Here is a 121,896-nt window from a genome sequence, read left to right as displayed (position 1 = left end):
AACCTGATCTGTACTGATAATTACAAACCAATGAAAATTATACTCACACTCATTCACGTGGCATCACCAGACCAATTTGCATTTGCAAATCTGCAAAAGCTTGTACACGTGCCTGGTTGGTCTGTTTACATACAGACCTGCCCACTCTCACAGCAATACACACAAAACACAATGACCTCGGTTTTCTAGTTACCATCTTTCAATTTGTCACTTTAATTCTTGAAGTTTTTGTCCTGAGCACTCACCTGTTTGTTTGTGTGTGTGTGCGTGCGTGCGTGCGTGCGTGCGTGCGTGCGTGCGTGCGTGCGTTTATATTGTATATTATCAAATGGCAGCTCAGTTGGGTAGGCATTATCCATTCTGAGCATGCCCAGGAGAGTTGACCCATTTCATGGCGCAATTCGTCTCAGTGACATCCTGCGTCACTCCTGTCGTTTCCTGCCACTGTCACCATAAATAAGTTCAGATGACCTCAAAAGAAAGTAAAGTTTTTTCTGTCCATGCTAATACTGTTTTATATCGAGTAAAAATCCCTAGGGTCACCGATGCTCTTAAAGGTTATATACGAGCTATTAAACATTAATATAGCAGCCAAAATATACAGACAAGATATTGGCATCCTGAGAAGAGAATCAAGTAGAGAATGAAGTTACAGTCCCTCTACATGTGCTGTGATCTGAGCTTCTTAATCCTTTGTTTTGGATCCAGAGACAGAAAAAGGTTAAATAGAAGAAAAACATATCAGACAGTTGCCTTCCCTAATACTTTCCAGCCTTATTCAAAAATCAAGTTAAATTTTACGCAGGGAATTTCCTCTGACTGAGTGGAAGCTCATCATTCCTGCCTCCAGCATAAACAGAGCAGGACATCATTATTTGTTTTTTGTGAGCTGTGAAGTCCATGCATGTTACTTGAGATCTGCCAGAATCCAAACCGTCACATTCGGCCTTGAGCTCAATTATGGGATTACCGTACAATCATATCTGTATGTATAAGAAAAAGCAATTTCACCAACCCAAAATTGATTGAACAGAACAATGTCTCTACCACAAGTTAAACTTTATGAATTGAAGAACAAGTTTCAAAATATTCTTGTCAAATTTTTAATATTTAAAATCATGTTTGAAAAAGGAAAGTACTTGGATTGTGACAATGTTGTATATGTTGTTTATATTTTTACACTTTGACCAATCTTTTGGACAGTGAAACTGAATTGACAGGAACCAATATGACATGCAATCCTCACTGTTTCTTGAAAAAAAAAATATATTTTTCTTATTGTATATTTCTTATTTGGACGAAAGGCCAACTAATGCCATAGCTGTAGCCTCATTACCAGCAGGAGGTGAGCTCTACTTAGGGGCAGACTTGTTATGTATGCACATCACAAACAGTCAGGAAGAAATCCCCCCCCCCCCCGAAAAGAAATTCTCATTAAACAAAGGCAACTGTGCAGCAGGAACACACTGTAGCATCCAAGCCTTAGAAGCTTTTATCTGCATATGAATATTTGGCAAGCTAAACTCATTAGCATTTTAATGGGTTGATATGGAAAATAAATAAATATGCTCATTCAAACTGGGCAAATCCACTATGCATTGAATATATAGACTGCATCGTTAAACCTCTGAAAAGTCCAAGAATGGGAGGTGGAAAACCATTGCAAATCAGTTTATGTTCTCATGCTCTGCTATGTAAATGAAAACCTTTGAACCTTTGTTTGTCACGTTTTCTTATCATGACTACACAAGCTCTCTATATGGGTTACTGCCACCACACACCGACCAGATGTATCAGTTCTGCCTGGAGACTGCAGCTAAATGCATCTCAAATAAACCACGCAAGAGAGTCAAGTAATAATGAGAACTGCAGATGTGGTGAAGTGTCCCTTCAAAGTGAAAACATGCCTCATGCAAGTCAGCTGCCACAACAAGATGCACATCTGATGTTTTATGTAGATTCCACTTTTGAAGAAAAAACAACAACTTTAAATGGTTTACAAGATATACAATTCAACAGGCATTGTACATGTACATCAAGAACATATAACAGCTGCAGTGCAAAATGCGTGTTTGATTTACTGAATGATTTTTTTAATACTTAAAAAAATACTTAAACACATTAATTAAACTAATTTCCTATGCTCTTGCTGGATTTTTTGCCCTCAAATTATTCAGGTTTTAAAAATAATAGGTGCTTTTATTGTCTGTTTGAATATTTAAATAAATTGTAATCATATCATTGATACGTTTTCCACCTCACTCATAAATAACATAGTCCCACAAAAAGAATATACAAGTATACAACCATCTTGGTTTTTTTGCAACTGAATTTAGTTTTGGGCAGGCGGGGCATGGCTGGGAGCACGTTCACTATGTACATGAGTCAATACTTTACATTTGTGACTTACCTCTTAAAAACTGCTGTGAGAGTGGGTTGATCAGCTGGGAATATCTCATGTAGCTGTGCAGGTATTACCTACAGCGTTTCTCAGGGATCTATTGTTGGCCCACTACTGTTCTGTATCTACATGTTTCCTCTGGGCCAACTTCTCCACAACTACAATAACTCTTTTCATGATACGACACAATACACAAATCTATAAATACATAAATACACCAGGCTTACCCTTATAAACCAAATAACTTTCTAATGTTGAATGATGAAAAAACTGAACCACTGGTGTTTGGAACTAATGCAGACAGGGGTTGTGTAAATCAACTCTAGTTTCACAAAGCAAAAGAGGCCAGAAATATGGGAGTGGTCAACTATCTGCCAGTTCACAAATTGCATTATTTCTTTCATTTAGAGAAACACAAACTCTCATAAATGCTTTTGTCTCCATCTAGATTACTGCAACTGTAATTTTTTTGTTTACTACCCGGCGTGCTGGTGTAGCTGGAAGCAGTAGATTTTTTCACCTGTCTGTGTGCTGAGCTGATTGGTCAAAGGTCAAAGTCCAGGTCAACAAAAATTAATTTTCCTTAGATATCTCTACAAATCATAGGGCTAGGGAGACGATCTAAAGCTTATATTTATCTGAAAATAATTCCCAATCATATCATAAGTGACGTCATGAAGACGTCAGAAAAAATGATGTCATGCATAATTAAATAATGCATTTTTCGAGGTTTCTCTGCATCTATATTTTTGACCGCCGCGAGCTTGGATAAAGTATATAGTAGTATTTTTCAGATGAAGAACCAGAGGCTGCAGTCGTGTCATCAAGATGAAGTGGAGTGGTTAATGATGAGGTGAAACTCCTCTCCGTTCCTGTGCTACTTCATATCACTCCAAGCACCACGCACATAACCAGTAGCAGAATTTAATCAACCTTGATCTCTTCTTTCTTCACTTAATCATCCTCGCACACGACCACACGACCACACACACACACACGACCACACACACACACGACCACACACACACACACACACACGACCACACACACACACACACACACGACCACACACACACACACACACACACACACACACACACACACACACACACACACACACACACACACACACACACACACACACACACACACACACACACACACACACACACACACACACACACACACACACACACACACACACACACACACACACACACACACACACACACACACACAAATTAAAACAGATGGGATCCTCTTCCCGTCGCACGGTACGGGAGAGAATGAAGATAGTGGAACGACAGAGAAGAGGAGTGGAAGAAACCTTGAGTGGTCACAAGGGAGTGAAATTTCAAGTTTCTTCCCAGGCAGTGTGCCAGTTTTCCCTCCTCGCTCGGGCACAGTTATTACAGAATGTGAAGCAGTGATGGTCCGATGCACCAGTAGATTTCCTGCCCCACTGCACAATTCACTTCGGACCAAGGAATGTCAGACAAGATCAGAAACAGCTCCAACACGAGGATCAGCTGCTGGTTTAACACTCGCCTGGCACAGATAAATGTCTTCACACCCCACAACAAGAGCGAGACTGTGACCCATCTACCCCTTCATTGGCCACTCAGGCTCACCAACACTTCCCCTCTGCCATGTGCTGTAAACCCAGTAATTTACTGCCCCTCGAGCTGCACTGTGTATGACTATTGATCAGACGGGGCTCCCAGCGCTAATTTAGTGCCGATGATACATTCTGTCACGAGGGATGCAGGAAGGGCGTATTGATTAACGTACAGATCTGCTACGGGCGCTGCTGCAGCACTTTACTACAGGGGTCTAATTAACTTCCAAACCTCTGTAAGCACTGCTGCGTTCAGCTGTGCTCTGCCCCAGAACCAGTGACACCAGAAGATGTGCTTCAGTTCCCAGTGGGGTCATCCATTCTGAAAATAAATGTACTGATGGTGCTGGTGGGCATTTTTAATAGCGTCTTGCAGCATGATTGCCGTTGACATCTAATACATATTTTAGCAAGTCTGCCGTCGTATCCCCAGTATGCTGTCAAATGCATGTGTTGCTTAAATATTTTGTGACCAATCCATTCGAAATATTAAATTCAGATCTATGTGACACAACAGATGAAACTGTTTTTGCTTTGAAGAGTGTGAAGACTGAAGCAGTTCATATATGCGAAGGTCTCCACCTATGCAGCCCCTGCTGTTATGCTGCCACCCAGTGACTCTTTGAAGCTGTGATCCAAATGACAATGTTTGCCACCATAGAGCAAAAATTAAGGCATTTTATTGAACAAAATGTATGTATACATCCAACATAGCACCAGAGTATAAATATGATGATAAAAGTAAGAAGATGAAAAATCAACATTACATTTGGTAAAGAAATTGTGGGGTTTTTTAACAATCAAACACAAAACACAAGCAAATACGAAATAAACAGTGACTTTGTTGCGTTGTAAAAGTGCTTCTATATCATCCCTACTTTTTCATGTACTTTATGACAAAGTAAAATAATCCAACATATACAGAATGCAACATCTTAATTAAAAGTTTTGGTTATCTGATTAAATATTGATTATCTGAATATAATAAACTTAAGTAACTTTCTATGAAAGATGCTTCTTTTGAGTAATTCTAAAAAAGTAATGGCACTTGTTAAGCCCCAGATTGATTATTTTCTCCGCCTACAGGTTAATTTCAAGAGCAAATATGAAACAAACACAGAACTAACATTTTCAATTTTAAAAAGTGATTACATTTTTCCTTACATTATCTTAAAATATTGTTGACATGTAAAATCAGACCTAATTTTCAGTACTTTAGAATAAAAGACACACTTGATTCAGGCTTATTTGATAAAATACATATTAAACAGAATATGGAGAACAACTAAATGGACAGACGCCAGATACAGCAAGTGTTGCCCTCCTGAAGATTATCTACTCTTATTAGCTCAATTCAGCTTCATGGCAGTACATGAAACGCACCTCTTACAAATTAAAAAAAGAAAACTCTTGAGTTACCTGCGCCAAGATAGTTAAGCACACACAGGCAGTGTCCTAGTTTATAGGTTCGACACTTGGAGGTCCCCGTTTAGATCCCGAAACTGCTCTCCCTGCCGAAAGGAGATCGTCTAGGCTCTCAGGTAGGCTTACACTACACAAACTCACTGACATTTATCAGACATTGCAAGAGAACATGTCACTGCATACACCAGGCTTTTTTACCAGCCAATAACCAAAGGGAAAGGCATAATGCTAATCTTTGGTTGGAACGAAAAACCTGCATAGTCGAGAACGTGATGTTAACTTATACCAAAATCAAATTACAAGGTGCAAAAGATGATTTTTTTTTCTATTGCAAAGAATAAGCATCTATGGTGTTAAAGCACTACAGGTGGCTTAAGGTACAGTAAAGAGTAAGACCCCTACCTTTGGTAGAACAAATAGGATAAAATGACCCTCAAAATAAATACAGCTCTTAAAATCAAGAAACACACCATTCATTAACAATCCACCGGCACCACTGGGTTTGATATGTGCCGATGCACAGACGTGGTGTCAGTCTTCTCTCTGGTCATACCCCTGAGGTAAACAAGGTTTCAGAGGCCTGTGTGTCTACATTCTGCTTTTCTGGCAAAGGATCCTCAGCATCCAGGTCTATTGTAGGAGTCATGGCAGTTTGCAGTCTCTGAGAGTTGGACAAGGCATAGTTTTAGAAGAGCAGACTTGTCAGACATGCCCGGTCTGTTCAAGCAGTAATTCAGAAAGGTCGATATATTAACAAGATTTCACTGGCAACAAAATGTGTTTTTTGACAACTATTAGGTGCATTTCCATGAAATTTGGTACAGATATTAATGTTACCAACATCAGATCAAGATCTAAAATGTCCCTTCTTTTTAGTTTATACGTAAGTAAAAACATATTGACATATTTGTTAAAGATAAGCAGTTTCATAGTTACATTGCAGTTTCATTCATTCTTAATTAGGACCAATAATGACCACTGATTGGTTAGATGGTAAAATAAGCTGCCTGTGGTTGTTGAAGTTATGTAGCTTTGAGAGTTTTGATCGTGTTTATATCCACAGTTCCTTTTGCACCTACTGTATAAATCATGCTTGTGTAGTTTGTTTGGAGTACTTTGTCATCATTTTTTATTTTGTATTTGAAGGAAGAAATGTTCCAGTAAACGGAAACAAAGAACACAGACTGCAGAGTTTTGTTGAAGCACGCGTCAGCTATATGCTTGGACTCTATAGCTCAAATGTGCATTTCAGGAAATAGACAGAGCCTCACTTACAGATACACTAAACATAAGATGTTGAACAAGCTACACCTTATACTGGCATTATAATTGTATGCAGTTTTGCATTGCTGATTTTATCAGTCGGAATAATGAGCCTTGTACTCACCTGGAGAAATGAGCCTTTGTTGCTGCAGATCTCATGAACAGCACCAAGTGGGATCCAGACGATGGAGACCAGTGAGACACACCAGCCCAACAATTCAGCCCACACTGGGTAAGTGTACTTCCCATAGTGGACAGGAGTGTACTGGACAAGGCTGGAGATCAGTATGCACTATGTAAAAGAACAAAGAAAAAAAAACATAGTCTTAACCACAAACTTCATAATCAATGTGATTATACCAATCCTTCCAAGGCAATAATTACATTTGAATGGATTATGTATTTAGAAGAAAACTCACCAGGACCAACAGAGGACTGAGCAGCATCCAACAGACGCGGAAGTAGATGTTTGGAGTTTTTCCTTGCATCTTTTTGATCATTAAGGAGAGACGTCGGACGCCTGGCAGAAAATAACACTAATTTAACATTTTCCTTGTGCTTTAAAAATATTTTTTTTAAGAATTAGGTTTATCAGCTGAGGGAAGCCCAGGGGGCTTAAAAGTCTTAAGCATTGGACACTTAGGGTCAGGGTTAGGGGGGGGTCTAACCAAAGATCCAGCAGACCGCTATGACTTCAAAGAAAGCCAGTAACACGAGGGAAACCACAGCGGTGTAGTGGTCCATCAGCTGAAACACATAGATACCTCCCTGAGCAGGGAGGAGAAGGACAAAACAACCATCACAAGTGATGTACCTGTTGCCACATATCCTCTAATATGTTTCTCAGAGAAGTGAAGGGAGTTTCTTGCTGTACCTTAGTAATGTGAGGAATTCCCAAGGCAAAGCAGAAGACACACACAGCCAAGGTCAGAAGCTCCTCTCTTTTTAGAAAAGGCAGAATTTTGGCACCAAACTCATCCTTCAGGAACGCCACAGCCACATCCACTGTTGCAAACTCCAGTGCACACACAAAACATACCCATGTGAAAAATATGTTCCTTTTTATTTTTTTTGCTTGTTCTGACTCTTAGACATTGTTGCATCTTTGTTTGGGGTGATAATTATGGGCCTATGCAAATAGCTGGTAAAACACCTCGTTTAAAGATGGACAGCAGATTTTAACCATCATCTGGTCAGAATTTCAGCACATCATCAGCACAATGACCTTGGATTTTGATAATAAAAGACGTGGAATGTTCAAATGTCTAATCTCCAAGAAAAATCTGAGAAAGATTTAAAAGCCATAAATTATTTGGATGCTCATTATGCAAGTTTTGTTTCTGCTTTAAGGCTGTGAAGCACTTTATTTATTTTTTATAAATGAGAGATAGATAAGGTAAGTAAAGTACTTAGGTAAGTACAGTAATACCATTTTTTCCAGGTTCCCCATGGTTTTACATTCCTCCTGACAGACTAAAAGCTGTGAGAATATAAATCTCTTTGACCTTTTCCTTGATACAGGCAGGACCAACCTGAGGGATAAGCAAACTAAGCGGCTCCTAAGGGGCCCCGTGGCCACCAGGGGGCCTCCAAGAGCACTTGAAATGTCCCACAAGAAAGCTTGCTTTTTTATATACATGTTATATTTTGTCAATGTCAATCATACCAAATTAAATTCTGTTTAGGGCGTCATATAGGCTAGGGCCGACTCTGGGTACACCGGTGTGAATGTTTGCTACAGATGCAAAATTAAATGCTTTTGTTTCGTCCTCACAAACAGCCTTCATTACACACCTCTGTGAGAGGTAGAGATGATTACCTGGCTGTCAAGGCCCAGACACAGCAGCATGAGGAAGAACAGAGGGGCCCACAACTGGGAGATGGGCATGGTTGAGAGGACTTCAGGGTACACAACAAACACCAAACCAGGACCTGAAAACATGACATAGCAAAGGGGTTGTTAGTTCTACAGACTGGGATGCAAATATATGCAAATGTGGACAAAATTCGGACTCCTTTGCTCCCATCAACTGAGCTGCAAATAAAACCTGTGATGTCTGGAAGATTTTTTATGTTCCTTTAAAAAACAGTTTGAAATGTTAAATTAGATGATTTCAAGCCAAGAGTTAAAGACAGAGAAAGATGCCAATTTCATGTCTCTACACTAAATATGAACTAGGTCCCAGGAGCCAGTTAACTCAGAGTAACTTAGCATATAAACAGGAAAAATAGAAAAAAGCTGGCCCGGCTCGCTATAAAGTTAAAAAGAAAATCTGGTTAAAGAATTAGACAACTAGGAAATTTAGCCCTAGACGGAGGGTGGTGGTGCTGAGGCAAGGATGTATTATAAGACCAGCACTTTAATGCCACTTGGAAAGGCTTAGAGGGAAAACTGTCTACTGCGACTTTAACATTATATATCTATGGATGTATGGTTATATCGTTTGTTTAATCAAAAAAAAAAAAACAGTGTAAAAATTTAAATGGATCATTTGATGGGGGTAATGTGCCAGTCTACAATGCAATACAGTGCAAGGTATTTACCAATAACCATTTGCTGAGAGAAGTAAGAAAACTGAACCCCTCAGCACCAAATATACCAATGATTTACGCCGTTCCTTTAAATCACAGATGTGATCCAGATCCAGGTCCTGTTCCAACCAGTTTACTGTAGCCACACATGTAGGCAAACCAGTGTACCTGCACCAGCCACTTGTTTAACAGGCTACTGATAAATAAAGGTTTTTTTGTTTATTTTTTGAGTGTTAAAGAACATGGCAGGATATTATTTCCAGGAGGGAAAATGTGACCAGACCAAACAATACTTTATGTTCTTTGGTCAATGAACAATGAAAGTTGCTGTGAGTAACCGCTACACAAAGAAGATGGAGCACATGATACCTTTACCTTGTAAATTATTCAGGGAATTTCCTTTTCAGCACGGTATCAAACTAGAAATGCACTCAGAGCGATACCACACACGCATCCAGTCTTAAATATTCAATAGTTGCTACAATGTTAAAATGTTTAAATATCAAAAAGCCAACCATATCTAAATGAGCCTATTAAAGATTATTATGTAAGAAAATAAAAAACAAGTTATCAGCAAGGGAGAATCAGATCAGACCACAGGGAAGTCATCATTTGACACTGTGATAAAACTGACTGAGACTTCACAGGATTCGAATCTGACCCAGGGGCTAATCACATGATGTCTGTTTTCTATAAAGCATTACTGAATCAACGACGCTACTGTTCAGATGGTATTTATGCGCATGCGCATTTGCTATTCAAACGTGGGCGCCGGACAGGAAAACGACAACTGTCAGTCTAAAACTAGCAAATACACTTGTGTCATGCTTGGTGATGCTTTGCGGTTTGCAATGTTTGCAGTTTTTCTTTTACACAGTTAAATAGTCCTAATCCTCTGGGTTGTTTTTTGTGTTAGAAAGCTTCTCCAGAGCATAGATTATACAACTGTCTTTACAAGCTGAATAATACTCTTCATGATGACTTAAGAGGAAGTTAGGGATATTAGAGAAAGCTTGCCGCCGCCGCCGCCCCCCCCTTGTAGTTGCCGTGATTTAACTGCACTTACCAGGCTGCAAACCCGTGACCTCGGGTATGGGAGGCCGACACGCTAACCACAAGGCCAAAAGCCGTGGGTCGTAGCATTGTTCGCCAGCACGTCTCTGGGAGTGATGTTTACAAACTGCAGACTGTTGTGAAGGGGATTTGCACCATTTCTTTTTTCTTTTTTTTTAATTTTCAGTGTTTCGGCAAACACACAGAACCGACAGCTAGCGGACCGTGAGAAAATATTTGCTGATTAGTACAAAAAGTGTATTTCTTTAGAATCGCTCAGTGCCCCTTTAACTGTAGAATGTGGTGGACTGTTTCATCTAGGCATCTGTGTTTCGGCTTACAATGAAAGCATGAAAAAAAAACCTCCCTAGAGGATAAAGAGGACAACAGAGTTTGTCATATCGTATTCATACAACATGTCCATCTCCATTTCTGTTACATCTTGGCATGCACAGTGTCTATTTCACATCAAGTCCTTCCTGTTTAAATACTGGAACCAAACAATGTTATGTTATTGTGGTGCAATGGTCACTCCACAGCTTGATGCTTACCATCTGTAGCTATGTTGTCCACTGGGAGGTTATGTATATGAGCCATGTAGCCAATAGCAGAGAAAATCACAAAGCCAGCCAGGATACTAGTGAATGAGTTGGTAACTGACACAATCAAAGCATCCCTGGGAAAGGAGGACAGAATAAACAATTTCAATACAGTCCCCAAAAAACCAAGGAAAACAACTTTTCTAGATTCAAAAGCGGCTATCTGATCATCAACATGGCAGTTCATGTTTTCTACTACATTGCCAAAAGTCTCATATTTTCTGAAGAGATTGTATAAAACAGAAATGGAAGTAAAAACTACCTCTGGCAGGTAATATTACACAGAAGATGGTATGTACAGGTAATTCTTAACTTCCATCAACCTTGGTCTATTTATCCCTCCTGTGTGTAAGACGAGGGAGTCAAGCAGACAGGGTTGATTTCAGTTTTCTACAGGACGGAAGCAACAATCTTCGATGACGGAAAAAAATAGCCAGTCTTTACCTGAGGATGTTGTTGTTGAACTTGTTGTAACTAGCCATCGAAATCATGGAGCCAAATGCTATTCCAATTGAGTTGAACACTTGGGCTGAAGCTTTAACCCAAACCTATGAAGGAGAGCATGAAAATTAACTTTTGTATTGATTCAGTTTGTACAGTTTTAAAGACTGTACAAGTTCATTCATTTAACAGATTTCAGTATTTGAGTTTCTATTGGAGGTTTTCTTACTTGTTTGCACATTTATAATGACATGTTCAGTGTTACAGAGAAATACCTAAGGTCTGAAATAATGCATTTAATATATGTGTTCTGGTGTATTTACATTTACAGTACTAAACCTAAATTGAACCATTCTCGCTGCAGTAAGTATTCAGCTTGCCTATTATGTGCTATTAAGGTCAGGAGAGACCCAGCTGTAGTCAGATCAGACTGTTCCTGCTCTGGATTTCACTTAGTGGCAAAGGGAAACTTTCAGTCACTTAAAACCTTCAAACCCTCAAATTTTACACTGACTTACTTATACTGTAGTAACCCAAGCAGTATTTTTGGTGCATTCCTGAAATTACCTCTTCCCCCTTTTTCTCTCTTTTTTTTGTGGGTCTGTACCTTGACCGAAGAAAAAGCCAAGTGCTTATTAACTCAAAAGAAGAAAAAAGGTATGTGCTTTAAATTCCCTGCTGTTCCAAATACATAGTCGATTTAAATAAGGAATTGATACCATCTGTTGATCACTGTGTGAGATGATAATCAATTTGACTTGAATAAATAAAGTTGGTTTGTTCTATCTGACGTCAGTGTGTAGCCAACGTCCTTAGGATTAACAAGGGCTCGACAGTGCTACCATTTTACTAGCTGTAAAATCTATTCAGCAGCACGTCATGTGATATTTCAAATTCAGCCCAAGCAGAAAATACTTGCTTACTGTCTAAATCAGTGACTGCAGTCTAAATGGACTGAGCAGACTTTCTTTTTTTTGACATAAAGAACTAAGAATTACTAAAAGATTTAAAGCAGAGATAGTTAAAACCTTTTGTAGATTCAGATGAAGTAAACCATTTTGCTTGGTAAATGTCTTTTCATATCGATTTATTAATAATAAAAATCATGATTTGATACGTTTTCATTGCGCTAGTGAAATTCTTTGTGCACAACAAAATTTTTGAACTAAGTAGCACAGGTGCTTCTTGGGTAAAAAGAAAGTGTCAACCCCTGTTAACCTCCATTTTTATTGACAAAAAAAAATTCTGGTTAAAAAAAGTATATCTTATCGTATCCATGCATTCAATAACAAAGTCTCACCTTCACTTCAAACAGTTTGCTCCATACAGGTGTCACAAAGAAGAGGATACCATTTTTGGCTCCAGGAAGCTGCAGGTTATTGATAAGCAGGGCGAACAGGATGAAGTAGGGAAATACAGCTGTAAAATACACAACCTGTGAGGCACAAAGACAAACAGTGAAAAGGAGAACCTGATGAATGTGTGGGTTTGTTTTGTAGGTGAGATTGCAACAGTTGCAATGGCGATGGTGGACCTAGTTTCAGTGACACCAGTAAAGAGGATGTGTGTTTTCTTTTCAAATAAATATCTCTGTGTGGCCTAGACAGTGTTTTTTTATAGTAAATTACAGGAAATTGTATGAAGAAACGTGCATGTTCAAAACTCTTTTTGTCTGAGCTTACATGTTTGTTTTGCATTTTAATTTTTTTACACTTACTACTGTATGTATGTCAACTACTACTGTATGTATGTAAACTTTGTAAGCAGGCAACATAAAAGTATCCCACTGGTAAAAGACCTAACACACACTGTAGAATATAGCAGATAAAATTAACTAACTGTGAATACATGTCAGAGCACAAGTTTAAAAATGAAAAGCCTCAGAGGGCCAATGCATACCCTGGACACATTGTATACACTACCATTTTGTGATACTATATGCTATAATTTCCCCACCACAGTTTCATAATGATACAATTTTTACAGAACATCAAATATCTCTAACTTATTTTTTTGTGTTGTTGTTTCACTGTAGAGCAAATCAAGGAATGGGGCAAAAACTAAATCATCATATCCATCACCACCCATATAAACATTTGCAGAAAAGAAGTGTTATTCTGACCTTGCCAGTGGATTTGACTCCTTTGAATATGCATAAGTACACAATGACCCAAGCAATAATGAGATAGCCAAAGAGTTCCCAGCGAATTCCCCCAGCTTCTTCAATGCCATTGGTTTTCTCCAGAAGCCTGTGACTGGAAAAGTGGGAAAAAGAGTGAAAATACAAATGGCAAGTGATTCACATCCTCCTTAAGCCACTGAAAACTTGGTTTTCAAATCCAAAGTATTTTCCTATAACATCAAACACCCATGCGTACATGTTTCCAGGCTAGGAAAAAAAATAAAACTAATTACATATGATGACCTCCTCCTCCGAGGTTATGTTATTGCCCCTGTGTATAGGTTTGTTTGTTTGTCAGTAGGATTATATAAAAACTACTCAACGGATCTCCACGGAATTTGGTGGGATGATGGGCAAAAAAACCTTTAGGGAAAATGCTTTAAAATGTTTGTGAGGGCTGCTTCTGCAGTGTGTAGTGAAAAGACATGCGCTGTTAATACTGTGAATACATCATATTCTCACTCAAAGAACTGTTGACTGGCAGACTTCAGGTGGGTGGCGTTGCCAGGGAAACCACTGGAACAGTTCCCGACGACATTCCAAGTGTTGTTGCAGGACTTCCAGGGAAGCGTCCCTCCAAATGAGTTGAACAAATAGTAAAGTGCCCAGCTCATGAGCACATTGTAGTACGTGGAGAACACAAAGGAGATAACAACTGTGGCCAGACCAACACCTGCAGAGTGACACGCAGCAGGGAAAAAGACACAAAGTGAGCGACAACTCTGGAACAGTCATGTCATCTGTAGGGGAAGAAATTGGACACGTGTTAGAAAATAGCTCTCAAACTCCATATGTTGTAGTTGATTGTCAGTTAATTAGGCCCAGGATTAGAATTATGGGTATAATTTAGGCTCCAAATAATCTCTGGGGGAGTGGTGGCCAAAATAAGGTCAAGCTAACTGAGCCACAGATTTAAGATTCCTGGTGCCATGGACTAGAAATTCCACTATGTCATTTAGCTGGTGAATAAAACAGGCTCTTGGCCAGAGTGAGTAAAGATGAGATCAAAGACTTGCAACAGATTAAATTATTCAGTCTTTTAGCACCGGTGGTTCTTAGCGATGTGTCAGATTTCAGGTGGGGCTGGGTAGGTCTTTGTGTCAGCTACCATATGCCCATTTCTATTTTTTTCACCCTTTACCTCTTCCGGGAATTCAGAGCAATGACTCGGCTAAAGAGGCTGGCCTGTAGAGCAGTTCCAAAGTTCGGACACGCCAGGATACTACCTAAATGCTACTCGTCTAGTATAATATTTTTCACACTATTTACTTATTCTCTACAAACTGTCATTGCTGGGAAACCAACACCATGTTTGTACTATCTGACACAACAATTTCAAGAAAGAAAGTATTTTCAAGAAAGAATTGAACTCAATTCAATTTGGAAAATGTGCCTATTCACTTTCTTGCAGGGACTTTATTAAGCAAGTTGTAACCCCTCTCACATGTATGGTAATTATGTATCTGGAGCTTACAATTACTAAGTCAGCCTACTATCACCTAAAGAATATTTCAAGGATTGGAATGAGGAAAAACATCTTCAGCAGGCTCAACTACTGTAGCAGTATCCTTACAGGTCTCCCTAAAAAGTCAGTCAGACAGCTGCAGTTAATTCAGAACGCTGCTGCTTGAGTCCTTTAAGACAAAAAAAAGTAGATAATATTACTCCAGTCCTCACATCTTTACACTGGCTTCCTGTCTGTCAAAGAACTGATTTCAAAAATACTACTGTTGGTTTACAAAGCACTGAATGGTTTAGGGCCAAAATACATTTCTGATCTTCTGCTTTGCTATGAACCATCCAGACCTCTGAGGTCGTCTGGGACAGGTCTTTTCTCTGTCCCCAGAGTCAGAACTAAACATGGAGAGGCAGCGCTCAGTTTCTATGCTCCACAGATCTGGAACAAACTCGCCGAAGGTCTGCTGCAACAGGTCTTTCAAATCGAGCCTGAAGACTTTTCTGTTTGCCGCTGCCTTTCAGTAAATAAACTATTAATACATTTATTGTACTGCACCTTTATTCCCTTTTTGTTTGTATTCTCTTTTTTATTGATTGTATTTTAATGTAATTGTATCTGTTTCTTCCCAATACTTTGAAAGTTTTATTTAAATTTGAATTTGAATTGAATTGTTGTTGAAATGTGCTATACAAATAAACGTGCCTTGCACTACAGTCAGTTAGCTTATCTTGAGCCCCTTAAGGCTCACTAATTAACACATTCTGTTTTGTGATTAAAAAAAATTTGATCTACAGAGGTTTAGAGAGTACAGGAACAAACAGACAGCCCAGTCTCTTCTTCCAGATAGGTTTAATGGATTCTTTTAAATCAGATGTTTTCATGATTTGAGGTCAAATTAACAACTCAGAGTAGAAGGCAGAGCCTGCACTCCCTCCTTTTAAGAGCATGCGGTTAAAGCAGAAAAAGGGCAGCAGGGCCAGATCATGTGTCTGCGTTCACTTTGAGGTATTGCACTGACCAACTTGCCTCTGTTTTCACAGATATTTTGAACTGGTCTCTTATGCAAAGTCCCTGTATGTTTTAAATATGTGATTGTTATTTCTGTAACCAGTATCTCGGACAAAGACAAATGCTTTGTCGGCCACACTTCTGCCACAACTCACTTCGTGTTCACAACAATAGAATAGATAACCTCTGATCGCAAAATACGCTCACTCTACTAGGCCCATTTTCAAACTTCTTCCCCATGCAAAGAGTTTTATGTGCGAGACATCTTGAATCAGGAACAACACATATCCTCAGGCTGTTACTTGAACGCTGAAGCCCTTCAAAAGCAGCTGCATAGCTGCATGCAAAAACAAGCACCCTAATAGGTTATAAGCAGCAATTTTTATTATATATTTATACATATTTTATCATATTATGCATGTTAGTATTCTGAAAACTGGTTTTGCTATGCTTTTATAATGTATATTTTACCAACTTAAATGACCTTTTGTCTTGTCTTTTCTAAGAGCTGCACTGAGGCAAATTCCAATCAACTGTGTTGACATGGCAATAAAGTAATTTGTAAATGAAAAAAGGAAACTGCAAAGACTATTTCTTGGCCAAACAGAAACTTTCTTGGAGTCTCCACTGGTCCTGGCTAGGAATTAATCTCTGCCATAACACCCGTAAATAACTTTCTCCTGCTGTTTACAATTATTGTACTACAGTATAAGCTAACTTTACTGGCTGCTGGGTTCAGCTACATATTTACTGTATATATGTCAGAGGGGCATCAAACTTCTGATCTCACTTTCAGCAAGTAAGCAAGTAAGCATTTTTCCAAAATCATTCCTCCTGTTCCTGATCTTTTACGTCATGTCATCGTTAATGTTTGAGAATTAATGACATCTGTTCCACCAAAAGCACTGTCCTTGAAGGAAATGTCTCTCTGTTGTATTTTAGAGATAAATAAGAACTTTGCCTACTGTAAACACATTTGTACTTGTTGTAGAAAGGCTGGAATGCCATGCTCGGCAAGAACCAATGTCATTGTTTGGTTAAATGGAAGGAGAGGCAACTGAAAAACAGCTCTCTGTCTACATGAGGACAGAAGCAAAGGAAGCCCCCCCCCCCTCCCTGAGCTCCAGGATCAGTTAAAACCACTGGGTATGGTCCATGATGTGCTCTCCTTCCTTTTTGCCTCTTTCACTCTACTCATCTAGCTAACATGGTCGACTGCTCCGCTGTTGCACCAGTTGTGAAGTGAGAGGTCATTTCAAACTGCCAAAACATATCAGTCTGCTTGGCTCAAAAACTGGGCAGATCATACAAAGAATGTTTAGTTAATTTAGAGCTGTCTGACCTTTCTCAAACTGGGTCCTCCCCACTCCCACTCCATCAGAGTGTAACTATATTTGTAGTCACACAGCTGAAGGAAACACCCTTTTTATAGTAAGTAAGTATAAGTTAGGGGTATAAATACAGCGTTGAGGATACACCTCTTTCCAGCAAAAACAGGAAGTGTCATAACATTTTGTAACCCAAGCTTCTTTGGTGGCATTTCGTTTTCGTAAAACATCTTCTTGTCTTTTACTCTAATGGTTTTTCAAACAGTCCCCGCAAGTATACAATAATTTATAAACAAATGGAACATATCTATTATTTTCCAGACCAGAGTAGGGTTTATTTGATCCTAAATACAACATAACATTTAAGACAATTGTGAATGTCTATCTTAGTTTGACCAGTCTAAAAATAGATGTTTGTTTGCTTGAACAGAAAAGTGCAAATGAAGTGGAAGTGGGTAGGGAGAGGGTATAGGGGCTGTTTAAGAAAGGGCTTTTGTCTTTAATTCATTGTATATTGTCCTGTCATGCCTCTGCTGTCCACTAGATACATTTTAGTCCTGAGTGGTAGAAAATGTAACCAGCTAAAAGCATACTTACATATGTTATGATTTAGCCTACAGCAGTAAATTAAAAACATGAGCATATTTGTTGATTGGTGATAGATATTTGTGGGCTAAATCTATATCAGTTATCACAGTTACATCACAGTAAAGTGTACTTGACTTGCACAGGGAAATCATTCAAAAGAACATACAGAAAAAAACTACCTTCTTTTGGCCCTTGTTTAGCACAGAGCAATAACCAGGAAGAAATGAGCGATAAATCAAGTGAAGGACCCATACGTTTTGGTTTTGACCGGGTAGATAATCTCTGTCTGATAAGAAAACTATGGAGAAAAATTTTGAGTTAGAACAAGATCAACAGGATTTTCAATTTACACCCATAAGTACTGATTGTTGATGGCTGGGCTCTTGTTTGAATTTGACAGTTGTCGGTTTGATCATCTGTCAGTGACTGTTGGTGCTCTCACATATAAATTCCACCAGATAGGTGGGGTTTTTAAATTTCATTAGCACTTTAAGGCTTTAAACAAATTACCCATTATGTTGAGCCCCAAATAAAATGATGTTTATAATTTGTATTTACGATTTGTTTAAACAACTAATGTAGACTGTAAGAGCATACCCTCAGTCACCCACATTTGTAAGAAAATTGAAAATGAAAGAAATTATGTTTTTTGGTGATTCAATGTTTGAATATTTTGTTAGCTCTTTCTTACTAAATTAAAATTCATTCAATGTGCTACTGTAAATAATTAAAGTTAAAAAGACACTGTTATTTTGCTTAACAAGTTCTCATCCATCAACATATGAAAACAAGTCATTTATCAAAAAAAGCAGATGTATCACAGACTAAGAAGAACTCAGAAAGAGCATGCATTCCCCTAGGTTAAATATTCAACACTTTAAACATTCCTCTTCATCTGGGATATCAAACACATTATGACAGAGGATAATGGGATAAATGGGCAATTTATTTATTCTTTCATTTTTCCTTTAATTAAATTAGTAGGCTCTGAGGAAATAGTGAAAATGTTCAAAAATCTCCTGTATCGCAAAGTGAAGATAATCTTTCAAAAGATTCCTGAAAAGTCTCACAGCTTGTTCCTTGGCTGGTCAAAGAGGTCTGGGCAGGACTCCACTACAACACAACCAAGAACAAAGAGAGGAGCTGGTCCAAAAGGAAGTGGAAAGCTGTGGTCAAGAAACTCTGTGTGCAAGTTAGATGGTAGCAGGTGAAATAGAATAATTGATGGAGTGGATCCTGATTCAGGAAGACGGAAACCGTCTTAAGCAGAAGTATTTATTATGAGAGCTCAATATTGAAGAGACTTTCGGTTCGCTACACAGATCAACAGGTTCACAGTGTTTGGCATCCCATGATAGTCTCCCTATCTCCGGTCTCTGTTGCGTATTTAGCTTTGAGTAATGTCGTCATCTTCCCGCGACTATGACACCTCGAGAGAGACTTCAGCTGCTCTCTGATTGTTTTGGCTTGCCATAGATAAGATGGTCTTCCTTGGTGCCTGAGAAACCCCATCTTGAGAGTTTCTCAGGGAGGATAGACGGAAATTCCACGACAGCAGGGTGCATGGATGGCCCATATGATATGGGCTGTTGCACTGTATACCTCCTTCACATTATCATACAATAGGTCCAGAGTCTAGTCCCCTCTGGTGCTGCAGGTCACATACTGGGTGAGGTTTGTCAGTGTCTTGAAGATATTAACATGGTTAAAATCTCCATTTATTATGAGGAGTGTGTTGGGATGCCGTGTCTGCAGGTCTGCGATGGTGGAGTGAATGACTCCTTGAACCGATTATCAAAACAGTTGGCGATTAATTTAGCAGTCAATTACTAATAGATTCATTAATTAACTGTTGCAGCTTTATATTCTGGGGTATAAGACGGGCTAGCCCACTTTAACCCCATGTATAGTATGGGGAGGGTGTCTTGGTAGGTGAGAACAAAAAGGGTAAGAATGCAGAACTGCTGGAGGAGTGCCGCAGAAGTAGGTGGCATGCACGGTGCATGCCCATGGAAGTGGGAGGCAGGGGCTTTGTCGGAGATTCCCTATGAAATTCACTATGCAAACCTCATGGGAATCAACAGTGCATAAAAAAGAAAAGCTATCCGCAGAGCTCAAGAGATAGTAGAGAGCCTCCAGATGGCTGTTTCAGGAAGGACGACCCATTGACAATGTCTCTTGGACACAAGCTGGGAACTGATCACTCTCTGTTGGGCGAGGGTGCCTTAAATTGAAAGACACCAAAGATCCGAAAGACCCAGGTTACTATGACTGATGATGGGCTTTATCAGGAGGGGGGGCTCAAAAAGACAGGAGCTAAAACCAAAGATTTCAAACAGAGGCTGAAAAGAGAAACTGCAGGAATGGACAGTATGAGGACACTGATGTGTTTTCTGAACATTAGAGCATGTAAACCTTTTCAAGTAATAACCCAAATCAAAATCAGGAACCTGAATACGAGAAAAATATGTCTACTTTAATGAAGGATGTTCTTCCGCATCACATGAGCCTTTAGTCACTCACCTTTTAACAATGGGCATATTTTGGCTAGAGCGTGTACTGGCCCTAAACGAGTGTACTGCCCGATAGCAAACTCCATGAAGAGCAGGGGGATGCCACACAGGAGCACCATGGTGAGATAAGGGATCAAGAAGGCACCTGAATCAGAAAAACAGTACATACCAGCTGTCAAGTATCGCCAAGTATGTTGCTGTGTCATTGTCTAGAGCATGGGTTTCAAACTCAGATACACAGTGGGCCAAAATTAAAAACTGGAACAAAGTCGCGGGCCAGATTTCATATTAATTGAAATCAATTAATTTTTCCCTTCTTTTCCCCTTCTTTCTAGATATAATAATGCACCTTTTCATATGGGAACAAACTTAAATTTTACTTAAACACTGAATCTGGAACAAGCAAAGCGTAATACTATAAACACCTGAGAAATCAATTTCAAATAAAGGACACATCCGTGGCATTCATTTCTTAAATAAAAATAATATTATGCCTCTTTCTCCATCTGTGGGGATGCTCGCGGGTCTTGACGCGCCAAGGCACTAGCACCTGATATTATCTCGCGGGCCACATATAATTACACTACGAGCCCGCGGGCCAGAGTTTGACACCCCTGGTTTAGAGCATACTTCCAGCATAACAAGTGACTTATTATCTACGGAGGGAGTACAGTATGTGCCCTACTCAATCACATTCTCATTGGTTGATGAATTGTTTTATAATGCTTCACCAATCAGGAATAATCTGTGCGAATGTATTGTTAAAAACTAATTTGGGGGGCGCCATGTTCTGAGCCCTAATGGTTATTAGCCTCTCTTTTGTATACAGAGGAAGCTTTGTCTTTTTAAAAAGATCCCCTTAAATACAACACATCCCATAACCCTCTATGCTCAGGGAGAATACTCAGATCTGACCTAACTTTCATTTAAAAATAACTTTATTTTATTTATAACTGCATGCTTGATGGATTACTAGTGTACATCCTACCTAAGTAAATAATGAAACATACCGGGTATATTAGTTCAATGAAAATCATGCTTGATATTTGATCTCATGCTATCATCATGCATAGCATTCATATCTTGCGGAGTCACCCTTACAAAACAGTAAAATACTGCTTAACAGGATGTGCTTTAGTAAAACTAAGTTCATGAGTCTTGTGCAATTACCAACCAGCTGGTTCACATGAATTTGGTAGAAGTTATGTCTATCAGCTGCAGGAATCCATCTGGTTTTCCGCATAGGTTGAAGAAAACATTCTTTTACCTCCAGTTACAATATTAAATCTAGTTGAATTGTATTTGTTTGGCACTGAATCAAAACTGGACACTTCACAAAGAAAGGTTAGAAAGGACCTTAGACTATAAAAGAGAGAAATCGAACTCTTCAAACTGAGAATAAATTAAAAAATAATGATTATTATTATGATAGTTGAATAGTCTCAAGTTTAAAAAAGGTGCAGTCCACACATGTTCTTCTCAGTTTATGCAATTCCTTTGTGTAACGGCTGCAGGGACTCTGCTGGTGTCACTGACACTTCGATGCATCCGTGCGACCCGGCAGTCTCACCTCCACCGCTGCTGTAGCACAAGTAGGGAAACCTCCAGACGTTGCCCAGTCCCACCGCGTAGCCCACCGACGCCAGGACGAAGTCCAGGCGGCCGCTCCACGTGGGTCTCGGAGCCGCTGCACCCGCCTTGACATCCAACGCTCGCAGGGCACAATCCCTCTCGTCCGTCGCTGTCCGCGGATCGTCGGCGCCGACCTCCATCGTAGATGGTGATTCGAGCAGAGTCACAGTTAATTATGTCACCGCGACACTGTCACGCACGGGACTACTACGCCGGCGAACCGGCGGCAACGACGGCGGTGGACCACAGGATTGCCGCAGGTATTAACGATAATCATCCAATCCGCTTTCTTAATAATGATTACTGACTTTCAATAAAAAGCGCTGATAAGGAGAGTGCCCTTCAGTATCCCACGGAGCCTCTCAGTGACCCTGGACTTCCACTGGATGCGAAACGGCGACGCAGCGTGTCTGTTGAGTGTTTCGCCGCAGGGGTGCGCTGCGCTGCGGCCATGACGTCACGAGGACCCACGAGATCTCGCGAATTCGCGTATGATCGCGCGATATAGCAGGGTGTAGTTTCTATAAAGAGAATCACAAACCAACAAGTTATTTCCATCATAAATGATTTGGTGATTTTGGCACCGCCCCGGTGCTCAACTCCGGGTCTAGTCTGTGGCACATCCCCGAGGTCCTCGCTGGTCGCTCCACCCATGCTTACGTTCTGTTGGCCTTTTAGCCAACAGAACGTAAGCATCAGCACTATCTCTGTGGATCTTACTTTTCTCATGCTCCTCTCTCCACTGATGAACATGTTTTCATACCTCCCTCTATGAAAGGACTATCACTTGCTGCAGGTGCAAATGCCAAACACACACAACAATACAGTGACAGTTTTATCACTGTATGTCAGCCACCTGCGGTTGGTGCCATGCTTGCTGTGAAAAACTTTAGCTAGCAGAGGATGTTTTGTGGGTTGCTGAGGATGGTAATGGAAAACGTATTTGAATCCTGTGGTTGAGGATGAGCAAAATAATCAAAATGACGGTTCTCCTCGTCTACACTAGCATCGGTCTGTACCTCTGGGATCTTCTGCTGGGATCTTCTGCTGGGATCTTCTGCTGGGCTTCTGTTGTCTCACTGGATACTGTCTCTTTATCTCCTCTCTCAGCATCGGAATCCCCTGTATTGCATGGCATTAAAAAAGCAGAAGGGCAAAGACACTGATGTCATGACCGCAGATAGGAACTCTTGATTAAACAACTTGAACCTATTATTTATTCAGTCATTTTACTGTAATGCATTAATGCGGCACAATTTATTCTGTCTAGCGTAACTCTAAATCTATAGCCTAATGTTAAAACCATTCTGAATATCTGGACATCATATAGAATCTCTCACCTCTCCTGCTCTGTGTTATCTAATCTTACATGAAATAACTTAAATTTATATTGTTTGCTCTGTTATCCTCTCTACCTGCCCCCTTTGCAGTCATGGCCTCTGGCTCCTCTTCCTCATCTTCAGCAGGGAACTGGCTTATCTGTTGCTCAGAGGCTACAAGAACAATCATGAAAAGGTCATTTTACTGTGTACACAGATCAAGCTTGAGGTTTTTTTTTTATCAATATTCGCATAATATTAGCAAATTCTGTGATTCACTATGGGCGATACAAATAGGCTAATATTTAAGCCTAATAATTACACTGCTAATCATTAGGCCTATATCTCTCTATACCAGCTGCCACTTGGGTCTGTCCTCTCCAAAACATGTGTGACTTTGGCACATTTGGCAGCGCCAAAAGTAAGGTATTATCTATGTATCTAAAATATTTTTTAAACGTTTTTTTCAGAGAGTGGGCGTATCCACCCGGTCCAAGATTTGTCCAATAAGTGGCCGCAGGTGACTTATGAAACAACAGCTCCTTTGTAATATAACATGATCAGATCTACTGCTTAACTGCAACACAGGATCAAACTGCTTTCATACAGTCTATGGTTGTAAGTCCTGATGCGACTTACTGTAAATCAGTACACAACCATCCATCAACCGCGCGAACAGAGTCCGTGGAAACCACACTTCAGCGTCAGAGTAGGTCTTCAAAATAAAAGCACCAAATTCCTTTATGCTCAGTGTTCGTTTCCTCTGCCCACACTTAGAGTAGGTTATACCTACAGTGGTTAATTGAGGCTAAAGTCCAAAAAGAACTGCAAACGTTAACCTCCATCTGTTTATTTATTTGTCATAAATGAACTAGGCTTATTGTAAGATCCCAGCCAGTCGTTTTAGTGTCCACGTCGCTAGAGTCTGGTCGAATCATAGGGCTAAAGGAAATGCGGTGTCTTATAGTGTTATATTTATACTTGCACTTCATAAGAATCACACTGTCGCCTACAGCACAGACCGAGTTTAGGTATGCCTATGCAGTCCTTCCTTTCTTTTATCTTGAAACTGGCAGTTGAATTTAACTGAATTTAAGTGTTAACCCTATTTTATCACTAAACAAGATCAGACAATTCAATGATCTGCCTCAATTGACATTTGCAGCTCATCAAACTCAACCGGTTGGACATGGGGCATCTGGCAGTTGTATATTAGACCTGCTTTATGATCCATGCTTGCTATTAGCCCATTTTGGTGGTACATCTTTACCACGAGTCTGAAGGAGCCATCTTACTGTTGAAAGTGTCTCCTGCCACAAAGGGTGCCGAGTGTTGATAGTGCAGAGCAAAAAACGTCCCCCACCCCGTCAAATGTGATACTGCGAGAACCAGATAAAATGCACCGACCAAAATGTGTCGCCTTAACGTTACACCCCCTTTTTGCATCGTGAACGCAGCATTCGGCTTTTATTTTGATAAAAAGCGTCATCCCCCATTGCAGAAGAGGGGGGACTTTAGCCAGGACTTACAACCATAGACTGTATGAAAGCAGTTGGATCCTGTGTTGCAGTTAAGCAGTAAATCTGATCATGTTATATTACAAAGGAGCTGTTGTTTCATAAGTCACCTGCGGCCACTTATTGGACAAATCTTGGACCGGGTGGATACGCCCACTCTCTGAAAAAAACGTTTAAAAAATATTTTAGATAGATAGATAATACCAAAGTCACACATGTTTTGGAGAGGACAGACCCAAGTGGCAGCTGGTAAAGAGAGATATAGGCCTAATGATTAGCAGTGTAATTATTAGGCTTAAATATTAGCCTATTTGTATCGCCCACAGTGAATCACAGAATTTGCTAATATTATGCGAATATTGATAAAAAAAAAACCTCAAGCTTGATCTGTGTACACAGTAAAATGACCTTTTCATGATTGTTCTTGTAGCCTCTGAGCAACAGATAAGCCAGTTCCCTGCTGAAGATGAGGAAGAGGAGCCAGAGGCCATGACTGCAAAGGGGGCAGGTAGAGAGGATAACAGAGCAAACAATATAAATTTAAGTTATTTCATGTAAGATTAGATAACACAGAGCAGGAGAGGTGAGAGATTCTATATGATGTCCAGATATTCAGAATGGTTTTAACATTAGGCTATAGATTTAGAGTTACGCTAGACAGAATAAATTGTGCCGCATTAATGCATTACAGTAAAATGACTGAATAAATAATAGGTTCAAGTTGTTTAATCAAGAGTTCCTATCTGCGGTCATGACATCAGTGTCTTTGCCCTTCTGCTTTTTTAATGCCATGCAATACAGGGGATTCCGATGCTGAGAGAGGAGATAAAGAGACAGTATCCAGTGAGACAACAGAAGCCCAGCAGAAGATCCCAGCAGAAGATCCCAGCAGAAGATCCCAGAGGTACAGACCGATGCTAGTGTAGACGAGGAGAACCGTCATTTTGATTATTTTGCTCATCCTCAACCACAGGATTCAAATACGTTTTCCATTACCATCCTCAGCAACCCACAAAACATCCTCTGCTAGCTAAAGTTTTTCACAGCAAGCATGGCACCAACCGCAGGTGGCTGACATACAGTGATAAAACTGTCACTGTATTGTTGTGTGTGTTTGGCATTTGCACCTGCAGCAAGTGATAGTCCTTTCATAGAGGGAGGTATGAAAACATGTTCATCAGTGGAGAGAGGAGCATGAGAAAAGTAAGATCCACAGAGATAGTGCTGATGCTTGTTAGAATTGTTAGAACATATTATAAATAAAAACTACACGGTAGTAAGAGCTGAACTGTTGCTTCATGTATTCAATTTCCACCACACCATAGAAAAAGTGGGCCGGTCTCGGGCCTGAAACTCCCGGGCTGAAAAGTGGCCCCACTCCGGCCCTGGCCAGAGGTGAGGTGTTGTATAGTTTTATAGCTTGTGGCAGGAATGATTTCCTGTAACGGTCCTTGTGACAGTGAAGCTGAATCATCCTATTGGAGAAGGAGCTCCGCTGTCTGTCCACTGTGAGGTGGAGAGGATGGTCCGGGTTATCCATGATGGATTGCAGTTTGTTCATAGTCCTCCTCTCCACCACAGCTTCAAACGCGTCCATCTTGCAGCCTATTACGGAGCCAGCTTTCTTGATCAGTTTGTTCAATTTGTTGGTGTCGCTGGCTCCGATGCTGCTACCCCAGCAGACCACAGTGAAGAACAGTACACTGGCAACAACAGACTGATAGATCATCTCCAACATCCTGCTACAAAAAATGTAAGGATCTCAGCTTCCTCAGGAAGAAGAAATAACAAAATCAATCACTAGAGAACGAAATATAAAACAAACCAGAGAACCAAGGCACAGCAGACAGTATCAGGAACAACACCACAGGTACTGACTGGGGGGGGGGGAAATAACAGAGGAATCAAAGACTTGGGGGGGGATAACAGACAAACAGGGAAGCACAGAGACTGAATAGACACAAGGTGGGCGGGGCAAATTGAACACAGGGGGGACACATCAGGAACAGGTGCAGACAAACACAGGGGCAGGAGACACGGGCAAAGCTAAGAGACCAGGAACAAGACATGGCAAGAAAGTGAAGCAACACAAGGAAAGGGACAAAATAAAACAGGAAACATTAACAACCAATACACAAGGAAAAGTACAACAAGGGGAATAATAAAATAAACAACTATAGAGTCCACTATAACTTAATAGTTCCTTGCGGATCATGACATACATTCGAATCAGCAACTCTTTATAATGGAATGAGGGGGGGGAAAGAGATAATCCTTATTATAATCATTAACAACTTATTATTTAACGGCACAATATTACAAAACAGAGATGCAAATCTTTTTGATATGTATTGGAGAAGTTCAATAAGCACGTGTGTGTTATTAAATTGCATGTCGTTGGCTCTATGTGTGTGTGCAGTGCGGCCATTTCGACAGTAGGTGGCACTGTTGTTATTCCCCGTCAGTTTGCGGCGCAAGCGTCGCCCCTCTCCTGTTTCCAGGTGCCGCTCTGAGCCCTTCCGCTCTCCGTACAGGAATGTGGAGAGCGCATTACGTCACTTCGCCTGCCAGAGGCGAGAGTCGCATAGCGCCTCCGCTCCTGAGAGACGACTTCGGGTTGTTCAGCTTCTGTGGAGGTTTGTAGTGATTAGTGTGAACTGTTCCACCCCCCCGCCCCGGTCGCAGTCCGAGTCGGGAGCGTGAGAGTGTTCGCGGGACAACGGAGAGGAGCGAAGCTTCGTCGCGGCTCTCCTGCTTCAACTATGAGCAGTTTGTGAAAGTGTCTGAAAAATCGACGCCACACACAGAAAGTAGATGGAGGGACCAGAAGGTGAGGCACCACCTGACACACACACACACACACACACACTGTTCCGTCGTGTCGGTGCTGAAGCTAAACGTCGCGGTCGGTGCAGTGTTTACAGTTGGAAGTCGGCTCCTCTGGTCCAGGTCGCTCGACCGACGTGTCGTCGTCTACTCGCCGTCCCTCGACTCACCCCGCTCGGCCGGCTGCACCGTGCGAGCCGGGCGTCAGGCCGCGCTGCTCCTGCGGGGTTTAAGTGAGCTCTTTTGTCTCTCTCTGCTGTTCTTGCAGGTACAGATACGTGTTACTGTGTGGGCTGCGGAGGAACAATCCAAGACTCGTTTCACATGAAAGTGCTCCAGGACCTGTGGCACAACGCCTGCTTCCAGTAAGTGTCCGCTCGGCTCGATCGCTGGGAGTCGGATGGGGGGACGGAGAGGGCGACCACTTTGCGTTCACATGGGTACAATTGTTTTTCTGCCGTTGGCTGTATTTACAAACGGCCCAGAAGCTTCTGCCTTGTAGCCTAAACATGGCCCTCATTGTGTGGGAGGCTCCCTGCTCCGTCTGCACCGTGTAGGATGTTGTTCCTGTCCCGTCCCAGCTGACAGGTCTATGGGTTCCTGAGGATAGATTGGTCATTGGAATGCTCCTGCCACCCCGCAGGACTTTGTCCCCCTGCCTTGAGGCCCATCGATTGGCCCAGTGGAGCTGATGTGAGCCCCGGGGTCTCTGAGGTTCAATGGCCCGCGGTGAGAGGTCTCTGTGCGGGCCAGTGAACCTGTGGCCGCATTGCCAACATGATGTAACACCTGGGAGGCTTCCCCTGTGGTCAGCACTGACATGCACTGATTTTTGAAAAATGTCTTGGTCAAACTGTTGCTGGTCATAACTCACGTGTGAGCTGCAACAATAGTAGTAATCGACTGCTAAATTAATCAGCAACTATTTTGAAAATCGATTAATCGGTTAGGGTTCAGGTAGTTTCTATGATTATTTTTTTTAATTCTCTGATTTCATATTCTTAAATGTGAATATTTTCTTGTTTTCTTTGCTCCTCTATGACAGTGAACTAAATATCTTTGGTGTGTGGACAAAACCAATCATCATCTGGGTGGTTTTGGGAAACACGATCAACATTTTTGAACCGAGAGCCAGTAGCAATGTCCTTACATAGCCTAGGTTTGCGCTCTTTCCTAACACCGCCTCTCTAATGACACATGCAGCTGCTCGAATAATCTCAGAGGCAAGGTGTCTACCTTCCTTTGTACTTGTTTACGCCTTCACATTTTGGTTTCATAGCTGCACCTTTGTCTGAAACATGTTCAACTACTCTAATCTTGCACATATTAGATGTTTTGCATGTGTGTGTGGCATCTTAGCTAAATGGACTGCAGGGTTTGACCTCTGGATTCAAACTTGTCAAACTTTTTATTTCTATATTTGTAGCAATGTGGCACTCTAACCACTGCCTACATATCTTTGCAAGTCAATTATTTTACTTAAAGATCTTAATTTCTGAGTGTTTAAAAGAAAGACACAGTAAAAATAAAATGTCCTTGTTATTCCAATACCCCCAGAGGAGTTCCTCTTGTCTATTGTCCACACGCTGCCACTCTGCCCTCCATGTACCTCCACCTTGTGCAGCATTCTTCCGAGCTGAGGTCACTCTTGTTCCAGTAAACCTGGCAGTGTTATTGAGTCCTATAGGTAACAGCACGTTCGACTCTGCTGCGTTCTGCATTCCTAGACAGCGATTCAGAGGTGTGAGCCCGCTGTGTGAGACGCTCACTGCAAGTTCTTGTTTTTTTTCTCTCCCCCAACAAAGTTAGATATTTCAAATCTCACACTTCACTTTATGTGTATAGCTGCAGATATCATTGTCGTACTAAGCCACAAAAAGAGTATCATATTTCATATTTGTTTCCACAATACAGGATCGGGTGGTATTTGATACTATTATATTTTTTTATTATATTCACATAAACCTGTGACCACTGTCTTTTTTATTTTCCAGTCTAGTTCAGTGAGGGGGTTGCAGCTGAAAATATTATAAAACTGCTAAATACCCATTCAGAGACTTGATGTTCTTTTATTGCTTACTCCACCTATTACGGCCTGTGTGCTTCAGACCATATTTAAACATTTTGATAACAGATGAATATCTTTTGTTCCTTCTTCTCGAATGTATATATTACTCTGGGAACACAACAGTCAAACACCCTGAGATAAGGTCTCACTGAAAGTGAAACGCGGCACTACGAACTATCTCTCCTTCATACTCCGACAGAAGAAAAAACACTTCAGAAGGAATGTGGATTAAGGGGAATGAGTAATGTTTACTTTGTAGTGTTTGTGCAGGCAGGACCATTGTATTGTTCATTGAAGAACCACCTGAGTTGAGCATGCCCGCCCCCCATTCAACAGTGCGCATAGAAGGAAGTCAGGTGTTTTTATAAGCAGCGCTGCATCACTTTATCTTGATATATTACAGGGACATAATGGACATTAATTATAGTTTATCAGACGGTTTTGTCTCGGAATGCTTTTTGTTCAGAACAAGACGCACAAGGTGGAAGTTTTTTGTTTTTCATGCCACACCTATTCTGAAATGTCATATATAAATCAGATGAAATACTGCATTTTTCACAATTCTTTCTCTTCCTTGGGCGTTTTTATCCTTTCTCTGATTGGACCAAATGGGTGCACTGATTTTACCAGGCAAAACCAATACTGACACTGAGCAAGTGCTGTTGTATGCCGTCGATTGACTAATGCTGGATTTTTTTAAGCTGATGCCGATACAACAATAATTAAAAGTTGACAAATCTTATAATTTTTTTTTTTACATAAATGCACTACTTAATTCAATGTTTGTTTTCAGGATCCCTTATTTTTAATCTGTATATTAAAGATTTTTTTTTACCAAAGGATACTGTATTAATGGAGTGAGATCTTTGACAATTTAAAAAATAATTTCTAAATTGAACACACTGACCCTGATCCTACACCCAGCGTGGATCAGCTCCAAATGCAAGACAAGTGTCTTTGCTACTTTCAGACTGACACTGTTGTCATTTCCTGTCCAGCAACCTCGTTGTTTAAATAGCAGGTATACTTTTGCACGTCTCTGAGCGGCCACGGCGCCATGGTCTTAAGATGAGGTGTATGTCAGGTGCATTGTTGGTGCATTGCTATCGTCAGGCAGTGGAAAGTGATTGTGCCATTGAGCAACAAAACCCTGGTATTATCAGGTCAGTTGCGCAATATTTCACTCTTACTTTAAGGACGTATTATCAAGATAGTTATTATGTGTGCCCACATAGGACCCAAATCCATCATTATTATTATTATTATTATTATTATTATTAATAATAATAACAACAACAACATAATGGCATCTATAAGTGTCAGTATTGTTTTTTTAATTATAAGTATCAGTCTGGTAGAGATTAAATCAGCGGTTTTACAGCTCTTCTCTCTCAATTCTCTCGTCCTTTCTCTCCTCTCGTCCTCTTTCTGCCCACCTCTCCTCTCTCCCCCATTTTTCTCCTCACCCCAACCGGTTGAGACAGATGTTCCGCCCACAAATGAGTCCGGTTCTACCAGAGATTTCTTCCTGTTAAAAGGGAGTTTTTCTCTCCACAGTTGTCAGTGCTTGCTTATAAGCACTTGGCGACTTGCATATAAGCCAAAATCTGTGCTAAAATAATACCCAAGAACAATTTATTGGTTGAGCTTTACTAGAAATTAGAATTTCACCAAGCTTTACAAATGTTTTAAATGTCTAGGGCCCTATTCAAATCTTTCACAAGCCTAAATTTGTGTAATTCTGCATCCAGACTGTGTTACATTGTTCACACAAACATTTGATCAAATGTGGCCTTCAGTGTAGCTGTGGCCACAGCCGCAGCAGTCGACTTCCATTATTCATGCAAACCCTTTACCCCAGCGTGACTTTTAATCACAGTTGCCACTTGATGTTAAAGACTGAAACAATCCCTCAGGCTCAGAGCTAGTGGACCCCCCCCCCCCTCCACACACACTTTTCTCTCCTCTCTTCAAAAGACACAGACATGTGGTCTTCTCTCTATAAGACGACTCCTTCTTAAGTAACGCCAGAAAACTTTGAAATATCTGGAAACTTTGCCAAAGTCAATAAGCCTAGATCAACTATACCTGCAGGTCTGAGAGCAATGTGATGCACGAGGCTCAGCACCAAAAGATTAAAAAAAACATTAAAATGAGATTTCCTCTCAAAGTAATATGTCTGACTTGTCATTCTATCATGCATACTGGTTCTGTAAGAGGTCAATATGCTATTCTCAATATTTTCCAAAGGGCAAAAGCGTCAGGAGAACTCTCACAGTCTGTCGTGTTTGTTGCATTTTGTAGCCTGAATCTCAAGTCTACTTTGAAACCCAGGTGAAAAGACAGAGAGAGGGACAGTTGCAACATTTGCAGCAATAGCTTAAAAAAAATCTGGGCTGCAGACATTTGAGTAACCTAATCTTTGACAGAGTGGCTCATCCTTGTTTTTATTCTGGCCGTCCAACCTGATGCCAGTATTTTGCATAACCAGTGCAGCTTGTTTGAGGAAAACTCACAGCCTGCAGGTGCTTCCCAGTCTGCTGGCAACTTCAGCATTCCTCACTCTGAACATTTTGTCCTGAAGTTGCAGCCACACCAGTTGCTTTAATTTGCCAAGTATCTTCTCAGGTGACAGCTTGGATCAGTCAGCTGTCGGAGTGGTATTATTGGAAATGAATTTATTTATGTTGACGTGTTATTTTTGCAGAATCTTAATGAAGAATGTTGAGAATCATCCTAATTAGACAGTTGACAGAAGAGAAATTTATGAGCGAAAAAACAAAGGATACAACTGGGTTCAGGCTCCTAGGATGTTAAGTTATTTGGTTTGCACATTTGACCACAAGGCTAATGGGAAGCCTTATTATTTGCAGCGGGCCAGAGAGGAAAATGCACAGTGAGAAGTTAGAGTAACAAGTACAAACCGCCCCAATAAACAACCAGATGAGGACCAAGGACTTCGCCTGTAGAGATTATAGGGAAGTATTCGTTGTGCAGAGGCTAATGACTAAATGATCCTTTGAGTCCACCCTCTGCAAAGGCACCGAAGATTCTCCTTTCTCAAAAGTGGAAGGACACGATGTGCCCCCTGCTTTCTGACTCTGTAACTCTGCACACATAGACGACCCAGCAATTCCCAAGCACAAGGTATTTACACCTTGTTGAGCACAAAGAAAAGTACATGCCGTTGTCATCGGGGAACATGCCCCCAGCTAATATTACCATCTCATCCAATCTTGGAGTTCTAATTGTGATTCATGGTATCTATAGGATCTTTCCTTTATCATGTAACACCAGTCACTGGAAAAGGATGCCTGTCGTGAGGAATGAGTTTCACCTGGAACAGATGTTTTACTCTTATCAAACTCTGTTTCCTTTCTGTCTCTTTGCTTTTGTGGCTCTCAGCTTCCCTTTACTTTTGTCTTGTACTGTGGAAACAAGTTAAATAATAATTCAGAACAGTAGGGAATTTATTTATCATTAAAGTAAAGAACAATACTAAACATTACTTTGTTATGGCTTCTCAAATGTTATAATTTGCTTCTTTTCTTTGATTTATTTCATTGTAAAGACAAAATGTCCCATCTGAAGGTGTTGTTGTTGAACTATGGCAACTTTTGCTGATTTTTAAAAACAAAAAACTGTTTATTTTATACAAAATACTCATAGATCAATCAGAAATTACAAATATTAGTTTGATTTTTGTGGAAAATAATTGTCTTGCTTTTCGTGCAAGTGTATCATATTAAACCGTAGAAGACAGAGTGGAGGTAAAGTGCCTGACACAGTTAGTTAGTAGAATCGGTGCTTCATAAGAATATTTCAGGCATCACCCACATATACCTTTGAAAGTAATACACCATGTTTTTAAGTGTCTACCATATCTCCACGAAGATGCCTTAAAAAGCCCCCTGCTGAAAAACCCTTACGTCTTCATTCTCCTCTGTTCATGTACTGTGTTCTGTGAGATCAGGACCTGGACTGTTTTTTGTCCTTGCAGGTGTTCAGTGTGCTGCGACCACCTGACTAACTGGTACTACGAGAAGGATGGCAAGCTGTACTGTCGCAAACACTACTGGGAGAAGTTTGGAGAGCTCTGTCACGGTTGCTCCCTGCTCATGACTGGACCTGCAATGGTACGTCTGTTGCAACACGCACACTAGGCCCAGTGCCTGTCTTTCAGTCCAAACATCAGACCGTTAGATGGATTAACAAAAAATGTTTTAATCCTCACTGCATCTGAGGTCTGTGAAGACTCTCGGTCATCCAGGTCAGGGTTATCTAAGAAGTGCAACTGGATTTGATTGTAAATACTTGAATATATATATATATATATATATATTTTTAAAGTTGTTTAGTAACTTTTCTGACTTGAAAGACTTCATATTTATTACAGTTACACACTGGCTGTGTGCCATGCACAACAAAGAAGTGGACATTTTCCACGTAGAGAGTGGGCAGCAAAAGGTGTTCATGTCACAGCCAGGTTTTTTTTTTTATCCTTTAAAATCTAAAAGCCAGGGTGTCTTGGCCTCTGCCGCTTCGATTATGACCATTCATATTCATATCCTCCACCTTTATGGAAGTGCTATATTAACTTGCTGAAGTACTCTTTTAATAAAAACATGGCACGCTAACTATGGCTCTTGCTCTGTCACCACCCTCGAGCCAAACTAAAAAAAAACAGCAGTCTGGGCTTTTTTGTTCTGTCGAAGATGTTTTCATGGTTTATAATGAGCATCTCAACCCAACAGGCTATGAGCGTGACTATATTCGTCAAGACCTGTTGGTGCTTTTCTTTTCTCCTTGCTGTTTAGTGTTTTCCAAAGCACAAGTCTAATAAATCCCAACACCGGATTATGACTATTAGATCACTATTACTACATGTGATTCCTAAGCTTCCAGTGTCTGCCTTGTCATGATTCATATAACAACAACTTCCCCCCTACTTAAATGATACCAGAATACCCACAGAGCATGTCAGTGTTTTCTTTGTGGACCCGATTCTCTCCCACGCCAGATGAATACTACCACGCTTTGTAGGGCAGGGGGGCTGGGGCGCTGTTTTTCTGGCAATTACACGAGTGATACTTTGCATAGGCTGCCGCCGAACATAGCACATTTAACCCTAGACCACACTCGTGAATTAGTTTCCCTGTTTGAGGCCCCTGGCTGTTCCCAGTCTGCACTGAAGCTCTCCACGGCTCACTTCCTCAAGTACACAGAGGATCTAGGGAGAAGACGCTCCAATGTGAGGTGGTTTTTGGAGCGGGTCATTGTGGTGGGGTTAGCTCTGTAGATGTTATACGCAGTCTACCGCTTTTATTATGATCCGTACTTATGGGTTTTCAGAGATCAAGTATCTGTTGTTAAGGCGATACTATGAGGAAACACAATATACCCTCTTTAAATTAAAAGCTTAATTAAGAGGCATTAAAACACACTTGAATGTTTGTTATACATTTTGCTGACCAATAGTGTAGTGGCTAATGTTGCAAACCTTAGCTAAATATAACTATGTAACTGACATTACTGAGTCAGTGCACTGACTTCTTGGCTTCTGCTCCTGTTTACACACTTCACCTGCCAGTTGTGGTGCCCGCAGAAAGAAATACCAGTTAATGCCTTAAAGATCCACTATTTTACCCCTTTTAACACATTTATATTTGATCTCTGAGGTCCCCAGAACATGTCTTTGAAGTTTCCTTCTTAAAATACCCCTCAGGTCCCTCATACTGTGATCCTCACAGTATTTGCTAAATGAAAACACGAGTGCAGGGCCAGATTACCGCTATAACTCTAAATAATAAAGTGGCAGACTGACACAGACTATGAATCAGATCAGATTTAGTCTTGTTAAGACTTGATTCAGTCAGTTATAGAGGGTAATGCACATTTGAACAATATCTTAAATGGAGAAAAAAAGGCACCAGAGAAGGGTACCAATATCAGCAAGCTTTGATTAAGTATCTACAAATTGAAACATGAAACTCAGGTGGCAGCATCCCGTCTTAACTTGTCACTCGAGCCAGACTGAAGTTTTTCTTTTTGCCACCGAGCAACTGGCATAATGGACTCCTCTATTTAGTATTGGCATCCAGCTTCATCAGCCCGTGAAGCCAAGTGTTTCTGGCAGGGCTGAATTGGCAGAGCAGCCTCTCGGCCAGAAAGAGAATCATTGTGGTCCATCAGCAGCGGAGGGTCGTGCAGAACTGTTGCTGCTTGTCAGTCATTCAGGTCCAGGACACTATTGTTTTTGTCCAGCTTTTGTTGGTTTATTGATTCACCGAAGATGGTCGTCGTGTTTTAAGACGCTTGCTGTGCCTCAGATTGGACACTTCAGTCACACACATAGTACACTGTGTACACAGTATATTACCGGTGTAGTGCATTAGGACAGGCTGTCATCCCAAATCAAACATGGCAGCCGTGCAGTCACCGGAAATGAGGATCGTTACATGTGTGACTGCGATTGTCGCCTGCCAAAATACCTTCTGACTTTTTTTTTGCTTACTTGGACTTAAAAATTTAATATACTTATAATATAACTTAAAATGTTAATATATCTAAAATAACGTTTAGCTTTTTTCCCTTGGACGCCATTTCAACAGGTTCACAATAAGTTAGTGGTCGCTCCTCTACGCAGGGTGAGGAGTGTCCATCGTTTTACAATATACTTTTTCATAATTTTGAGTTCACTATCTGGGCACTTTTTGAAAGTATGTGAATTGAGACACGGCAACTTTGTACGATGACCATTTCTCATAATTGATCTAAATTTGCTATCCAGCTTCACATTTTCTGCCTCTCCAAAATGAGTCCTACGTATTGTTTTGGCAGCTCTGTGTTGCTGTTGAAGCCTCCGGCAGGTTGTGACTGGTTGTTGTGTTGTTTGCGTGAAAGCGGAGAGTTACAGAGTCCCGAGGTGTCACAGTGATTTGACTGACATCACTTCAATCTCTCTGAAACAGCAGGTTATCTCTCCTCAGCGCTGACTCACTGTCTCACACAGCTGTGATAGACGTGGGGAAAAAAAGGTAAAACTAAAAATGCAGATAACTAAACGGTAATTTCTTGTTTTTTCAACTTGTGCCGTTCATGGACATTACTTTCCTTCAATGATGCACAAAGGAAAAGAAGGAGCAGCTCACAGCTGGAAAACATTACAAACCAGTTATTAATGGGAGTGTAAGAGCTTCTGGAACAGCACAGGAAACAAGAACAACCACTTAATTTATGACGAAAAAAACTACATTTTGCTTTCTCCTTGTGAAGTTGAATTGGCAGTTCCATTATGAAGTAACAGTTGATGTTATACAATGTGTTGTAGAAAATACAGTGATTTCTTGTCAACGCACTGCAAAAATGGTATTCTGTTAGATAAATCTATAAACCAACAACTATTAAGCAAAGGTTGCGTAATATTACTGTTTGACATAACTTCAGACTACACCAAATACATAACAAGGTCCTTTCTTAGACATTTATTAGTTTCTGACTCTATGAAAAGTTGTGAAACATCTCAAACATCTTAACTATCTCTTTAAGCAAGTTTTCTCCACATCACTCGGGTGCACGTTTTCTGCAGATTTTCCTTCTTAAAAGGCTTAATTTATTTAACTTTAGTTTCATTATTGAAAATGAAAGCAGCATCTTTTGTGCTCAGGTGTTTGTACAGTTAGATCAACTGTTTGCTGAAGGCCGGACATGTGATCTCATCTCACATGAGAGATAGAAGTAAAAAGCCTGCGGCCATGTGAGTGTGACAAATTGCGGAAAGGGAAATCGGTTAGTAATGTGCAGGCAGTGTTAATGAGACTTGAAGCACACGATAGAATGTTGAGAGTGAGTACGTCAGCGAGACGAGCAGAGGGGAGGTGACATCATGGCAGATTCCAGACAGACTGAGAGTAAAGCAGGTGTTGCGGCTGTGTCACCGCTCACTACGCAGGGAGGGCAGAGTACAACACGCAGCACAACACACTTGGCTCTGAAGAGCAAGGCGCAGCACAACGGGAGAGCGGCCGCACCGACAACACATTGCTTCTTTGAAGATTAGCATAGTTTGTTTGTTTCTCCAGGTGGCCGGAGAACACAAGTATCACCCAGAGTGCTTTGTGTGCCTGAGGTGCGTGGTGGTGATTGAAGACAGGGACACCTACGCCTTAGTGGAGCGATCAAAACTCTACTGGTAAGTCACCCGCACATCCCCACACCACGATCACCGAATTCACCCTCGTGCGTGAAATGTGTATTTTTTCAAAGGTGGATTTGAAGAATAGAAGCAACATATTCTTCAAGTCAATGTTCAGCCTTAATGTTCTTAGCAATGATTAGTTGGTCATCATTTACCCAACTCCTTGTATTCTGTGTTCTTTGAACTGTAACCCCCGCATGTAATGATTCACCCCCTCTTCTGTTGTTTGCAGCGGAAAGTGCTACAAGCAGGTGGTCCTTACACCCATGTTGGAAAAGCGTTCACATGACTCGGTGCTAGACTCCCTGCCCCACACAGTGACTCTGATCTCAATGCCTTCTGCAGCCAACGGCAAGAGGGGCTTCTCTGTCTCGGTGCTGAGGGACGTCAACGGAGCGGCGAGTGTTCAAGTCAAAGAGTGAGTGGCACATGATGGAGGGCAAATCTCTGTAGCGGGCTCGTGTGAAGACAGCATGAGTTATGCTCTTACGTAAGATTATAGGTCCGCTAAAAAGCGGAGCACTGGTGTGTGTGTGTGTGTGTGTGTGTGTGTGTGTGTGTGTGTGTGTGTGTGTGTGTGTGTGTGTGTGTGTGTGTGTGTGTGTGTGTGTGTGTGTGTGTGTGTGTGTGTGTGTGTGTGTGTGTGTGTGTGTGTGTGTGTGCGTGCCAGTGCCAGTGCCAGTGCTGAAAAGGGGAGGTTATTGATCATTTAAATTGATGTAAGAGTGTTTAGTCACTATTTTTTTTTCTTCTGCCTTTGTCCAATGGCTGCGCAGTAGACAGAAAAAGTTGTCCTCCATCTGCTGACATTAAATCAGTACATTTCTTTGACAATGTTAATATTCACATATCGGTGTTGGTACTGTGTTGTTCCAGGGTCAGAGGGATGCTTATTAGTCCAGAGGTCCGAAATGCCATCCACGTTGGAGACAGGATCCTGGAGATTAATGGCCTTCCTGTGGCGACATTAACGGAGGTGGAGGTGGGTTCATACCTCGGCACATGTCTGATGCTCAACAACGGAGTGATATGTGATCTGAACTTCTTTTAAATGAAGCTAATTACCGTCTCTATTAACTACAAATCAATTCCTTGAGTGCAATTTGCATAGCGACATTCTTACATGTGCTTTTTTAACATTCCTCACATTCCACCATCATTTATATATACTTCAGCTGGGAGAGGATGGTATTTGGAATGACTGCATGCAAAGGCTCATTCCCACAGCCTTACCCTCGCAAAATTTAAATGCATTTCAACACATTTACACAACGTTCACCGCCTAGATTCTTGTTTTGTTTTGAGATTGTTTAATTTCCCCAGTTCCCACCTCTGCGGGTTTCCCGATACCGTATTTCAATACAACATCCCACCTCAAAGGATGAGTTCAGTCGCATTACGTTTACTGCAGTCAGGTCACGCTTTTTAATTTGCTTTACCTGATAAGTTTATCCAGTTTTCACCTCACACAACATGGTTTTGGCCAGAACTTACTAAATAATACCTAACAGAATGTATACTAACATAACATAACATAACTATGACAAAATTTCACCAGAAAAAAATCCAATAGGTTTCGTGGCTACAACTTTGTGTTTTACCAGAATCGGCTTTATTGGCAAAGCATGTGAAAACATACATTTTGAGTTTTTTGCACACTGATACTGTACATTAGATTTACAGCAGAAGAGAAAGCATAGCAACAAAGTCGAATGAACAATAAATTCAAAATACTTTCAACACATTTTTTTTTAAATTAAATTCTTCACTACAGACTGGTTTAACGCTGTGGTGGCTGATTGGCGTATATTATGAGTCTGGAGAGACATGAATGTAAACTGACAAACAATCACGAGTTGGTATAATTATTTTCAGTTGATCAATTGGCACCATGTTTTTCCTTCCTCCTACTTTTACCAAGATAAACTAACAAATATGGAATTTAGGAAGTGAACTTAGAATAATTATAAAAACAATAAAATACTGAGAATTCCAGGTAGAATGTGATATATACCTTGGAATTAATCATTTAAAAATCATGGAAAATCTTTCTACCCCAAAATCTCATTGTCTATGCAGGTGGACGATCTTATCCACTGCACCAGTCACACGCTGCAGCTGCTGATCGAGTATGACCCGGTCAGGCAGCGTCTGGATCGGCTCAGACTGGGCTCACCCAGGGACCGGTTGGGAGTCCCGGCCACCTCTCGTATGCGTCTGTCCTCGCCGTCTGATGCAGTCCTGGAAAGAACGGATGTGGTCGATGACGGCACACTGAAAAGGAGGTCTTTGAGGTTTGTTAGGCCTAACTAAGCCGCCCCCCAAAAAAAAATTATGGGTCAGTAATAAAAAAATAAAAAAATTTCAATCGCAATATTCTCTCTACTCCAGGCGCAGCAACAGCATTTGCAAGTCACCCGGGCCAAATTCTCCCAGAGAGTCACCGTTCATTACACGAGACATTGTGCGCTCTGAATCCTTGAGATCCCCCCGCAGCTGCTCTCATCGCATCTTCCGCCCATGTGACCTGATCCATGGAGAGATCTTAGGAAAAGGTTTCTTTGGACAGGCCATCAAGGTCAGCCTCCTGCTCCCGTCACTTCTTCACCGTGTATTTTCCCCCGGCTTCTCTGCTTAAGTACATGTATGCTTTTGTTCTGCCGACAGGTGACTCATAAAGCCACGGGAGAGGTGATGGTGATGAAGGAGCTGATCCGTTGCGATGAGGAGACCCAGAAAACGTTTTTAAAGGAGGTTGGTAATCTGTAGCAGAAGGCCAGCGCCTCTTCACAGACAAAACAGAGATAACTGAAAGCACACCACAGGCTCCACTTACCTCGTTGTATCCTTCTGTTTTGAGGAATATGTCTCAGTCTTGTGAGAAAACATGAGGCTGACTTTTTCACATGGATCCAATTTCACCTTTTAGTAGAAACTGATTACAGAGGTAATCTGCTTGCAATCATAAACTTGAACGTCTTTCTGTCACTCAACCAATCTCCAGGTCAAAGTGATGCGAAGCCTCGAACATCCCCACGTTTTGAAGTTCATCGGTGTGCTGTACAAGGATAAGAGACTCAATTTGATAACGGAGTTTATCGAGGGAGGCACCCTGAAGGATTTCATCAGAGACACGGTGAGTTGAACTAGTTCATTCACCCTTCTTTCTTCCTCTCCTCTTCCACTTGGAGCACAAAAACCCTTCAGTGGCCACAGAGAGAGGAGCCGGCTGCAGCACAGAGTCGTGTGGGAGGTGGCTGACCTGAAGTAAACTCTGCACTGATAGAGAGCTCTCTGCGTTCGAGTGAGCTGGCAGGCATGTCAACTGGCTCAGTTGTAGACAGAGAAAAGTTGTAGAAAGTGCTCCCAGGTGAAATTCAAAGAGCTGTGCTCCCTTCCTCTTTCTGCTGACTATTTCTAGGAGCAGTTCAGCTCAGCACATTGCCCGCGGAGTAGAGGGAGTGTTCTCTTTTGTGTTATTTTTTAATCTGTAATTATATTTAAAGTATGTGGGAGAGTACAAATTTAATTTTATGCATAATGGAACCTTCTATTCATTTCTTTCGTGTTTTTTCCCCCGTTACTCTGAACTAACAGGACCCGTTTCCATGGGATCAGAGGGTGAGCTTTGCAAAGAGTATCGCTTCTGGCATGGTGAGTTGGCTTCTTCCACAGATGTGACTGAAACTACTTTCAGCCGTCAAAATGAGTTTAGTTGTGTTTTTGAGCTCAGGGATCACCACAAGGGGTTCTGATGTTAATCTGAGGAGCAGCAGTTGATTACTGGGATAGGGAATGAACATTTTGTAATGTTGTTTTTTCTCTCATTTAGTTTTTAGTTTGTAGTTTGCTTCTCAGAATTAATCTGAGAAGCAAAAATCATTCTTTGACTGAACTGCTCACAACTCATAGATGTGCAACCTTTTGTGTGTTCCTAAGTGGACATGGATTTGTATTAAGGGTTCACAAACAAACAGCTTTAGGAACCACTGCTCAGTATCAACACGTATGCAAAAATATGGTGAAACATTTTTAGAATGTGCTACAGTGCACGTGTGATTTTTACCCTCCGTGACTTTTCCTTTGTTTCAGACCTACCTTCACTCAATGAGCATTATACACCGAGACCTCAACTCTCACAACTGCCTGGTCAAACTGGTAGGTGACTGCATCTTTCCCAACATGACGTTGTACAGTGAGAATTAGAGGTGGCAAGGATGAGTCAAAGTTGTTTACTGTCCTGTGATTTACCGAGACAATTGTACCCATAGAAACAAATAGTAGTTGTTAAAATGAGACCTATTTAGCTTTTTCAGTTTTTCCCTTTCCTCTAGTGTGTTATGTTTTTTTTGTGTATGTAAAAGGTCTGCAAAGTTAAAAAGGCCAAAGTCTGTGATATAGGGAGCTCCTCTCCACTCCGCGACAGAAAACACTGCTCCTGAAGCTCCATGTGAACCTTTTCAAGTCATAACCTTATTAAAAGTATGAACCTGAATATTAACATGCTATGTCTCCTTTAAACTTAAGATGATATTGCTTTAGATAAACAGACCCATCTGTGCATTTACTATATTTATGATTCTTTACCTTGTAGAGCATTTGTTCTACTTCCATGAGTAACTAAACATCTCACTTATTTTAACCTGATATTTTATCATTCAGTCAGTTGATGGTCAGACTTATTTTTTTTATCAGATATATATATAAACGTATATATTTTATATGGCTTTTGACTTCAGATGGAGCTCAGAGTAACCATTAACACTGTCTTCTTTCAACAGGACAACACTGTGGTCGTCGCTGACTTTGGACTCTCCCGACTCATAGTAGAGGAAAAAGTGAAGCCTACACCTGAAAAAACATCAACTAAAAAGAGGGTTTTCAGGCGAATTGACCGAAAGAAGCGGTACACTGTTGTGGGAAACCCTTACTGGATGGCTCCAGAGATGCTAAATGGTGAGTCGCTTGCCAAAAAAGCTATTTACCAACTTGATTTAGAGAGGATAATCTATTCTGTGGCTCAATAAGCGCATTTGCTTTATCTTTTACTTGATGTTATTTCAGGTAAACGTTACGATGAGAAGGTGGACATTTTCTCCTTTGGCATTGTTCTGTGTGAGGTGAGTTTTACCCAGATTATCTGCCTTGATTGTTTGGTTACATAGCTGTGCTTGTGTGGTGCATTCTGGCAGACAACTCTAAAACCTGGGACAAGCGAGCTTCTAGAAAATCACCAAAAATAGTTTTCAAAACGGCTTCTGCTCGTAGCTGTATTATCAGACAATGACAACAAAAACTTGTCAAAACCTTTGACTGTGAGGAAACTAAAGATGTGAAGTGCAGTCATGTGCTTTAGAAAAGAACAGGATATTACATAAGGTAAACTCCACTGTGGCTGATATAAAAGTTTGGGTCGATTCACCCTGATATTTCTCAAGTGTGTGTCCATCTGTCAATTGATTGAGCCTTACCTTTTCCCTCTGTCTTTTGATCCAGATCATTGGGAAAGTCTATGCAGACCCCGAGTGCCTCCCCAGGACAATGGACTTCGGCCTGCATGTTGGCAAGTTTTTAGAGAAGTTCCTCCCTGAAGACAGTCCACCAGTTTTCTTTCCACTGGCCGTGGCCTGCTGTGACCTCACACCAGACAACCGGTGAGCACCTGCTGTTATTGTAACAGTTCATGGCTTACACTTTATTTATTATTAAAAGTCATTTATAACCGGAACGAAGCTAAATCACAGCTGTGAAGCAAACATTCAAAGGAATCTATGGGAATAATTGTGTTTGTCGCTCGCTCACGTTCACCTTGGGACACATTATCCTGCCAGTTATTTGAGCTCCGTTGGAGCAGAGGGGGAAGAACAACTTCTTTCAGATGTCACCTCGACCTGCCTGCACAAGTTCATACCTCTGATGCCACATTCCTTCCTCGTGTTTACTCTCACCCACGTCAGTCTGGTTCTAACCTCTAACCCTTCTTACTCTGTCCTCCTCCCTCAGGCCGTCTTTCCAGAAGCTTGAGGACTGGTTTGGCGCTCTGTCCCTCCACCAGGAGCTGGGGATCCCCCTGCCAGCCGAACTGGAGGAAGTGCATCAAAGTCTGAGTCTACTCCACTGGCCTAAAGACGGCTCTCCGGCGGCGAGCACGGATCCTCCATCCACCCCGACAGCAGCCTCTCCGGACTCTTCCAGCGTGACGGATAACAGCATCTAGGACGTGTGCATCCTTCATGTGACCCCTCTGAACTGCTGCACTAATACTGTGGATGTGAAAAAGAGGAAAACTGTAGCCGAGCCATATTAGAACTGGATAACCTGAGGTAGCTGGACCAATTTTCTCCCTATGTGGGCCACTAAGTTCCACTCAAACTTAATGTGAGTGGAAAGATGCATTTCAAAGGGACATGTGTTAGTTACTAAATCTCTTAATGTACCCGACTCAGCCCCCACTCAACACACGCAGGGTTGTACTAATGTTTACTGTGTATAAAGACAAAACACAACTTTCTTTTAAGAGCATCTTTACCAGGTGGAAAACCTTGATGAGTCCCTGTGTTACAGCAGTTTTGTTTTTCTGGCGCTGAACTTGTTGTTTGCCGTGTGTGGTATGCACAGGTCAGTCCTTGCCAAGATGAGAAATTCCCTTCACCTCAGCAGCAGCAAAGACAACAAAGAGGTTCGACAGTTTATCTGATCAAAATGTCGAAGTAAACAGAGGGCAGGGCTTGATGAGGACAGGAGTGAATTTAAAAGGCAAAAACAAACACTTATCTTGAATAGTTTCATCACTCTGAGATTTGGCACAAGATGGCAAAGGAGGTGTTTCCTCATTTTTTTCCTTTCTCCAATCTAATTTTTGACGTAATGGTTAGAAGTATGGTTCTGTACTTTGTAGACTAATGATTTTAATTCACTTGATTTAATGATTTATGAACACCATTTAGATCAAACTCCTGATGGCTCTTAAAATAAAATGGGGCAGAAGCTCCTCTAGAACAGAAGAGCTGTTATTAATAATTGTTAGACGTAAAAACATTACAATGAAAAGTTGCCTTGTACAGAAAACTCTTCTTTTTTTTTTCTTTGCAATGTTTATAAATATGTACATATGCCTCTTTTTGGACGTCATTTTCTTATGAGAACACTAGATTTTTCGACATTTCGTCAACGATGAAAAGTCTTTGTCTTTTTTGGACTCATCATGCAAAGGTACTTGCGACCAGTTGTAACCACTATTATTTATCACTTTAGTCATTCATAAATAAACCTTCATAAAGTTGCTGATTGTCGTTCTTCACTTATCCACGTCAGGAAACTTAGAATCACATCTTCTGTCACAAGTCAGGATCAAAGTTATATCATTAGGTCTGTCTGTATAAAATACAGGCTGTCGGACATTTCACAGCAAAAAACTAAAATGAACATATTTTCAAGGACTTCATTCATTCATTCATGACCCACTATGACAAATGATTAATGGAGCATAATAAGGCATATAGTTTAGCCTAAATGATAAATAGGTGTAATGCCAAAATATTTCATTCTATAATAATCATTACTTGAAGCCTTCAGAGTGATTCTCATTGACTTATCGTATTTTTACTTTTGGCACTGAATAGAGCCGCAGATTACTAAACATTTGGTGAAGTCAATTGAAATCTTAACCTTCAAGTTACATATAAAATTCAAAATAATTATATTTAAACAGGATTTGTTTCTTTAGCTGCTGAGTTATGTCTTCAGAGGCCTCTTTCATCTTTGTCCCACTTGTGCTTCTTGTGTTGTTCTCTTTATCTGCTCTCTCGGCGACTCCGATGACTAAAGTCATGTGTTTGAGAATTGCCAACAGAGGGAGCTGGTGCAAAGAAAGTCCCCTGCTGTGACCAAACCTTGGATAACAGGAGTCTTGTAACAATCCTAGAATTCCTGCGGTGTTATGTTGTTCTACTGGTGGTCTTGTCTTTCTAGATACACAGATGACATTACTCCACGTTGTCTGTGTTTGATGTTTTTATTTCAGTCTCATCAGTGAAAATCTGCATCCATACAAATACAAGCACTTAATTCCAACACTGCATTGGGAAATTGAGAAGAAAACAAGGAGAAAATAAATCATGGCCAGCGAAGACACAGATATAATGGAGCAGCAAAGACAACCAGTGATGTGATACCAGCAATATTCACAAAACAAGATCATCGGGAGTGATGGGAGTGATCGATCTGGCAACAAAACAAGGGAGTAACAGTGCATCATGTGCATCAACGAACCGACATCTCCAGTATAAGATGATTTCTGTTTTCAGGCAGGTTTTTCAGGTTCTCTAAATGTCTCCTTCAAGGAGTTGTACTACTTTTTAAGATGCAAAAAGTTTCCCTCATATACAAACATGCAACAGGGAACCATGTTCATGCATTCATTTTTTTGAAAGGAACGCCACCAAACTTTGGACTTCTTCTGTTCTACTCCATCCCCGTCTCTACCATGAAGCATCAAGTGCATAACTCAAATGTCCGTAGCAAATTCTACGCAACAGGCTTATTCAGGACACACATACTGTACATACACACTCAAACACACACACAGTCCTGCTCTGCAAAGACCATATTTGAGGCTTTCTTTTCCTCGTCGGATCTTTTCTTGTCTATCTGTGTTGTGGCAGTGCTATTTCGTCCTGAGGACTAACTACTGTCTCTCATGCTTCCTGAGAGCTCTCAGAATTTCCTGTCACTCCTTAACCTGTGGACGAAAAGGGAACGTCCTCTATCATGTCTGCCAATGACCGCTGTCAGGCTTTGTAACAGCGTGGACCTGTCACTCAAGTACAAACAGAAAAAACAATAATCTGGTAAAAGATAAGAAATACATTCAGAAGTATCATGCTAAGGCAATTTCCAAGGTGAAGGCCGTCCCTCATCTTTACTGGGTCTGTTTTACCTCGTGATTCCTCATCCTGTCTCAGGATAGGATGACTATCATCAGTGTGTCTAAGACGACCAGTCTTTACACCTTTTTTTTTGTACGCGTGTCCCTCAACACAGCCAATGGGTCAATACAAATGAAAATACACCATATATTCACCATGTAACCACACCTCCTGTGGAGAGCACCATCTCCACTTGGAAACATACTTCCCCCTCCACACCAAGCATCATTATCAAAACTCCTCAACGTCATTTGACTAGATATTATACTCTGTATTCATACTGTTATTTACGGGGGCAGCCCATAACCTTATCTTCTTGGCCATCAAGCACTTCAAATATGAATATTTAAGACTTTTCATGAACAACAGATTCACCTTGATGGCTCCTAGATGTTAAGACAGTGTCCAGTCTTGTCTTTCTTGTGCCTCAGATGAATAGAACCCAAGGGAGGGGAACACAAAGGACACAGCATTCAGTTTAAGTCTTTGGAGCGAACACTCCTCCCTTTCCCCCCCTTTTTTTTTACAAAACAGAAGTAACTCAGGGAGGCAGAAAGGGGAAATTGGGAGATGGGAGTGCTTTGGTCCAGAAAAATATATCACAGTCCCGTCTGGACTAGACGCCTGCTCATGCTCCGGGGGTACCGGCTTGCGGGCCCATGAGGGGGTCACCGCCCTCCACACCCTCCTGGACCGGGGTCGACTCCTGCTCCGCTGTGATGACGATGGTGTTCTCATCAACCAGCTCACAGGTGGGGTTGGAGAAGGCCGACAGGGGCAGGGTGATCCTCTGCATCTCGCGCTCATACACTCGCTGGTCATGCTGCTTCTTTAAGTCCCGACCCCTAAACCCCAACACAAAACCAGAGGAAAACAAGCTGTGAACAAAAGACTTGATACAATGTAATCACATTTTTACTGTTTTAAGTTAACTCAGTCCTGGTCTCTACCAACTCCTGAAGGAAATATTCTGCTCTTTAGCTGCTTAATGCTTCAATGCAATGCAGTGCATAGACGGTTTATCAGAGATTTTCCACTGAAATCTGCCAAAAATGATATTATGGGAGAGGGGAGTTGTGGACCAGAAAACCAAAACGATGAGCGGAAAACAGCTAAAATGCTCTGTAGCACTGAGGGTGAAAATAATGTGTTCGACATGAGCAACTCCACACACTCACACAAGTAGTCATGTGATCCTATGCGTTAAGTCATCTTTATCATAGATGCTTATATTATTCCGGAGCTAAAGGTCAAATGTCTCATGAAGAAATCCGAGTCCCAATTTATTTTGGAGGTAGTAAAATATAAATAGCGACTTAAGTAGTCTTGTAGCTGATACTGTGTTCAGCACTGTTGTTTGAGGGCCACCCAAGCTAAATATTCATGATAAGGAGCTTCTGATAACATACTGTATATGTAGATAACAGAGCCTGTTATAACAAGAGCCTGGTCTGGGACATGGTCGAGGGACAGATGGTGGAAGGGGAGAAGGGAACTGAGGAGCTGGCGAGGAGTTTATCTGCTCCAAGGCAACGCTGATGGGAAGCAGCACGAGGCCGCTTTCTACTGATCTGTGGCCAAGACACGCAAATATATGCTGTTGGACTCGAAAACACTTTTCTGCCAACCTGTTTCAGTGCAGCACGTTGTTCAACTCAAACTCTCACACCGTATATCACCACCAACTCTTTGGACAAAGGCGTGGTTCGTTTTTAGTTTGATTTGTTTTTCCGAGCTTGAAGAAGAATAAAAAAGGGCTTTCATGGCAGTACGGTGTGTAGTAAAGAACCAGATGGTAGTCAGCTTAGCTTAGCATAAAGATGTAAAAACAGTTTCTGTTTTCAGACATGGACTGTTATTGAAGTGTTCGTATAAAATCGGGTCCAGACATTTTCTGGACTTTGCCGTTCACATTTGAAGAGTTTGTCCGAGTCAGACACGTTCACAGGAGCAAAGAACATTTCCAGAACATTCAGGCGAGGTGAGGTGGAGCGACCAGAGATTTTCCTGCTTCCGGGAAATTTCACGAGGGGGCTGGCAGGAAAAGTTATGAAAAATGTCCGGAGCAACATTTGCAGTCATTTGCGTTCTCACATACAGCCCCTCACGCACGTCTGAGAGCAGCTATAAACCTCACACATCAACAAGTGTAAGAATTACAACTGGCAGGACCAGAAACTTCCTGGAGCTAGTTAACTGTCAAACTATACAGGATCGTTCCTGTGTTCTCCGTCCCATTCAACCCTTCCTCCACACGCTTCTCTTTCAAGAACATAAACGTAGAACGCTCAAAATAGACTGAAGGCGCTTCACTTCCTGCCATGTTCCTCCCCGTGTTTTGTTGTGGTTGTTGTGCTTAAGGGCATTAAAACGACTGCATTACATGCAACTGGAAAAAACAGAGAGCATTGTTGTGGAACAGCTGATGCCCTAAACTCAACAGACTATAAATATGCAGGTTGTTATGTGATTAAATAAACATACTGGCCATTGTCCTGCACAGCTCAAAGTTATCAACATTTCTACATGTGCCGTTGGAATGAGAAACACAAGAATGGCGCAGCATCATATTTGATCTTTGTGTCACAGTTACTGTGATATTGATGATGTCCTGGAAACATGCCTGAATAAATAGCTGCTCTATACTGGGTCCTCCTTCACAACAATCCTGGGTCTCAAATGATTACTGATGTAGATACTGACCTCTTATAGAAGTAGCCAAATGTGATGCCTACTCCGAGGAGGATTATAACCGCCATCATGAGAATGCCGATGACGTAGCCTGAAAAACAAAAAGGACACAAAAGGTTAAAAAAATAAAACTGAACCTTCAAAAGCATCACAAATATATTGCGTTCATGCAGCAATTATAATAAGTCAAACTGCAGGTTAGTGTGGACCTCCAAGCATACAGTATCATATACACATACCGAGCGTGCCATGGTCCTTTTTCTTTTTGGACGCTGTGTGCACTCGCTGGCTGATTCCCATCACTGGCTGCACAGCAGCAACTTCCCCCTGAGAAGATCCTGACTTGGCTGGCTGAAAGGTCTCTGGGGAGGGACTGGGGGGACTGGAGGGACTGGAGGGGCTGGTTCCTGTCGGGTCGAGGGGTTCGGACGCCGCTGGCACAGTAGAGGCTAGTTCTAAAAGACACAAATAAAAAATGACGGCATTGAACAACGTTGTTCAACGAGGACTCTCTAGTCCACCTCATTCATCCCCTGCAGGATACTCCTCCAGAACTGTAACCATGAATAGCAAATTTGATAACACAGATTATGCCAAATAAGGAATATTAAGTAGGCCAGTATATATATATATATATATATATATATATATATATATATATATACCTTTGTACCCCTAAGCTGTATAGTGGCATGGTGTAGCAGACAAATGTGGGTTACACAATTAGCTTTATGGCTGCTTTATTTTTGGATTTTTATGACTATTTAAAAAAATCTTTATTGGTCTGTTATAGACATTTTTTGAATCAGCCCGAAAGATTGCGTATTTCAATTATTTTATTATTAACAGTTAATCAACTGATTATTGAGCAAATTTCCTTTTTTTCACAGCATAAATCGATATCACATTGTATTAAACACCTCTCAAACATTTTAACACCAGATAACATTGGGAGTATTCATTCTTTGGTGCTTAATCTGACTTATCTTTATCTGTGCTGTCCTACTGTTGTTTTATTGTTAGTGTGAAACTTAATGCAATAATAATATTACAAATCAGTCAACGTAATTTCTTATTTTATTTGACTAGAAGTGCATCATCTAGAGACCTTATGGTTTCCAATTACTGTTGGTCCAATGACATTACCACTGACGCAAACATGTTCTCAGCAGCAGGACGAACGCCCTCACACTGCTCTCAATAGGTTGTTGGGCCACACAACTTAGTAGTGTTGACGTGCACAGGCGTTTATCATACGAGTCGACATGAACAGGCTCTGTATGCTCGACTCTTTCAGGAGTTCAGCTGCAGATCTCAACATCTGCTCTTAAACTCGTCGTCCATTTCCCTCATACTGTACAAGTTGATGTTTACCAACTGTGCCGCAGTTAAATGGCATGAAGTCATAAATTCAGGCAGCCAGTGAGCTGCTGTCTCCAAGGGAAGACGGTTCCTCTCTGCCAATGAGCTGTTTCAGGGCGTGGACTTTTTTTTTTTAAAGAGACTGAACTTTCTGACATGTGACTGCAGGGCTTTTGTTGTTGTGTGACTTGGGCTGGCTTCGGAAACAAAGAGGAAACAAAGGGGGGCAGAGTATACACGACTTCTCAGGGTATTCAGGGAGAGAAGCTGCCATTTCAGTGTTGTTGTTTTTTTTCCATTAATCTGGAATATGTAAATTTACTTTTGAAGCCAGGGTTCTGGCCGTGTTCCTACTGAGACACACATTGTTGTGAAGTGCAATTGTTTACCAACCTTTGCACATGTCAATTGCGCAGAACTGTCTCTGCACCGTCCCGTCCGGTCCAGCAATGTAGCACCACGGCCTCTGAGCGGAGTCTGGGTTTCTGCAGTAATTGTGATCTCCAACACCTACAGGGGGAAACGGCTCGACTGTTACCGATGCCTCATGGAAACACAGGCCGGTCTCTGCCTGCCTGCCTGTCCGTCCCTGCAGTGTGGGTAAAGCCCTGGACTCATTAATCATTAACACTACTTCATCACACTGCAATGAACAGGCGGCTGCTGTGAGCACAAAGAGAGGAAACAGAAGCTGCTGTATTCAAAAAAAAAAAAAACCTGTAAACACACAAATCAGTGGTAGGGCATCTGAAGTGTGTGCTGTGAATATCACTCCTGTGTGTACTGCTTGACATGTTGGTAAGATCACTTGCAGTCCTGTGCCAAGCCGCATTATTGCAAACAACCACATCTCAAAAGGAGCCTCCTTTTGAGATGTGGTTGTTTGCAATACTGCGGCTGAGTTCATTTCTCCTGTCAAGTCTCTGGACTGAATGCAGAGCATGATTCCACCCTGCACACAGCGGCCAACACCAAGCGACGTGGTTCACCTGTCTGAGAGTCGGGGTGCGTGGTCACGTCGTAGTCTCTGGAGGAGCTGGTCCACTTCAGACAGGTCCGACCCGAGGAGCTGCGCCCCTGCGCCCCCCGGTACTCGGCCCCGTCGGCCGGAGTACAGTCTGGGAACAACAACACCGCATGGACATGAGCGACCGCGAAATCAGATATAAAGTAATAATTATGATTATTATTATTATATAGGTCTTCTTCTTTTTTTCTTTACCTTTTCTATTTCCACTCGACGCGCTGCTCGCCGCCGCCGCCAGACTCAGAACAACGTGCAGGGACACAAACACTTTGCACAGTTGACGGGCGGAACTCACCGACAACATGGCGCGCATTGAAAAGGACCGATCAATTCAATTTAAAAATATATATATAGATATAGATATATAAAGAGAGACGAGCCCTGTTCAAACTGTCTGAGGAGCCTTGCTGGACGCGCTCCAGTCGCACTGCTCTTCTCGCGGACCTTGTTTTTGTCGGAGCAGATTTCTGCGTAAACAGCCCTCTGAGGGAGGAGGGGCTGCCGCCTGCACAGCGGAGCCCCGGGTCCTAAAGCTCACCGGCTCTCACACAAGCTCTTGCCCAACCCTCCTCACCCGATTCGGACCCTAACCCCACAGTCTCAACCCCCAAACAACGACCCGTTGAAGGTGTGAGAGAAAAGCGAGGAGCCAAAATGTCCTCACTCCATTAGACCTGGACACACACACACACACACACACACACACACACACAGAGAGAGAGAGAGAGAGCTAGCATCAGATGAAAAACACTCCAGCCTTGTGAAGATAAACAGTCAGCCTAGAAAGTCACCAGAGTTCATTCACATTTTTGTTTAAGATTAGAAAAAACAAGGTTATGGTGACTCCATTCTCGCACCCCCCCCCCCTTCCGTATATTTCCAAACTTATTAAATTTTTTTGTGGTTGTCTATTAATAGCATGCTCTGCTTTTCCATTTTCATTTTTAAAAAAATACCCCTGGTAACTACTTTCCACTTCTAATCCTCGTCCAAGACAGCAGAGTCTTATCTGGCTCCAAGTGCTTGCTGCGTCTATCCTGAACCAGACTCCCCGTCTCCTCGGCCGTGAGGCCTCCCTGTGTTTTCTGGTGCTGCTCTTGGTCGGTTGTGGGCTCTACAGAGGGCTGATAAAGATCGGCTGAGTAGACTCAAAGTAGGGACGCCCTGTGTCATTGTTTGCTGATGGGTGAACAGGGCAGCCAACACATGACTCAGTCAATGTTCACTGGGCCACTTTTCAAATAGATGCCTGCCCCAGGTTTTCAGGCAATTACTAGAGCAAACACACAGCATCTGTCTGGCACTCTCCAGCACACTGCTCGCACTCATTCAGGGTTACAGCCTCTCCCAGCATGCACTAGGGGAAATCATATGACAGCAGACTAGCATGTCAGTGCATGGGGACTGAAAAAAACAATACCTTTTAAGGGCCCATTTCATCAAAAATAAAGATAAATAAGATGGTGTGTTGTGCACTGTAAAAAGTGAATTGTTTGCCAACCAAGTGGCGACCCGCCCTGACGTCACTCATTGGTTTGTGAACTACTGCTTTGAAGCCATGATTTTAGCATTTAGGCCGGGGCCATCTTGGTTCTTTGGAACCAGAAGTAACCATATTTGGTCGTTGAGGATCGTGGGTCGTTTCTGACAGAGCTTGTCCACTCAAACCTGCAACCATGCACTGATTGAACAGTACTGGCTGTCAATCACTATGTATCCACGCCCCAATACATACAGTGCTTTATTGTGTGTGTGTGTGTGTGTGTCTGTGTGTGTGTGCAGTATGCTTATCTGGGTGAAAACAGATCTGACCATATGAAAGAAAAACACTTTTGCAGAATAATTATCAATATTAGCATATTTTATTGTTTAAGGTTTTTGAAAAATCAAAAAGAAAATTTACAAATGCATTTAATCAACAATTTTTTTATAGGGATTCCATTTGTAGAATAAAAAAAGTCTTGCCATTGTACTGTTGTTTGGATCCATCAGTGGAAAAACACGTCTGTGCGAACTCTCACTCTCTCTCACACACACACACACACACACACACACACACACACACACACACACACACACACACACACACACACACACACACACACACACACACACACACACACACACACACACACACACACACACACACACACACACACACACACACGTCATAAAAGTGGTTGTACCTCCTGGGCCTTTTTCCCTGTGGCCATAGTTAATTAGCAGAACGTACTGTGGATCCAGAGATTCTCTCACTCAGCTCTTATTAAGCCAGAGGGGTCATTTTACAGTTTTTTACCCAGCTTTCCACAAGCTCTCAAGAGCAGAAGCAACAGGTTTTTCATCTTTAAGTAGAGCAAAGTTCAAGACCCATTTGTTTGAAAGAGTCTGTGCTGTGGAGCTTCGTCTCAAACTGATTATGAATCTATGAAACCAAAACTTACTTTTGATTTTGTCTGTCAACATTTTTTAAATCAAATAATGCATTCTGTAGGTGTGATTCAGAGGGAAATAATTCAAACTTTGGAACAAAAATGTTGACACATTTCGGTTTTGCTTCCCAATTTTCATTATTCAATATGACCTTGTTCTATCCTTATTCCTCTGTGTTGTGTTCATGACATGAACCACCCGTGGCTTCCTTTTGAAGCTCATGTTCACCTTATAGAGCCTCTACACACCAGTTAGTCATTTTGGCAAATACACCTCATAAGCTAAATGTATATGAATCATCAATGAGCTTGATGTCACAGCTGTTGCATAGCCTACATGCGCGCAGGCACAATGCTTCAGGCATATACAGTGGACATCTTAGCTGAAATAGAGGTATCTTGTGTGCATATTAAAGTAAAACAGTAAAAAACTGTTGGTTTACAGTCAGATATTGATAACCGGGTTGTTAATACATTATTCAGATGCTTTAATTATCACTAACAATAGTCATATCCCAAGGAAATCAAAGTTACAGTGAGGATACAACTATAAAGACTTCCATGTACATTTAATTAAATGTCCAACGTGACAAATCATTGCATGTGCAATCTCTTCCATGTCAGTGTTTATCCAGTACCGAGAGCCACCCACCTCAAACAGAAGCAGGAGGTTTATCTGGTGATGTCAGACTGGCCGAGTGTGCCGTCTGTTGCGGAGCAACCCGCCAGCTCTCTATCAGATCCAGTCAATCATCTTCAGGCCTCGTGTGGTTGGAAAATGGACACTTATCCAGGCAGAAGGCCTCTAATGGAGCATTAGACCATGAACCATATTCCCCTGCTGGGCACCAAGCAGCCCATTTCTCCAGATGCTGTTACATGACATCACTGCGTCAGTGTGAGCCCTGCTGCTGCTGCCGCCGCCGCTGAGACATGGCAAACAACTTACAGCAACAGAGGAGAGGAGCACTGCTCTTGGGGTAAGAATGAGCATAAAGCTTGGGGTGGTGGGGATCATAAAGACAGACCTGGGGATATTCTAGTGGCTGTACTTCTGCATAAAAAAAAATAAAAATAAAAATGAATAAAGCTCCATTAAATGTAGTATTTTAAACTCTGAGCATTGAAGCAAAACCCCAGAGGTTATGCGGAACAGCTGTTTGGCTTCACTGTCCTAATGCACGACACATGAAGCTCATTGGGTCTCTTCTCAGCGTAGGTGATATGAAGATGGAAACAACTGGCCTCATCTCTTGCATAACTCAGTCAGCCAAACCAAGTACTAGAGTGCTGCAGCATCAGCACTTGCAGGACTCATTCAAGACTGAAGCCGCACATGTAGATGTCATGAGCTGCAGTCATTTTATCCAGGGCCACACCGGCCAAAGGGCTTCACTCATTCTGTCACAGTGGCAGCCCTCCAGCCAGAGCAGCTGTTAGAGCGGAGGGAAAGTGGACACCGTTTCGACTGAGCCGACTCAAAACTTCCTGTAAACTCGTGTGCAGGACAGAAGGATCGCAGAGGCTTTGTGCATCGTTGGATGTTTTCAACAGTTGCAGGAGGAAGGCCGCCTTGGTGAACAGGCTACACAGGGTGCTGTGGAAACGGGGTTCCATGAGGAGAGCCAGCCAGGCCGGGGTCAACGCCTCCGCTTGGGAGAGAGCAAATAATCGCATTGTAACACAGGAAACACATTATTTATACATTTATATAACATGTTCTTACATCCACACTGACACCGTGAATGCAGTACCTGGTTGTAGGTCTCTGCACACTGCAAGGCTGTCTGACACCTGAGCAGCACTCTGCTCTGCCCATGCTCGCAGGCTCTGTGCCAAGGCAGAAGATTGAGAGCTTTTGTCAGCCAACCGCAGCAGGTGAGGCAGCACGTGGGCTGACATCACAGACGGCTCTGCAAACACATTGGCCTCATCCTGCTCATACAAACTGGAACCCCTGAATAAGAGAGGAATAATGAGAGTGACACCCATTTCATTGTAGTTTACCGATGCAGCAAGGTGGCCAACATACCCCGTCTCGGAGGCCTCTCTCAGCACACATCTGAGGTCAGACTGAGGCAGGTGACACAGCAGCGCCTCCAGTGTGCCAGGAGTGTCGAAGCATTCCTCCAGCAGCAGGTCCAGCAGCAGCGGCACAGCCTGGTTGACCTGCATTACATACACGCTCCCCTGGCTTTCTCCTCGCCTTGCGTGGCTCAGCATGGATGTGAAACATCCTGCTTTTGTTCTCACCTGCTGGCTTTGGTCCTGCAGCAAGTAAAGGGCTGTGTTGATCAACCTAAAGCAGAAAGATTCAGCATTTAGAATTTCTGTTCCATCAAGTATCACTTAATAGACAACGCAATTCTATACGCTATACTTTTGCCATACCTCAACATGATGGCAGGCAGAGTGCCGCGTTCTCTCGGGATGTGGCTCATCAGGGGAACTCCAGCCACGCACAGAGCGTCGGCACACGCCATCCTGAGCACCTCGGGGGCGTCTGGGCACCGATGGCATTCCAAGATGCTACACCAGCGCAGGAGCATGGCAATCTTTCGACTAAATTCCATAAGAATGAGAAGAAAGTCAGAGCTGCAGGAAGGAGTGTTTCAGTATGTGACTACAATCAAGTAAGAAAAGAGTTTAAAAAAATAAACAGTGTAAAAACCTGGAGTCTGACCACTGGGAAAGCAGCAGACTAGCGGCACACAGAGACTGGGACAGACCCTCTGGCCCACCTCGCTGGTCCTCCAGGTCCCCAAGCAATAAATCCAGACACTCAGGCATAACTGGCTCCTGCAGTGGGGCCGTCTGAGGACGACGCTGGAGCAAAGTAGAACAATCTGCAGCCAACACTGCTCCCAGGGCTGTGAGGTAAGTCCTGCGGTACTCCACACTGTGGCTCAGCAATGCCTCCCTCAGGTTGGACTGGAGAGAACAGAGCATCAAAAAAAGATCAATTGTGCTTCCCAATCACATTTATATTTTAAATATTATATAACTTGCAGCAGGGTATTGTTTTCACCCCTGTGTGAGTGAGTGAGTGAGTGAGTGATTATAGCAAATCTAAATTAGATTCATGAAGATAGGAAGCTGTAGTCTAAATAAATGATGTAATAAGTTTAAACATGTGAAACAAATGTCTTGGCAACATGAACAGTGGTCCCTATCTTAACCTACTGTCTGTAGATATGCAGCATCAGATCTTATCTAACTAATTTTAGAGAGAGAGAAAGTAAGTTCAACACTAAACAGGATTTACATCGGAAGGCAAAACTGGGTGGTCTAGAATAGATAATGTCCCACACTGTCGAGTTTATAAAAAAATGACCTACATTCTTCTACACAGCCAATATATCCTGAGGTTCACTGTACTAAAGTCTCTTGGATATAAAAGTTTACAATCGTTTTTAAGTAAAAGGGTAAATGAGATCTCCAGCCAGATTTCAGCCTCATATTTGTTTCCTCAATTTCCACATATTGTCATTATACAGAAAACTGTTTCACTGTTTTTTGCAAAGTGTGTCTTCTTTCTTTCAACTCACCTGCAACTCCCTCTGGATCACTTCTTTCAAACTGGTCTGCAGCAAACCCTGCCTGTCCGCCGCCCACGTAAGCAGAGAGAGCTTCAGATCAGGGCTCGCTGCAGAGAAGCCGTTCCAGATTTGGCATGCCCACTCAACATCTGCACATAGAAAGTGGATGGCTTGTTGATGGAAGGATGACAAACCAACCTGTGGAGATGACACAGATAAAGCTTCAGAAAACATATATGCTGGGGCATTTGTGCGTGTGTGTGTGCGTGTGTGTGTGTGTGTGTGTGTGTGTGTGTGTGTGTGTGTGTGTGTGTGTGTGTGTGTGTGTGCGTGTGCAGTGAATAGAGAGACGTTATGCTGGCTGAGCATTGTATTGAAGCTAATGTTTTCCCCTGATGTATCGGTAACACGTCTGTCATATCTGATAGAACAGTGAATAGTAAATGTGCTGTCACATCATTTTTCCTTTCTCTAGAAGCAGCAGTGATCCTCTGAACTGACAGTGTTTTATAATAAGACTGGAGCGACACACTTACTGTTCCTATGGATCCGGGGGAAAACAAACATATGGTGATAGAATTCTAAATTTATTTCAAAGACCAATTATTGGCTAGCGACGTTTGCATCATTGTTCAAATTGTTTAAGTCTTTGGGATCTGTATTAGGAGAGTGTATAATTCTGTATAAATTACAAAGAGAATGACTCTTGATGTCAAATGATTTTGAATCCTTTAATAATCAGCTAATCTACCTCTGCTATTGTGTTTGCTGCTAAAACTTAACCGGTGCACATGAATAAGTAACAGCATGATTTTTCCAACTGAGCTCCGCTCACTTACCAACACTGCAACATATGATTCCATGAGAAAATAACCTAAACTGCTTGAATTGTGGCAGCAAATGTTGTGTTCATGCATGAACCCAGCACTTATGTTTAAGAGCTGTTCAGGTTCTTTAAGACTCGTGACATGTAAATGTCTCCAGATCACTTCTGAGCCGGGCTCGGACTCAGATATATATATATATATATATATATATATTTATGTGTGTGTGTGTGTGTAAAAGGAATTAAAATAGAGAGACAGAATAGACAGAAATAAAGTGAAAAATCCTGGAATTAAGTGACAGTATTAACAGATGTGCTTGCATACGTGTATAAATAGCACACCTGAAGCCCTGTCTGAGGTGTTTGGAGGTCACGCGTGAGTACGTCATGGAGCTTAGACAGGTAAGTCTCACAGAAGAATCTTCTCAGCAAGTCTGCCACTCCAAGGTAGACCGCTCTCACTAGGGGGCAGCGTTGAGCTTGGGTCACCAGCCACAGCGACGCACCCACCTTGCTCAGCACCTCCGACAGGGCAGATGAAGGGGCACTGCGAAAACAGCAACACAGCAGGACTTCAAAAGCCTGACTGTCTGATGAATGAATGAATGAATGAATGAATGACCTGGATTTTAAAAAGCCTGAAAGTGTTTGAAGTCTTTTAAGTCTCACCTGTCGTTGCACAGAGCTCTCCCTAGAATAGCTTTTATCTGCAGCAGCTGTCCGTGGAGCCGGTTGTGACAGCAGCGCTCCCGTGGACCGGGCAGCTGAGTCGTCAGTTCGACGAGGATGTTCATGTACTCTGAGGGGGGAGTCATGGCAACCAAAGCTTTACAGGCCATCACTCGCACACTGTAAATGGGACTGGCAGAGAGTTCGAGTAAAGGAAGCTGGAAGTCTGACAGAGATCTGAAAAGAAAGAAAAGCAGAGTGTCCTTTAACCAGTGGTCCTCAGTCACAACATTAAGGCAAAGAAAAGGCTGTTTCCTTTCGCTGGTAAAGATGAGGAAATTGTTGAAAACACTGGTCTCATATTTGATTGGAATAAAAAAAAACATAATTCTGGCCTGAAATAAAATCCTTACTATAAAGAATTCATAGTAGTTGACATGAATAAAGTGTGAAGTAATAAGTAAACAGTAATCACTCTGTTGAGTCTTGGACACCAGGCTGGAGTTGGGCTAACAGAGTGAGGACAGGGTAGAGCGAAGGCTGGAGGTGTAGCCTGGCCTCATCCGGTCGAGCCTGCAGGTCGAGCGCTGCCCCTCTCAGCTCTCCGAGGAGGAAGGGCTGGAGCGCAGGGTAGTGGAAGAAGAAGGCAGCGGGGGACAAGCCATGCTGGGTAGGGCCACTTTCGTCACAGCTGGGCCGCTGGCCGAGCATTCGTGAGCACAGAGAACCTGGAAACGGGATTTTACATGACTCAGGTGTTGATTAGGGCTGAACGTGAAAGTCGATAAATAGATCAATCGAAAGACAGAAAAAACTATACTGAAAACCCATGAATTGATTAAAGTCCTTCAGACATCAGCAAAAATTGCAGACACTTGGTTTCAGCTGCTAAAAGGGGGTTTGTTGGATTTCTTTGTCCTCTATGACAACTGAATATATGAAGGAATAATACGTGAGTGTTTGGGTTTAGATCAGTCAAACAAAACATACTGTTTGAAAAAGTTAGTTTAGCTTTGGGAAATTTCGATGGGTAGTCATTTTTGGGAGAGAAAACAATTAAACAAATAATCAAGAAAAAACTGAACAGATTGATCAATAACTCCTTATGCTAATGTGTAAAGGTCTTAAATGTGCTCTTTTCCTACTGTAAAGCTGAAGTGCAGCGTTCCTCATGGCCCAGCAGGGAGAACTGAGCAGAGTGAGGGACAACATGGCTACAGCAGGAGCAAACTGAAGGACGGCTACTCCGAGACCCGCGCCACGCACGAGGGCCTGCAGAGTGTGAACAGCACACACCTGCAAGTGAAAGGGACAATAAGGGCGGTGACCACATCTGGTTATGAAGACCAATATCCACAATCTTGCTTTTTGTGTCTACAAACCTGTGGCAAGTCCAATGTTTGGTCCCAGTTTTCAGGCAGAGGCATTTTGGCTGTCGCCAGTAAGGTTTGCATACTGTGGGCTAACAGTGGCCTTGCTTTACTGGCCTCCTCTGCTGACACGACACACAGGATGAGCATAGGCAACCCTGCAGCCCGCCGGGTCACCGATGTAGAACGAGGGCACTGCACAACCAGCAACCCCTATCGAGAGAAAGCAGAGAAAGTCGAGCGTCTCCATTTATGAATGAAAAAAGAATAATAATCATGCAAGCGTAGTTCTCTACTCACTTGTTTCAGCATATAGGCTGGAATATCCCTAAACTCTGGATCATTGCTGCTCAACAGAGCTGCACAGAACTTGGTGAAGCCTATACAGCATCCCTCTACTGCCCCCTGGTGAGGAGAAATATGTTTTCTCAAAAAGGAACATGGACAGATGTTTTGGGGAGTTTCTGCCTCTACATTAATTCATAAAACTTACCCAGTGACGGCATTTGAGGAGAATATTCTTGAAGACTTTTGATGCTCTGATGAGATCCTCTTTTTCTAGAAGGCGCTTGCTGGGTTTGAATTCATTGAGAATTTTCTCCACCAGAGAACCTAAAAAGATTCCAATTTCCTAATAAGAAAACATGAAATTCAGTAATAGTGAGACAAAATGCACAAGCGGCAATAATATGCTGACCTAAAATGTCAGGTTTTAGCTATCTTCCTGAATGTTTAGAGACCAGATTATGATTGGGGTTTGTGTTTTACCTTGAGTGAGACCCAGCAGCAGGTGAGAACGAGGCTGTGCTCCTCAGACAGCAGGACACACTCCTCTCCATCCTCTCCAGATGTTTGGCCTATCAGGGAGCTGATGGCATTTCCCATATCACAAAAAGACGGGGGTGCATCTAAGACAGAAGAGAGTGATTTCCTGTGTGGAGTCATAAAATCAATTTGAAAATGAGATGTGCTTCATCCCTGTGTCACTATTGTTTCTGCAGGTAACTCATATTGGAGTTTGTCCATTGGCTGGTTGATTCTTGAGCTGGTCCGCAACTTCTGACTGTTCACTGTAAAAACTAAGATTGCAATAACTCAAAATAAGAGTAACCAAGTACAAGTACAATTCAATAGATTTACTAAAATAGGCAGCAAACATTCAGCAAGCCGAGGCTGGTTCATGAGCAGACACTGGACTCGGGAGGCGGACACTTCCGGACAAAGAAAGTGGAGGGACTTTAATCCCCAGGTAGGCCTTGCATCTGCACCGTCAGCAGTTTCGGAGCCTTCTGCTAGAAGTACACGGGTACCTACGTTTCCATTCCAAATATGGCTAGTTCAGAGTGTGACTGTAGTTAAACATCACTCCTCCTCAAACAGAATACAGATTTTTCACCCCCATTACCATTTTCAGTGGCACAAGCCTCCTGGTCTCCGTACAGAACACCCAGCAGCAGTAGAGAGATGTTCTCCAGCAGAACCAGCACCTCGACAGTCAGTCTTTGGTCAAGTATGTCATGGACGCTGCTGGCTGCCTCAACCAAACACCTCTGAAAGGCACTTACGACACCTGGAACATAATTCACGACATGAAGATTTAAAGAATTTGAAGAGAAGAAATGTCCGCACAACAGTTGATGCTCGCACAGACTTATTAATTACCTACCAAGTCATGTCTCGGGCTGCTTTGTAATTTGTCTGAAGAAGGGCCTGTGCCCGAAACGTAACCTGGGAGGTAATGAAGTGCAAATATTTCTTGTCTTCTAGTTTTCTGTCCATTACTTGGTGCATCTCAAGTTTTGATGTGCTTGACTTTGTATACTTTGAATACTTTTAAAGTAGTGAAAAAGTATGACTTATGTGTCACCATGTATGGGCTTGGTCCTGGCAGCCAGCATCATTTCAGCTTTCGCTGTCAGATAGTGCTCCTCCAGCTCCTTCACCAGGAATGTGACCATGCGGGGGGCCATGAGGTTACTTCCACTGCTGACAGCGACATCGCTCTCTTCGGGCGAGTGTTGTGACCTACAGACAGAACAGCTGATAACTGCAGATCCTTTGCAACTAAAGCAGACTTAATAATTATGAACATGGGTATGCAGGAGACAGGTCTTACTTCAGAAGGAGGACCTTCATCATCAGCGCTCCCATCTGAGCCTCTTGCACACGAGGGCTGCACAGGAGCTGTTTGGTTCGCATGCGCAGCACTGCAGCGATATCATCTGGAAAACTGGGTGGGAAAAATCTCAACAGTAACCCAGCCGAGAGCTCCCGGATCTGCAAAAGAAAAGAAACCCACGACCTAAATATATTCTATCTTTGAACAATATATAGACGAAATATGAGCTGAGGTGGAGCAGCTCTACCTCATTTGTTGAATCTTCTAAACAGCTGATAAGGACCAGCTGTTTTGTCCTGCAGAAGAAATCCCACTGTCCTCTTTGTCTGGCGCAGTCAATGAGAGGCCCCATATCCGCTGCAACGATTTCATGGGGCTCATTAAAAATCCCAAGACAAATTAATATAAAACAATGTAAAAGGTGAGATGGGTAGGCACAGAACCAAATACTAGCACCACATTGGAATGTTTGGAAAACATGTGTTTTGGGCATTTTTACCAAACTGTTTCCAATCACTGGTGTGATAAACCGACCTGGAGGTTGTCCCTTCCTTCTGTCAGGGCTCCATGTGTCTGTGCAGGTTTCCAGCACTGCAGAGAGCAGCAGCAGCGCAGTCTTCTTCCTCTGATAACTGTGTCCTGGTGCCAGATAGCTGTATGGAAGTTGGTCCAACCATTCCACAAACCCTAAACGATGAGAAAAAAAGGGTTTCAATCAACAGACAATAGGCAAAGGATTGACATATTACATAATTCATCATTTTAGTCCCTGCGGAATACCCTTATGTTTGATCCAATTATTAGTATTTGATTCAGTATTCAACAGTGTGTCACCAGCAGATGTACCACAAAGCTATAACATCTGAAACTCATTAATAACAGCAGTAACATTAAATTTAAAAGAAAGTACAAAAATTCAGTATGATACACATATTAGTGTGGACGGTAGCTCAGTCTTTTGTCATGGCTGTAAAAAAAAACAGCTGTCAATTATCTCACCTATTCCCTGCTGCAGTACATCCAGTGCCTCCTCTGAGTGGCCTTCTTTCTTTTTGCTCTTCTGCCCTCTGACACATGCCAAGCAGGCGTCTCTGACACGAACCAGAAACCTCTTCACTCCAGCCTGAAAATGCTGGCGAAAAGACGAGGACTCACAGTTTAGGTTCTGAGGGATAAAGAACCTCATTAATGTCATCTCCTTTGCAGTCGGGGTGTCGTTGGTCTTTCGGCTGCAGCAGAGAAGGCTGAGAGCGGCGAGGCGGACTTTGTCATCCGCAGATCCTAGAGCTAGCTGGAGGGTTTCAAGGGTTGAGTTTCCCTGCAGAGCCCAGGGAGAGCCTCCGGTCGTGGCTCGATAGGAGCTCATGATGCAGGCCCAGGCGTGGAGGTGACCGGGGGCGAACAGGTCCAGCGAGGCCAGCAGATGATCCACGGCAGCGGGGAAGACTTGAAAGGTGCAGGGTAACAAGTGTGTTGAGCTGTTGGTCTGTAGAAGAGTCACGTCAGACGTCAGCGCCTTGAGAAGGACGGGCCGCCAACGCTTTGACCACTGCTCGGCCAGATCCAGCTCAGTGTGTGAATCAGACTTTAGGGAACCATCACATAGCTCTTTCCTCTGCTGCTGGACCAGACACTTGTAAAGCTCTGATCCACATGGTGAGAGGTGATTGGTCGACAAGCACTTCAGGAGATGACTGGGTATTTCAGCATATTGATCCAGCACCTGGTGATTAAAGAAACATGCAACAAAGTCTTCATGGCCACTACTGACAACATCATGGCATCATTTCCTCTGTAATAACACTTTTCATCCTCACCATGTCAGTACCCAGATATGGCAGTAGGGCACAAAGGCGAGGATATTTGGCTTTGGCTTCCCAAGGTAGTTCGATAGTTCGTTGAAGTAAAGTAAAATACAGAGTCTTCTTCGTGTCACAGAACTGCTCACAGTCCATGTCATAGATGTCCAGCAGCAGACAGGTGGCACTGCGCACAAATTCTGACACACCTTCCACCTGCCAATGCAGAGTAAGTCAGATTTCAATGAGCAATCCCGAAAGTACGATTTTTATAAATTATGAAAGAAGCTAACATGAGATCCATTATGTTGTTTATGGATACTTGGATGAGACTTTCAGAATATTCCTGTTACTGTGTAGGTGGTATTGAATATATGTCTACAGCCGTTTTCAGGCATGAACTTTGGAAAATGTCCAGAAAATAGGGGCCCGACATTTTCTGGAGTTTGCCTGTCACATGTCCTCGTATTTTTATGTTTTGGAATTGCAATAATATGATGTTAGTTCGACTCACTGGGCTTTCTGCATTGGTCCAGATAATGTGAATGAGCTGTTGCTGAAGGCTGCTGTTGTCAGACAGAAGGCAGTCGCCTGTCATCTTCCAGATATCAGCCAGACATTCTTTAACCTTCTTCAGCCATAGTGTTAACACTGCAATGACATGACTTATATAAACAAATGATATCAGCATTTAGGGCACGTTAATATACAACCTACTCACCCTCGAAGGCAAAGTAGTGGCAATCCAGCTTCTCCTCACACAGAGCGAAAACCAGGGGAAACAAACCTTTCAACAGTAAACACTCCTGAAAAGTAGGAAATTCTGGATTTGGTCACGAGAGAGAGAGATAGCAGAACAAAAGTGAAACGTGTTTTTGATGTATGAGAGCTTTAGATAGATTTACTTCCGTGCCATCCATGTGTGAACTGAGCAAGATGTGAGGTCGACAGCAGGTCAGGAGGCCCCTGCTCACAGCCAGCCGCGCCACTCCGTCCCTTCCTGTACTGGTGCACTGTATCTGAAGAGCACCAACAGAAAGCAGCCAGGGCTCTGAGAAATAAAAAGGAATAACAGCTACTCTGTAAACGCAGACAACCACACTCTAGTGTGAAATGGGATGCAAAGGCTAAATGTATGTGGATTTTGACGCATTTTGACCTGGGTCAAATAATTCAATTTGATGAGCTCATGTTTGTCAGGTTGGTCAAGTATTGGTGATTACCTTACCTGGGTCTGAGACCTGTAGCAGAGCCCAGGCAGCAGCTCCTCCAGCTCTGCTCTCTGATGCTGTGTTGATCAGCATGGCCACGGCAGTGCCTGCCAAAAGACGAGTGTCCCTGTTGCAGCACTGCGAGACAAGACACTGACTGATTAAAAAATAAACCGGTTAAATAAAGGTAACAACTAAACAGACACGTGTCTTTGGTGAAATGACTAACCTGTCCAAGTATTATGTCCATAAGAGCCTGCAGGATCTTCTGCACCGCCGAGCTGCTGTGCGCCTCGTCCCACACGAGTGGAGCCACTTCGCTGGACAGCAGCTGAAATATCTGCAAGCACAACTGCAAAGATCCCAGTTCTCGGGTCAGTGACAAAGATTGCACATCACATCTGCGATGACTGTGACAGACGAAGCGCGCTGCTCTCTCTGTGTACCTTGACAGCAATGTAACACTGTGGTCCATCTCTGAGTGATTCTTGTTGCAATGCGACGGGAAATAACTCTGACAGTTTATTCAGCAAGGGCAGGCATGACTCTCGCCACGCCTCACGGCCAACAGCGCTGTCTTCCAGGAACATACAGGCTAAAAACAAGAAACAAGTTGATCGTAACTTACATGTGAAAACAGAGACATACTGTAGAAACACATCATTTGTAGCCAGCACTTACCTCTCTGTAGATCCTCAAATGACAATATCTAAACACAAAGACATGTAAAAGTCAATCTGCAGCTCCTTTAAGCAAATCATTCATGGGAAACACAAGAGAAGGGAGAGCTCTGTACCTGGTCATGGTGGACCATGGACTGCAAACAGCAATGGGTTTCTCTAAAAACCAGTTGGCGCTCCACCTTTGCCAAATGTTGCAGCATCTGCAGAGAAAACATGAAGGGATCGGTGATCAGTGCCATTTTGTCATGAGAGTTGCACAGTGAAGGCGCAAAGAGTAAGGCGGACCTGGTCCACTTTGCGACAGGCCGTGGAGATGTTGACCATCTGCAGCTGCATGGAGAGGAGCAGTCGGACGAGGAGGTGGTGGCTCTCCCCCAAATCACCGAGCTCAGCCTCGGAGATCTGCCTCAGCAGCTGCGCAGCCTCCTCCAGACAGCGCTCCTTGCATCTCTTAACACCGCTCCTGTTCGCGCACAGGGAGGCATCATTGATCAGGCATTACCACCACACCTTGTTTAAAAAAACCACGTGAAGAATAACAGAGTGTTTGCAGGACAGAAAGAGTTTCACTACGTGCTCGCACCGCATGCTGATATTTCGGCACCAACCTGGAGGATTCAGACAGTTTGTCCAAAACGAGCCCGAGTGTCCGTCGGACACGTTCAGGTGCCCGATCGTCGCTGATCACACAGTCCTGCAGACTGCTCATCAGCTCTTCGTACGACAACATGGTAACAAAACAAAACACTGGCCACACGTCTGAATATTGACAACCACACGTCTAGTAAATATAAAGTGTATATATATAAATAAACATATATATAAATAAAGCATAAAGTCTGTCAGTGTTGTACATCTACTCCGCCAACATGAGGGAAGTTGGCCAGTCTTCTTCTTCTTCTTCTTCTTTCAATGGCGAGTCGCAACCATGTGGCGCATTATCGCCACCAACTGACTCAACTAGGTATTACCTATATCATTGAGATTAGTCCTGTATTTTGGAGATACATGTTTTAAAACACAAAAATTGCTTTCAGGTCCATGTGTTGGATTCCTACTAGTTCCAGTCCAATCCTTAATAACTGTTTATTATCTGTACCTTCAGGATCCACTGTTCCCATTTGATGGCAGAGATCACAGTTGCCGCTACAAGGTGTAGAGATGAATATAATCTTCTCTGTGTAGTCAAGCACTCTTCTGTCCTACTTCTCCCCAGTGACCTTCCCTCTCCAAATTATTGCTGAATCTGATATAAATGGCTAAAGTCATTTTTCTCTATATAATATGTTCAACATTCTGTTACCATCACAATCTTACATATATGCGATTTTAGGGCTATAGGCCTATTAACTATCTGTATAGGATCTTTTCCAGGTTCTCTGATGGGAACTATAATTGCGTTGCCTTCCTCTCAGACATTATTATATAGTTCCAGTAATTTGAATTGTGATAACACACTCAACTTAACTAACAGTGTATAGCAATCACTAGCTTTACAATAGGGTATCTAACTAATGTTTGCTGCCTTTGGATCTTGCTCATGCTTTTGGCAGGTAGCATTAAGGGCCTTGACTATGGGCTCACACTGGATTCGAAGCCTGACCTCCTGTACCAAAGTCCAAAGAACCAAAGTCAGCAGTGTTCCACCTGAGCTATACCAGCTGAACTGTGAACTAACATTTCTGCCTTCTCAAATTGTCACATACAACACATACATTCCTCTCATCTTTTTTGCCTTGCAAGATTCTTATCCCGCCTAATTCTCCTCATGATTTAATCATTCCCCAAACTTTAGCTAAATGTGTTGTTCTTCCAAAAGTTGAACAGAATCCTGTCCAATATGATTTTTTGGGGCTCTTTTAACTGTTTTCTGAACCACTGCTTGAGCCCTTTTATACTTTAGTAAATTCTGTAGTGATTTGGTAAAGGGCTGCAGGTAGGGGTGTGTTGTGTGTGTTGTGTGTTAACTTCATTAGTGCTGTGAGCCAATGGCTGTGATCTGGTTGATTGCATGCAGGTGTGTCTCTGGAGTTGATATATGCCACTGCTGCCAACACTGTGGTCTCGTATTCACTGTCGTTCTCTTTGTGCAGGTATGTGATTTGTGCATGATATTTGACTTGGTCAGTGAATATTGAAAGGGCTGTTTTTATGCTTGTGCTATATATACATTTAAGATTCAATTGAAGATCTGTATTGTCTCTCATTCACAGTTGTTTTGTGTCCAGGCCAGGGTCCACACACCACTGTCTAAAGACAAAAGTTGGGCTCCACTAAGGCTGATGGTGCTGCTAGCCGTGTCCTGAGCACGGTTTAGAATTAACTGCCACCGAGTGAAGTGTGGCTACAGTTGGGACCGAGGAGCAACCAACCTGCGGTGTATCTGACCTCTGGCCTCCCTCTTCTCCACTCAGAGTAGGACAGTGACTGTTTCCCCTCTCACTCCCAATAGACATTAGGAGGCTGCCCCAAGACTTTTCATCTGTTTTTATAGGTGTTCATGTTTTTAATCTTATAATTAATAAAACTAATATTTTATAATTACCTTGTGCTGCCTTTTGGCCTTACTGAGACTGGCTGGTCAAATAAAAAGAACCTCACACCCAATGTATGTGGGCGTGTTATGTTTGTTTGTTTGCTTCAGAGCTTTCCTCATTCCGCCATTTTTTTCTTATTAGTACTTTAGATTACAATAGATTGAGATGCTCCCTTTACTATAGCTGCAAACATATTTTTATTTATTTAATTTATTTGTTGAGACCATTTCTAAATTCTGTCATTATATATTGCAAATGTTCCCTTACCTGCCTTACTTAATTTCCATCTCATGATGTCATCTAAATGAACTGTATTTTTATATCAGTAATAATTGCTATAGGATAATGGTCACTACCAATTATGTTATCACTCAATATTTACTGCAGCAGCTAATTTACTGGACACAAAGGTAGGAGCTATAGCTGATTTTGCTCCATTGCTGAAATTAATTAGGCCATTATTTAAACAAACGAATTACTTTATGACTTTATTTCCTTGCTCAATCAACTCATTCTAAACTTTTGATTTTCTTCCATGGATTGTACAGATTTATAATCATTTGTTTAACCCAATTCTCTATGTAATTCTGCATTATGATAAGACAGTCAGATGTTTAAGATGGACACTTGATTGGTCAAAGTTTGTATGTAGGAAACCGTTGCGAGTATCAGCCAATAGACATTCGACTTGCGCAGTAGAGGGCGGGTTCGATAGTATAAATAAGAGCAGCCTCCTCGCTGGCTCCATTTTGTGAACCCCCACGAAGAAAGTCGAGATGAGAGAAATAGTACATCTCCAAGCTGGCCAGTGCGGAAACCAGATTGGCGCCAAGGTTGGTAAAACTAGAATTGTTTTTGAGTACTAAAGTTATTTTCTGTAGAAACACTATGTTCTCCTCTGGGAGCCGGTGCTTTGTGCCTGTACTCGTCCCAGAAAACCAGACTCTGTATTTAGTGGGACACATTGATTCCCAATGTTCCGTTTAGCGCTTCATTTTAACTCTGTGGCTTTCTTGGTATGTCGGTAAGAACCCGAATGTGTCAAAGAATAGACCAATAAAAAAAAAACTTTTTTGGTCATATTGTAAAAATCTATGTTGAAATAATATATCGTTTATTAAACAAAGGTTTGCGAGACCGATTAAATCTCCGGTTAACGATACTAGCGCGATTAAATGACAATGTTCTTTAAACGAAACCATTGTTCTTCACATAACGTAATGCGAAAAGGGGAAGCGCGGGTTGTCGGTTACACAAGAACAATGCGCCAAATTCCTGTAACGTTATACAAGATATATATATATATATATGTATATATTTATTATTTTTTAATAAAACGTGGTTTTACCGTTTCGAGGTGAATTAAATTAGTCTATTGCGGGTTAGAGCAGCTTCCGGCTCACTACTTGGCGATACTTTTTGAACTCTCCGGTTTTTGCCTGAAGTTGGCGGCGCGAGTGACCGTTAATGACGTAGCAAGGAATTTTCAAACTGATAAGTCGCAGCCAATAGGCGACCAGGCGAGGCAGCGTGGCGGGAAATCGAACTCAATTTGTTTGGTTACAGAGCGCAACAGTGAGCGCCAACGTTTGAATAGCTCCGGTTCCGGAAGTGAATTTAACATTCATTTTCTTTATTGACATTTCATGAAATCCTCATGAAGAGTTGTAAGCCTGGAACAGAGCCAATGAGCTACGAGATGAATTGTTAGCATAACAAGTTTTATTCGGAGCAAAAAGAAAATTGGAAAACGGAAGAAAAGGCAGATGACAAGACTACAAAAGTATTTTAAGAGCGAATGAACTACTCATCCCATAAGCCATTTCGTATGGATTTCAGTCGACCGTTTAGCACACTTCTAATTGAATCATGCTGCGTTCCATTACATCTCGGAGTTTGGAACTACGAAGTCGGTGTTGGTGGGGTTCCGACTCCAGAAGGCGTTCCAGTTGCAACCTCAGACTCCTTTGTGGGACGAATAAATAAATATCTTGACAGTAATTAAAACAATATGCATAAAAAGTCCCAAGTGGCAAATTAAATTGACTGATTAATCGATTCCTGAGTCACTTGTTTTCCTCAGAGCTAACAAAGCTTTGTATACTTTTTGTCACAGTTTTGGGAGGTCATTAGTGATGAACATGGTATTGACCCAACCGGTTCATACAATGGTGACAGTGACCTGCAGCTTGACAGGATCAATGTCTACTACAATGAAGCCTCCGGTAAGTTAAATTCACCTTAAATTTTTATTGATCGAAATAGCACAGTGTTGTGAAACTTAACATTTTCCTTCTCTTCATTTTTATAGGTGGTAAATACGTGCCCCGCGCTGTGCTGGTTGATCTGGAGCCAGGCACCATGGACTCTGTGAGGTCTGGGCCGTTTGGTCAGATCTTCAGACCCGATAACTTTGTGTTTGGTAAGTTATATATTTTAAATGGTTGAGGAACTTTAAACCTCATAATGCACCCTGAGCTGAGTGAATCTGAATTTTAATTCTTGCCTTACAGGCCAGAGTGGTGCTGGTAACAACTGGGCTAAGGGTCACTACACTGAGGGTGCAGAGCTGGTGGACTCTGTCCTGGATGTTGTGAGGAAGGAGGCAGAGAACTGCGACTGCCTGCAGGGCTTCCAGCTCACCCACTCCCTGGGTGGTGGTACAGGCTCCGGTATGGGAACCCTACTGATCAGCAAGATCCGTGAAGAGTACCCTGACCGCATCATGAACACCTTCAGCGTGGTGCCTTCCCCAAAGGTGTCAGACACTGTTGTTGAGCCCTACAATGCCACACTGTCAGTCCACCAGCTTGTAGAAAACACAGATGAGACCTATTGTATCGACAACGAGGCCCTGTACGACATCTGTTTCCGCACCCTCAAACTCACAACCCCCTCATACGGTGACCTCAACCACCTGGTTTCTGCCACCATGAGCGGTGTCACCACCTGCCTCAGGTTCCCCGGACAGCTCAACGCTGACCTGCGCAAGCTTGCCGTCAACATGGTGCCATTCCCCCGTCTGCACTTCTTCATGCCAGGCTTTGCTCCCCTAACAAGCAGAGGCAGCCAGCAGTACAGAGCACTCTCTGTGCCAGAGCTCACCCAGCAGATGTTTGATTCAAAGAACATGATGGCTGCCTGTGATCCTCGCCACGGCCGGTACCTGACAGTGGCTGCCATCTTCCGTGGCCGCATGTCCATGAAGGAGGTTGATGAGCAGATGCTGAATGTGCAGAACAAAAACAGCAGCTACTTCGTAGAATGGATCCCAAACAACGTCAAGACCGCCGTCTGTGACATTCCTCCCCGTGGCCTCAAGATGGCTGCCACCTTCATTGGAAACAGCACAGCCATCCAGGAGCTGTTCAAGCGAATCTCTGAGCAGTTCACCGCCATGTTCCGCCGCAAGGCCTTCCTCCACTGGTACACCGGTGAGGGCATGGATGAAATGGAGTTCACCGAGGCAGAGAGCAACATGAACGACCTGGTCTCTGAGTACCAGCAGTACCAGGATGCCACTGCTGAGGAGGAGGGCGAGTTTGAGGAGGAGGGCGAGGAAGAGCTTGCCTAAATGTGAATGCTGAATATTCAAGTGTAAGGTCCTGGTGTTCAAACTGTAAATACATATTAAAATGATCAAGTGTAAATAAATGTTCTTTTGCATGTTGAAAGTTTGCCTCTCGTTTCAATTACTCAGTACATTATGGTAATTCATGTAACATGATGGTAGATCAGGGTGTTTTCATTTGAGCAAATGCTGTAAACTATATGAAGTTGGTGGCATAACTGTTTAAATGATTACTACTGCTGAGATATATGACCTATACACTACGTTATTGAATACTGCGCCATGCCTTAACCCCAGCATTTTTAAAGAGCTTTATTTCGTGTGACTTGTTTAATAAATATGAACTATTTTAGATATAAAAACAGATAAAATATTTCTGGGCTCTAGCAACCAAACCAAACCATGAATATGGTTCACATCAGCCTGCTCTGTTCTGTAATCCTCACCAACTACACTGCACAGCTGACATGGATAAAAGTATAATACCAGAACAAAGTCTATATACTTCCCTTTAAACATTCAGTCACAGTATCATGCACATATCAATGAAGTAGAAATTACACTATAATCATATTATATTAAGAGTATTAACTAGCAGTCTTTGTTTTGTTTTAGCTTTACAGACAGCATGATTTTGACTCATAACAGATAGATGAATATTTCCAACATTATTAAATTGCTGACCATTTTTGGTGTATTTGACAGTCATACATATAAATGGACTAGCTCCGAACCGTGCTTTGTCTGCTTTATTGTTGGACTCAAGCAGAGTTACTCGTAGGAAAAAAAGATCTTCAGTTTCTAAAATGAATATAGTTTAATATATATATAAAAAAAATCCTCGTTTGTAAAATAAACCTCCAGGTCTAAAGGGGTCGCTCTTGTTCATTTGAGTATACATTTTGTCTCATCTTTCCGCAGAACAAGAACTGTTCTGTGCTCTGATTCGTCGAAGAGCTGCGTTGCCATGACATCAACAGTTTGCTCGACGCTAAAGTACCATAGTGAAACCAAATGGCTAACGTGGTTCATATGCTCATTTCCCACCAGCTCATATATGTTTTACTGCTCTTTAGCTTGGCTCACACTGAGAACGTTGTCGGTAGGTGGCTGATATACACGCACCATCCGTCCGGTGTTACTTTAAAACTGGTTTAGCTGAGCTAGCTTCAAGCTAACCGAAATGTCACCGCTTTGTTCAACAGTTTTCCGGCCGTCCTATCTTACCGCCACTAGACCGGTGGTCTCCGCTCTGCTGCTCGGAAACACGTCGGACATCTCCCTGAGTGTGAGGACGGTGTCTCCATCCAACACCACAGGTAACTGTGAAGGAAGGAGAGACCCCGCATCTCTGTTCGTACAGTACGAACAGAGTAATGATGAATTCATGATTGATTTAATTGAACCGACTGGTGTTTGGTTGCCAGGCTACACCACTGGCTCCGGCTCACCAGGAAGAAGGAAGGGGGCGGCCATGTGGCTGACCTGTGATTGTGCAGTCTGTGGTCAGAGATGTTGTGGTGATGGTGTGTTTTCTTCTTACAGGAAGTATCGGTCTTCCATCATGTGTGTCTGAGGTAACACAGTGGATCCTCACAGTGGAGCAGGTGGGAAAGGTGAGAAGAACCAAAACTGACAGTGAACACCAACTTATATCCTTTTAAACTAGTGTGATTACATTTTGCTGAAGTAAGAGGTACTTATAGTTTATAGTAATTCAAATTAAAATCCCAATCAGTTTAAATAGAGTGCATAGTATTGTGTGACTGTTCATTTTCTTTATGATTCTTCTTTGCCCCAGACTGCAGTGCGAGTTCATCTGAGGTTGGATAAAAGTCTGCGCTTGTGTACTGCGAATGACACGGACACGGACTGCTGTCCTGATCCACTGTGCGTCCTGGAGACTCTTCAGGTTTCTGCCTGTGCGGGCGGGACACCTCAGGCATCGCTGCTGATCCAGGCAAAAATATATGCTCTGCTGGTCCCCGCTAATGCTGCATCTGGTAATTCAAATGATACGTGTCTCATTATAACAGGCCTTTGTTCTGAGGATGTTAGCACGTCGAGAGTGCCATCTTTCTAATGAATATAAATCTCCTCTCCATTAAAGATAATAAAACAACCATTCCAAACCAAGTGTACCAACCACTGGGCTCTTGTCCCTGTGATCTCACATTCGGAGCCTGTGATGTGCGCTGTTGCTGTGACGAGGTATTTATTTTTGCATTCTTTTAACATGAGAACAGTTCACTTTTGCAAATGTACTGTATTTATTCCTGTATTAACTAACATTGATTTATATGTCTCTCATTGTATCAGGACTGTTCCACTGAAGATTTGAAGCTGTTTGTGTCCCACTGTCTCCCGGGGCCATTTGGTGGACAGGTCTCTCCTCCTCCAGATTATGTGTGCTCTGTGCAGTCCTCTGAAAACTCCCCAGATTGGTTTCCATTTTTGTGTGTCCACTCGCCACCTAAAAACAACCCTTACCTCGGGCTCTTTTACCAGGGAGCCATAATGTGAGTTATGACTGAATACGTTTTTTTGTTTAATTTATTAATTCTCTTCATGTAATCGTTAATCTTTTGCCCTTGATTTTGTCTAGTAAATCCACGCCTGGTCCAACCTTCCAAGGCCCTGTGCTGTCAGCTCCAGTGCCAGTTGATGTTTATATTGAAGGAAGTCCCATTTTAACATTAAATGACCAGTACTTAACCATTGCTCAGGTTAGTTATGTGTGTGTTGTTTACAGTACAATACAGTGTATTTTTGATTATATTTAATCTGAAAATGCAACAACTAATGCCCTGTACATTCCCTTCTACAGAAGGTGCTCGGCCAGTGTGCAAACAATGCTCCTGTAGCATTTTTGAAAAATTTCAATGTCGAGTGTGTAACCCCACTACGCACCTGTCCAGCTCGATCTCCCTTACCAGTGGATTTGATGATAAAAGTGAAGGATGGGCAAGGGGGTATGTTTTAACCTGCTTAACACTCTGTAGCAATACTTTGATACATTCAAGAGATCCTTAAAAACATGTGTTTCTGAAGTTTGGTTTATTTCTTCCTATGTCTTCAAGGTGATGTGACAGTGGAGGAAATGGATGAAGTGGCCACTGACTTGAGTCAATTTATTTCAAGCACAGATGGCGCTGCCTCTTCAGGTGCAGTGATTACAACATATCATTACTAAAATTCCAAAGGAATGAAACTTTCATTCAACTCGTTAGTTGAATTGTGTTAATATGTCTCTGAAGGTGAGGGCCTGATATGTGAGAATGTGACCATAGCACTGGATTATACATTCTACTGGAAAGGAAATTACATCACAAATATCACACTGACACGCACTGTTGGGACCATCACTTTGATTGGTAGTGGTAAGTGACCATAGTGTCTGCACTTATCATCAGCCAGTGATACTATTTAACAGATATGTTTGCTGGAGTTTGGGCTAATATTTACTAATCTGTGTCCTGAACAGTGCCGTTAACTACGAGGTATTCTGCCGCGTTTCTCAATGGGGAATTCATGGGTGAGACCAATTCAGGGAACCCAGGTGAGAGCAAAATGAAATACCTCTGGTTATGATGGTGATTTTGTAGACAATAGCGCACAGTGCTTTTGACATTTCCAATGACAGGTTACCAGGTGGGACGCCCTGTGATTGCTGGAAATGAGGACACTTTGGACAATAATGCAAGCTCAATACAGAGGACATCAATCAATCTGTGGAAACCAGGTAAAACCCATGAAGCCATGTGGATTACCAGCTCACTTCAAGTAGTATAATTGTGAATTATGAATGTTTCAGTCAAAAACAATTTGACTTAAAGACAGTAACATTTTCTGATCTGACTGACAGTGAGTGATGGACTCTGTGTCACTTATGAGAAGAAACCAGTTTTGTTTGGAGAGAATTCAACATCAGGATGTTTGCTGCCCATCAGCCAAGAGAATCTGACTGAGTGTGATCTCTTGAGGTCAGTAGCTCAGCATGAGTTCATGTTTGATTTATGTTAATATGTCCTGAAATGAAATAAAATCTTTGTCTGTTTGTTTTTGGATTCAGAGAGACCGTTAATTCTCTCCAGGCAGCTTTGACTTCAGCTATATATGTAGCAAGGAGTGGAAACCCAGATCCACTATCTGTGACTGACTGGGTGCACATAAGCTGTAAGTTGATGTTGCAAATAAACAATTCAGTACAGTCCATACATTTAAGAGAAATTAGATCATGCATTTGTTAATGAGAAAATGTATTTTGTTCTACTTTTCTTTTAACTTGAAAAGCAAATTTATTTTAACCAAATGGTCGTTTATTTTGGGTTTAACTAAATGTTACACAAAAAATTTGATTTCCAGTTGTGACAGTGAACTTGAGCACAACTATGGAAAACACTACAAGTTCATGTTATGGGATTCCGTCCCATCAGCATATCCATGTTTGGACTCTTATCACTAGCATGGTAGAGGGCATACCTCAAAGGGAGATCCGTGCTGTGCAAATCAGGTCTGTGTCCGGTTGCTCTTTGCATTCAGTTGTGTTCTCAGTCATTGTGTTCTAATTCCCATTATAATGGTCATTGTTAATCGAGTCCTATTTTGGTCATTTTTAGCTATAGCATGTCCACCTGGGCACTGGATTGTGGAGGAGGTGATGTCTCTCCGTGCGTGGACCCAGTGGAAACTCAATTATTCCCCATCACCTCCTCAGTCACCTTTACTGATATTCCTGTCAACACAGGACCACCGAAAACCAGGTGCTTCCTCACACAGCGAGACGAGTTGTTGGATAAATTACTTTATATATGAGCTGCTTGACTGTTCCTAACCTGGATTGTTTTGATTTTTATCTTCTAGGTTTCAGATCAACTTCACAGAGTATGACTGTAGCAGGAATGATGTGTGTTGGCCTGAGCTAGCCTTTCCCATGACCAAGTATTACACAGGTAGGAATCTTATCTAATTCAGTATTTTATTGTTTCCTTCAGGAGATTGTTTAGTATATTGGAGTATATTCTTTGAAAAAGAAAAGCGTGATTGAAAATTTAGTACAACTGGTCCCAGAGAGGATCCCCTCCACTCAAAGTATCTCACAGCTGTGAAACATTTGTGCACAATACTCCTTAAATTTGACAACTGACGGTACCATTTATAATTGATTTTGCCTTTATCCTCCCAAGGTGAGCCATATTCTCAGTCCCTGGCCAAGGGCCTTATCTTGGTTTTCTTCTTCATCACTGCCTCAATTCTCGGGACTCCATGGAGACAAATCCGACAGGCATGGAACATCTCCACCCTTTAAGACTCTGTAGAGGAAGGAACACATTTCAAGGGCATGATGAGAGTGTGACCGGCTAAAAACAAGATGAACTTTTAAAATGTAAATACACCTTTTTCCATTCGATATTGTTTGTATCATTTGTAGTTTTTACATTTTTGTGGGAATGTAACTTGTTCAATTTGTGCACATTTTTTAAAATAAAAAGTATTTTTCTATTATTTATTTTAGGCTCAACCCTATTTTTGATCACAACACTCTCGAGAATAGGTTTGAAAAGTGGGTAGGGCTTCTAATCTGATGTGATTTCAGTTTGTTTCTTATTGGCTGCCTCAGGGTTAAATTTATTCCGGTTATGCATGTTCCAGGAGGGGTTATCAACCACATGCACGATATGTTCCGCCCACAACTGAGTCCGGTTCTGCTAGAAATGTCTTCCTGTTACAAGGGAGGGTATTTTCTCCACAGTTGCCATATGATCCTCATTGTGGGAACTGTGAGGATTTCTCTGTAATATTGGGAGTCTTGACCTCACTATGTAAAGTTACTTGAGATAATGTATGTTGTGATTTGACGCTATACAAATAAAATATAATTGAAACAACACCCAATGAAACATAGCTGCTGCTGCTGCTCCTTAGGATTCTAGACCCCTGTTCTGCCTCGATCAGTGTACTTGACCCCTATTTCTTCCAACTGAATAAGTTCTGAACAGAGGTTCTAGATATCAATACAGGGGAGTGATGTGTATTTGTTTTTATCTTTGTGCAAATGCTCAATAAACTGATAAACTCATTTTGTGTGTTTGCGGCTCATGTTCTGTTTACTTTTCAAGTTAGCCGAGCTCATGTGCCCCAGGCCGCACACTCGTGTTCGCACGACTGCCTGGCCGTACTTGCCGCCTTCAGACAGTGTTGAGGGCTGAAAAGCTCACGCGTAGTGCGCACTGCGCAGACTCCCGCGGCCGTCGATCATTGGTCAAAGGCACATTCGCCGCTGTGGAAGTTGACCGTGTTCAACAGTATGGAAGTGAAGTGACGTGGAGAACTGTGGACACAACAAGCGGACGTCGCACGAAACTCCAGTTGGGACCACATCTCCGGATATGAAACACCATCAGCTCTAACACCGGCGACCTCACGTTTCCAGCGTCAAATCTTGACGACGCGAGTTCTGTATTCGTCCAAGAAACAAACGCGGCGCTTCATCTGCTGGTTAGCTGGTTAGCTCGTTAGCTACCAGCCGCCGCCGCCGTGACGCCGCCGGTTGAAAGTCAGCCCCATGCAAGTCAAACACCGCGCCGTGACTGGAGGCTAAAATGAAAAAGGCAAAGAAAGACAAGAAAGACTCGACTGGCCGCCGCTGACGTTCACTTCACAAGACGCCGCAGGAGTTCGCTCGCTAACATCAGCCCGTCGACTGAGCAGGGAGACGCCGGAGCGAAGTGTCAGAATGGACTCCCTGCTGCGAGGCGAGGAGCTGTGTCTGGCCCAGCTGTTCCTACAGTCCGGCTCGGCGTACGACTGCATCAGTGAACTGGGAGAGCTGGGGCTCGTGGAGTTCAGGGACGTAAGTCTCCTCACACATGTCGCCGTCTGGGAGTGAGCTGCTGCTGCCGCCGCCGACTGTCTGCGCAGGCTCTCGGCCGAGGCTTCATGGCAGTTCAGGATCTGTGCTGGTTTCACCGTGACTGTTAACCTCTAAATGTTCGCCTGTCTCGCGCCTGTTTCAGCTCAATCCCAGTGTGAACGCGTTCCAGCGAAAGCATGTCAACGAGATCAAGAACTGCGAGGAGATGGAGAGGATTCTTGGTGAGCTCGCGTCCACCCTTAGTTTGCGGTAGACCGTTAACATCTGGTCCCCGAGTCTGTACTGGACGTCGTCAGCAAAGTTGTAATGGAGCGAAGCCATGAAACCACCGGAGGCCCTTGAATTGAATTGAATTTAGAGCCAGTGAGGCTCCAGTCATGGGAAATGTCAGCTGGTGTTGTATTTGACTGACTGGAAGGCCGTCCCTGCTAAACCCGTTATTATTACATTAAGCACAGTGCTGTTCCTGGTAACTGAAAACTTTGAAACGTCTTAGAATCAAGTGTTTGCTTGTTGTTTAACAGGATACCTTCTGAGGGAAATAAAGAAAGCAGACATTTCACTGCCAGAACGAGATGTGAACCCCGTGGCTCCCTTACCCAAACACGTCATGGCTATCATGGTTAGTCACTTGCTTTTGTGTCCTTTTATCATTTGTGAATTTAATGTGTTGTTGGCAAAATTCCATGCAGCTGTTGAGTTGACTTACTGCCACTGAACCATGGTGGTTTATTTTAGTCTGCCCTGCTTTGTACACATTTGGTAGACGACACCTAATGTGTGTTTGTTCTTTTTAAACGTAGTTGTTGTAATCACCGGGTGTCTGTGTGTTTACAGGAGCAGCTACAGAGGCTAGAAGTGGAGCTAGGTGAAGTCACTAGGAACAAAGAGAAGCTGCAGAAGAACCTGCTGGAGCTGAGGGAGTACACACACATGCTACGCATCACCCACAGCTTTGTACAGAGAACGTCCGAGGTGAGTGTGTCGGGCCAAAAAGTGGCCGGATTCTTCACATCCACGTTTCATCTTGTTCACACAGACTCTTTATCACAAATATTTCAATTGTAATCTGCTCTCTGATTTGATTTGGATTTTTAAACTCCTGCTTGGTTCAACTTTTAGCGAGAGCCCCTACATGTGCAGTATGAGGAGTTTCCCTTCCTAGAAAAGGACACAGTGATGGACTACAGCAGCATGCAGAGGCTTGGAGCCAAACTAGGGTGAGTAATGTAATTCTGTCAGCCGTATCAGTGTCAAAAGCTTTTGTTAGTGTTTCGACATGGAGGTTGATTTATTTTCGAGTCGAAAGTAAACCCTCTCTCTGTCACGTTTACCAGCTTTCACAATCGACACACCTCTTATCACGTGATTATCCAAGCACAATTCTATCACAAGTAAATGAGTTGCACAGTTTCTGATATACATTTAAAGAAAGTTTCAAATGTGGCGGAGTTGTACATTTATTTGCTCATAACTGGTTTTCTGTGTCTTGCCTGTTTCGCATTACAAACCTTTACGCTCAGTACACACTCAGACATGCAAAATCTTCTCAAACTAAGTTCTGGATCTTTGCCAACAACCTAATGCTCATACAAAACCAGTGTTGTGTGGATGCTCTGTACTCCGCAGAGGACAACGATTTAGTTAAATGTGAGTTTTTGTTGATTGTGAATGAGCTGCAAGAGTGAGGTCTCAGTGGAAAGACAGCTGAGCTCACAGCTGCAGGTTTGTGCAGTCACTATACAACATAGAAAATATCACAGCTACAGAAGGCGGCTTGAGAAATATGCAACATTAATGATGTAAGATTGTTCTCGTTAGAGCAAAGCTATGACCACTGTTCACACCTGGTATTAACATCTGTCTCAGGTGAGCCGATCACATGTTGACAGCTCCAAATATGTCAGTTCACACACCTGGCGTTAGAAGGCGTCTCCACGTGTCTCGAGTGACAACCTCACTTTCCCGCTCCCAATGCAAAAAACACACGTAAATAATTTCCATTTACAAAGATGAAATAATGTTCGTATTTAGCCAGTCGGACTTGTGTTTGTGTGTGACAGTGAGGGGGAGAGAGAGAGACGGGCATGGGGGCGCTGAGTGAATCAATGCATTGTGCTATGCTCTACTGTGAAATAAGATAATACTCATTTGAACAAAAAAGAAAATCATTTGTTAAGACTGTCATGCTAATATTGTGGCGATGGCCACAAATAGATCAATGTATGGGAAATACTGAAAAGTGTTAAAAAATACTTTCGGTGTATTATGAAACTGTAGCAGGTCAGAGGACATCAGCCAAATAGTCGGTCCCTCATTGTTGCCCCGGACGCCTGTGATCGGACTTCAACGTGTCTTTGGTGCTTTCACACCTGTATTAGCGCTGTCCACTTGTGATCGAATCACTCAGGACGGATTAACACCAGGTCTGAACGGGACCACCAACATTAACCAGAAACACACAGAGTATGGGTCTTCATTCTCTGCTCCGGACACCAAAATTGCACCAATTTGTTAAAAAACGTTGGTTAAAAGTTTATGTTCCCTTGTCAACACGTATATGTATACATTAGGCTGATGGTAGATGTTTTCCTCATTTTCTTGCAGTTTCATCTCTGGGCTTATTCAGAGGGCAAAGATCGAAGCATTCGAGCGGATGCTTTGGAGAGTGTGTAAAGGCTACACCATCCTCAGCTATGCTGAGGTCGATGAGTATCTGGAAGATCCCGAAACGGTAGGTTTCTCCAGGATAACTGTCCTTGATTTGTGCTGAGCTTTAATTGCTTTGTTTTGCCTTCCCTGCATTTCACTGTGAGATTGAAATATCAACAGCGTTTTTGTGACTGATCACTAGTGGAATGTCAGAACCCACTTAACTGGAAAATGTACAAGCTACTTAAACGTGTTTCTGAATGGTTTATAAAGAGGAGGCTTGACGTTGAGCTAAAAGCACCTCCAGTCATGCTCTATCAAAAGTCAAGGAGCAAAGGAAAAGCTTCTCAGCTGCTGTTTCGCTGGTCAAGAATGAACTTTCAATCTGGAGTACTTTTTTCAGTTTTGTTTTGGCAATAAAAACAAGTTGATTTTGCAAATATCACTGCATGTTTTAGTACATTTTTAACTGAATATAACATTTTGAACAAGAAATTTACTCTAGGCTTAAAGTGACATTTCTTTTTTTGTTGTCAGTGGAGCAGATGGTCCTTATCATTGATATACATCACATCCTCTTATGTTTGTGTTTTTTTTGCAGGGGGAGCCTTCCAAATCCATAGTGTTTCTGATCTCTTACTGGGGAGAGCAAATTGGCCAGAAAGTGAAGAAGATCAGCGACTGGTAACTATTCTGCAATACAATTATCTTGTGGTTGCTCCATTAATGGCAGGAAAAGGGATTAGTTTGTAAGGTTTTACTCGTCTGTTTTGTGAATTGTGAATAAAGTTTGTATTTTTCTTCTATCCATAGCTACCACTGTCACTTGTATCCCTATCCCACAAACAACGACGAGAGGAATGATGTCGTGGAAGGACTAAAAACTCGCATTCAGGACCTGCACACAGTATGTCTAACAATAATTTGAATGTCTGATCATGCAGATGTTTAATTAGTGACAGAAAAAAAAAGTTATTCAGTTTTTTCATTCACTACACATTTACTTTGTGTTTGCCATCATCTCCCTGTTAAACAACAACTCAGATGATTTGAATTCTGAGCTTTCTGGGTGTTATTTTCCCTTGCTGGATTTGTAGGATTTATAAATACAAAATTTTTCCAAAACAAGCTTGCAGACAATCTTTTGTTTTGTGAGTCACATTGCATATAGTTGGTGCATAGATAGTTTGTCCCCTTTTAAACCAGTCTTATGGTAAAAGTACAAAGAAAGAACTAAATTAAATGGCTGATTTATTTTCTAAAAAGATTAACCCAACTGTTCTTGTGAGTCGGACCCCACAGTCATGGAGTCAGGTTAGTTTCTCTCTGTGCCAGTGCACCGTGAATCATTTGGTAGCTTTAACTTGCTGTGACTGAGAAATGGGATTACGTTCACTCCCTTGTAGCACATGATCAACAGGAAGTTCATTGTCTCTTACATCATACTCTTTTCACCCTCTTCTTTTTTTCTTGACAGCTGCTCTTCTGATCTCTGTCTCTTATTCACAGACAGAATGTCAAAAAAATTCCCTCTGTTAATGTTGTTCCACAGATAATTATAGAAATGCCAAAAAGGTCAAGTTTAGTAAACTTTCCCCTTTCTCGAAAGTCTTGAATATCTTTTAATATGATGTACCGTACTGTTTATCTCCTCCTGTGTCCAGGTACTTCACAGGACAGAGGACTACCTGAGACAAGTTCTGATGAAGGCTTCTGAATCTGTATACACCTGGGTCATCCAGGTCAAGAAGATAAAAGCCATCTACTATATTCTGAACCTGTGTAGTCTTGATGTTACTAACAAGTGTCTGATTGCCGAGGTGTGGTGTCCTGTCAACGACATTGCCAACCTGAGGAGGGCCCTAGAAGAAGGATCGGTGAGGAAACTCTCTTCATGGACTTACTCTATCTTTGACTTTGGCCTGAACGTGGGCTTTCTTTTTGTGTTTATTTAACCGGGGTAGTTGCTTCATGATTTGGGATATTGTTATCATAAAAGCAAATACTGTAATGAAGAATTGCTTTTATTTTGCTCTCTTTAAGTTTAAGGAAAACTAATTTGAGTGTTTTTTTGGGATGAAAAGGAATTCACAGATGCACTGAGGTATGACACAGTATTTGGGCCATGTTGAAGGTAAACCTTTTTTTAGTTTTGGAGAATAATTTCATTATAGTTTTTGCACAATATTTTCAAAGTCCTGATACATACGATAATGTGGTGCTGATGAAGTATTTCATTATTTGTGAAACCTACATTACAGTTTAACTAAACAAGATGCTCCACATTCCTCACAACAGGCGACAACATTTCCCCTCTGAAATGGCATGGTGCCTAAAATTTTGACTTTATTCTCAACGTCTAAGTTTTTTTCCCCCTTTAAGTGGCCCTAATACTCTGTCATACTAAATTGTACCCTACAGAGGTTTTTTTTAGCTAGCTCCCTAAGGATTATTACATAATGCACAAAGGGAAGTTACATTCACAGTCTTTTCAGTGGCTTTCTTCAGTGCTAATCAAATGTTTCAAATTAGTTTACGGTAATATGCTGAAATTTTGATTCAACATTGATATTTCAGAGAAAAAGTGGAGCGACAGTTCCTTCCTTTGTCAATCGTATCCCCACCAGCGACACTCCCCCCTCCCTGATAAGAACCAACAAGTTCACCTCTGGCTTCCAGGGCATAGTGGATGCCTATGGAGTGGGCAATTACAGGGAGGTCAACCCTGGTGAGTGGGGTGTTTTGTTTTTCTGTAAATGTTCAAAGATCTATCAGCATCATCAGACGAACATCCAGAGTAAAGAATGCGTATGGGCTAAAATTAAATGTAAAGTCAGCACTTGACTTATCAGTTTGGAGATTTTACGAGGTCTCTGCACTGTATCAGAAGTCAACGATGTGACAGCAACATGCATGTGTCACACAACAGTATTTGCAAAAGAAAAAGTGAGATCCATTTATTGAAATTCTTTAATAATTCCCTCCTGGGATAAATCTTACATGATGCAACCAATATTTAATCCAGTCCTTATGAATTTATGCTTGCAATTACATTTTTTGTTGTTGTTTTTCCCCCTATTTATTTTTAGCTCCTTTCACAATCATTACTTTCCCGTTCTTGTTTGCTGTGATGTTTGGGGACCTGGGTCATGGACTCATCATGGCTCTCTTTGCTTTCTGGATGGTGCTGTATGAGAACAACCGCAAACTTAAAAACACCAGGAATGAAGTGAGTGAGTTCACTTAACCTAATGCCTGTTATTCATTTAAGCAGGGTAATGACGGTGTGTGTCCGACAGCATGTGATGGAGTGATTGAATGTGTATGTGCAGATCTGGAACACATTCTTTGAGGGCCGTTATATCATCCTGATGATGGGCCTGTTCTCCATCTACACGGGCCTGATATACAACGACTGCTTCTCAAAGTCCCTGAACATCTTTGGTTCTGGGTGGAGTGTGAAGGCCATGTTCACAGCGGAGATGTGGAAGTAAGTATTTCACGATGAGAAGGATTCATTAGAGTAGTAAACCCAGCTAAACAGGCACACGGGTGCATATGTAATATTTTCTTAGGACTAAGAAATGTAACGAATAACTTGTTATACGTGTTCAAAGATATTAAACTAAGATGTTTTCTGTGTATTGGTTTCACATTCAACACACTGGTGGCTTTATTTGTGCCCAACAGGACAGATGATCTCAGTGGGAACCGTTTCCTCACTCTGGATCCAAATGTTACAGGAGTTTTCAAAGGGCCGTACCCTCTGGGAATTGACCCAGTGAGTAAAGAATATTGAACATGAGTCATGGTGTATGAGATCATTTTTTTGATTAGACTTCAAATACACAGATTTAATCATTATGGTGGATTTAAAGTATCATTGTACCAATCAAACCTACCCATTGTATAATACAGAATATGTCATCTTTCTGTTTCAAAGATCTGGAACCTCGCAACCAACCGCCTAACATTTCTGAACTCCTATAAGATGAAGATGTCAGTGATAATTGGCATCATACACATGAGCTTCGGGGTCATTCTCAGCACTTATAATCACTTGTGAGTACAAGCTTTTTTTCTATATCTTTTTAAAAGTGTTATAGTTTTTAATATCCTGCCTTATTTTTGTCGCCGACAACAGGCACTTTAGGAAAAAGCACAACCTGTACCTGGTATTTCTCCCTGAGCTCCTGTTCCTGCTGTGTCTGTTTGGTTATCTGGTCTTCATGATATTCTACAAGTGGCTGGTCTTCTCTGCCAAGGACTCCAGAGAGGCCCCGAGCATCCTCATCCACTTCATAAATATGTTCCTCATGCAGGGTGATGGAGTGCCGCCCCTCTACCCAGGACAGGTGAGAAGCTAATGTAAAGCTCCTATCCTGTACCACTGTAACTTATGTCCCGGTTCTTACTAAACAGACTCAATCTAATGCCATTTAAAATACACTGCAGATGTCACTCGGACAGCTGGATCATAACAGTGTAATGCTGTATGGTTTTGCTTCTTCTTCCTCAGACTGGCTTGCAGATATTTCTGGTTGTCATTGCTGTCCTCTCAGTGCCTGTCCTGCTCCTGGGGAAACCCATCTACCTTAACTGGCTTCACAACGGAAGCCAACGACTTGGAATGTACCGGGTAAGGGTCTTAAAATGGGTGACAAGTAAATGTGTTCATAGATGTGGAAAAACGACTCCAAATATTTGTTCTCCAACTGTAAATATGCATATCTGACTTGTTTGTCTGTGTACACACAGGGATATGAGCGTGTGCGGCGCAACAGTGAGGAGGAGCTCTACCTGATGAGGGCTAATGACATGGAGGAGGGCAGCAGTCACAGTGATCTCTCCTCGAGCGGAGATCACGAGGCAGAGGAGGTCAGGACAGAGATATACTGACTATAAACTATCCTTATCAGCATCTATTGTTTTTCTCTACTTTTTTACCTGTTTCTTTGTGTCATGCTGAGTTTTGCTTTATTGTTGGAATAGTTTGACTTTGCAGACGAGTTCCTGCATCAGGCCATCCACACTATAGAGTATTGCCTGGGCTGCGTCTCCAACACAGCCTCCTACCTCCGGCTCTGGGCTCTGAGCCTGGCACATGCCCGTGAGTATGGGGGTTTGCATTACAAAACACAGGTTGTCCCTTTTTCAAACCTGTCCAAGCACACAGCTTTTCAATTAATGAATTTCAGACTTGTGTCTGAATGGGCCTTAAGGTATTTAACACTTATCCTGCCCCATTCTAACCATTTTGCAACTTTGGTCATGGACATTAAAAGGAGTCAAAATAAAAGCCAACAAATGTAGATCATCGACAAGCCCAAGAACACACTGAATATTAGTAAAGCTGCTTTCAGACATGCACTGAAGTCCAGAGGGGCTACATTTTCGAACCCAAATGTTGTGTTCTTGTGTGTCTGACTTGGACAATCTCCTTCTCCGTTCTTCATACGTGAACAGCAAAGGTTGAAAACCCTATGTCTTTATTTGTCGCAGTTACTTAAATCAATGGTACATGTTCTTTCCTGTGCTTCCACAGAGCTGTCCGATGTGCTGTGGGCCATGGTGATGCGAGTAGGACTCAGAATGGACACCCGCCTTGGAGTTTTGTTCCTGGTGCCTGTGTTCAGCCTGTTTGCCGTTCTCACCGTGTCCATCCTTCTGGTAATGGAAGGGCTGTCTGCATTCCTCCATGCACTCCGGCTGCACTGGTAAGATAACCATAACTCCTGTACTACTTGTGTCAATGACATTTCCAAATGACCTTTGAGTAATCTCAGTGTTTGATAGCAGCTGTTTTTCTTCCTCAGGGTGGAGTTTCAGAACAAGTTCTACAGCGGGACTGGAGTCAAGTTCTCCCCCTTCTCATTCTCTCTCCTGCCCTCCAGCTTTGAGCACGATGGCTTACTGTAACAAAGGACTACTTGGTAATACTGTTGATTGTTAAACGGAGCCAAAACATGCAATTTATAAAAGACATGTTCCAGATATGTCATGAAGTGATTTAGACTTTTCATTTCTTCTTTAAATAATTTAAAAAAATTGTATGGTGAGCCTCACAATCTTTAGTTGTGCATCAACAGTTGTTGATGTCACTTGTATTGCCCCCAAACTTAGAATAAATAATAATAATGATAAAAAAAAGATATATGATTTAGTATGGGGTACCTTAACAGTAATAAGTAAATGGTTGGTTAGACAGACAACACTTGATAGGATACATTTTTGGTGATTCTGATCTTTTCATGGGATTTGCTGACAACGAAGATGAGAACATCGGTCTTTATCATTTCTTTATTTAGTTCAGCTTTCTCCCATTTCTTTTCTTCTGTATCTAGTTACATTTTTAGCATAATTGGGTACAGAAATTCTATTTTCCCTTTATTTTGTTAGTTTTGACTCGTCTAGTTTCCATACACTGGGTAGTGAGCCACCTAACAACACATACAGTAGTTCTTATTCAACTCTTTGGTGCACTGATTGTCTTATGTAAGTACAACCAAATGACAGCATACTGTATGGTCCTTCAGATTCCTCATGTATTCCTACATTGTGGTACCAAAACACTATGACGGATCTTTGACCTTTCAGTAGTGAAAAGTGCTTGGGCAGGTGTGTGATTAGATGTATATACTTTTGCAGAATTTGTTTTGTTTTTTTAATTTTATTTTTAAAATGTTACTTTAGAATTAAAGATGAATTATAATGTAATAAGATTTTCACTTTTATGCATTCACAGTGTTGCCTATGTCGTCCATTTATTGTACATTTTAGCATTCCACACATGAATACCTTGTCATTTATTTGTTGACCCCAGTTCTCCTTGAAGGATTCAACACTGTGGTTGCTTATTTGTTATTAGAAGATTGAATTATGGACTAACACCAGACATTGGTGGAAATGGCTCATTTTGTGAATTTGTTAGTATTGTATGGAATTGGTATTGGTATTTTTCTCTAAGGGATGGAGACTTAATTGTCGTCATTGCTTCAATACTAACCTGCACTTTTTCAAATGGCAACAGAGTTTGCTTCAGTAAGATACTGCCACACGTTTGATGGTCACGACCTTGTTTTAAAAAAAATTAAATTATATGGTTTTATATCTTCATGATACAAGTGGCAATAAAGGTTTTCTAGAGCCAAGTGATGTTTGCCTTAACGCTGACTTTTTGTGGTTTGGTTGAACAGGTATTGTAATTTCATCCAATTCAGCTCTGATTTTGAAATTCACTTTAATATTAAGAATTATCTATTTCTTTTTTCCGAACACTCCATGCTCCACTTTTTAAGAAAAATCATTTTTCCATCATTTTGTCAATAATAAACTGTATTTGTTTAAGTTGGATTTGTTGAGTCCATAACTGCATTTGTTATTGCATCTGGATCTAAACCCAGATGCAATAAGCTACATGGAAGTCAACACAAAGACATTTAACCCACTGAGTGAGGCAGCATTTTACATTTGAAATATGTTTGAAGGCTTAGAAACCTTTTTAAATATGTTGTCTAGTCCCCCCCCCTTAAAAAAAGTTTCTTTTGTCATACACTCACACACTACAGATTGTATAAGGAAGCCATAGTGCTGTGTAGAAGGGTTGCGTGAAAAGACGCATCACAACTAATTTGCTTGAAACAGTTCTGCATATCTTTGTTCATTTATGGATCAATTGCTTAAACAACGCCCCAGTTTTATCACTCTTTGTACTGACATGCTGAAATAATTATTTCAAATTAATAAATAAATTGAAAGATTTGCATATGGAAAGAAACCAACAAACTAGAAAAATCTGTTAGTTTTGTTTTAGGATGGGCTCAGTGAGAAGAAGAACAAATATAATAATAAAGCTCCTAATTAACAAATGAAGTAACAAATTATAAATTATATTTTCGTTATCAATTTATTGTTTAAACATTTAAAACTTAAGTGCGAAACTCATTTTACTAATGGATGATTATCACATCTTTTAGGTATTTCCCCCCCAAATGCACAGGGATTTACATTATTATGATTATTGATGTATCTCTTAACGGGGCGATTGTCTTGGTATGTGCAGCTACAGAGCCATCATGAGACTGTCAGGAGAGTCAGGAAGGCAAACCGCCTGGCAGTCAAGGTCCTGGGAGACAAAACCCAAACAACTGCGGCATGTTGTAGTGGTTGACATGACGACCTGTAAACGCTGGGCTGCGACACTAATGCAACGATAGTTAGTAAATCAGCATCATCACCTTCATCATTATCATTCATCATCATCATCATCTTCATCATCATCATTCATCATCATCATCATTCATCATCTTCATCATCATCATCTTCATCATCTGATGTAAACCGAGCGGCGCAAAATGGTCCACGACGATTTACGAGTGGAGTGGATCCGACAGCGGGTGACCGCCGGGTTCAACTTGTACAAGTGTCCGGACTGCTTCGACGAGCTGCTGCTGCTGGGAGACGGAGAGGAAGAGAAGAGGGTGATCCGCTACCTGAACGTCGTCTCCGAGGAAGACTCGCCATCGTGTCTCCTGTTCTTCAAAACCAGACGAGAGGAGGAAATTGAAGTTGCAATTCCAGTCGGTAAGTTGGCCGAGTTGGTTTTCTCTCTTAAACATTGAAATAATAATAATCAAACTACTTGTTCTACAGACAACATTGTAGTTAGATGAAGGTATTGTATAACAAATGGAGCGGGTGCAAGTGTACAGATAAATGACAAGCGAGGGACAAAAGACTCATGAAACTGAAACATTGTAAGGAAGAAGAAAGAAATGAATCATAAATGGAATAAATCAATAATAAGAATAACTTTACAATTCAAAGGGCTAAGGCATATGAGTCCATTGGATTTTTTGGTGAAGCTGTTTGTATCTAACATGTATTAGAATAACAGTGTCACAGAATTGGCCTAAGGAATATACTGTAGATAAAGACATTTACAAATGTAAAATGTAATGATTTGTATGTTAACCAAGTTTTTTTTAAACTTTATTTTGAATCTTGTCAACACGAATAATGAGAATTTATGTAACTGAAATATTTATAACCTCAGAGGAGAAGAAAGACAGAGACAATGAGACCCGGACCCCAGATGGAGCAGAGATGACCTCGGGCACAAAGGAGCCCAATAGAGAAAGCCCCAGCCAAGTGAGATTACACTTAAACTCATACCTTCTTGTCTCGATTTCTGTCCCACCGTGACTGTGTTTGAATGAGTTTTTCATTGTATGGATGGAGAGGAAAGGGATCATGAAAAAAAAAAATGATTTCAGTTTTTTTGCATTTTCAGAGGATTGAGGTTCAAGTGGTCTATCACATTGAGCTTCACGTAGCAGTAGACAGTTACCCAGAGAGATTTCTGAAATCCACTGTCTTCTACTTCCTCAGGAACACAAAAGGTGAGAATTATTACAATAACGCACGTTAAAGAGCCTATTACATTTAAAAACAAGATTAACCAAGAGATTGTGATTTCCGTTTGAAATAGAGACCATCGTTGAACCACTGGACATGACTGAAGCCAACATCCTGATGCCCAGGCTGTTCGACATTGGCATGCACAGTGGAGATCCCCTTCACGGGCTACAGCACAAACTTGCCAATGTAAACTTAGAAATAATTCACAAGCAACCAGCCACAACCACTATCAGTCAGACAAAAAACTTCATTTCACACAGCAGAAAATCTGTCAACATAAAACATGCATTTCCAAAAGTTTCACGCACATTTTCCTCTCAGATGTACATACCCCTGCTCACTGCCCACCAGATGGAGGCAGCTGGCCGAGAGGCAGGAGAGGACGGCTCGGCAAAGTCGAGGGAGCAAGTCACGAGTCGCGACGAGTTGCTCCACAGGACATACAAGTTTTTGGGAGTGACCAACACAACTCTCCAACAACTTCAAATTCTAGGTTTGTTTTATATCATAATGCGCCTGGAGCCTATTCATTTGAATGTCAGGTATTTATCAGTATTTCACTATTGGAAAAAAAAACAAAATACGTGAAAGGTGAAGCCATAAGTCTGCTGGACCTGCTTAGTTTTTTAACACGCATTTCATACAATGTTTGTAACGATGAACGGTACAATCTATGTTTGTCACAGATGGGGGTACACTGCACATCCCTGAGCTAGACCTGAAGCCGGAGGTGGATGTGCTTCTCTCTAATCCAGAAATGGTTGAGGAGTTGGAGCAGTGTGTAATGAACTGGCACACTCAGATTACCATTGTTATTGAGGAGCAGCAAAACAAAGAGCCACAGGTTTGGGACTCCTCTTTCATTCTGAGTTTCAGCCCAGGCGGGTTTGGTGGTAGGGCAGGTAAGAAAATTCCACTTGAGCTGCAGCACGTGAGATCAAGCTCAGAATGTACACATGTAGTTGCTGCTGAAATGTCTTGACTGTTACCAACAGGATTAAATCCCTGTCAAATATAATCGTATACCAATCTGGAACATTTGCTTTCCATTTTCGTCCAGGCGCCTGGCCCTATGGCCGAGATCGCCTTTTGGCAGCAACGTGCATCCATCCTGAGCGCTCTGAACGAGCAGCTCAAACAGCCGATGGTGAAGAAAATCTTGGCGGTGATGGCCAAAACGGATGCCGGCATCGTCCAGACCCTGGAAGGAACGGTTGCCGAACTTAATAAATACCGCGTTGAGTCGGAGGATAATTCACGTTTCCTCAGCACAATGGAAAGACACTTCATGGTGAGCTGCACTTTTTTTTAGAAACGCACTGCTGAATTTTCTTTACTCTGACTTACATTTTTCTTTCCTCACCTTAACCTTTTCCTCCGTGACCATTGTCTGTCGTAGGATCTGTCCACGGGAGCAAATTTTGCTGTGATCCTGGAGACGATCCCTCCTCTGATGGAGACCCTGCAAATTGTGTGGATGATCTCTTGCCACTATAACACAAATGAACGTATGGTCCCTCTGATGGAGCGTATTGCCTGGCAGCTGTGTGAACGTGTGTCACACGTAATTGATATCCGCACGTTATTCAAGTATGTGCGGATATACATCTACATTTATGTTATAAGTTCACATCTTAGGTCAAATCTACATTTATCTATATTTGATAATATTGATATTGTTCAGTTGTCAGTCAGAATCCTGTTTTCAAAATAGTTTGAGTATAACTCACCAATGTGCTGTGTCCCGGACAGAGATAAGAGGGAAGTGGCCAAATCCAAGGTGCATGATGCTAAACAGGTTCTGGACCAGTGGAAGTCGTGTTACTTTGAGGTGCGCGCTGAGATCGAAGAATCAGGAAGGTTTTCACGCTGGGAATTTGACCGCAAGAGACTGTTTGAGAGGACTGATTACATGGCTTCCATCTGCCAGGATCTATGCAATGTTTTGCAGGTCAGTGAACATAAACCTCACAAATACTGACCTCGCATTCATTAACTGAAAAAAAGAAAAATGCCGCTCAGTTTTTGAAAGTTCTCCTGGATTTGTCTGGTGCAGATCTTGGAGGAGTTCCATAACATCTTTGGCCCGGAGCTAAAAGGTGTGACCGGTGACCTCAAACGCATCGATGAAATGCTGTGCAGAGTGGACAGTCTGATTTTGCCTGTTGAGGAGGTCCATTTTAATCCTTTCGACATCTGTAAGAAGAGCAGCTGGAAAATGATCATGCAAGACTTGGACACTACAGTGCAGGTGAGTTCAGGACATCTAGAACGCAGAAGCAAAAATAACATTAGGTTTAATGAAGCAGGGCAGGATCTATGTGCTTGTCATTTCGCACCAGTACAAGTTTCTGTATGCTGTACTGCAGTTTTCAAGCTGATTCCCTTTTTTGAACATGTGTCTGCACAGGCCATTGAGGGCGAGGCCATCAGCTTCATCGATCAGTCTTTTGAGACACTGCGCTCTTCAGCTGCGGCCTTCGACATGCTGCTGAAGTTCAAGCACATGCGCTCCAGGGAGGCCATCAGTAACCATTTGATGAGAAAGTTCAATGACATACTGGCCCTGTATTGCAAAGAGGTATTGCGCTCTGAAGTCAAGAAAAAAGTGCCGGTTGATAATTGACTTTGCAGTTGAATTGATGTCATGTTTTAATGTGTGATCATATCAGATCATCAGAAAGCTTCTGGTGAGGAACAGTGAGTCCATGCATGTGTTGTGCCATGTGACTCAAGCAAAGGAATGTACAAACCTAAATGACTTGCAATGTTAAACTGCATTACAACAAAGTTAATGTAGTAATTACCCATTTATTTCTATATACATTTGATCAATTTCAGCCAATAAAACCTAGAAATAATTATTACACTATTATTATAATTTGTAGAACGTCTAAGTCTTTTTCTCTGTGTTGTAGGTGGAAAGCATAAATGAACTCTTTAAGGCAAACAAGGACCAACCACCGCTAAACAAGAATGATCCTCCCGTGGCAGGATCCATCAGGTGGGTCCGATCTCTGCTCCACCGCATCAAACGCACCATCCTTCCCTTCCTGGAAGTGCCAGAGATGCTCGAGAGTGAACAGAGCAAAGTGGTGAGTTATTTTACTGTTGACACCGTGGTGACAAAAAACACAGAAAAAAATCGTTGTCTAAAACCCTCTGTGTGACTTCTGCTGCATTCTGCTCAGGCCAAGGACAAGTATGTGCAAGTGGCTTTGCAGTTCAGGGACTACGAGGTGAAGAAGTACGAGCGCTGGCTGGCTGAGACAGAACACAACTTGCCACTGCTAATGAAAAAAGCCCTGTTGGTCACTGAACACCAAATCCCAGCAACATTGGTACTGTATTTGTCTCTTGCGATTTGCTGTCCTGTAACTCTTGCTCAGCATTGTGAAAAATACATATACATTAACTGTTCATAATGTCTTTCTCTTAAATTCCCAGCCTCTCTCTAAGGATGCCCCACCAGCTGAAGGCAACCTACAGAGGGGTGTGCGATACCTGGTGAACTTTGCCCCAGAGATCAGGGAAATCATTTGTGAGACGATCCACCTTGTGTCACTGGACTTCTCTGTGCCTCAACTGGCTCAGAATGTTGCTCTACAGGAGCACAAATTCCTCAAGTAATGACACTCGCAGCACCACGGTGCAGTCCATTCCACACATCAGAACCTCCATCTGACGTCATGGCCATATTTCTGACTCGTTTCATCCTTGTTTCTTAGGTATGTTGATGATCTGAAGAAGCTTGTGAACTGCTGCCACTCTGTGATGGACAGCCTGAGTGAGGCAAAGTTCAATATGCTGGCTCAACAGATCGAAACGGTCAAAAAGGTGATGGATTTCGGATGCAAAAGACTCAACTGGAATTCCTCGGGTATGCTACTTACAGAACCGGAAATCTTTTTTTCCAGTTCATGCCCATTTATGCACACGTGCGGTGTGATGAAATCAATATTGTCTGTTGTGTGTGTTATTTGGTTTTAGGTATTCCTGAATTCATCAAACAATGCATCCAGGCTGTCTCTAAATTGGAGTCGGTTGTCAGTCAGATTCAGATGAATGAGAGAGACCTTGATTCCAAGCTGCAGTCCATGGTGATGGCCAACTTAATGAAATGTCCAGTCCCTGAAAAATCAAACAAATTGCCAGGTATAACTAATAGAAGGATATTATTTATTGGATTTAATCATTTGTACTTATTTTCATTGACTTAATTGCATGTTGTCCCCCCCCCCAAAAAAGGTGTCAAGGAGTTCTGTGAACACATTGAACAAGAGCGGGTAAAAACTGTGAGTTTGCTCAGTAAGAAGTACGCCGACGTCGGACACAGCATTACTAAAACCGAACATTTGATCATGGAAAGCAGCAGTGGCAAAGCCAAATGTATGGCAGATTATTACACGCACTGGGAGCGCAAGGTGTTCGACTCCCTCGCGAAGATGGTGCTGAGGTAGTTACACACTGTTAATGTTTTTGAAGTCATCTATTTTGTGAGCAGTATTTATCACCCTGTCTGTCTCAACCACTCTCACAGCCTTCTTATCACATTTAGGAGCATTCAGGCCTTCAACATGGCGTTGATGGGACCTACCGCACTTTTCCAACTTGATGTCATCCTGTCTGCCCCTGAGGTCGTGTTGCAGCCCCAAAGCAATGAGATCTACTGGCTGATCATGCACTGTGTCAGCGACTGTGTGGAGAGCACCAAGGTTGGTTCATCATGATTCTCCTATGTGTCATTGTAGTATGTTACTTTTCTGAAAATTTACATTTGTAAGATTACGACACACAACATTTGACACTGTGACTTAATTCTGGCTAAATTTCGTCTTTCAGCAATTTGTGCGTTGGATGCGTGGGACCTGCATTGAGTGCCCTCCACAACAAAATGAATTGGTGACGTTCAGCTTCTACAGTGACGTGAAGCAGCATCCTCAGGTGAATGAAAGTGCCATGACAGTGTCCCAGAACATCCAGCAGCTGCTCCTCTCTGTGGATCGGTACCTTTGCCACTGCCGACACTATCGGCCTCTCTGGGAAAGGAACAAAACCATCGTCAGTGAAAAATTTGCTGCAAGTAAACCGTCCTGTGTCAAGTATGACGATGAGCTGCAGTTCTTTTCTGGGATAAGTCAGAAGGTGATGCTGGAGCCTCTGTTTAAAATTGACCACATCATCCATCTAAACCTGGAACCTCTGGTTCACACAGTGCAAAAGATTGTTGAGTCCTGGATCAGTTCACTCGGGAGTCTGCTCAACAAGGCTGTCAAAGAGGATCTCTTCAACTTGAGAGATGAACTCATGGTACTGAATTCTGCTACATAGTTAGTATCCAATTATTTTAGTCTTATTATGTGATATTTACGTTATTCTTGGTTATTTTCTACAAAAGCAACTGTCCACAAAGCTGAAACAGAGCCCTGACACTTTTGAAGACCTGAAGTCCGTCCTTGGTACGATCTCGGACATAAAATACATGTCTCTAGATGTGGAGATGAGAGTCAATGATATCAAGGAAAGATACAGAACACTGGCAATGTACAAAATGGAGGTACTGTGAATTAATTCTAAATTATTATCGCCTGAGAGCATTAGTGGTTTCCCTTGTTGTTGTTCTTATGCAATATATTATATGCAAAGGTTGGAGAGGATGAACTGGAGCTGGTTGCCAGTATTGACCAGATGTGGAGTGACCTTTTTACAGAATCCATACAAGTGGATCGAAGTTTGACAAATGTCAAGAAGTCATTTACTGAGGTAAGACACCAAATCCACACATTCCACTTAAACGGAAAATGAAAAGCAACAGTTTGTAGAGGATTACATTTAGAGTTCTCTTCCTAACTTCCTCCAACAATCCCAAAGATTACAGAGGAGAAGATTGAAGAGTTTAAGGAGGAGTTGTCTATCTTTGCTGAAAGCTTCAACATGCATGGTCCTGGAGCTGTGGGGGATGATTTGGAGAAAGGTACTTGAACCCTGCGTCTGGTTCTCATATCTAGAACAATGTATATCGTGTTGAATCTGTAGCAGGGGAACCAGTCTCTCTCGTTTGGTCTTTGCAGGGCTGACCATTCTGGGAACATATGAGGCCGATCTTGCCAAGATGATGGCAGGACGACAGGAGCTGGCTAATGCTGAGAAGCTGTTGGACCTACCATTCACTGTGTACCCAGAGATTATCACCATGCAGAAGGATATGAAGGGCTTGAGACAAATATATGATATATATAAAGCTCAGAAGGTGAAATTTAAGTCGCTTATTGGGACACATAATTCTGATCAACATGTTTTGTTTTTTGAAGTATTTAATGTTTGTCCTTAAATCTTCCAGGATACAAAGACAGAGTGGTCTCAGACGCTGTGGGTGCATTTAAACATCCAGCTGCTACAGGAGGGAGCTGAGGGCTTCATCAAAGGCCTGAGGCAGCTGCCCAAAGATGTGCGGGCGTTGCCTGTGGCCTTCTTCCTGGAAGGACGCATGAAGGAGTTCAGAGAGTCTCTACCTCTTCTGCTGGACCTGAAGAATGAGGCCCTCAGAGACAGGTCAGTCCTCAGAAAGAAATGAAGCATTAGTATGAAATATTGAAAATTAAGGTAGACCAGAATATACAGTATAACACATACATTTTTATATTTGGGCCACAGACACTGGAATGAACTGATGGAGAGGACCGGCACCAACTTTGACATGAACCCTGACAGCTTCACTCTGGAGAACATGTTTGCTATGGAGCTGCATAAATATGCAAATGTGCTAAGTGACATCGTCACGTCTGCTGTAAAAGAGCTCAGTATTGAGAAGGCAAGCATCCCTCTTTGTCAATAACCTCAAACTGGAGCTAGGGTTCAGTTGTACTAGTTTATCTGTGAAATCATGTTTGTGTGTGTGCTTCCAGGGAGTGAAGGAGGTGGTGGAAACCTGGGAAAACATGAAGTTCAGTGTGCAGCCCTATGTTAAAGGGACCCAGGAACGTGGTTCTATTCTGGGTGCAGTGGACGAGATCCTGCTGAACGTGGAGAACGATGCCATGAATTTACAGAGCATGGCGGGCAGCCGTTTTGTTGGACACTTCCTAGGCACCATACAACAATGGGAAAAAGACCTGTCCCATATCAGTGAGACCATAGAGGTCAGTGAGAGAACGATCAAATCTCACTCCACACTTGAGCTGATCTATAAAAATCCCGATTGAAAAAAGTATTCCTTGCACAGGTTTGGTTGCTGGTACAACGAAAATGGATGTACCTGGAGAGCATATTCATTGGTGGAGACATTCGCTCGCAGTTACCTGAAGAAGCCAAGAAATTTGATGACATTGACAAAAGGTTTAAAGAAGTGAGTGTTGCCAAAATAATAGCCTGATGAAAGCACAGTGGTCTGTTACTGGGCCTCTTATAATAATATCATTTCATTCATTTCCCATGTAGACAATGAGTGACACAGTGAAGGGCCCAAACATCAAACGGTGTTGCCTGCTTCCCAACCGACTAACGGACCTGCAGGCCCTGAGCGAGGGTCTGGAGAGGTGCCAGAAGAGCCTCAGTGACTACCTGGACTTTAAGCGGAATGCGTTTCCTCGCTTCTTCTTCATCTCTGATGATGAGCTGCTCAGCATTCTGGGGAGTAATGACTCTACCTGTGTCCAGGAGCACATGATCAAGGTGTCATCCTTATGATACTTAACATACTAATGTACTCTTTCAAATTGGGTGGGAACAATGCTTTCAATGTGTGTGAAACATTTTTCTCATTATTTGTCTTTGCTTTGCTCCGCAAGATGTATGACAACGTTGCATCTCTGAGATTCGATGGGGAAAGCAATGGGGAGACAGCAGCTGGAGCCATGGTGTCTGCTGAAGGGGAGGTGATGGAGCTGAGGAAGCCCGTCCCAGTGGAGGGCAGAGTGGAGGACTGGATGACGGGAGTACTGCTAGAGATGAGGCGGACCAATAGACTGATTACAAAAGAAGCAATCTTCTACTACTGCAGAGACAGGAGCAGGTGGGTATGTGGGTGGCTGTCACCCAGGAGTCGCTCATCCCCCTTAACAGAAGGTTTCTGGTTTCAAAAGTTTCCTCGACCAAGACACTGAACCCCAGATCATACCTGACGGCCGTGCTAGCAGTGTGTGAATGGGATAAATGAATGATAGAGAGGCACCATTTATTTAGATGTATAGAAGCACTGTATTAATGTGTATGGGTGAATGCTACTTGTCAAGCACGTTGAGAGGTAGTTCAGGGTAGGAAAGGGTGCAGCATAAGTGCATTACATTTACCATTTCATTTAGATTGATTTTGAAAGGTGTGTTCAATTTGTCATTTCCGTGTCTCTCAGGGTGGATTGGATGTTGCTGTACCAGGGCATGGTGGTGTTAGCTGCCACTCAAGTGTGGTGGACCTGGGAGCTAGAGGATGTTTTCGAAAATGTGAAGAAAGGAGAGAAGCACGCATTGAAGAACTTTGCTCAGAAAATGCACCAGCAAATTGATGAGCTGGTGACACGTATTACACAACCTATGAAGAAAAATGACAGACGAAAGATTAACACCGTGCTTATCATTGATGTGCATGCGAGAGACATTGTGGACAGCTTTGTTCTAAACAGGTAAACCTTTTCCAGCTTTAAATATATTAATTGATATGAATTCATTCATATGATAGTGTAACTCATGTGTTTCCAGTATAATGGACCCACGAGAGTTTGAGTGGGAAAGCCAACTAAGATTCTACTGGGTCCGGGAACAAGACGACCTATTTGTGCATCAGTGCAGCGCTTCGTTCTCTTATGGGTATGAATACATGGGGTTGAATGGTCGATTGGTTATAACCCCACTGACCGACCGGATCTACCTCACCCTCACCCAGGTCTGAGAGGCTTTCCATATTTATATCTTCAAAACAAATTAATAAAAGCAAGCGTACATATGCAAATTGATTCCGTCAGCCAGTTTTGACGACAAGATGTCTGTGACCGTGGGTGTGTATTCGTGATGCAGGCCCTCTCCATGTTCCTGGGTGGAGCTCCCGCCGGACCGGCGGGTACAGGAAAGACAGAGTCCACCAAAGATCTGGCCAAGGCTTTGGGCCTGCTCTGTGTGGTGACAAACTGTGGTGAGGGCATGGATTACATGGTGAGTAGCGTACATTGGAAGAGCGAGCAGCTACTGTACAAGTACAATAAAACCACTTTGTGATATTTTCTCGAAAAAAAAGGACTTCAAATTGTTTACATTACAATTTATCTAAGCCATTGCTTTTCCCAAAAGATGATAACCCACACATACATTTACATTTGCCTTTTCCCCCTTGAAATACCTCTCTGTATGTGTGTGCAGGCTGTTGGTAAGATCTTGTCTGGCCTTGCCCAGTGTGGAGCTTGGGGCTGCTTCGATGAGTTCAATCGAATTGATGCCTCAGTTTTGTCAGTTATCTCCTCTCAAATCCAGACCATCCGCAATGCTCTCATTCTGCACCTCAAAAGGTTTCATGTAAGTCTGTTGTAGTTACGCAGAAAAAGTAATAAATTCATCGAAAATTATGCCAGTTTTCATTTAACCACCACCTTCTCACTATGCACTTCAGTTCGAAGGGCAAGAGATCCGCCTGGACAGCCGCATGGGGATTTTTATCACCATGAACCCGGGTTATGCGGGACGCACCGAGCTGCCAGAATCAGTGAAAGCCCTCTTCAGGCCTGTGGTGGTCATTGTTCCTGACCTGCAGCAGATCTGTGAGATCATGCTCTTCTCTGAGGGGTTCCTAATGGCCAAGGTGAGGGACACACACACACACACACACAAATGATATTGTTGCTAGTTAGCTGATGATCTTCTCCTGAGTAGTGTTAACAGTAATCATCCATGTATGTGCAATATTACTATAATGTACCAAGATGTTTATGTTCTCAATTAAATTACTTGGAAGATTCATTGATATTTTTTTGTGTGCACAACATTATTTTCATAATTCAGCAAACATTGATACATCTGTAATTTGGTCAACTGCACATGTAACCTACACATGTAAAATTCTTACCGAGGATCTAATCACTCCACTTTTGTGCGATTCAGGTGCTGGCAAAGAAGATGACAGTACTGTATAAGCTGGCTCGAGAGCAACTGTCCAAGCAGTCTCACTACGACTTTGGTCTGCGAGCTCTGAAGTCTGTCCTCGTGATGGCAGGAGAACTGAAGAGAGGCTCACCAGACATCAGTGAGGTAGACCATTTTTGAAATTTCATTTTCGGAAAAAGGTGAATAGAAAACATTTCAGTTTAAATTCAATATGGAACCAAGGAGTCTTGCCTCATTCCATTGGTATAGAGTGAAGTTTGATTGCTGTAAGGGATTATCCAGTGCAATATCCGGATGATATTTCATGACAAAGATTCAGCGAGTGTCCACCATTTTGTAGTGCTTTTGTTGTTTATCCACTGCTATTTCTTTGATCTCCACAGGATGTGGTGTTGATGCGCGCCCTCAGGGACATGAACCTTCCAAAGTTTGTGTTTGAGGACGTGCCTCTGTTCCTCGGGCTGATCTCAGACCTGTTCCCTCGGCTGGACTGTCCTCGCGTTCGCTACCCCGACATCAATGATGCTGTGGAACAGATCCTGCAAGAAAACAAATTTGTCATAGTGCCTGACCAGGTGTCTCATCATGGGTCTTACATTTGATTTAAGTAGCAAAGATTTGGTTTCAGCATACGAGTGGTCTAATGTTGATGTGCTCTATTCTTTATGGTTCAGGTGGATAAAGTTGTGCAGATCTATGAGACAATGATGACCAGACACACTACTATGGTTGTGGGACCAACAGGTGGAGGGAAATCAGTTGTCATCAGCACATTATGTCAAGCTCAGACCAAGTCAGTTTCAGTTTACATCACCTAAGTTTACACCACCCTCTCTCATATTTAGTTTGAACTGTTGTGATCTTTATTATATCTCATCATCAGATTGGGATTGCACACCAGGATATATCCACTGAACCCTAAAGCCATGAGTGTCATTGAACTTTATGGTGTTCTCGACCCTGACACTCGAGACTGGACTGATGGGATCTTATCCAACATCTTCCGTGACATCAACAAGCCTTCTGACAAAGAAACACGGAGGTTAAAAAAAAGGAAACATGCAATTAATCTGTGAATAAAGAAGTGACGTTTATTCATGCGCAGATTGAGAAAAGAGAAAGTCCTGTGAAATCTCAGATTTTGACTTTCAGGTACATCCTGTTTGATGGTGATGTGGACGCTCTGTGGGTCGAGAATATGAACTCAGTGATGGATGACAACAAGCTCCTCACGCTGGCCAATGGTGAACGGATCCGTTTACAGAGTCACTGTGCACTGCTGTTTGAGGTCTGTCTGCATTTCAAGAGTGCTGTTACCTCTCCCTATGCTTTTCTGCAAAGCAACTTTCAGAGCACATGATAAGAAAACTTCACCGTTACAGGTCGGTGATCTGCAGTATGCTTCCCCCGCTACTGTTTCCCGCTGTGGGATGGTTTTTGTTGACCCAAAAAACCTCCGATACACCCCGTACTGGCAGAGATGGCTGACAAACAGATCCGAAAGGGTTTGGAAACAAAACATATGTACTATTTAATATTTGTACTTGTTTAAAATTTGATAACATATCAACACTTTCTTTTTTCTAGGAACGAGAAGCGCTCGACAAACTGTTCAAGAAATATGTGCCCAGCTGTATTGACATGATTGTGGATGGTATTGTTAATGGCAAACAAGGCCAGAAGCTGAAGACTGTTGTCCCACAGACAGATCTGAACATGGTAGGTTCATCTCATCTATCTCGCATGTACTCCAGTACCTGAATTGTTGTATTCTTGCACGAAGAATTGTGTCCCATCTTCAGACTCAATGTGTTGTTGGTCTGTGCAGGTGACTCAACTCTGCTCCGCGCTGGATGCGCTGCTTGAGAGTGAAAGCGGCAGTGCTGAAGTCCTGGAGTGTTTCTTCCTGGAAGCTCTCTACTGCTCACTAGGGGCCTCATTGCTGCAGAGTGGCAGGATGGAGTTTGATGAGTTCATCAGAAGGATTTCCTGCTTAACTGTAGTGCATGACGAGAAAACCCTGGCAGGACCTGGTGAGATCCCAGGTAAAGAGAAAAATGCATTCTTAAGACACCCAGTTTGGGTCATATCTCATATTGTATATAAGAGATTAGGGTTAGGAGTTCACTATGTATAATATGCGATTATAAAAAGAATGTTTGTACACCACAACTGTCACTGTTGAAAAGCAATGGACAGGATTTCTTCCCATGTTCATTCTCTTTCCTATTATTTATAACAAAATGTCTGCATCCATACAGGATACCTGCCGTCTCTGTATGATTTCCATTTTGATGGCACACAGGAGAAGTGGGTTCCCTGGAGTTCCCTGGTCACCAAATATATTCACAACCCTGAAATGAAGTTTGCTGACATTCTAGGTAAAGATTAATTATGTGAGCTGCGAGGACATATGAAGTATCCTCTGTACATGATTTCAGTTTTTTTGGCCCATCCAAGCCTCATCCTCATTCTGTGCTTTAGTGCCAACTATCGACACCACGAGAGCGAGATGGATCCTGGAACAGATGGTGAAGATAAAGAGGCCAGTGCTTCTGGTTGGCGAGTCTGGCACCTCCAAGACTGCCACCATTCACAGCTTCCTTAAGAACCTAGATGCAGAAACAGTGGTGTGTTTGCTTATCAAATCTAAGCCTGTCATCCAATGTCATGAAATGTATTTCAGTTTAAATTTATTCCCTTCTGTTCCTAGATTACCCTGATCATCAACTTCTCATCTAGAACGACCTCAATGGACGTGCAGAGGAACCTGGAGGCCAATGTGGAGAAAAGGACCAAAGGGAACTATGGGCCTCCAATGGGAAAGAGACTGTTGGTCTTTATGGATGACATGAATATGCCAAAGGTACCAGCTCCAAGCATTCAACCAAGTCTCTTATCTCCTGCACTGTTGTGAATGACAGCGCTTGCATGTCCAACATTTTTTGTGATACACCATATGCTCATCCAGGTGGATAATTATGAGACACAACAGCCTATCGCACTCATGAAGCTGTTATTGGACCGAGGAGGCATATATGACAGAGGGAAGGAGCTGAACTACAAAATCCTCAAGGACCTTGGCTTTGTTGCTGCCATGGGAAAGGCAGGAGGAGGGAGGAACAAGGTGGACCCCCGCTTCATCTCACTCTTCAGTGTCTTCAGCATCCCCTTCCCTGCAATGGACTCACTCCACCTTATCTATGCTTCCATTATCAAAGGCCACACCAGAGTGAGTACCTCTTTCCCACACAGATCAATCGTCCACTAAGCCGGAGGTCGGCAGTTCGATCCCTGCTTCCCCGATGTGTCCTAAGCAAGATGCTTAACCCCTAAATTACCTCTGATAGCTCTTTTCCGACAGTGTATGAATGTGACTGAATTGCCATTTACCATCAATACTGATATCAGAATATCATTCAAATATAATCACATAAATTTAATAAACTCTTTTATTATTTTAGCCATTTCAGGAGGCCGTACAGAAGGTTTGTGATAAAGTCACCCTCTGCACATTGGAGCTGTACAGCAGCATCATCAAAGATTTGCCACCCACTCCCTCCAAATTCCACTACATCTTCAACCTGAGGGACCTGTCAAGAGTCTACAACGGACTAACGCTCACCAAGCCCGACAGGTCTGATCTGGCACATTCACTCTATGAACAGATCAGCAGAGACTCTGCAGTTAGAGGTCTATGTTTAAAAATGTCTGTTCTCTTCATGATTCTCTCAAACAGGTTTTTAACTGTCACGCAATTTGTGCGAGTCTGGAGAAATGAGTGTCTGAGAATCTTCCACGACAGACTAATCGATGAGACTGACAAAGCCATGGTAATAATTGATAATAATTAATCATTACTGTGTGTAGGTAAAAATGTGTTACGGTTCCCTCAGGTTAAAATTCTATTGTATATTGTTTTGTTAATTCAGTTAATGTTTCAAATGTGTGTTTTCGGAATCAGGTCCAAGGCCACATAAAGAACTTGATTGAGGAGCACTTCAATTCAGACATGGAGGCAGTCATCAGGGACCCAATTCTTTTCGGAGACTACAGGACAGCCCTCAGGGAGTCCGAACCCAGGGTCTATGAGGACATACTGGACTATGATGCTTCAAAAGCCCTGTTTCAGGTATTATCATGTTGACATTTTATAATTATACATGTTTTTTTGTTTTTTTTTACCACTGTGTCCATTATTTGCTCTCATATTTGGCCTTTAAATATGGCCCGGGCCTTTCTGTGTAGAGTTTGCATGTTTTCCTTATGCATGTGTGGATTACCTTTACTTATTCCACAAGATATGCAGGTGAGGTCAGTTGGTTCCCCTTAAATGCCTGTAGATGTGACTGTGAGTTTGAATGGTTGTTTTTCTCTATATGTCAGCCCTGTGATCGACTGGCACTCTTGCCGGAGGGGATCGGCCCCTCATAGGATAACTGGTGTAACTAGTGGATGGATAGATATACTGAAAGACAACTGAGTTTTTGCCCTCTGCAGGAACTTCTCGAGGAATTCAATGAGAACAATTTGAGGATGAACCTGGTACTGTTTGATGACGCACTGGAACATCTGACCCGGGTGCACCGCATCATCCGTATTGATCGAGGCCACTCTTTGCTCGTCGGTGTGGGGGGCTCTGGCAAACAGTCCCTCACCAAGCTTGCTGCTTTCACTGCTGGCTGTGAGGTAGTAAAAACCTATGACGGGTAGTATTTCCATTCACTGCAATAAGAATGTTGCATCTTTGTTTAGAATATTTATTTTGGTCTAGTGGGTGCTTTATTGAGGATTTGGAATCTGGAAGATGTGCAAACAGCAGTATTAAGACTAAAAGGGGACTTTTGGGTTCGGAAGGATAATCAGCATTAAGCTAAATTTGCAAAGGAATCTTCAGGCATTTGTAATGGAAATCCCCCTTTCCCAGGTGTTTGAGATAGCACTAAGCAGAGGATACTGCGAGTCAAACTTCCGCGAAGACCTGAAAACACTGTACTTGAAGCTTGGCATCGAAAATAGGAAGATGGTGTTCCTCTTTACTGATGCCCATGTTGCAGAGGAAGGTTTCTTGGAACTCATTAACAACATGCTGACTTCAGGTCGGATATCGCTCTAATGTCCTGGCTCACAGTGCCTTTGTTTATTTTGAAAAGCTACAGCTCTAAGACTCTGATCATCCTCTCTCTTATCAGGCATTGTTCCTGCATTGTTCCCTGATGACGAGAGGGAGTCAGTTGTCAACCAGCTTCGCGACGAAGCTCTGAAGATGGGAGCCGGTCCTTCTAAAGAAAGTCTGTGGCAGTACTTTGTCAGCAAGAGTGCCAACAATCTACACATTGTTTTAGGCATGTCTCCGGTGGGAGACACCCTGAGGACCCGCTGCAGGAACTTCCCAGGTGAAATATGGTGTCAGGCCTCTCTTTATTCGTGATATAACTTTTGATTTCATTTTACCAACTGTGTGTAACTTTTTCCCCCCAGGACTGATGAACAACACTGTGATAGACTGGTTCCTGCCATGGCCTCCACAGGCTTTACTCGCAGTTGCTCAGTCATTCCTCGGTGTGTAATAATACAAACATCTTTTTTTTACTATGCATTCTTTTTTTTCAAAGTTTGTTTTCAGATAGCCATTTAGCCACATGTTGTTTATGTTTGTTTTTTTCTCCCCCTTTTACAGGTGAAAGTCCCATGGTTCCTGAGGCCCACTCTGCAGATGTGATAGCTCATGTATGCATGGTCCATACTTCTGTGGGTGACTACAGCAAGTTATTTCTGCAAAAACACAGGCGTAGTAATTATGTTACTCCAAAGAACTACTTGGACTTCATTAACACTTATTCTAAACTCTTGGTGGAGAATGATCAGTACATCCTGGGTGAGAAGATGGAACATGTCTTGAATGATTTGGTTTCTCGTGATTACTTGAGAGCCTTTGTTTTGTTAACTTGTTCTCTCCTATAATACTGTAGCTCAGTGCCGGCACCTGGAGGGAGGTTTAGATAAACTGAAGGAGGCCAGTCAGCAGCTGGCTGAGCTGAATGTCAAGCTAGCAGAGCAGAAGGTGGTCCTCACTGAAAAGTCCACAGCTTGTGAAACCCTGCTGGATGAGATTGTCACAAACACGACTGTAGGTCAGTGGGCATCTGATATCTAACGGACCCCCCCCCCACAGAGCACTGTAGTCTTCCAAAGGTAAACACAGCTGTTACAAACCACCTATTAATAACTTTTCCGTCTAGCGGAGGAGAAAAAGACATTGGCAGAAGACAAAGCCAAAGAGATTGAGGAGCAGAACAAAGTGATTGCTGTGGAGAAGAAGGAAGCTGAAAGTTCCCTGGCTGAGGCTCTGCCGGCATTGAAGGCAGCCCGCGACGCCCTGCAAGACCTAGACAAATCTGATGTCACAGAGATCAGGTAAATTCTCCTCCTTACTCAGATTATTGTTTCATTCATTTGTTGAAAAAGCTTCCAATAAGCATGAATGAATAGATCAACGGTGACATCTGTAATTCAGACACCCATAACAAACCTCTGAAAAGAAAATAGAAGACAATCCAAAACATTGGAGTTGATTATTTATCTAGATTTTTTAATTGAGAACTAATCAGTTTTGCAAAGCCAGGATTTACAAAAAAAAACAACAGCTAATGCCACCTGTGAATCTTCATTGTACAGATCCTTTGCCAAGCCACCCAAACAGGTGCAGGTGGTGTGCGAGTGCATCTTGGTGCTGCGTGGCTACAAGGAGATCACTTGGCAGTCGGCCAAGGGGATGATGTCAGAGGCTAACTTCCTGCGCTCGCTGATGGAGATGGACTGTGATTCCATAAGTAACAACCAGGTCAGGACTGTCAAAGGTAAGTCGGCTTCATGATCAATGGAAATCTACCATAGAAAATGCATATAATAACGCCCGCGTTGCATATATGATAGTAGGCATCTGTGTTCGCCAAGTATGCCTCAGTTGTTTTCCTTGCAATCTCTCTCGGCTAGGCTTCCTGAAGAACCTCCGGACGAGCCTTGAGGAGATGCAGGCCATCAGTAAAGCTGGCTCAGGCATGTTCAAGTTTGTTGAGGCTATCATCGGTTACTGTGAGGTTGCCAGAGAGATAAAACCCAAGAGGGAGAAGGTAATGTGAGGCTCGAAAGGGGTATTACATCATGCTCCTTAGGAAGGAAAACAGTCAATAGCCATTCATCCAATATTTTTTCTAGGTGGGACTTCTGGAGAAGAACTTCTTTCAGAGTAAGCAGGAGCTGGAGCACATTCAGGGTGAGCTTGGCAATATCCAGGGAGAGTTGCAGGCTCTTGGAGAGAAGTACCAAGCTGCTACTGTGGAGACACTGTACCTACAAAAGGAGGCTGAGCTCATGGAGAGGAGGCTGATAGCAGCTGACAAACTCATCTCGGGTCTGAGCTCCGAGAATGAGCGGTGAGGCTGCAAAAGACAACGAGTCCCACGACTGCTGCTGCTTATCTGTTTCTTTGAAATCTCATTTCCTCCATCTCTTCCTGTCTCTAACTATCTCTCTTTACAACTCACCCTTTTCAACTATCGCCACTCAGGTGGACACAAGATTTGGAGGAGTTGAAGCAGAGGCGTGTGCGTCTCCTTGGTGACTGTCTGATCTCTGCTGCTTTCCTGAGCTATGAAGGGGCCTTCAGCTGGGACTTCAGGAATGAAATGGTGTACCAAGTATGGGTTAGGGATGTACAAGAGAGAGGCATCCCCTTGAGCCTGCCTTTCAAAGTGGAAAGCCTTCTTACTGATGAAGTAGAAATCAGCAGGTGAGAAGGAGCGCGTGCTCACAACAGACTTTGAAACTTGCGAGACAAGACAATTTGCAACATGAATTTGTCATAACTTATGATAAAAAAAAGTGTTGTGATAAAAGAGCAGCTGCTTGAAAAAAATAATTGGATTTGTCTTTATTTAGTCTTTACTTGTCGCTAGCTGAGGAAGCCGTGGGGTTAAGTGTAAAGTATGTGTACCAAATAAACCCTGTATGTTCCTGTAGATGGGGCTCGGAGGGATTACCACCAGATGAGCTGTCAGTGCAGAATGGGATCCTCACAACCAGAGGGAGCCGATTTCCGATGTGTATTGATCCTCAACAGCAAGCCCTCAACTGGATTAAGAAGAAAGAAGAAAACAATAAGCTCAAGGTACAAAAGAGTTCATGCTTACGCAAGTAATGTCCTGATGTGTGGTCCTGACACTGTGACCGTCATTCTATTCCCCAGATCTCATCTTTCAATGATCCAGACTTCCTGAAGCAACTAGAGATGGCCATCAAATATGGTTTCCCATTCCTTCTCCAAGATGTGGATGATTACATCGACCCTGTGATTGACAATGTCCTGGAGAAGAATGTGAAAGGAGCAGAGGGCAGACAGGTCGTCATGCTGGGAGACAAGGAGGTGGACTACGATCCCAACTTCAAGCTGTATCTCAACACCAAACAAGCTAACCCCAAATATTCCCCATCAGTGTTTGGAAAAGCCATGGTCATTAACTATTCTGGTAAGATCCTTTGGCATGGCAACCATAGTTTTTGTCTATAACACTTGACCAGCATGTACAAAATCCTTTGTCTGTCTATCCGTCCTTTGTCTGTACCTGTGTTTCATGTAGTGACCCTTAAGGGCTTGGAGGACCAGCTGCTGAGTGTTATCATGGGCTTTGAGAAAAAGGAGCTGGAGGAGCAGCGCGAACGTTTGATCCAAGAGACGAGCAATAATAAGAAGCTGCTCAAAAACTTAGGGGACTCCCTGCTGAGAGAGCTGGCGACATCTACAGGCAACATATTGGATAACACAGAGCTGGTTCACACGTTGGAGGAAACCAAGTCAAAAGCCTTTGAGGTCAGTCTGGCTACAGTTAGCATGAGCGACCTTAAGAACAGCAATTTCACCAAAGTTCTTTATCTTTCTTTTTTCCTTGTTCGATATTGTGATCGATAGGTATTTGAGAAGTTAAAGTTGGCTGTGAAGACATCCTTGGACATTGATAAACTCAGAGACGGCTACCGACCTGCTGCCAAGCGCGGCGCTATTCTGTTCTTTGGACTGATGGAAATGGCTCTGGTGAACAGTATGTACCAGTACTCCCTGGCCTCCTACCTGGAAGTGTTTGACTATTCACTGCGCAAATCTCTGCCAGACTCTTCCCTTCACCTACGACTGAAGAACATCATGAGCACTCTGACACACAGTGTTTATAACTACGGCTGCACGGGTAAAATAATTAAGCATGGAAATGAGTCTGTTTCTTAGGATAAAGCACAGAGTTTATTATTATTTTGTAGCTTTTATAACCTGAACTTTCTGCGTCTCCCCAGGTCTGTTTGAAAGACACAAGCTGCTCTTTTCTTTTAACATGACTGAGAAGATTGAGCAGGCAGAAGGGAGAGCACGTCAGGAAGAGCTGGAGTTCTTTATCAAGGGTGAGATGTCCACAGAAGTTTGAACACTTGAACTCGTCTAAAAAACGTAGATCTTCTTATATGTAGTTTTCGTGTTACATGTGTATGTCAAAGTAATCACAGACAGACGCAGATGTTCTCAGCAAATGTTCATGTTTTTTCCACCTCACGTGTAAAGGTAATCTATGCCTGGAAAAGAGCAAGCTCAAAAAGCCTTGTGACTGGCTTCCAGACCAGGGCTGGGAAGACATAGTGAAACTCGCAGAGCTCTTTCCTGAACACTTTGGCTCTCTGCCTGATGACGTGGAAAAAGATTCCTCTGACTGGAAGTCTGTAAGTGACCACAGTGTCAGGACACGCAAGGGTATTTTACTGAATCGGTTGAGAGTCTAACCCTGCTTCTTTTTTCAACCTCAGTGGTATGACTTAGATGGACCGGAGCAGGCTCCATTCCCCATGAAATATGAGGAGAACCTGTCCGCCTTTCAGAAGCTGTTGTTGCTGCGCTGCTTCCGTGTGGACAGAGTCTATAGAGCCGTGACTGACTACGTCACCGTCACCATGGGCGAGAAGTGAGACTGTTTCTGTTGCTGTTTCTCCCTCTCCCTCTATGTACAAGAGATATTATAATTTATCATTATTTTTGATTATAACCACGCCCTGAGTTTCCACATGTTTTCCTGTATTCCTGCTCAGATATGTTCAGCCCCCCGTGATCAGCTTTGATGCAATTTATGAGCAGAGCACACCTTCCTCCCCCATTATCTTCATCCTGAGTCCGGGCTCTGACCCAGCCGGTGACCTCATGAAACTGGCTGAGAGATCAGGTTTTGGGGGGAGCAAGTTCAAGTTCCTTGCCATGGGTCAAGGCCAAGAGAAGGTACTGAAAATTATTTTACTTGTGTATCGCAGCTATGAAGCTTTAAGTGAGGTCGAATGAAAGACGTATAGGGATCACCAAGTAGTCACAATAAGAAACAAGTAAAGATGTTGATGGGTAACTGTCTTCTGTACCGGTGATGAAGGTTGCGCTGCAGTTGCTGGAGAGCGCTGTGTCCCGTGGTCAGTGGCTGTTGCTACAGAACTGCCACCTGCTGGTGAAGTGGCTGAAGGAACTGGAGAAATCTCTAGAGAGGATCACTAATCCCAATCCCAAATTCCGATTGTGGGTCACCACCAACCCCATCAAGGATTTCCCCATTGGCATACTGCAAAAGTCTCTAAAGGTGAAAAACTCCCCCCCCCCCTTTCATTCAGCAGTGTTTTAACTTTCTAGAATCCAGTGTTTGGCACCAGGATTTCCTCATATAGTTGTTTGCATTTTAATATTTTTCATCTATATGTTGGAAAAGTAATTTTCATTACAGCAAGGTGAGTCCTTTTTTTGAAACTGGACACATTCAACAAGCACGGAAGAAACAGTTGCATACCTCAAATACATGTTTTTTAGAAAGTGGTGCAGTTGTCTCCCTCAACCTGTTTAATTTGAACATATTGACACTTCTTTGTAAATTATTTACTCACTCCCTAGTTAGGAGTAAGAGGTTTTAAGTCTGTACATGAGACCAAATGACTTAACGTTAAGAATAGTGTTTTGATGGTTAACACTTTGCCAAAAAACTCCTTCTGATAATAATAGATAAGACTGGATTAGTAGAGGATAAATAGCTGTTTTTACATGTAATTCAATATTGTGTGCAGGTAGTGACGGAGCCTCCCAATGGACTCAAGCTCAACATGAGAGCCACGTACTCTAAAATCTCCCACGAGTCCTTGGCTGAATGCCCACACCCTGCCTTCAGTAATCTGGTGTATGTGCTGGCCTTCTTCCACGCTGTGGTGCAAGAGAGACGCAAGTACGGCAAGATTGGCTGGAATGTCTCCTACGACTTCAACGAGTCCGATTTCTTTGTAAGTGGCACAGGAGTCTTTTACACTATGTTGGAAATAATAGATTGGGATTTTGGGTCTCTATTTAAGTGCTATATTATCAGTTGTTTTTCATTTTTCAACAGGTGTGTATGGAGATCCTGAAAACCTACCTGACCAAATCTCACGACCAGGGAGACAGCAATATTCCCTGGGGAAGTCTCAAATACCTTGTTGGAGAGGTTGGGCTAAATTCATTATTTTCTAATAAACTGTATCTCCATTATCCTGCTAGCTGATGCTGTTAGATAATTATGTGTGTGTCGTATTTTAAAGGTGATGTACGGCGGCCGAGCCATCGATAGCTTTGACCGCAGGATCCTGAGAGTCTACATGGATGAGTACCTCGGAGATTTCCTCTTCTACGTCTTTCAGCGCTTCCACTTCTTTCACAACAAGGATGTCGATTACAAGATCCCTCCAAAAGGGCCCAAGAAAATATATGTTGGTCAGTTTCTATTTTTTTTACATTATTAGACCTTATTAAGATGAAGTTAAAGTTCTGTCACCACTCACAGATTTACCCTTTTATGTGTGACAGATGAGATTGAGACCTTGCCACTGGTAAATACACCAGAGGTATTGGGCCTTCATTCTAATGCAGAGATAGGATACTACACGCAAGCAGCTAAAGACATGTGGGCCCACCTAATAGACCTGCAACCTCAGACAGGTATGATTTGGCATCCTTCGTCTCTCTCACCTGCTCTCCCACCTCCACAATCAACTCTAAACTCCAAAGAGGATCCCTGGTAGCGTTGAGGGATGTTTGCTTTCTTTCTTACTGCGTTTACTCTTATGCCTCAGGTGAATCTGGTGGAAGCATCAGTAGGGATCAGCACATCAGCCAGGTGGCCCAGGACATTCAGAACAAGCTCCCAAATTTGTTCGACATGGACGTGATCCGTAAAAAGTTTGGCTCGGACGTTTCCCCGACCTCGGTCGTGCTGCTTCAAGAATTAGAGCGCTTCAACAAACTTGTGGTTCGCATGCAGCGCTCTCTGGCTGAGCTGCAGAGGGTGAGAGGGAGGGTCGCACATCAACAAGATGTTCATAAAAAAATGGATTGGTGCAAGGTTTGTTTTTGTTCTAATTCTCTTGTATCACACAGGCTTTGGCTGGTGAGGTGGGGATGAGCAGTGAGCTGGATGAGGTCGCCCGAGCTCTTTTTAATGGTCACATTCCTGCCATCTGGAAGAAGTTGGCACCTGATACGCTTAAGTCACTCGGCAACTGGATGAGCCATTTCAAGAGGCGTTATGAACAGTATAGCCACTGGGTGAGGATGGACACTCAATATCACAGATAACCTCTGACATGTAGCCTTCTGTATTATTCTGGAGTTACAGAAGAGTCAAGAAAGCTTAGAATATACATTTAAATAATACAGTATGTGTATGATGTGTGCATCAGGTGGATGAAGGGGAGCCCAAGGTAATGTGGCTGTCAGGACTCCATATCCCAGAGTCCTACCTGACTGCCCTGGTCCAAGCTACATGCAGGAAAAATGGTTGGCCTCTGGACCTCTCCACACTGTACACACAGGTGACCCAGTACCGCAGTGAGGAAGAAATCAGTGACAGACCTGGGCAGGGTAATGAAATTAAATGTGTCCCTTTGCAGCATGATTAGTGATGAATTCACCCTAAGACAGATGGTTTTTTTCCTGCAGGCTTTTTTGTGTCTGGCCTGTATCTGGAGGGAGCAGACTGGGACACGGAGAAGTGCTGCCTGGTGAGGAGTAGACCAAAAGTTCTGGTTGTGGAACTGCCCATTCTCAGAGTCATACCCATAGAGGCACGCCGCCTCAGGTTACAGGTGTGAACCACCGGCATGACATGCATCTATACTATAGTTCACTATTTTGATCATTTTTACTAACACTCATATGCATATTTTTTTTTAATTTGATACCACAGAATACGCTGCGGACACCAGTGTACACCACGTCTCTACGGAGGAACGCAATGGGTGTTGGCTTGGTGTTTGAGGCCGACCTGTTCACCACCATGGACATCTCCCACTGGGTGCTCCAGGGAGTTTGTCTGTGTCTCAATGCTGACTAAAGACAACCCTCAGTCTCACTTAGCTGTCAACTCTCTGTTTAATATTGTTTTTTTAATAAACTGTTCCGAGCAGCAGAAAACTAGATTGATATTATGACTCATTAATCTACTTCAGTCCTCTTCTCACTAGATGGCAGCACACAACAGTACCGAGCTCTTCACTCTGGGCAGCAGCTCCAGGGATTTGTCTTCGGAGTTACACTCGGCTAAGTGCCAGTATTTTACACTGGGTCAGGATCTACCAGGCCTAAAGGTCTACAACTGTTTGGTAGTGAATAAATATTGGCAACTCAGTTCAGTCATATTTCATTTTTTTCTTTCTTAAAATATTTCATAATTCTGTCTCTTGCTCAAAAGGACAACAGAGGGTAAACGTTTCGTCTGAGGTTGTAAGGGGAAACATAACCTGCTGCCTACAGTGGAAAATACAACACTGACCAAAGGTTTCTCTAAAGTTTTCCACTTTTCCCAAGTAACTTTTCAGCTTTTCCCTGCAGTATAGGTGGCACTGTAGATGATCTAGTGCAGCACAGAGTCAGTGAGGCTGCGGAGGTCAGCATGCTGAAGCAGGTGAAGTAAATTCTTGTGAGGTCACTGAATCACAGAAATGACAATAACGTCGTCAACTTACATCATGCAGCTAAACTGTTTGACTAAACTGTGGACTCAAGTTATCATAAGGCAAAAACAATCAGCAATATGAAAATATGTTAAATTTACTATATGAGATCACTGTCATGCTTCACATTACTGTACTGTGTAGCCTAAAAGGGCCCCTCTGAATGGCAGAGGCTAAAGGTCAGGCCACTTCTCAGCCGTAACTGGCATCACTATCGTAAAGAGTGAAGATCACAGCGTGTTTACGACCAAACACCGGAGGAGGGGAAGTATCCTACTCTTTATATGAGTGAACATCATCACCTAACTACATAGATGATTGGCAATGCAGTTTGAACAGTAAAAGGAAAGGGAATTATGGACGAAGGAAAGTAACTACTCAAGAAATGAGAAATATGAAGAAGAAGAAAAACTCTCAATGGAACCAACCCCCACCTTTCTCTCTCCTAAGAGGTCAAATTATTTTCAGCTGCTTGAGGGATTTACATTAACCCTACTCTGCTCCAGTTCCTGCTTTGCACCAAGCGGTCTCGTAAAATGCCAAGGGTGCCCTGAAATAGATAAGAAAAAACAGTCTTATTTTCCAGCCCTCCCCAACGAACACCTAATCCCAAGTTTCCGTTTGTTGTGATTGAGAGCAGGTGGACTCACTCAGTCCAAGTGCATGCACTGTTTTCTGCTAGTGCAGGGGGCAATTTGTGCCAGTCTGCATGCCTTTTGTGCCAGTCTGTGAGGGTCGAAGTGTTAACGCCATCTCTCATCAGCTGAGAAATTCACCAAAACTACAGCAACCGAGACAGTTGCATAAGCCCTCCAAGCCGCCTGCAGCATCTTTCAGTGGCTGCGACTCGCAGCTCAGCCCATGGTGCTTGAGATGTGTATCATCAATCCAACCACAGATATACATGTTGGGCCCCAGATTTCAGTTTCAGTGCCAGCTGTTTTAGTTTGGAGCAGGACCGCAGCTCTGTGGTTCATGATGACCGCTTGTAATGTAAACCTACATGTCCCACATGCAGGAACAGAGAGAGGTTACAGTATACTGAACTATCCTCCTGATAGATAGATGGATAGATAGATAGATAGATAGATAGATAGATAGATAGATAGATAGATAGATAGACGGATAGATTATAGATAGATAGATAGATAGATAGATATAGATATAGATAGATAGACATAGATAGATAGATAGATAGATTATAGATCGATATATATATATAGATATATATATATCTATATATATATATATATATAGATAGATAGATATAGATATAGATAGATAGATTATAGATCGATAGATACAGTAGATAGATAGAGATTGATCGATACAGTATATAGATATACAGATTATAGATATAGGTAGATAGATAGATAGATAGATAGATAGATAGATAGATAGAAGATAGACAGATTTAAGCATATCTTTCCTGAACCCAAACAACCAGAATTGAAGAGTTATTAGTTTTTGTTATTCATCAAACAACAGTGACTCATCGCGGGCACAGCTCCAGTGATTTTATAAGAACCCCGGAGAAGCTGCATCAGCCCACAATTCATTTAAAACCAATACAAACACAACGCGGGGTGGGCCGACGCCTTCAGCATGGCCTCTGTGAGGGGGTGAAACGGGGCAGGGGAGGAAGAAAAAAGAAGAAGAAAAAAAAGCCCCAGCAGGCTGTGCTTTCAAAAGACCCGAGGAGACTATAAAAGTGGTGTCGTGCCCGCTGCTCGCCTCGATACGCGCTCAGGGAGACGGAGGGGAAGGAGGGCAGCACACTCGTCAGAACAACACACACACACACACACACACACACACACACGCGAGCTGTGCTCGAAGTGTATGTGTCAAAGTTGGAGACAAACGAGGAGCTGGGGTGAAGGGGCGGCATTTCTCTTCCGCTCACTCAGGATTCGAAGAATAAACAAAAGCGCATTTACGCACGGACACTCGCGCGTCAGGAGCCGTGAATAGGATGCGAGGCTTCTCCCGGCGACCCGCTGCTGTTTGACACGTCCCCCCCGCGGGCTGGATCCGCCGCTCGGCTTGTGGGCGTCCTTCTTCTGTCCCGGGGAAGTCGGGGGGCTCGTTTAGAAACTTCTGCGGCCGTCCGGCTGCTCGATGCCGCGGGAGATGCGAGCGCGCCGGCGGGGGAGCGTGTCCGCGCTCTGCGGGAGAACGTGGCTCTGGACGGCGCTGCTCCTCTGGCTGGCCGCGTGTGTGGACGGGACCTGGAGGACGGGACTGTACAAAACCTACTCGGTCGGGACGCAGCTGAGCCGCGACCAGACTGCAGCCTCTCACACCTCAGTCTACCAGAAAAGGTGAGGAGAGCATCCACTCCCCCCCCCCCCCACACACACACACACACTCACACTCACTGAGCTGTGTGTTCATCCTCGTGTCCTGTCCTGTGCACATGATAAACCTTTTTTATTTTGCCCCCACAGTCTATTGAACTTATTAGCCTTTAAATGCAGAGCTACTCCCATCTCCATCCATCTCGCAGCTGCTGTCGTCTTCCTGACAGTTGGTTTCCTTTTTCCTGTGCTGGCAGCACACACACTGCTCTGCTGACTCTGACACTTTTACACCGTGAGGCTCCTGGGAGCACCTCTGATCTGATCTGTCTCTGAGGTGGGTCGCGTTGCTCTTTATCCCACAAACAGCAGCAGCATCAGCATCATCATCTTCTCCTCCTCAGTTGTCGGGCTGCTCCTTCAAAGCACCTCCAGTCTCCTGCCTGCTCCTCCCTGGACCCCGGGCTGCATCTTAACTATCCCATCTTCACTAGACAGTGGATGAGGGAGCAAAAGTTTTCTTTTGTGCCTCCAATAATGTTGGTCACCGAATGACAAAGGGGGATGAGATGGTTTCATGAAAGGTCAGATTCTCTGTGTGTGGCTGATGAGGGGGTTTCTGAAAGAGAGTCATCAGACTCAACACACAGGACAAGAGCGCTAACCAGCTCTGCTTCCTGCCCGCACAGGGGCCGGTGTTTAGCTCAGAGACCAGCCGGTTCTCGGTGATGAGAGGACTTTTGCCATCATACAAATATTTATGCTGTCAGGCCGCGAGCGTGTGTGTGTGTGTGTGTGCGAATTGTGGTTGAAACTCTGTCTCTCCGATGAGGCCCTTTTCTCCCCGGGGTGTGTCCAGGTGGCCCCCGACCTCGCTCCGCTGACTCTGCTCCCCCGCCGCTCACGGCCAGAGGTTCGTGGACATGTTTACTAAACACGAGCAGATGGGGCTGCACTGCATCTGGGCTTGTGGAGATGGAGTTTACAGTGGGCTTGTTTGCTGCTGTTTGTGTGTGGCTGCAGAGAGGACGCTGCTGTCGGCGTGACTCAGCCGCCGTTCCCAGGGGCAGAGGGGTCGGCGGGTTCGAGGTGACATAAGAGGAGCTGAGAGTCTCCGTCCACCTGCTGTGTGGCCCGATCTGTGAGAGCCGTTTATGGTGTGTCAACAGAGCCGGGGGGTTGCGGGACTCAAGGGCATCAGCAACATGACATTCAATGACAAGAGACTTAACTTCACATTGGGCGTCCGGCAACTAAAAAAGCAAATAAATATTAATTTGATCAGACTGTGGGGAAGAATTGTCACAGGGAAACCTTCACTGTGAGTGTCCTCCCATACCAGCCTGTATTCACACAGCGATTACCCAAATCAAAGGGGATTAACAGCTCCCGAGTCATTTCTTGACTGGAGCGGTCGCTCTGTAGAGGAGCTGATGAAGTGTTCGTTCACCCCTGGCGTTCTTCACAACTATATGAGCTCAGTGCACCGAGGAGGTTTACGGAGGTAGCTGCCTCTTTACTTTTTTTGTCTCGCCCACTTCTTTATCCTCCCTCGGAGGACTTGTCATGGTCTGACAGGCAGTCTAAGCCCTGTGGCCTCCCTCATCCCTCATCTTAACCATGTCCACATTTTTCTTTTAAGCATGGGAATGAAGAGGGAAGAGATTCCAGTCGGCTGAGCCCCGGCTGGCTTAAAGCAGAGTGGCTTTGGATTTGACCACTCGGATAACTTCAATCAAATTGTCCATGGTTATTGGGAAGCAGGCCACAGTTGATACAGCTCCATTAGTGGAGGCTAATTTCCTGAGGGGTTCTTACAGAACCTGTGAGGAGCTGCAACAATGACTTGATACTGTACTTGTGAATGTGTTCCCTTTTTGTTCTAGACTGTCGCCTGGACAAAACGAGACATTTGAAGACGTCACATTCATGATATTCTGTTATTTTATAATATAAATGATCGATTAAATGAGAAAATAATTGACAGATAAGAAAGAACAGATAAGTTAGTTTCCGGCCTGGTTCTGCTCCCCGATCACACTCTGTACTGTCACTGCAAGTGACCCCATCCACAAAGTCTCATTCATGATCAGCGGAGCAGCTCTTCACGGCCCCCAGACACTTGAAGATGCACACACCCGTTACACAGAGTGACACACTCAAAGCCCACAGGTGTCCAGGCCTGAAAGCTCAAAACAGACAAAAGACAAATTGAGACTTGCGCCTGGTTCCTCCGAGGCTGCTGTGAAGAGTCACTTAGCCATGACCTCCAAGATCTCACCGCGGTGCTTTCATGAACCTCACCGTCCACTGCACACGGAACCTGCAGAACTCGTGTCTTATTTAGTCATTCTTCACATGCTAACTGAACATTTCTGCTGTCAGTTTATTTTTTCTCATTTTATTTTACACGTCGTGTCACGCTGCTCCCTCACTGGCTACTGTTTTTCCTAAAAGCTGCAGATTGTGACTCCAGCAAAGCCGTGTCCCTCTCTCTTTGTTCATTTCACAGTGACTGTACTCTCTCTCTCTCTTTCTTTCTCTCATTGTCTTTTGTTGTTGCACCACATTAATCTTACGCCTCCTCTATTCCCCCGTGGGACCAACACTGCTTCATAACTGTCTTTCCTTCCATTTCCCTGTTCCCATGTGAAGCTCCCTTATGTGACCCTTATGATGAAATGACCTTTGCCTCCTCTCCTCTCCTATGCTGTCCTCTCCTCTCCTCTCCTCTGCTCTGTCTGGCCGTTTGCCACATGTCCTTTGTCCTTTGTTCTCCCCAAGTGTTTTTCCAAAAGAGGGAAATCTAGAGGAATTCCTCTAGATTTCTATCCATACTTCATTTCAGCCATATCTTTGACTGTCCAGCCCTCCTCCCACAGTACGTGAATGGATGGGTGGAAGGAAAAGGGAGTTACTGAGACAGGTTTTTTTTTCACCAGTGTTTTTTACCCTCGTCAGCCCTCTTCAGTTCACACGGCCTAACTCCCAGCCTCTTCCTCCCCACACAGTCTGCTGCTGAAGACGCACTTACTCAGTAGTGTTAACATGAGTACAGTGCGAAACGAAGGCACACACAGCAACTACAATGCAGCATATAAGGCTTCCGACCAGTTCACAATCTCTCTGTCGGCATTTGCATCCATTTACTCTTCAGCAAGTTTTTCGTTTCCCTCCAATGTTTTACTGTCTTGGCGTCCGCGGCGTTGAGGAACAGATGGGCCAAAGCTGTGATTTTTCCGTCCCTTTCAAAATTGCGGATTTCTTTCTTAACTGTTGGCTGTGGATGTGTGTGACTGTGAGTGATGGTTGATGATTTATTTAGCTTGGGCCCTGCAATTCAGAGTGTGCCATGTGTGCTTAGAGACCTGATACTCACCGAGGGCCTGCTCGCTGCTTTTGCCAGTGAAACAGCACGGTGCCGGTGGGTTTCACACTTCATAACAGGAGGGCGCCTGCAGTAAGAAGAAGGTGTTGACTAGGAAACATTTTACAGAGAAGGACTCCGTGCATTGTGCACCTGTGTTGCTTTATGAATAAAGGCTGACAAAATGCAATAGACTTTTGTGTAGTAGATCTCAGCAACAATATGAGTAAAGTTAGGGGTCTTAAGTAAGATAGATTCTTAATTTTCGGGTTAATGGCGTGAGTGTCTTCAGACATGAAAGTAATACATTATCCTCTTTGCAGTGGAGAGAGTTTTGTTCTTGCTGCCTTGTAATTAATTTCTGAATCAGCTTTAGCAAATTATGTAGGTAATGCCGGTATTGGTTGTCAAGCCATGTGGGAA

At 42.7% G+C, this 121,896-nt stretch overlaps 9 protein-coding genes across 16 annotated transcripts in view; 6 read left to right on the top strand and 3 right to left on the bottom strand.

Annotated features, from left to right (window-relative positions):
* Positions 1–4,677: 4,677 nt before the first annotated feature.
* Positions 4,678–22,616, bottom strand: si:ch211-225b11.1 (uncharacterized protein LOC561694 homolog). Of its 2 annotated transcripts, none has more exons than XM_035638920.2 (13): positions 21,981–22,616; positions 20,421–20,555; positions 13,977–14,187; positions 13,455–13,587; positions 12,633–12,701; positions 11,336–11,439; positions 10,844–10,968; positions 8,527–8,639; positions 7,582–7,722; positions 7,376–7,475; positions 7,127–7,227; positions 6,832–6,999; positions 4,678–6,105 (listed from the first exon to the last, which is right to left on the bottom strand). In XM_035638920.2, exons 1-13 carry the CDS (start codon positions 22,180–22,182, stop codon positions 5,992–5,994), a joined length of 1,716 nt encoding a protein of 571 aa, XP_035494813.1. In that variant the 5' UTR covers positions 22,183–22,616; the 3' UTR covers positions 4,678–5,991. The 2 variants fall into 2 exon arrangements, with proteins under 2 accessions (XP_035494813.1, XP_035494812.1); XM_035638919.2 differs by having other exon boundaries at positions 12,633–12,767; positions 21,981–22,612.
* A 4,805-nt stretch (positions 22,617–27,421) lies between these two features.
* Positions 27,422–45,251, top strand: limk2 (LIM domain kinase 2). Its single transcript, XM_035638921.2, has 16 exons — positions 27,422–27,708; positions 27,973–28,069; positions 33,773–33,908; positions 37,854–37,963; positions 38,202–38,387; positions 38,846–38,951; positions 40,049–40,263; positions 40,361–40,547; positions 40,637–40,723; positions 40,974–41,105; positions 41,567–41,623; positions 42,062–42,127; positions 42,751–42,925; positions 43,034–43,089; positions 43,466–43,623; positions 43,973–45,251. The coding sequence occupies exons 1-16, from the start codon at positions 27,693–27,695 to the stop codon at positions 44,184–44,186; spliced, it is 1,998 nt and encodes a 665-aa protein (XP_035494814.2). The 5' UTR covers positions 27,422–27,692; the 3' UTR covers positions 44,187–45,251.
* Positions 45,252–45,964: 713 nt separating this feature from the next.
* pik3ip1 (phosphoinositide-3-kinase interacting protein 1) lies at positions 45,965–52,841 on the bottom strand. The gene is made up of 6 exons (XM_035638922.2): positions 52,172–52,841; positions 51,939–52,067; positions 51,343–51,459; positions 49,827–50,042; positions 49,600–49,678; positions 45,965–47,741 (listed from the first exon to the last, which is right to left on the bottom strand). Exons 1-6 carry the CDS (start codon positions 52,287–52,289, stop codon positions 47,525–47,527), a joined length of 876 nt encoding a protein of 291 aa, XP_035494815.2. The 5' UTR covers positions 52,290–52,841; the 3' UTR covers positions 45,965–47,524.
* Positions 52,842–54,879: 2,038 nt separating this feature from the next.
* si:ch211-225b11.4 (thyroid adenoma-associated protein homolog) lies at positions 54,880–67,523 on the bottom strand. 3 transcript variants are annotated; one of them, XM_035639828.2, is made up of 31 exons: positions 67,233–67,523; positions 66,910–67,087; positions 66,738–66,824; positions 66,623–66,650; positions 66,388–66,536; positions 66,171–66,293; positions 65,959–66,079; positions 65,636–65,781; positions 65,452–65,536; positions 65,245–65,381; positions 64,749–64,946; positions 63,931–64,654; positions 63,466–63,618; positions 63,179–63,288; positions 62,929–63,089; positions 62,680–62,837; positions 62,218–62,382; positions 61,581–61,720; positions 61,306–61,443; positions 61,113–61,217; positions 60,825–61,025; positions 60,588–60,738; positions 59,918–60,170; positions 59,443–59,679; positions 59,116–59,320; positions 57,957–58,145; positions 57,080–57,339; positions 56,800–56,970; positions 56,441–56,707; positions 56,163–56,365; positions 54,880–56,060 (listed from the first exon to the last, which is right to left on the bottom strand). In XM_035639828.2, the coding sequence occupies exons 1-31, from the start codon at positions 67,352–67,354 to the stop codon at positions 55,813–55,815; spliced, it is 5,613 nt and encodes a 1,870-aa protein (XP_035495721.2). In that variant the 5' UTR covers positions 67,355–67,523; the 3' UTR covers positions 54,880–55,812. The 3 variants fall into 3 exon arrangements, with proteins under 3 accessions (XP_035495721.2, XP_035495722.2, XP_035495723.2); XM_035639829.2 differs by having other exon boundaries at positions 57,092–57,339; XM_035639830.2 differs by lacking the exons at positions 66,171–66,293; positions 66,388–66,536; positions 66,623–66,650; ... (1 more) ...; positions 66,910–67,087; positions 67,233–67,523 and having other exon boundaries at positions 65,636–65,749; positions 65,959–66,078.
* Positions 67,524–69,862: 2,339 nt separating this feature from the next.
* On the top strand, positions 69,863–72,835 carry LOC118313873 (tubulin beta-1 chain). Its single transcript, XM_035639831.2, has 4 exons — positions 69,863–69,994; positions 71,278–71,386; positions 71,473–71,583; positions 71,675–72,835. The coding sequence occupies exons 1-4, from the start codon at positions 69,938–69,940 to the stop codon at positions 72,733–72,735; spliced, it is 1,338 nt and encodes a 445-aa protein (XP_035495724.1). The 5' UTR covers positions 69,863–69,937; the 3' UTR covers positions 72,736–72,835.
* Positions 72,836–73,678: 843 nt separating this feature from the next.
* Positions 73,679–78,811, top strand: tctn2 (tectonic family member 2). Its single transcript, XM_047329111.1, has 18 exons — positions 73,679–73,834; positions 73,938–74,051; positions 74,278–74,348; positions 74,534–74,735; positions 74,843–74,943; positions 75,052–75,251; positions 75,338–75,458; positions 75,560–75,704; positions 75,813–75,896; positions 75,990–76,112; positions 76,217–76,291; positions 76,376–76,474; positions 76,598–76,715; positions 76,805–76,908; positions 77,098–77,245; positions 77,352–77,495; positions 77,596–77,684; positions 77,919–78,811. The coding sequence occupies exons 1-18, from the start codon at positions 73,747–73,749 to the stop codon at positions 78,038–78,040; spliced, it is 2,148 nt and encodes a 715-aa protein (XP_047185067.1). The 5' UTR covers positions 73,679–73,746; the 3' UTR covers positions 78,041–78,811.
* Positions 78,812–79,011: 200 nt separating this feature from the next.
* On the top strand, positions 79,012–89,611 carry atp6v0a2b (ATPase H+ transporting V0 subunit a2b). The gene is made up of 20 exons (XM_035640278.2): positions 79,012–79,585; positions 79,749–79,827; positions 80,131–80,228; positions 80,444–80,581; positions 80,729–80,826; positions 82,214–82,340; positions 82,860–82,942; positions 83,072–83,165; positions 83,923–84,135; positions 84,836–84,986; positions 85,348–85,487; positions 85,591–85,748; positions 85,949–86,039; positions 86,202–86,320; positions 86,403–86,613; positions 86,778–86,897; positions 87,017–87,136; positions 87,251–87,368; positions 87,804–87,975; positions 88,075–89,611. Exons 1-20 carry the CDS (start codon positions 79,469–79,471, stop codon positions 88,175–88,177), a joined length of 2,550 nt encoding a protein of 849 aa, XP_035496171.1. The 5' UTR covers positions 79,012–79,468; the 3' UTR covers positions 88,178–89,611.
* An 828-nt stretch (positions 89,612–90,439) lies between these two features.
* On the top strand, positions 90,440–115,270 carry LOC118314444 (dynein axonemal heavy chain 10-like). The gene is made up of 78 exons (XM_035640906.2): positions 90,440–90,841; positions 91,314–91,408; positions 91,551–91,659; positions 91,749–91,864; positions 92,000–92,171; positions 92,365–92,522; positions 92,739–92,969; positions 93,078–93,268; positions 93,431–93,629; positions 93,735–93,929; positions 94,089–94,259; positions 94,597–94,773; positions 94,870–95,019; positions 95,126–95,304; positions 95,407–95,558; positions 95,669–95,833; positions 95,927–96,134; positions 96,237–96,393; positions 96,521–96,988; positions 97,077–97,235; positions 97,325–97,441; positions 97,550–97,652; positions 97,750–97,928; positions 98,019–98,230; positions 98,333–98,489; positions 98,584–98,817; positions 98,901–99,023; positions 99,116–99,349; positions 99,466–99,689; positions 100,026–100,295; positions 100,372–100,555; positions 100,687–100,821; positions 101,026–101,178; positions 101,273–101,461; positions 101,761–101,907; positions 102,147–102,338; positions 102,438–102,556; positions 102,647–102,805; positions 102,916–103,051; positions 103,146–103,268; positions 103,351–103,482; positions 103,592–103,808; positions 104,025–104,144; positions 104,248–104,393; positions 104,477–104,629; positions 104,735–104,995; positions 105,228–105,400; positions 105,503–105,596; positions 105,728–105,895; positions 106,264–106,452; positions 106,691–106,862; positions 106,956–107,159; positions 107,245–107,325; positions 107,444–107,641; positions 107,736–107,897; positions 108,006–108,180; positions 108,442–108,623; positions 108,760–108,896; positions 108,982–109,199; positions 109,334–109,555; positions 109,786–109,933; positions 110,012–110,291; positions 110,403–110,632; positions 110,732–111,005; positions 111,109–111,213; positions 111,371–111,525; positions 111,610–111,764; positions 111,889–112,072; positions 112,218–112,418; positions 112,894–113,103; positions 113,208–113,303; positions 113,398–113,569; positions 113,663–113,794; positions 113,929–114,140; positions 114,233–114,400; positions 114,535–114,715; positions 114,794–114,939; positions 115,041–115,270. Exons 1-78 carry the CDS (start codon positions 90,613–90,615, stop codon positions 115,185–115,187), a joined length of 13,671 nt encoding a protein of 4,556 aa, XP_035496799.2. The 5' UTR covers positions 90,440–90,612; the 3' UTR covers positions 115,188–115,270.
* Positions 115,271–117,461: 2,191 nt separating this feature from the next.
* The window catches only part of emid1 (EMI domain containing 1), a 47,495-nt gene continuing 43,060 nt past the window's right edge, over positions 117,462–121,896 (top strand). The window contains exon 1 of one of the 5 annotated variants that reach the window (XM_035639496.2): positions 117,462–118,130. In XM_035639496.2, coding sequence (XP_035495389.2) covers positions 117,928–118,130 — 203 coding nt within the window. In that variant the 5' untranslated portion in view covers positions 117,462–117,927. The remainder of the gene's footprint in view (positions 118,131–121,896) is intronic. The other 4 variants (XM_035639494.2, XM_035639497.2, XM_035639492.2 and 1 more) reach the window with 4 other exon arrangements.

The sequence above is a fragment of the Scophthalmus maximus genome, chromosome 19 (genome assembly GCF_022379125.1).
Source record: "Scophthalmus maximus strain ysfricsl-2021 chromosome 19, ASM2237912v1, whole genome shotgun sequence".
Classification (NCBI taxonomy): Eukaryota; Metazoa; Chordata; class Actinopteri; order Pleuronectiformes; family Scophthalmidae; genus Scophthalmus; species Scophthalmus maximus.
This window is presented reverse-complemented; position numbering and strand designations above follow the sequence as displayed.

Bases quoted from the DNA above. Each gene is read 5' to 3' on its own strand.
- LOC118314444 (XM_035640906.2), top strand. From the start codon at position 90,613: ATGGTCCACGACGATTTACGAGTGGAGTGGATCCGACAGCGGGTGACC. The intron at 97,653-97,749 runs GTACTTGAACCC...TGGTCTTTGCAG, and splicing joins GGGGGATGATTTGGAGAAAG to GGCTGACCATTCTGGGAACA. The intron at 113,104-113,207 runs GTAAGTGGCACA...ATTTTTCAACAG, and splicing joins TCAACGAGTCCGATTTCTTT to GTGTGTATGGAGATCCTGAA.
- tctn2 (XM_047329111.1), top strand. From the start codon at position 73,747: ATGGCTAACGTGGTTCATATGCTCATTTCCCACCAGCTCATATATGTT. The intron at 75,252-75,337 runs GTGAGTTATGAC...GATTTTGTCTAG, and splicing joins TTTTACCAGGGAGCCATAAT to TAAATCCACGCCTGGTCCAA. The intron at 77,685-77,918 runs GTAGGAATCTTA...TATCCTCCCAAG, and splicing joins CATGACCAAGTATTACACAG to GTGAGCCATATTCTCAGTCC.
- atp6v0a2b (XM_035640278.2), top strand. From the start codon at position 79,469: ATGGACTCCCTGCTGCGAGGCGAGGAGCTGTGTCTGGCCCAGCTGTTC. The intron at 84,136-84,835 runs GTGAGGAAACTC...TTGATATTTCAG, and splicing joins GGGCCCTAGAAGAAGGATCG to AGAAAAAGTGGAGCGACAGT. The intron at 87,369-87,803 runs GTGAGTATGGGG...GTGCTTCCACAG, and splicing joins TCTGAGCCTGGCACATGCCC to AGCTGTCCGATGTGCTGTGG.
- si:ch211-225b11.4 (XM_035639828.2), bottom strand. From the start codon at position 67,354: ATGTTGTCGTACGAAGAGCTGATGAGCAGTCTGCAGGACTGTGTGATC. The intron at 66,294-66,387 runs GTACACAGAGAG...GGATCTTTGCAG, and splicing joins AGTGTTACATTGCTGTCAAG to TTGTGCTTGCAGATATTTCA. The intron at 59,680-59,917 runs GTGATTACTGTT...CTTTCTTTTCAG, and splicing joins GGTGTCCAAGACTCAACAGA to ATCTCTGTCAGACTTCCAGC.
- limk2 (XM_035638921.2), top strand. The intron at 37,964-38,201 runs GTAAGTCACCCG...TGTTGTTTGCAG, and splicing joins GAGCGATCAAAACTCTACTG to CGGAAAGTGCTACAAGCAGG. The intron at 43,624-43,972 runs GTGAGCACCTGC...CTCCTCCCTCAG, and splicing joins GACCTCACACCAGACAACCG to GCCGTCTTTCCAGAAGCTTG.
- si:ch211-225b11.1 (XM_035638919.2), bottom strand. From the start codon at position 22,182: ATGGAGGTCGGCGCCGACGATCCGCGGACAGCGACGGACGAGAGGGAT. The intron at 8,640-10,843 runs GTAAGCATCAAG...TCATGTTTTCAG, and splicing joins GGACAACATAGCTACAGATG to GTCCTGGTTTGGTGTTTGTT. The intron at 7,228-7,375 runs GTTAGACCCCCC...ATTTTCTGCCAG, and splicing joins AGCGGTCTGCTGGATCTTTG to GCGTCCGACGTCTCTCCTTA.
- LOC118313873 (XM_035639831.2), top strand. From the start codon at position 69,938: ATGAGAGAAATAGTACATCTCCAAGCTGGCCAGTGCGGAAACCAGATT. The intron at 69,995-71,277 runs GTTGGTAAAACT...TTTTTGTCACAG, and splicing joins GAAACCAGATTGGCGCCAAG to TTTTGGGAGGTCATTAGTGA. The intron at 71,584-71,674 runs GTAAGTTATATA...CTTGCCTTACAG, and splicing joins ACCCGATAACTTTGTGTTTG to GCCAGAGTGGTGCTGGTAAC.
- pik3ip1 (XM_035638922.2), bottom strand. From the start codon at position 52,289: ATGCGCGCCATGTTGTCGGTGAGTTCCGCCCGTCAACTGTGCAAAGTG. The intron at 51,460-51,938 runs GTGAACCACGTC...TTCCCCCTGTAG, and splicing joins GCACCCCGACTCTCAGACAG to GTGTTGGAGATCACAATTAC. The intron at 50,043-51,342 runs GTTGGTAAACAA...TGTGTCTTTTAG, and splicing joins CGCAATTGACATGTGCAAAG to AACTAGCCTCTACTGTGCCA.